At 41.8% G+C, this 133,019-nt stretch overlaps 1 protein-coding gene across 1 annotated transcript; it reads left to right on the top strand.

The window, feature by feature from the left end:
• The first annotated feature begins 52,023 nt into the window (after nucleotides 1–52,023).
• On the top strand, nucleotides 52,024–131,142 carry LOC121503949 (retinoic acid-induced protein 1). The gene is given in 6 exon segments (XM_041778571.1): nucleotides 52,024–52,084; nucleotides 111,158–111,245; nucleotides 111,247–117,832; nucleotides 120,848–120,941; nucleotides 123,576–123,625; nucleotides 129,951–131,142. Coding segments are annotated over 6 exon segments (6,888 nt in total). The 3' UTR covers nucleotides 129,960–131,142.
• Nucleotides 131,143–133,019: the final 1,877 nt, after the last annotated feature.

Here is a 133,019-nt window from a genome sequence, read left to right as displayed (position 1 = left end):
TGTAAGCAAAACAGCCTTCCAGTATCAAACTGGTTCCAAACTAATATCAATGAGCAGTTGTGGCTTCATAGTAATCTTTATTTTCTCAATTGAAAGGTTGGGGGTTCCAAATCAAGAACTTGCATGAGTCTAAGTGCCCTTTGAAAAGACATTAGACCCCAAATTGCTGCAGCTTCTGCTATTAAATGGTGGGCTAAATGGTAAGGTGTAAATTGTGCCTTTCCGGTTGTTTGACTACTCAAAGCACTGGTCCAACTTAACCACTCAGATCCACTAGCTTTATATTCTCACAATAATGGTGAAGGTTGCTATGTAGTGCAGCCGTCAGTTTCAGCTAATTCCATCCGTACATTTACACACCACTGACATAGAAGGCGGAGCACATCGACGTGTGACTGTATATGGTTAATTCAAGAGAAACATGTTTTACTATCCCTAGCCTTTACTCAAATATTTCCCTTGGACAAAACAACTTTAGAGCTTTGTTATTACATTTTTTGATTGAAAACCCTATGATACTTGAAAAATTCTAGTTTATTTAGTGATAAATTCTTTATGATTTTTATTTCAACCAGTCATTTACTGTAGATTACAAATAACACTTAAGTGCCTGTCCGTATGGTCATGTTATTTGAAGTCAAAACATATTTTTATGCCATTCAAAAAACAATCACATACACAGTGCTTAACAAATTTATTAGACCACCTATCTCAGAGACCATCCAGCATCATGAAGTGCTTTAATGCAGACTCTTTCATTTTCAGACAGCTCTCCACGTTTTACCATTTTTTAGCAGGAATGAGGAATTTCAAACTGAATTCACCTTTTTATACCCAAATTTGAGTCGGCTCACTGGGATACTCTGAGAAGTAAGAAATGAATCAAGCATAACATTCAACCACTAAAACTCATTTTTCTGTTCAGGAATGCAAGTAAATAACTATAATTTGACATATTAATCAAGAAATAATAATGTGCTTTAATATTTTTTCAGTTTTTTTTTTTTTTTTTTTTGTAAATCAGTAAATTTGAAAATTCATGGATAACAATAATAATTATATTTTAGCATTAAAAATATCATTTGGATTAAAGAGCTTCTACATATTGGTGTATTAAACATTTAAGAAACATAAAAAACGATTTTGGTTTTACCAGTTTTTACCAATACTGTTAATTTAGGGCAGCTGTGGCATAAACATTACTTTGGATGGTTGTCGAATAAATTTGTTAAGCACTGTAAATGGCCATCAGATATAAATATATTGCAAAAGGCATAAACAACAAAATGTTAAATATAATAAAATATATAATGAAAGTAGCTGTCTCTCAGAGTAACTTGGTGCTACTCTACAGGTGCTTTTTTTGTGTGTTAGTGAATGAAGTTTGTCAATTCTTGTGGAAAATAATTGCATATTCATTGCATTTTGCTACATAGACAAGAATAGATATTTAAAGTCTGTCTCTTTACTTTTTATTATCATTTCTTAAATATTTTCAGTTTGACAGCAAATTTGTGGTCGCAAAAAAAAATTTTTTTTTCATTAAATTTCTCTTTTAAAAAGATTTATAAAATAAATGAAAGAAATTTCCTGATTTTTTTTTTTTTTTTTTTTTTTTATGTTTGTTTGTCTGCATCCACATCATACTTTTGTGACTCTGGATACATGTGCAAAAGAAATTAAAATGTAATTTTACACACACAAAAAAAAAACTTTAATTTTGCTTAAAGGATAGGATAACACTAACAACAAAATTTTGGCATATATTTTCTTTTAATTAATGTTTACAAACGACATAATTAAGCTTTTATTAATGCAAATTCATGAACGCAACAAGTTATGTAATTGTTAATAGCTTAGTGTTAGAAACAGATTTTTTTTTTTTTTTTTTTTTTTTGAAAAGTGCACGCTACTGTAGAATGACCCATTTGGCGTTTTTGTAGTCAAAGTACTTCAAAGTATTTGTTCTGCCTTTCATTTTCAAAAATTAAAACAGTCTGAACAGCACTGCTATCTGTTCACAGCCTACATTTATCTATTAAACTATCTAGATAGCTCTTTATTTATGTAAACAGCCTAAATGACTCCAGTAAATACTTTTACGTTTGTTGGCATAAAGTCTATTGGCACACACAAATGTAGCTTCTCCCGCCAATTTACTCGGTATTGTGGCGCTAAGTCCGTCAACTTTTGCGTGGAATTTCAAAGACTATTTAGGCTGCTCCTCTTAGAATCAACACAGGGTCACAAACAGTAGAGAGAGAGGCAGGGAGCTGTCCCTGGTGCTGAAACTACTCCACTGCTGTCTGTGTGGCTGACAGCACCATGGACAGCTCCGGCATGTTTGTGAGGCGGCTGAAGATCATAAGAGCATTCTGGGAGCTGTAAGGTTTATGTGATGAAAAAATACACTTCAGGGGAGGCTGCTGAGTCTCATGTGGTGGATAATTCCTGCTTTGCTGACAGTAATTGAAGACGTAGGGCACGTAATTCAACCACAAGAGTGCGCTAGCCGCTAGCATACAATAACCATTAGTACTGAAGTCACGAGGACGAAGTCTTAGAAGGTAAGGGGCACTAGGTGGCTCTCATGCTTCTTTGTTACACTGAAGGTGTTTACATATCCTCCTCAGGCCCTGTACGTACATATGAAGACATAACATTACATATTCCCATAAAAATCTTAAAAGTTTGGAAAACTGTCTGGAATCAACATTGGAGTTGAAGTAATTTACTTGAAATGTTGGGATAACTTGTTATGAAATACTCAGGATTTTTAGTAGAAATTTTAGGAAATCTGTTTGAGTATTTTGGAGAATTTGTTTGGAAATTTTTAAATACTTCCACAGGAATTCTGGTGGTATATGTCCATTTTTAGGAGAGTTTTTTGGAAATTTTGTTTTGAATTTCTTGGACATTTTCATAGGAATTTGGTCAATTTTGTTTGTAATTTAGGGGGAATTAGTTTAAACGTTTTCAGACATTTTTATGGATTTTTTTTGGGGGGGGGCAGATTGTTAAGAAATTTTCAGTCATTCATATTGAAATTTTGGAACTGTAGTTGTAATTTTTGGGAAATAAATTGGGATTAATTAATTGTGTGTGTGTGTGTGTGGGGGTGTGTGTGTGTGTGTGTGTGTGTGTTGGGGGGGGGGGTCATGGATATTTATGAAATGTCCTTGAAAATTTTCAAGAATTTATGGAAATTTCAGGGAATTGTGTGGGGGGGAATTTTCATGGCAATTTTCGTGAGTGTATATTTGTTTTTTTGTTTTTTGGTTTGGTTTGGTTTTTTTGCTTTGATGAGAAATTTTTGGGAGAATTTGCTCTAAGACTTGTTTAGCCTATGCAAATGCAAGGGTCCATAATTCACTATAATTATATTTATTTCTATTTTTTTAATTTGCTATTTAAATCTTTTTGACCAGGAAAGCCTCACTGAGATCAGGAATCTCATTTAAAAGACTGTCCTCACCAAAACAGGCAGCAGCACAATCAACAGAGTTAAAGGCATGACACGTAGCAGATACAAACACAGTTTAACCAATCCTGAGTCACTGAGCACAAAGTCATCAGTCCAAACATCTACAACCTGATGCATCTACCTCTAATACCTTCAATCTACTTTAAAAAGTATTTAAAGAGACCAGCTCTCGCTGACACAAAGTCTCCTGCAGCTTCCTCGCTGCAGGAGCAGAAAACATGAAACTCTTTAACCCATTTCAAGACAGACTTTGGGCCCAGATAGCAAAAGTAAGTCATGTGACTGAGGCAAAGGGTGACGACTGTAGCTTACAGAGCTTTTCACTTGAACAAAATCACACAAGTACGAGGCAGCAGAGTAAGTATTGTCTCATAAATAAGGATATGCCAGTGATTTAGTCTATAAATGTTTAATGCAGGCCCACCAACTTGATCACACAGGATACAGTGATGAGTTAAGGATTTAAGATTGGTTATAAACCTCTGTGCCACGTCATACACAGTAGATATCCAAAGATTTAAGGCACTGAGAAGATGCATGTGTGTATAAAACATAATTATCAATCAGAGGCTTAAGAGTGGCATAAACAAGTCTTTTCTTAGCAGTTAACAAAAAAACAAGACTTATTCAAACACAAAATAACAGGATTTATTTGCCAGATATAAAAGAAAGAAAGAACACTAAGGGGGAAATTGGATGCATTCTGAGTGCTGTGTAGTTGCATTTCAACACTTTGACCACTAGGTTGTGCACCACAGCTTGACAACTTACAAAACTTTTGTGCAATTATGAATCAGCACATCCACAGTGGCCAAAACAAAACTTACAGGCTTCAGTGTATTAGATTTTATCCACAAATAAGCCCAACTTTGGCTTGTGTTTGTAGAGGAAAGCTTTTGCTTTTTATTTTGTTTTAATATGGGACATTCTTTTAAATATGTTCAGGTTTTATAACTGAGTATTTTACCTGAGTGGAGCAGGACAGAGTATCACTGCTCTGCTGCTGTTACCCTCCACAGCAGACCACCCCGCATCCTCTCATTCAGCAGGAGCCTCTCCTGCCTAGTAACAGTATCCAACACCACTGTCCTACCGTCTCTATGGCAACAGAGCAGCAACCCCCTTCCTGGCCTGCCTCCCATTGATCCAAGGTGTGTATGTATGGGTGTGTGTGTGTTTGAGTCCTCGACGACCCTGACCCTTAAACACCTCCCCCATTCCCCATCAGTGAACTTGAAGTCTGCCTCTGCCCATTTTTTGGAATATTCCAAGATAAAATATGCAAAATCTTAAACTTGCCACTTAAATCTACCAGCCTGGACCATTTATTGCTGAACAACAAGCTGTAAATTCATATCAAAAGGCATTAAAATCCTGTTATTAGTAAGAATTAATGAGCTGAAGGTTTCAGAAACACTTTAGTTCATCCAATAAGGCCTCCTTGTTCCCAGTTTTTCTTTTATCTTTTATGCATAAGGGAAAAAAATCTCTTCATCTTTTATATTTTAGGGTATGAACACACAAACAACCTGTATACACAAAAAAACATCTAGACATATTCATGCGCATGCGTCCGAGCAGATGGTGAGCCGATCTGAGCCGAGATGAGAGGCGCTTTCAAACACTCCTTCAGAGGCGGTCGTTTTTAACCCCTGTCCGTCTCGATTGATGTCAGCGCTGTAGGCAAAATCATGCTTCACTCAGATCCGCTTGGATCAAAACAAATGCATCCTGGGGAGGAGAGCTCCCCCAAACGATTCAGGCACATGGGCACAAACATGTACATGCATGGAGAGCTTTAGTGCTTGCATTCCCAAACTGTCAAAGATTCATCATCAGTAAATCTTTAAAGATATGACTCACATGTTTCCTTCTTTAAGGTGGAATCGGTTCAATCAAGCAGAGATCAGAATGCCTGTCAAGCTTTAGGTGTGACCAGATAGATTTTAATTTTGATAAGTTTTTCATGTGAGTGTTGAAAGGAGAAAATAAATCATGCATATTTTATTATCACACAGCTTTTCGCTGTCATTAAGGTGCCAGGGCAAAGAATCAAAGCATTCAATCTGTAGAAAGTTCTACAGTAAAGGATTTTTAATGTGTATTTATTGGCCTAAAATGTGTACATTTAGACCTGATTTAGCTTTAAACTTTCATTTTAAGAAAAATAATTAAATAAATCTTTGTGTATTCTCTGTGCTCCATATACGGGATTCCCAACAAATTAATGCATGCAGACCCCCAATCAGCGACGGAAACGTTCACTGGTGACCTAGAATTTGCCTTTCTCTTGCTGCTAGTGAGTAAGAAAGCCTTGTAAATATCATGCTGGTCCATTTTTGAAAAATACAGAGACCTACCCCAACCTAGCCTTACCCCAATAAAATATGTTCTACTATTTGTACTCAATTAAAGCAAATATATATGTTCTTCCATTGGGAAAACAAGCTAAAATGCCCTCTTGAGTGCCTTCCAGTTTACCAAATATTGAAAAGCGCCCTTTTAAGTCCCGGTCCAGATAAAAAACATGTTAAGGTGCCTGCTGTGGTGCCCTTCCAGTGTACTAAATGTGATCAAGTGGCTTCATAAGTTTCCATTCAGTGGACTAATAATTGTAAAGTGCCCTCTGGGGTGCACTTCCATTGGACTAAATGTGATAAAGTGCTTTCTATGGTGCCCTTTTGGTGGACAAAGCATGTTAAAATGTCCTTTAGGGTGCTCTTTTAGTGGACTGATTGTGATAAAGTGCCCTCTAGGGTGCTCTTTGAGTGGACCTTTGCGATTAAGTGCCCTTTACAGTGCTTTTTCAGTGGAAAAACATGGTAAAGTGCCCTCTTGCTAGCTCTCCCAGTAAACTGAATGTAATCTAGTGTCTTCCAAGGTGCCTTCGAGTGGTCTGAATGTGATAAGGCTCCCTCTAGGATGCCTTCTAGTGGTCTAAATGTGAAAAAGTTCCCTCTAGGATGCTGTCCAGTGATCTGAATATGATAAGGTGCCTCCTGGGATGCCTTCCAGTGGTCTGAATGTGTTAAGGTGCCCTCTGGGGTGCCTTCTAGTGGTCTGAAAGTGATAAAGTGCCCTCTGGGATGCCATCCAGTGGTTTGAATGTGATAACGTGCCCTCTAGGATGCTGTCCAGTGGTCTGAATGTGATAAGGTGCCCCCTGGGATGCCTTCCACTGGTCTGAAAGTGGTAAAGTGCCCACTGTTGCTACCTACCAGTGGTCTGAATGTGATTAAGTGCCCTCTTGGAGACCTTCAAGTCGTTTCAGTGTAATAAAGTGCCCCCTGGGATGCCTTCCAGTGGTCTGAATGTGATAAGGCTCCCTCTAGGATGCCTTCTTGTGGTCTAAATGTGATAAAGTGCCCTCTAGGGTGCTCTCCAGTGGTCTGAATGTGTTGCCCCCTGGGATGCCTTCCAGTGGTCTGTTTTTGATAAAGTGCCCTCTAGGATGCCTTCAAGTGGTCTAAACGTGATAAAGTACCCACTAGGGTGCCTTCCAGTGGTCTGAATGTGGTAAAGTGCCCTCTAGGGTGCCTTCCAGTTGTTCGAATATGATAAAGTGCCCTCTGGGATGCCATCCAGTGGTCTGAATGTGATAAAGTGCCCTCTGGGATGCCATCCAGTGGTCTGAATGTGATAAAGTGCCCTCTGGGATGCCATCCAGTTGTCTGAATGTGATAAAGTGCCCTCTGGTGAGTCTTCCCAGTAGTCTGAATGTGATAAGTGCCCACTGTTGCTACCTACCAGTGGTCTGAATGTGATAAAGTGCCCTCTTGGAGACCTTCAAGTCGTCTCAGTGTGGTAAAGTGCCCCCTGGGATGCCGTCCAGTGGTCTGAATGTGATAAAGTGCCCCTCTATGGTGCCCTTTAAGTGGACTTAAATGATAAAGTCCACTTAAAGGGCGCGGGTTGTAGCAGATCCTAGGGATTTGCTACACCACTGGTGTGCCTTTATCACCCATATCACCAGAAAAAACAGGCTTTTGGACCAGTTCACTCAAAAATGTAGGACAACCCTCCTCGCAACATAATAAAAAGACTTCCTATCTCCAGAAATGGATAGGCAATATCTTTAGTATTACAAAGGTGTACCAAGCTAAAATAAGACAGAAATTTAAAAGAAAAAAAACTGTCCCAATATCTCTTAATTCACCCCTATTTGAATGCTTGATTGATGACTGAAAGCGTTTAAGGGTTAAATCTAGCATAGGGACGTGGTTGCTTGTCAGACTCGTCTCCATGCGCTTCCTGTGCGTAAACAGTGTGTTTATTGCTCTTCTTACTGAGAACTTTCCAGGCTTTGTCGCTGCGCCATCCCTCCGTGAAAAAGCCAGGCGGATCCAGCTTGTTTTTCAGAGAGCAGCACCCCGGCAGTCAGCAGGCTCCGTGTCTGAACTCATGAATTATTAAAGAGACGACTATTTCTCGGCTGCAGCTAAAATTAGGAATAGCCTTATGTTGGCTATAATTAGAAAGCAGATGGAAAGCGTTCATTTATAACGGTGCGTAAAAGGTTCTGACGTTTCCAGGTGAGGATGTTAAGGTGGATTCTGTAAATGTCTGTGTTTCTCCAGGCTGCATGGCGACAAGAGACCAAACTCCCCCCGTCTGCTGTCAAGGTCAGACGGAGGCGCATCATTTTGCGTCAGGAGCACCGAGAGAGAAATTAAACTCCAAATCAATTGCCCTTGAGCCACTCTGCGTGTGCGCGCGTGTCTGACTGACAGACTGCCAGTTAATGCGCATGCACGCTCGAATTTGTCTACAAGAGTGAGAAAAAGGCAGCCGGGGTTGTGCGCTGCTCATCAACGCATCTGTCCAGCCTGCGTGGCGCGTGTGCGTCTGCATGCCAGGAGCGATCACGGGCCACTGCATGCACGGCGGGGAGGCAGGGCTCGTAAACCCGATGAAACACCCTTGATTGCGCAGGAGAAATTCAGAATGACCGAGATAGGCTACGCACGAGTGGCTCGGTGCGCTGCGACAATCGCTCCTTTTTGCACGACACACAGCGAATAAAAATGAGAGCAGAGGAGGGGAGAGATGCTAATTATTGACGCGCGCCTGAGCAGGCTGCCAGCAGCTCCTCATCTGTCAGTCAAGAGGAGGAGAGGCGAGAGAGGAGGAGGATGGCTGAATGGGAGGAGAGTCTCGGTCCCACTCTCCCTCCTCCCCCCTCGCTTCTTATTTTCATTCATGGCACAATCAGAGACATACACATATCTCCCCCACGCAGAGGCTGGCTCAGTCCCTCTCCATCAAAGACCTGTCTCTCCCTCTCTCTCTCTCTCTCTCTCTCTCTCTCTCTACATAGGGACAAACACGCTCTGTCTTTTGTTATCTATTTTCTTATAACCGCACAAACACACCACAGCCTCCCTCATCTCTCCTTTCACCGTCTCCAGGATTTTGGTCATCTGTGGGTTTTTTTTTCTGCACAAGTAAAAACACAATGAAAGTATTCCTCAAACACACAGAGGCAGCTGTGTTTCCAGACACGCGTGCAGCGTCCACACTACCCACTCAGAGTGAGACAGATGGTGAAAGACCCTGTTTACACCATGCATTTACATCCATGTTGGGTAATCCTCTCTTACCAAAATGGTATAGGTGTGAATGCATGCAAAGGTGGTCTAGGACAGGGGTGTCAAACCCAAGGCCCGGGGGCCAAATACAGTTACAGGTACAGTTATACCCGGCCAGCAAGACCATTAATATTTTTATCATAACTGGCACACAAGTATGAGCTCTGCAGATTTCTTCAGTATAAAAATATAAACTTTTCCTCAAAGATTTAAAATATCATTAAGTCATGAAAATGTGAAAAGGTAAAGAGTAGAAAGAATGATTACTATATATTACATATATTACTATAAATATTACTTTTCTATGGAATATTTAGACCTTTTAGATTCACAATTTGAAATTTTAATTCATGTTTTCACCTTTTAAACTCATGATTTTAAATGTATTCTCAAATTTTTACCTTTAAAACTCACAATTTTCAATTTTATCCGTTATTTGACCTTTGAAACTCATGATTTTGACTTTTTATCTCATATTTTGAATCTCAAAATGTATTATCTTGAATTTTATCTCTTATTTTGACTGATAAAACTCATGATTTACAATTTTATTTCATATTTTGACCCTTGAAAATCATGATTTTGAATTTTTCTTCGTATTTTGACTGATAAAACTCATGTTTTCCAGTTGTGTCTAAGAATTTGAACTTTAAAACGTATTATTTTGAATTGTATCTCGTATTTTGACTAATAAAATTTATGATTTCCGGTTTTATCTCATAATTTGATATTTAAAACGTATGATTTTTAATTTAATCAAATATTTTGCCTGATAAAACTCATGATTTTGAATTTTTCCTCAAAATTTGACTGATAAAACGTATCATTTCTGTTTTATCTTAGAATTTGAAATTTAAAACGTATGATTTTGAATTGTATCTCATATTGTTCTCCTTTATTTTTCTTTATGAAATGTTGGAATTCAACCCTTGTAAAGCTGATTTGCCCGACTCCATGTCCGTCAACAGTCTGTCACAATTAGGGAGAAAAGCTGTTAAAGAGCTGCTGTGAGACCAGGGGCGTAGCTAGGGATTTAGGGCCCCTAGAAAGAATATAACACAGGGCTATCCTTAGCCAGCTAGCCAAGCCACAAATGTTGCATCATTTTTACAAATATATATGCATTTTGATGTATTTTAACCATAATTTCCAAATTCATGAGCAATTTTTTAAGCTACATTATTTGGACATTTTTAAGAGAGGGGCCCCCAGAATTGGATTTTATTCTATTTGATACAAATTTCAGTCTGTTGACTGATTCATTTAGTCGCTTTTCATTGTAGGCATATGGAATCCCATTTCTTCCACTTAAAAAAGAAAAATGTGGAAATAAGGAAATAAAAAAAGAAATCCAAAGTCATAATCATAAGATTAAAATTTAAAATTATGAGATAAAAATTCATAATTAAAAGATGCAAATCAAAATTATGAGATGAAGGTTATTCAGTCAATTATAACTTTTTAGTCATAATTTTGACTTTTTAATTCATAATCTTGACTTTGTATCTCATTATTATTACTTTTTTATCTTATAATTAATTATGACCTTTTATTTCATAATTATGACTTCGAATTTTTTCAAGACTTGCTGTACTTTCACATTTTTTTTCTTTTTTATTTGACCCAAATGGGCTTCCATACAGGCATCTCAAGGGCCCCTCCCTACTGTGGGCCCGGGGAATCAATACCCCCCTGTGCTATGCCCATGTGTGAGACTCTTAGCTTGTGGCTAATTCAACTCTATCAATTTTACCTCAAACAATTTCACTGGTCATAGCATGCAGGGATCTGTAAACACAAACTTATAGGCTAGCAGTGAGTCTTTTAACAGCTTTTCCCCTTTATTTTGTTCTGAACAGATGAACCAGTTTGAGAGGAATGAGGCAATCCCTATGGACTGGTGTAGTTGTACCATGAGGCAGTATAAAATGTTGACTGGTGTAATGATTTTCATGGATGTAGCTAGAGAATTATCAGAACTGGAACATATTATTATTACAAGAAGAGCAAAGAACCCAACTGAAAGCTTTTCTTTGCAGAAATCATGTTTTTGCTACAAAGCTTGGCATGAGTTGCGGTAGTTACGGTCAGGTTTAGTTTTACTGCCAGCAGGTACACAATTAACGTGGTGCCATTAGCTCTGATGCAGCTAAAAAGTTGGTTTTTATTACTGCACTACTTCTTTATGAAGGAAGGGCGAAGAACTGTGCTTAAAGCTTTCCTGACAGATGTTTGTTTCACCAACTGGCTCCACTTAGTCAGCAATGATACTGTCTGCTATGCCAAGTTTACTTCCTGTAGGTCATATTTTGTCGCTCTGATTGGCTAGTAATAAACTCAACATTTGTCCAGGCACCCTTTAAGATTGTTTCCAAAGGTTCTGCATTTCCCAAGCTTTGACTATGAGCTCTCACCCAGATCAATGTGAGACACATCCCATGCAATGGACATGTGAAACAGTCTATCTTGCTTATCAGGTTGGTGAAATTTTATTTCTTGAATAAACCTTGCAGGGTGACTCCTCTGTTCAAGACCAGTGACAGATGTCAGACTGTGCACCCACTGCAGCCAACAGGAAGTGGAAACAGGGTTGCACTTTATAACAGCCTGACCTTTATACAAGGACATCAGAGACAGGTTCTTTCCACTGTCACCAGCAAACAAAAAGAATTCACCAGGATGAAGAATGACCAGGAGCTGCTGGGTGAAAGTCAACAGCGTGAAAATGTTGCAGCACGTTACGTGACCAACAAAGAGCCTCAAACACCACATCACCACCTTGAACAGGAATGTCTGCACATTTTTTAAAAAGTACATTTTGCAAACATGATTTAAAGTTATATCCAGATTTTTGATCCCAATTATACTTTTTCTTGCAATGCAAACTGATGTTTTCAATGCCAATAAAAGTGGGTGATTGAATTGAAATGAAAGTAAGCAACAGTAAACTTAAGAACCTGAGGTAAGCACAATTCAACCCTTGCCACAGACATCTACATATCTCATTGCACATCTGCGGATCTTTCTCTGCAAAAGTGCTGCAAAAATGTTTAAATGTTGAATCAGATGCCTGCTGTTGCTGGAAAATTATGTATGAGGTCTTATTTGCATAAGTGAGCTGCAGTTGCCGGTCATATCTGGAGATTTATTATTAATGCAAAGTATGAATCAAGCATCAATGATAAAAAAAAAAAAAAATTAATAAGCCTGTGCAAAAATGCAATCAACTGCAGTTCCTCAAAAATCCACTTGAGGCAGGCTGCAGAAGTACCAGAAGTCACATACACACTGTATGTTATTATGCACATTTTAACAGCAGAATTAAACATGTTCACAGCCTGGTTCAAAAAACTGTTTTGGTCAGAATATTTCACGCCTTTGTGGGCAGGGTGAATCATTATTATTTTGGCAGCATGTTGTAGCTGTTTCTTGGGAGGCTTTAGGCCTGCCTCAGGTCCACTTCTAAGTCTGTATCTATGTTGACTGTAACTTACTTTGATAAGGAGACGGCCACAGATGGGCTTCAAAAGGCTGCTTAAGTACCCAAGTGGGTGACGTCACTTGGAGTGTATGTTTTGGACACAGCCACACATGCAGCTTCCTCACCACCCACTCAGAGAGGGAGAGCGAAAAAGGGAAGGAGGGAGGGAGAGCAAACCTGAGACAGAGGAGGGCTTTGAAGCTGCCGCTTGCCCTTTCTCTCTCCTGTTTGGTGCTGCTGCACGAGAGAGAGAGAGAGAGAGAGAGAGAGAGAGAGAGAGAGAGAGAGAGAGAGAGAGAGAGAGAGAGACAGGTGGTCCAATAGCTCAACCTCTCCCCTCTCCCCTCCATCAGCTATCTCTCTCCCTCTCTCTCTCCTAGACCTGACGCACAGACACGCGCGTGCACATGCTCAGCATGATGGCAATCACTCCACACGCCCCCTTCTACTTTCACTCTCCCTGACACACACATTTGTGCGTGGTGGCTGTCGGACAGGACAAAGCACCCCAACGCCCCCCCCCCCCCACACACCCCCTTCCCCACAACTCTATCAGCCCCCCCACCTCCTCACCCCACTCCCCCATCCAGAGCTAATTCCATTATACATTCCTGACTGGAAGGAAGAGGGGCTGTCTTCTAATTGCTTTCTTATCCCCCAGAGTCCCCCTCACTTTCTCCTCCTCCTCCTCCTCCTTCTTTCCCCCTCTCCTCTCCTCTCCCCTCCGTCCCCCCACCCCCTTCTGCTTTCAGCCCGCCCCTCGCCCTGCGTGCACTCAACATGGCAGCAGACAAGCAGAGGAGGGAGGTGAGCTAGAGAGCAGGAGAGAGAGAGAGAACAGGAGAGAGAGAGAGAGACGCAGGCAGGCTGCTGCTATCAGGGAATACTGGTGCCATTTTCAGCATCGCAGGGTAAAAGGATTGAGCCTCGCCGCTGTACGCTCGGCTCGCTTCGGCTCGGCTCAGCTCGCCTCGGCTCTGAATACTAGAACAAGAGGGGGACTGGAGGGACAACAAAAGGAGGAGAGAACGGCTGACCCCTAACACAGGTAACACGCTTTCTGCATGAGGACAGAGACAGACAGACAGCAGCGCCGTGCAGATGGAAGTGAGAGTGAGTGGGCGTGTATGTCAATGTGCGCTTCTGTGTCTGCGTTTGCATGCTGAATAGAGGACAGCAGGCTCCCTCGTGGGGCTGCGATCTATTTTCATTCGTAGGAGAGGAACATTCAAACACAAACATACACTCCCAGCACCAGACACCTGCCTCGGCGCTGTTTTCCTCCAGCATCTGTCCAAACAACAGGCACCAAAATCAAGAGCAAATAGTGTGAGTTCCTGCAGCACACATGGACAACATGCTGCAGCCTCTGTGTTTGTCTCTGGTTTGTTGTTTTTTTTATTCCCTCCCTTGCTGCGTTCAGCATCCTGAACCCAAGGATGTGTTACGTAGTGCTAGAACGGGACGCGATGTCAGAGCAGTGATGTGTCATAGCACGCTGTTTACTCTGCCTATTGCATAAGGACGAGTCTGATCACATTAACACTTATGAAACCTCTGAAGAACATAGACTCATTTCATATCTGTGTTTTCTAGCAGTCTGTGCACCCAGTTCTCTTTATGCAGGCATACTTTTATACGTTTTAGATTCTGTGTGGTATGAAGAACAGAGAATCCTAAACTATGAAATGAAACTACTCAAATCTGTAGCTGTCTTGATACAGCAGCAATAAAAGTACACCTCATTTGCACCCAGTTTTGGAAAATTTCCTGATTTAATGACCCAAAATTGCAGACAGCCTCATGCAGAGCAGTGTCTAAATTGCACAAAAGCTTTGGTGATTCTTTATGTTTTTGTGCATTTTAGACAGATTGCATGCAATTTTTGATGGATTCCCCCCTCTCTAAAGCACCTGTCTTATGACAGAAAGTTGTTTTTTAAAGTTCTGCTACTTGCTCAACCTATTGATCATCATATCATTATAAGAGATTGAATCATTTTAAGCACATGCAATTAAAAAAATTGCATAATTATGATGCACTACTTTTAAACTAGGGCTGTCAAGATTAATTGTAATAATTGCAATGAACTAATAAGTACATTAATAGTTTAATTTTCCATTAATTACATGCTTTATCGTCCCTGTCAAGGCACTTTGGTCGAGCCACTGCAGCGTCTCCCTGCAGCCACAGCGATGCAAAAGAAGTCCATCACTTCCTTAATGTCTCGTTTTACTTAAATCAAATCTCTTCTGCACATTGTGCATTACCTTTTAACCCTCTTCACTCCTTTTCAATCCATACCATGTTCCTTTTTCCATGTTTATGTTCAGCCTACCTATAAAAGACAGGAAGTCAGTCACCCAGACACAAACAATCACCTATTCACACATATCTGAGCATACGAATAAAAGGAGTTTACTTGCTTGATTTTTTTTTTAATTCCCGTGAATAACTCGCTGCACTCGCGCAACTAATCACATGACCCACAAGGCACAAGAGGAGAAGGGTTGCCTTCCCCCACATCTGGCGTCTCAGTCAGTTGTCAACAAACGTGGCTGAGCTTGACTACATTGAGAGGACTGCTGCTTTGCTTTGAAAAAATGTGGACAGTTTTTTTTCAAATTACCAGGTAATCTGACTCCTCACTTACTTTCCTATAAGCTAGCTTCTTTTTATTCCTGTCCCAGTAGAACAGGCATGTTGTGTCGTATAGCTCAGGATAGCTACAGAAAGACACGTGAAAAAAGACACCAGAGCATCTCCATGCTGATTGGCAATCACTGCACAAGTTATTTGCTTCTGTTCATATTTTTCAACCCTCGCGAATAAGCGACAGAAGCAAACTGCGGATTGCATGTGGCACAAATTTGCCAGTCGCCTCATTCAGTGAATTACTCACTCAATTTGCATGATTTGTACTAGACATTTGCAGAATTGGCACTGCCCTAAGTGATCTTCTTTCTATTCCTGTCTTTACATTGACCTAATATGTAATTAACTCGCCTGACTGATGTAACTTGCCTCTGGTGTAAACACAACTTAAGACAGTAGAAAAATCCAAAATGACACAAAAACACCTAAAACTTTAAAAAAGTGAAATTTTAAAATGTGACAAATAGGGTGCCGTACAGTAATTCTAAGATTAATTATAATCAGTAATTTTAATAATTTGACAACCCTTTATGATATAGCTATCTTAAAGCTCCTGTGAATATCTTTCACTCTGGGTTGATTTTAGCGACCCCCTGTGGACAAAGCAAGATCCCTGAATGCAGCCGGTCCCAAACTTCAGTAGGCTGCAGCCCAATTAGAGATGTTAATATCTTCTGAGGCCCACCAGAGCCATGCAGCCATAACACAGGACTCAAATATTTACTTTTTATTCATCACATTTTTGTTTTATAAACAGAGATTTTCAATGCAAATGCCTGGCTTTGGGACGCATTAACTTTACTTAGAAAGTGCAAAGTAATTAATGAGGCTGTGTCATTGATTTTCTTTTGATCAGGCATCTGTAAAGTCACTTATATTTTCTTTTCTACAATTTATGTCTGCAAATAAACTTTGAGGTCCAGGAACTTCTTCCAAGTAGCTTTAATGTCTCTGAAGACCAAATAAATTCTTTAAATCGGTAAAATGTTCAATGGAGAGTCACCAATTATTCCAGCACCAGTTAAACTGTGACACCAGTTGTGTATATCAGACAAAATAAATGATTAAAAGGTGAAATTAGTAAAAGTGAGATTTAAAATACTAACATGTATTCAAGTAGACAATTGTGTGTTAATTTAAAATGTGATATAATTATGAATGACCTCCTGCGGCCTATTGTAGTACCTATGGGACCCACCAGTGGGCCCCATCCCATACTTCTAGAAGAACTCCTCTGATGCATTACTGATCCTAGCCGGTGAATGTGTAGCAGTGTTTTAAACAAAAATCTCATTTTGCTGCCTTTTAACAACCAGTCATATTACTTGATTGTAAAATTTTGCCCTGATATGAACAAAGTGCCTTTGTTTCATGCTGTTTTATCACTGTCACCAGGGGTAGGAGATTCAAGCATAAAAATAACAACGTACCTCACTGCTGAGCTACATTTGGTGCACTTGTGAAGTGGTGCATTGCAAAAATTCTGCTATTAATATCAGGATTCTGAGCATTTTTCCTGTTGCTTAAAGCTTGTTCGCTATTTTTAGCACGGCGCTGCCTCACATGTGCAAACCAGGGGTCCATGCTGCACGTTATAGATGTATACTGGTCCTATATGTGTCTTTGCGAGTGTGGCTTGTGCGTCACTTCAGAGGCGGCTTTACTACACTGTGCCATTAAAAGATGCACTGAGACTGCAGTGTCACTGCTGCCTGAAAGTGATGCTACCAACAGCCTCGCTCGCCCAGAGGAGAGAGAGAGGGCAAGAGAGAGAGAGGTGACGGGAGAGTGAGAGTTAAAAAAAATAGCATGAAGGAGGTGGAGACAGACACGGCAATGTGCATTCATGTGTGGGTGTGTGGGTCTGTGTGTGTGTAGGAGAGAGAGGAGGGAAAAAATAAAGAGTGCAACAGGGAGGAGAGGGGGGTAACGAGAGAGATAACAGAGAGAGGACGTAGAGAGGTGTCAGAGAAAGAAAACAGAGGTGAGAGAGAATGCTGCTGTGTTTGTGTGTCCAGAAAGATAGTGACAGTAAGACGGAATAATAGAGCAGGAGAGAGATAAGTGGTGATGGAAGGGAGAATATATGAATGGACGATGAGCGGCTGATCTCCTATAGCGATGCAGTGCTGACACGTAAACATCTGCACCAGGATAAACAGTCTGTGGGCTCTGAGAGCAGATGTTTGCACAAAGAGCACGTATATGTAGACCATACAGTCTTATAAGACAAAATCATTAGCAGTAGAGATGCCCAGACTGATCAGGAACAGATCATTATTGGTCATTTTTAATAGAAGTGATCTGTAGATCAGAACTAATGCTCATAGCCACGATCACCTGTCAACAACTTGTAAGCACGTCAGCATTGTGAATTAACCTGTGCAGCAAGTGCAGCATCTTCAACTGTCAGTTTAATAACAACAACTCAGTCAACGTTTCTGCTGATGCAGCGATTGGTCAGTCATCCAAATCTACTTGAAGCAGCCGTGGTAAAATCTTCCAATTGTTGTCCCAACAATATGAGGAATTCCAGCACATGTTAGTCTAAAAAGTGTCAATTCCTATGCTGTTTTTCAATTGAGGTCTTACAGTATCTCAAATATTTCCTAAAGTTTTCAAATACAGCAAAATTTTTAATTTTCAGTATTGTAACAGCACGTATCTTGTCAAGCTGGCTGCAAGCTGAGAGTTTGATCCCCAAATTCACCTCTGTGACATCGACCCCAAGCTTGGCATTACCAGCAAGTTGAGACCACAGTCTCTTTCTCTGTGCTACTAATAATGACCACTAATTGAAGACTGTTTAGTAAAAACAGCAACTCTTAAGGCCTATTTACCAAACAGGAAGCCAACATTTTGTTTTCATTCATAGATTTCTCATAATGAGAGAGAAATGCACTGAAAAAGGCACTTCCACCTTCATGCTGAAAGGATGCGCTGCAATCTAGTTTCACTTCCAGTGCACATGTGTATACCAGGATTACTATCAGTTTCCTATTCCTTGTGAATCAACATTTTTTAATACTTTGTCAGTTCAGTTGGGGATAAATGAAGTAAACTACCTATGATGCCATTTTGCTTCTGCTGCCGTCTCATCTAATCACCTCCAGAGCTTTCATTTAAGGTGCTCAAGGGTAGCTTTGTGCTACATTGAGACACCATTTCAATCAAGAGAGACTTAATACAATTAATCATTTTACAAATTTTGATGAAAAAGATGAGAATGGACTTCTGAGAATGCAGGGTGCAAGGAGCAGAAGATCCGTGAAGATCTGGATTGGATGTACTGAATGGAGGTGGCTGGGGTGGACAACCAATTTGAAATATGACAGGTGCATGATGATTGCATCTTAAGGGATGACATGATCAGCTTATAACCCAGGAAGAGAGAATGAATGGACAAAGAGAGAGATATGAACAAGTGGTGGTGAATGAGAACCACTGAGCTCCATGTCTACTCTGTATAGCTTGCAGTACATCATGTTGTCTGGGTTTGTTTATAGTATTTCCAAACTTTAGACATGTGCAAGTGATTTTATTCCCTTCAATATGCTATTCTTTGGTGGGTGCTAGGTCTTTTTTCATTGCACAGGATGCAAATCGACATATTTACGGCATTGATGATATTGAATATGTCAAGGAATATGTCAGAGATTAGTGAACAGACCCATAGATAGAATATCAGCAGCAACAAAAGGTAATTCAGGGCATCCCTGTAATTGACAGAATCACTTTGAATCTCTTGGTGATGTTTCAGCTGACGTCCTTGTTTTCTGCTGTCCGTGTGTGTGTTGTTTATCCAAGTTTATGTGTGTAAAAGCAATATTTCTGCAGTCAAAAGAAAAAGATAAGAGAAGAGCCAGCCCACTGGTTTGGCACAGCATGGCACGGCAACAAAACGTATCTTGAATACACAATTGCTGCTACAGACATAAGGAGCTGGTGCACACAGGCACATACACACTATAAAGCAGTCTACTCCTGACTTTCTCCTTCACACATTCAGGCTAACGGTGGGTCTCCTGCATGATGCAACACAATGAAAGGAAGCTGATTATCATGGAGATTGGAGGCGTGCGGAGACCAGGTTTCAGTCTGTGTGTGTGTGATGGTCAGAAAAGGGCATACTGAAATTGGCATCTCATTGTGGTGGTGAAATGAAAGGTGAAAGCTCCCCTCTGCGTCTCTCTCTCACTTCCCTCTGCCTTCAATCTCCGCTCTGTCTCCGGGTCTCAGACCAAAACAAATATACGAGGTCAGGGAGAGGAGAGGCTGACAAAACAGGCCAAATAATGAAACAACAGCACAAATCAGAGGCAGATAAGGAGGATGAGAAGAGGCAACATCATCAATCTGACTCTAATCTTCCTCTCTGTTTAGCCCTTTCTCCGTGTTGATTCGTCCCCTTGTTGATATCCGGTTTCTTAATGACTTTAGCCCCGTTTTTAACTGTACTGTCGTACTTTCTGCCAGTGCGTGAGCCCGTGTTTATGAGCACCATGCTATAAGCCCCAAGTGCCCACCTAATTGCCCCGGAGGCTCATGGTTACTTACTGTAGGGGGTTATTAGGCAGACAGAGAGAGACGGAGAGGGAGAGGGATGTTTGTCGCTCATTAAAGAGGAGTGCGGCGAACACAAGCAGGGCTGTATGTCGGGAGAGACCAAACCACAGCGCCATCATTAAAACACACATACACATAGACACAAACACAGGAAGCTGCTAATGAATACGGACACTCCACCTATGACTCATAGCGTGTCATATATAGTCCCTCTGAATGACAATCACAGTTTCCTGTTATTAATAGCAGCATGTCTGTCTGAAAACACTGCAGCCAGAGTTAGAGTTAAACACAGCCTTCATTAGCTGTGTTGCTGAAGCCTGATGTTACTGATGTAGGATACAGCATCACAGATTAGCGTGAACCCAATGCATCATGTAAACAGGGAAGATTGTGGTGCAGAAGCATGAATAAAAACTTTAATCAAATCAAATTCAAAGTGTTCTGTACATGGTAGTGAGTCAAGGAGGGCAGGGACCTTCACCTTGACCTTGCACCTCCTAAATCTAATCAGTTAGTCCTTGCATCTGATTAGAAATTTCTGCAAGGTTTGAAGAAAATACCTCAAAGCTTTCCTGGGATATCACATTCAAATGCAAGGCGTGAACATGAGGGCCGTTGACCCTCAAACCTCCAAAATCTACTTAGCTCATCGTAGAGTCAGATTAGGCATTGGTGCAGAGTTTGAGGGAAGGTTTTTAAGGTAATGAATTTCCAAGCAAAGGAAAGGCATGAGGACCCAGCTAAGAATCATCCTTGATTCAGAGTGGACGTTGGTGCAAAGTTTAGGAAATATCCCTGACAGTGTTCCTGAGTTATTGCATACATAAGCAAGAGATGAACATGAGGCCCTATGATTCTGAGCTTAGACCTATGGTTTCCAGAATCTAATCAGCTGTTCCTTGAGTCAGAGAAGATATTTCAGCAAAGTTTGAAGAAAACCTCTTAAAAGGTTCTTCAGATAACGAATAAAGCAAAGAAAAAGCATGAGGCCCAATGACCGTTGAAGCATACTTCCTGAATCTAAGCAGTTCATCTTTGTAATGGAGTCGACTTTTCTGGAATGTTAAAGGAAATTCCTTCTCAGCATTCATTAGATACTAGGCTGTCAAAGAAGAGATGAACAGCAGACCCAAAGACCTGGACCTTCGACCCTCAGAATCTTACAGTTCATCCTTGAATCAGAGTGGAAATTAGTGCGGAGTTTGAAGAAAACTTCTTACAGTGTCCATGAGGCCAATTTACCTTTAAGTTTTACCTTCAAGAATCTCATCAATTCATCCTGGAGTCAAAGTGGACATTTGAGTGAAGTTTGACGAAAATCTTCAAAGCATTCTTGAGATGTCATTCCTACAAGCATGAACTCTGATACGTGACCGGCAAAATTATAATCAGCTCATCTTTGAGTCAGAGTTGACATCTGTGCAGAATTTCAGGAAATTCTCTCATAGCATTCTTGAGACATTGCATTCACAAGCATGGGATGAACCTGAGGCCAAATAACTCGACCTTGGACTTTGTCCTGTAGAATGTAACACTACATCCTTGAGTCAGAGTAGACATTTGTGCAAGATGAAAGAAATTCCTGTGTTTCTTAAAAATCTCATCCATGAGCATGGGATAGACAAAACGACTAATGGCCTTATTTTACCTTTGACCTCCTGAACTATTTCAGTTCATTAATTTATCAGAGTGGGCATTTATGTCAAATTTGAAGAAAAGTACCTGCAGCTCGCTTGATAAAATGTGTTGATATGCAAGGACTGAACATGAGGATCGGTGACCTTGAACTTGCACCTCTAAAATCGAATCAGTTCATCCCTGAGACAGAGTTGACATTTGTGCATATTTAAAGAAATCCCTCAAAGTATTGCTGAAAAACCTGGGGGGGTGAAGGGATGAGCATAAGGCCTATTGAACTCAATTGGTTCATCCTTGCATCAGAGTGGACATACATGCAACTTTTAAAGAAAACTCGCCACTGCTTTCTTGAAATATTGTGTTAATATGGAAGGATCATGAAATCCATTGACCCTGACTTTTACCTTAGAAAACTTTGGAAATTTCTAGGAAATTTGTGCAAAGTTTGGATAAAATGCATTACTTGATTCTTGAAATACTACATTTAAATGCAAGTTATAAATGAGATGTGCACTGACGTTAAACTACATTAGAGTGGAAGTTTGTGCAAGGTTTGAAGAAAATCCTGAACAATGATCTTGAGATATTGCTTTCACAAGTAAGCTCCGAGCATGAGGCCAATTGACCTTGACTTTAGACCTCCAGAATCCATTAGTTCATGTGATAAGTATGAAGAAAATCCCTCATAGCATTTCTGTAATGCTGAGTTTGCAGGAATCACTCAGACAGAATCTTTTAAAACCAGCTTAAATTCCCCAGAACTTGTTTAAGTCTGAATGTTTAGTTGTTCAGTCATTGTCTTTTGTCTGCTTATGTCCTAACAAATATGATGCCTGAACTTCAACTTCAACATAAAGTCCCACCCAGACCTCATCACTAAGACAACACAGAGTACAATCACCGATCTTTGCTTTCTTCCCTCTTCCACCCCACTTCCACAGACACGTGTTATTTTTTAAGCACCTGCATCACACATCTTCGCTCCCCGCATGCAGACACACACTGTTTATTTCAAGGAGCTCAGTTTGAGTGCAGTGTGCGCGAGGCGGGTACACTCTGTTCCAGTGGCAGTATACCTCAGCTGCTAACCTAGATCTGATTACACACAGCATTGCTCCTCCTGAGCACACGAACCTCTCTGTATGTGTGCCTCTAATGCAGTTTGGAGGTAATATGTTTTTATTGGACGGTCCAGGACAGTGTCAGCGCAGTGTGTTTGTCTAGCGATGGCTGATGTATTTCCTTCTGCGAGCGTAAGGAACATCAGAGACGGAGGGGGGATGGTGGGGAGGAAGAGCGAGGGGTTACTGCGGGGAAGAGAAGACAGAGGTTGTGATGAGAGAGAGGAGGGGGTACAGAGGAAGAGGAGAGGCTCATCTGTATGCTGGTTACTGTGTGCTGCTTGTTTGATCTGGAGGGAGTACTTAGTGCTGGATGGTGGGATGCTGCAGCGTTAGGAAGGCAAAAATAAGGCTCCTGAAAGAGTGTGTACGACAGAGAGAGAGAGAGGGTGTGTGTGTGTATGTGTGTGTGTAATTAGGTGTGAGGTGTTGGGTGCAGCACTTTGCTCATTAAAAGGATCTGGCTGCCGTCCAGCGCTGTGCAGTTCATCAACTGTCCTTCATGTCTCTCATCCTCTCCCTCCACTCATCATCTGTCCTCTCCTCCTTTCCTTACTCACTCGTCTTCTCACATCTAATCTCTGTATTTTTCATCCTCCTCTATCTCTGCACCCCGTCCTCTCAGATTCACCGCATCACGCTTTGCAAAGGTGGTCCTGGAAGACAAAGAGGGGGAGTTAGGAAAGCTAAATGTATGCAGGACTAGAGTCCAAATAGAACTACCCTATAGGTACAATATTAATCGTATTGCATTACATCATAAACTATTGTATCTCCTAAAATCGTAATGTATCATAAAGCGTCTAAGATACGAAGATATATGATATGACTTTCTAAGATACAAGTAGGGGGTTTCCGGGGGAGAATAGTTGGAACTACTGTCATAAACTATTGTAGTGTATCATGAAGTATTGTATCGTATTGTTAAGTGTAGTTGAGTATCATATCCTTTCATACTGTGAAGAACCATTTTAAGTATCTAAAAGTATCGTATCAGATCTTATCATCTTAAAATGTACCTCACCGTAACATACCTATGATATCATATGGTATTGTATCGTATTGTATCGTTAGGTATAGCATCGTCTTGTATCGTTAAGTATCATGTCACATCATAAAGTGTCGTATTGTAAAGCATGGTATAATACTGTACTATATAATAAAGTATCGTTAAGTATTGTATCATTCTGAATTGTTTCGTTAAGTATCATAAAGTATTATAAAGCATCATAAAGTATTGCAAAGTATAGTTAAGTATTACAAAATACCATTAGGTATTTTAAAATATCTTTAAGTATGTTGTCACATCATGAAGTAGTGTATCGTAAAGTATTGTGTTGTACTGCACTGTATTGTGTTGTAAAGTATTGTAAAGTATTGCAAAATAGCATAAAGCATTTTAAAATATTTTAAAGAATCGTGTTACATCATAAAGTATCATATCATAAAGTATTATATAATACTGTAGTTACAATAGAGTATCATTAAGTATTGTATCATACTGAATTGTATTGTAAAGTATCCTGAAGTATTGTAAAGTACCATAAAGTATGGTAAAATATCATTAAGTATCACGTCAAATCATAGAGTATTGTATCGACTGTATTGAAATGTAAAGTTGTGGTCAAACTTAGTCATATGATGAAATTGTGTTATTATTTTTTTAATGCGTTAAACTTTCCAGATTAATCACTGGCGTTAATGCGTTAATATTATCAGGCCTAGTTTATAGTATAGTCATCAACTTCCTGGTCAAAATCAGGCATGAAAACTGTGGAGCATACGTAGAACGAGTCTGATTGAGGCATATAAATGAATGAGACAACTGATCCCCAACTCCATCATTTCAGTGCAAAAGACTGTCTTTGATTTAGTATGTGCATTTTGAAGGTCCAATTTTTTTGTTGGGCTAACAAATATTCAACTTTTTCCAACAGCATGAAAATGTAGTTAGACTAAGTCCATTCTTTAGTCTATATTGATCACAGTGAGGCTTGAGCAGCTCCAGCGTGTGCACGTTTAAAACAAAGTGGTGTCTAATACAGGTAAAATGCTATTGTTGATACTTTGCACGTAGATCTTGCAACTCCCACCCCTCGAAAGTGAACCTATAGTCCCCTGCCAAGAACAGAATCACAAGATTCCTTTCCCACCCAGCAGTTATTCCCATTAGTAACACATGGAGGTAGGTGTTTATGAAAGGCAAGGATAAGTGGTGCGGTATATGTGTCCAGTCATGCTGAAGAAATGCATAATCAGGCCTTTCACTCAGCAAGGACGGCCATGATTTTGCTCTTGAATGAAGGGACTTTGCACTCTCGCTATTATAAGTACATGGAGAATGATAGAGGCTTGTTATTACCACAGTTTTGTGGTTAAGTGTGCTATTGTGGAGCAAAGTTTTATTCACCTGCATGACTTTTCAGCACAGTATCCTCCAAGCGAGGCCATTATTAACTAAGCGCGTGCTTTGGGAGTCTTTTACTTGTGTGTAATCATGTTTGTGAGTGCATTTAGCTAAATAAGCCTAAAGCATGTCACTCTGCTGTAACTAAAAGAAAGATAATGAAGAAGAAACTAATAAGGAAAAGGCAGGCTAGAGGAGAATTCATACTGAAGACAGAGGGCAGAGAGGAAGATAGGAGAAACAAGAAGAGAGCTGGGGGTGAACAAATAAAGATTGATGCCAAAGCGAGGATCATGGAGCTGTAGAGGGAGACAAAGACGGATCAGGGAGCAGATTAAATCATGTGAGAAACAGAATGCAATACGGGAAGTTTGAACAAAATGGAGGAAGAGCTAAAAGTCAAAGACTGTTTGGTGTATGTCTGTGTGAGAAAGAGAGAGAGAGAGAGAGAGAGAGACGGGGAACAGAGAGATGGAAATAACAACCATTAGCACTCACAGGAAGTGTGTGATGGGACCAGGCGGTCGTCAGAAATTTAACTGGAACAAGAAGCTGTCATCAGCATCTCTCCTGTGTTCTGTGAACGCAGCAACAACGCCTCTTTGAAAACTTTTCTACCCACCTTCCCCCCTCTCATGTGCCTTCAAACAGCTGCTGGAGTTACATAATCCAGAGAGGAACGATGGGAACGAGCAAGATCAGAGACTGAGACGAACCGAGAGGGAGCAGTGTTACAGAACATGTTCTTTACCATGATATAAAACACAAAACACACATAGTTACATATTCTAATTACCACAGCCTTGACCTGAATACACCTCTATGTTTAGACTCGTATAAACACTGATTAAATCTCTATAATAAAGTTTGCAAACTTGGCTGTAGAGGGTAAAAAAGCATTCACAACTAAGTTGAGTCATTAAGTTGAAATCGAAAATAAAGGTTGGAGAAAAAGCTAATTTTGCTGTTTTGAACTGCTGTTAGCAGGGTCAGACTTGATCTTTTAGTCTGTTATGGTGGTTTCTGTGTCAGTTTGTGCAATCAGAACCATCAAAGCAGTCAGCAACAAGGGGAATGCCCACACAACGTCACATCTGCGTCATTACCCTCAATGCTGAAGAGCTGCTGTGGTTGCACATCATGTAGCTGTAAGTTGAGCTTCATCCAGCCAAAGGATCCAAAATCTAAACATCTGTATGTGTAGTTAGTACTGCACAACATCTAATGTAATGTTTACCTTATCCACAGTGCTAGATTGTTTCATAGATACCATTAAAGTTGGATTAACTGGTATTATGTTTAAGACAGCAAACGATGAAATGTGAAATGTGCCACTAAGTCAGAGCTTTCCTTGGACATATGGACACCAATCCAACCATATTCTGATAAGTTCATGAATCAAACATACTTTGTAGATCAATAGCAAATACCACTAGAGATGTAAGACAGAGGGGATGAGATTGATGGAACCCAAAAATCAAGACACTTTAATTACTTTGTTCTTGGAGGTCGACGGGACAAATGTTCTGTCTGTATCATTTATTATGGGCCAATCAGAGAGGCAGAATATATGACGTAGTGGGCATGTGCAGCCCTGAGAGTCCCGGTGGAGCCAGTTCAAATTTTTACCCAAGCCAGTCAGGAGAGGGGCAAAACATCTTTTCCAACTTGAAAGCTTTTTGCACAGTTCTAATAAGGAGAGTTCATTCAGGAACACTCTCGTCATAGGTTTGAACCATTTACTGCCAAATGGAATACAGTTAGAGTTGGCGTTATAGCTCTGCTTTTCAGCGTACTCCCTGGGTTAGCCAAGCAGCCTGCTTAGGCTTTCCAGGGAGTGCATGCAAAATCCCCCACATGGGTAAATACATACAAAGAAACTTCATAGGATACGACATGGAGATTTAAAAGGAGGAGGCTGGGGTGGAGGAGGCAATATTTCTGACAGCAGCGGCAGGGTAGCATAGGTGTAGCAGAGATAAGTGAGAGTGGAGACATGATTTAAATACACTGCCTTATTACTAAACACGCGCTGTGATTGGTTGAGTGGGGTTGGGAATAGTGATTTGAACATGAGCCTGTCAGCTGATAACAGCTGGGCGTATGACTTCCGTGTCCTGCATGAACTTACGTAAACTTCATTTATGGATCCAAGCTAATCCCCGGTCACTAAACTCATAGCTACCGCCTCATTCTAGAGATCATATTACTCCTGTCTAAGCTTCTCTGCATCAGCTTCCTATAAAACCTGGAATAGAATTTTAAAAAGCTCTTAATGATCAGGCACTAGCCTATCTTAAAGAGCTCATAGTGCCGTATTATCCTTCTACATCATTGCACTCCCAAAATGCTGGTCTGCTCATGGTACCCTCAATCTCTAAAAAAGTAGTATGGGAGGTAGAACCTTCAATTATCAGGCCTGTCTTCTTTGGACCCATCTACCTGTTGGGGTCTGAGAGGCAGACACTCTCTCTGCCTTTAAGAGTAGGCTTAAAACTTCCCTCTTTGATGAAGCTAATAGTGAGGACTGGCTCAGACCTGGACCATTGTTCATAGTTCTGTCACCGCTGTCTCTGTTGGTTCTTCCGGGGCCCTGTTCCTGTTAGATTCATCTGGATCTTTGGGATGGGCAACCTGCTGTCGTGGACCAACCTGGCTCTAACAGAGACTAAGATCCAGACCTGCCCTCTTTGTAAAGCATCTTGAGAAAACTTTGGTTATGAATTGGCAATATACAAACAAAGATTGATGGATTGATTGATTCTTTCCAAATGATGCTGATTGGTCCGTTTAGTCCCAACCCAGGCACAAACATTTCAGATCGAAACTATGTAAAACAGATCTGCCTGATGACAGGCATGGAATCTGGCCAGTCCTTTGACTTGGCAAGATAAGATCCATTTACAAAAAATCCTAAAAGTAGGGCTGTTGTTGCCAGAGCTAAACAAACATTTCTATTCCATCTCACGCCAACAGCTACATCACTTTTCTTTGGCTATGAGCACTCTCATTGGTCAATTGAACATCAGTGATGTGACGGGACAAATTGTAAAGGGCAGAACGAAAAATCAAATGTGCTAGACTTTGTTGGGTTGTCCTCAGGAGTCCCAGATGTGGCCTTGATACAAGGATCAAGTTTCAGTAACACCTTTGTTATTTTGAGTGACAGTTTGATTCACAGCTCGCAGGACCACACATCTAATAAACAGTTTAGAATTCAAACATTAGCCTTTTTGAAGTTTCCTAAACGCTAGAGGCAGTCTGCATATAATAATTCTACATTTGATTGGCATTCATGATGGCACCCAACATGAGATAAATGATCGAATTTGTGGCTCGACAGGTCCTGAAACTCTACAACTGCTGGACTGGGCTGTAATCTTGCATGAAGTCTGAGCCATCCCAGCCAAAAGAAGCTGTGCAATCTCAAAATTCATTCATTGAAACTGATGACTGATCATGATTTTAAGTTTCCCCTGCAAAGCAATGAATTTGTGTTAAACGATGGCTCTGCTGAGTTATTTAGCGTGTTATTGTTACCAAACAAACCTTTCTGTACTGATACTGAACACCTGCTGCACAGAGAGACCATCAACAGTCAGTTGCAGCAAACCTCTGCAACTGAAAATAGCCTTTTTACGAAAAAAAATTACAAGGGATGCTACTTTTCCTAGAGAGTAGCACAGATGGAGTACATGTGCATGTATGCATGTGAGTTTGGTTTTATCAGTGCATGTGTGAAATAGTTTAGATGCCATAATGTTTGGTTTTGTTGGCAGATGAAGGTTAAAATGGAAAATGCTTAGATGACAGCACTTCGAAGCATTGCCTGCAGAACAGAAGTCATACAGATCACATAAAACACCTGCTTCTATTTTTGTTCTGAAATTATGTATGTAAACCTCTCGAGTCCCACACATAACACATGTAACAGAGGAGCTGAAGTGTTTGCGTCCATCCAGCAGGCAGGTGTGAGGTCAGCAGGCTGCGTGGCTCAGGTGCAGCTCTCCTCCTCCTACACATCCATCATTATCTTCTCTAACCTCCTCCTTCGCTGACCAGTTGCCAAATCTTCCCGTCTGTGACTGCAGCGTCGCGGACTTTGCAGAAGGAATAAGAGGATGTTGAAAATCGCAGCATCCCCTCCTTAATCCCCACATTTCCAGTACCCCACATTCAGCCCTGTTGCTAGGATGCATGTGCATGTCGGCTGACATGTATGTGCACGTTCCTGCATGTGCGTGCACGCTTCGCCTGACTGCCTCCATGCTGTGGACACAAAGTGAGTTCTGAATTAGCTTCCATAGCAACTATAGCGCCACACAGCCAGCCACGCAGCCTGCCAGGCAGGCCGGCGAGGAGTGAAAGAACGGTGCTCTGCTTGTGCGATCTGAGAGGCCTGATGCCAAATCTGGGTACGGCGGGGCAAGCTGGCACGCTGTTGGGCACAGACAATGAGGCGATGCAGTGGTGAAAGGAGGTGGGGGTAACAATGTGCATTGGTATGTGGATGGCAGACATTGTCAGAAGCAGTTTGATAATGGAGCCGCTTTGTCTGTTTGAAGCCCAACTGTTTCCCTTCCTCTATCGCTATTTTTATTTGCCGCCAAGTATCTCTACACTTTTTCATCCTCTGTTCTCTTTCTGTTTGGATTTCTGCTCTTATCTCTTTCTCTCTGTTTGTTTTCCTCCTCTCTCTTCTCTCTGTGTCTCTCTCAGATAGAGGTTGCGGCATTGCGGAGGTGGATGTAGTGCGGGGGCAGAGGAGATTTTTTTTATCAGAGTGTTATTGTCAGAGCTGGGCCATCACCTTGGATACACAAACATATGCACCACCATGTTCATACAGAAACACACCTCAGACGTCAAACATCAACCACTGGCAGTCGAAAGTATGGAGTCACTGTTGCTGCAAAACCCATTTTAACTATTTGGGAGCTTGATTTGTTGATTTTGGGCTTAGCTTTTCATCAAACTTTCCAAAAAACAGCCTCAAAACTGCTTCCTTGTACTTAGATTTCCTCTGTGCTTCTACTTGTTTGCAAAACTGCCACCCTCTGATTCTCTCTGTGTTCGTACAAAACTTTCTCATCACGCTTAAATGTATCAAGCTCAACAGCGTCTGCCTGCTTTTTCTGGAGCTCTGGTTCCAGACGTAAAATTCACCACCCACATCCCCCATTGGCATTCTGCAAAATCCTTACCACAACACTTTTAATGCATGAACTAAGTTAACCAGCTACCTACGTACTCATGACATACATTTGATTTAGTGCAAAATCTGCATTAAAAAACAGATAAAAATGATAAGGTACAAGACAATGTACAAGCAGGACTCTGCAAATTTTTTTAGGCATGTTCAGGCCAAACTTGGGGCGTAAGAAGATGTGGCAAAAAAGCCCCCTGAGGGCACCATCAGGCAGGAAAGGGGATCTACGCAACCCCAGTCACGCTCTGGATATCCTTGCATGTTACCAGAAGGAAGGGGAAAAAATATGTTGAAAAATTACAATGTCCACACCTTTAGTGCTCAGTAAAGGGCGGATGTGGCGAGCAAGTATGCCCTAGGGCAGTGGTTCAACTGGTGGACCCAAAAGTGGGTCACGAAGCTGTTTCTAGTGGGTCAGAAAAATATGCGAGGAATGTGGCAAAAAGTCTTTGATGTACAGAGAATTATTTGGACATAAAGCACATCCATACATTTGATGAGCAAATTTTAGTCATTCTCCCACATGTCACAATATTTACATTTCCGTTCCCCCAGATGAAAAGAGCTGGTTTTCCCAAGATGATTAAGTTTTCCCTTGATAATTAATACATTTCCATGATGTTTTGGGGAAAAGGAGCAAAGTCAAATGTGTTCACACAGGTTCTTGCATAATGGTGTATCTAGTTAACTTTTTTTTTTTTTTTTTTTTTTGCCTTTTAGGGTCCAATCTGCAAAAGTTTTCATGCAATAGATTTTGAGTGCTTGAACATTTTTGAAACTTTGGTTTGTCGTTTCTCAGTAGGAGATGTTGTTGGGTCCTGATGTCGGTCCAGACCCAAAAGTGGGTCAAGAACTGGTCGTGAATCAGCAAAGTAGCAAAGCAAAACAGAAATTCTAGGCTAACATGTTTCCTTTTATTTTTATTTCACTATGTTTTACAAGACAAGGAGTAAATCCTGGTTGTTTTCTGAGATTTTGATTTATTTATCCTGGTATTCAATATTTAGAAAGCTGATTTTCCCATGAGAGTTTCCTATTTTTCTAACTATTTGAAAACACAACCAAGGTAAACACATTGCCCTGTGGTTAGGTTGTGCCCCATGTGCATGGGTGGCCTGGGTTCAAGTCTGGCCTGTGGCTCCTTTCCTGCATGTCTCTTCCCCAATCCTCATCCCTGTTTCCAGCTGTGAAACAAACGCAGAGAAAAATCAGTGAGTGGTACTTTCACAAAAAAGAAAAACAATCTAAATGAGAGGAGAATGGTTTTAGCACAAGCCCAGAAAATATGAGCAAGCACAGTGAGGCAGTTTTTGGTGCCAAGTCCGGTTTTCAGGAGAAGTTTGAAGAAGATCTAAGCCAAAATGAAGCCATGCTCTCAAAATGTTAAAATGTGATCTTGAATTTTGCTACCATAATGACTCCATACAACATATTGTACAAAACCAAAGAAAGCCTGGGAAACTGGTCCCAGCAGCAGTCACACGGTGAGCCAAGCTAAAACAACCAAACTCTTCCAGTCAAAGACAAAAACACCAACGGGGAAAAAAACACAAACAACAGCGGCACAGACGTCACACTTGCACACCACGTCTGCTTGTGATCGTGATGATAGCCACGTCCCTGAGCGCTGCACGGTCACACAGACAGCAGGACAACAGACGCATAGTCGGGATCAGGCTAATTGCTAATGTTCTCATGCAGAGAAAACAAGAGGGAGATGCTAATGACCTCTCCCTCTGATGTCTATCGAGTGACCACGCTGTAGCCATGGTAGCAGGAGCATGCACGCTCACATATTAGCACACAAACACAGACACCTGAGGCCGAGATAAGCCTGAGCCAGTATTTTAAATTAAATTATAACTTGATATCATCAATTATCTCACTTGTTAGGGTGCATTTCCGCTATGCTGAGCAAAACATAATGAATGCAGAGGACAGAGCAGCCGGGCCATTCTGTCTTTTAATATGGTTTTATTGGACCTATCATCTCTTTTGTGAGGATAAAGCATGCTGATGAACCATGAAGCAAAAGGCTGAGTTAAGAGTTTTCTGCGTCACAAAGCTGGCTCTATTTTAGCCTGGATGTCACCATGGTAGCTGGCTATTAACTCATAACCTGGCCGGTAGGTTAATGATCTTCAACTAAAGAAAAGTGTTCACAGAAACTTCTGGAACTGTACCAAGAAGTTACAGGTAAAACAGGCCTATTGCACATATCACATCATAGATCCACTTGCTTAATCCTCCCTCCCCATCCTTTTCTCTCTCCTCTTTCTGTCACCTGCTTGTTTAATGTCAAATCCACACATTTAATTTGAGCAGATCATCCCCACAGTAAAGAAAAATGAGAAGCTCAAGCTCAGTGTGCGCAGATAGCTGACACTGGAAAGACAGACCAGACACTGGACGGACCTCTTAAACATTAAACACTTTGGCTTCCTCGCATTCCTTTTTGATATTTAGTAGGAACAGCACAGTATGACAGTTTTCTAAAGTAGTAAATGGAAATAGAGTGGTATGTAGGCTGTCGAGGGTTGAACTCACATGTAACAACTCATCCAAAGTGAAGAGAGGCCACAAATCAAAGCACAATATTAATCTGCAAAAAGGAACGAAGGCCGGCGGCACAAGCTTTTAATGTTAGCCATGCTGGAGAGAGTATATCAGGTTAACACCACACCTACGGGCACAAAGACCCTGCGAGGAATTTGATTGTTTTCTAGGAATTTTCTCCTCTTTAGACTAGTTGGATAGATGACATCTAAATGAGTGTTAAGCCGAATAGGGAAATAGACACTAAGGAACATCCTTAGTGTATACAATGACTGCCGGAAGTGTGGCGTTTAGCTCAGATGAAGCCATAGTATAGCAGCAGTTTCATCAGAACTGTGCCACATTTATTCAGTGAAACAAGAAGGAAGTGCCACATCCAAACTGTCTCTTGGCAGAGAAGCTCCTTTGCATTTCTCCCCAACCAGCCTCAGCATGAGTTTCATCCACCAACAAGCTCCACTTTTCATACACTCCGACAGCACCTGTCTGTGAAGCTCAGGACTACTAGAGCTGTGCATACCTGGCTACCTCATTTTGTCACCTCTCTCTGATTGGCCCATAATGAATGCAGCAGACACAATATTCATCAAATCACCTTTTGGCAATGTTTTGAAAAGTCATGCCCCTCCCCAACTTTTTCCATGGGAGTTTCCAGATGAATGTGAACTATATCCATGCAATGGATGCATGTGTCTGGTTACACTTTAGCTGCATTCATGATAACCCTTTTAGGAGCCTCCATTGTTTACAGGCTTCAACTACACCATACCCAATGATGATGATTGGTCTGGTTATTCTCTGATTTGAAACAAGTGGTTCATCTTGAAGCTTTGCAAATAAATTCTGTTAGTCCAACTTAAATTGTCCCAAATACAATTTCTGGTTATGAGGCTAACATGCTTAAATAATGCTGTTGTAAGATAAATTTCTCCTGGGTATCAAACTCAAGGCCCGGGGGCCAAATCCGGCCACCCGGCCCACCAGATCCTATCATATTTTTGTTATAACTGGCCCACTGGTTTGAGGTCTGCAGATTTCCTCCAGTTTAAAAATGTAAACTTAACCTTAATGATTTAAAATATCCTTCTTAAGTCACTAGAAAAAGGAAAAAGTTAAAATAATTAGATAAAAAGTCAGGAATGTGGTAAAACACATTTGTATTTTCGTTTCATATTCTTTATTTTGCATTTTACAGTTATGACGCAAATATATGGTTTTGACTTCACAAATTCAGTTTTGACATTTTATCTCATAATCTGACCTTTAAGATCCTCAATTGTAAAATTAAGTTATATTTTGACCTTTTAAACTCATGATTATTAATTTTTTCTCACATTTTGACATTTTTTGCTCCTTACTTTGACTTTAATCCCATAATTCAACCTTTTAGATCCTCAATTTTACATTTTTAGTAATATTTTGACCTTTAAAACTCAAAATATAAATGTTTTTCCTATGCTTTGATGTTTTAAACCGATGATTTTGAATTTATCTCATTTTTTGACTGTTAAGAATCATGATTTCAACTTTCTATCTCATATATTTGCCTTTTAAACACATTATTTTAACTTTAAATGCCATTTTTTAACCTTTTGAAGTTTGAATCTTCATCTCAGATTTGGAGCCTTTAAACATATAATTTTGACCTTTTCAGTCTCAAAATCCTTTATCATCAGTGTTAAGGTTTTTTCCCCCATAATTCATTGCTGGTGAAAATGAGGTTGACAGCTTATGGTTAAATGTGGACCCTGCTCGGCCCTCAAGTTGGACCCAAATTCAGAATTCAGTCCCTGCTGTTTGACATCGCTGCATTACTTGGACCCACACTGGACTAGACATCCTGCACATTCTTCATAGTTTCAGTGCCTGTAAGTCAAACAGTATAAATGCTTTGGCATAGCAGAAGTCACTTTGTGGTCTGCCTGAGGATATCAGCAGAAGCTTGAGGGCTAACCTGTGTCATATTGGTTCCCAAAAGTAATCCCAAAGGCATGCTAGAAATGTGCATCCTGACATAGTTCTTTTAACAAATCAACAAGGACTGTAGTCCAGTTAAAGATTATAAAAGAGCTATAACCATAACCTGACTTAATTGTGCATGTTCAATGCATAACCAGCTTCATGACAGCCTGAGACGTCGTCAGGCCGTACTCGAACACAACCCGGGTTTGTTGAGCAGACTTCATGGTACACCCCTCATGTGTGTTGAAATTTCACACAAAGAGGAGGAGGAAAAAGACAGGAAGAGGGAAGAGAGTGAAGGCTGCTGAATAGTGAAGCACCTGGGAGTGTGTAAGAATAGTAATCAATCAAATGTGTGCACCCACTTAGACACACTCCACAAAAAAAGGCACAAATATGCACCAAGCACAGCTGGGCTGAGGAGAGCCATCTGTAACAGCACAATATAGCAGACAGATATGCGCCTGTGTGTGTTCTGTGTGTAAGTTTACTCCCATGTTAAGAGACCGCACGCATGTGCATGCAAGCAAAATCAAGATCAAGTTCCAATTCACTCAAGCATGTCTCTCCTTACGGTGCAGCCGTGATATACACTCACACACTCTTTAACTGACACATGCATGCTCACTAACCCTTCACACACTCTCAGGAACTCATGCATAAGCATCAACTCTCACCTGCAGCCGCAGACTTCATAGCAATGCATACTAAAAAGATCAAGATAAGAGAAGGGCAAAGAGTGAGGAAAGAGATGGATGAGACAAGCGAGGGATGGAGGGAAGGATGGATGAATGGTGGGGGTGGGTAGAGGCTCGGGGGGGGGGTTGTGACAGGGTTTGCGCGGACAGATAGATCTGTAATGAGATCTCAGTCAGACACTTATCCAGGCCGGATAACAGACGAGCAGCAGGGAATGCATTAGAATGCATTAGCCTAGCTGGCTAATATCAAAACCCGTGTCAGTGTTATTAGCATGAAGCGCCACCGAACACTCGCGCTCACATCGATCTCCCTGAAAAACAACGAGCCTCGTCATCTGGGGGTTGGAATTAGCTAAGGCTGGCAACAATTCACAGCTACCTAAGCACTTTTCCCCCCAGCGTTAAATTAGAAAAGGTTGTTGTTGTGTTAGCTTGTATCAGAGGGTGAGTCACAAGCTTAGCTGGGAGAAGCCACAGCACAAATTTAAACATCAGAGCAGTCAATAAACCCAAGGCTATCTCCGTGGCCATATTTATTCATGTGGTTTGACACCCACAAACACACATAGACTCACATAATGAAAGCAGGCATCGCACACAAACTGGAGCACAGATGAGCAAGTGGCTCTGATGTATATTTTAAGGACGAGACCGGCATTAATCTGTTGTTCTCTTAATGTCAACAAAGCCTGTGGTCGCGTTTCCTCTTTGCAAAGACTTTCATTGTTGTTTAAAAGCTAATAAAGATGCTTCAATGAGCCAGAGTCACAGTGAACATCATGTTCCTTCACCCAAATGAAGAAAAGAATGCTGTTTATTTGGAGCGTACCCTACATTAGCAGGGCTTCAGTAGCTTCTCTTCTACTGTGTATTAATCCGCTGCAGGAAATAGATCCGAGAAGATGTGCTCTTTCCTTCCAGTTGAGTCACATTTGCTTAAAAAAATCAGAGCCCAGCTTTTTCAGGATGACTATTAGGACCTTTTTTTCCAAAGAAATTAAGCACTCTTATTGGGTTCAGTTACATTATTAGATGCATGACTGTGACACTAACTCCCAGTGGTAAAGGATTTGCAGATATCTCAGTATACCATTGATACCATTAATTGCACAGAGATTGCACCAATCATTGTAATCTCCTCCTGCTCACTATTAGTGAATTCTGCCTTTATACGTCTCCTCACCTAGGTTCACACAGTAATTTTACTAAGCATCTCACATGGAAACATCTGCACAGATTTGAGGTCCACAATCCTTCTGTTTGCACAAATGCAAGCTGAGTTTTGTGCATGCATGGAAACAGATTAAGACTGGTTTGTGCATGGTTTGTTGACATCTAATCCAGATGTTGGCTTGCAAATATATCAATGTTTTTAACACTACTAAATATATTTTCAAATGCATGGAGGGCAAGATAATATCTCTTTTAATAGCCATGCAGGAGATCACAATAGAGATGGAATACAGTCAAATTTATGTGCATCTCTCTGGTCCTTAAATAACAGTAAGTAACTCTAGCAGCATTAATTCTCTTATTTCTTGTTGAATCCTGACTACTGAAGGAAAATCAGATATCTTCTTATCCATGAAAATCTCCCTCCCCCCTCTCTTCATATCTGGATTCATGCACTGTCCCCCCTTGCCTTAAATTTCTCCCCCACCCCTCTCTGCATCTCCACCTCTTCCCCTTAACAGCTCCATCTTTCAATAAAGCCTTCTGCTCTGCAGCCTCCTACCCCGATCTCACCCTCTTTATCATCTCTCTCTGCCTCCATCTTTCTGTTTCCTCTTCCGCTCCCCATCTTTTACCCCCCGTCTCCTTTCATGCTCCCCATCTTCCTCTGCCATTTCTCTCCCTCTCTCTCCTTGCAGTGTCTCAGCTCTGTTTCAGTCTTTCCATCATCATTCTATCCTACGCCACACCTCCTCCTCTCTCTCTCTCTCTTCCCCTCTTTCTCCCTGTTCTTCCGCCTTTTTCCGTCTTCAGCTCACATCTGCTAGTCCAACACCAATCTTCTCCCTTTTCAGCATGCGATCCTCACCCCCATTACACTTCATTATTGGGTCTGTTCTTTTTATCACCCTTCCTCTCTCCGCCCCTCTATCTCACTTTCAGGATGACGCATTATTGCATATTTCTGTCTCATTCAAGCAGCCACATGCTCTCGCACACACCTTCATCCCTGCTAATATATTCAGCGTGCATAATGTCATCGTCAAGGTTAACAGCTGAGGTGCTAATGGAGAGAGGATACAGGGGTTATGGGTAATGTAGGAAATGCTGAGCTATGAGCACTCATACTGATTAGTGCATATTTAGGGTGTTAGACGAGGTGCACAGACAGTTTCCTGATCTAAACAGATTTTTTAAATGTGGGAGATCATAGACATAAAGGCAGATTATGATCCACAAGCAAGCACACTGCACAGTTTGGCCACACACCTGCCATTTTTTGTACTGTTTATTCCACAGACATGAGAATGCACAGATAACTAAGTGATCAATCATGAAAAACAAATATGGAGGGTGACCGAGGTCAGCTGGCTGTCCTGGTGTGCATTGTGTTTTGCAGCCAAAACAAGCAAACAAAGACTGATTTCTGGGAGTACCCACTCAAAAAGCCCAAAAATGTTTCACATAAAGCCAAACCAGAGCTCGGTAGATCAAAACAGCCTTATGGGTGCATTATTGTTTTATAAATTGGAAATGTAATAAATAAAAATGCATAATTGTGGCAGAGAGGATGTCCAAGACCATGAACGTTCTGGGCTCCTATGCACATGAAAACCCTCAAAAAATTCAACAAAATGAGCAAATCCATCCAAAAGAAATTGACATCTCAGTACAAGAATGCCAGCTGAATTGGTCTCCATTGATAAAAAGACAATTTGGCAAATTTTGCATGAAAATTTGAATATGACAAAGGTGTGTGCCAAAGTTGCAAACTGAGAAATTGAAGGAAACTGAAGGAGAGATTACATCAAACCTCCTAAATGATTCTGAGACTAAACGGCAGTGCAAAAATTGGATAAGCAGCGCAGATTTATTGCCACATCATAATCATACTCATCCGGTTTCCTCTTCTTTTTGCATCTGGATGAAGATAAAATAACAGCCTCTTCTTTCTTTTGCTTTAATTGAAGATGTCCAGCATTACTTGCTCCTAAAACTCCTGATTCAGCCTCCACTTCGGTGTTTCCTGCCACCTTTTGGGGCTTTTCCACTGGGACTTTTGCCCATGCTGAGCCAAACCAAGCCGTACTGATTTACTCCTCCATCACCAGTTTGGCTGCACCAAGAATGGTCCTACTCAGGTGCAGGGCCAAAGCGAGCCGATGCCACCTCCAAGCGCACCGCGGTTCACCAGATGTGATTTACCAGCCAGGATTACCTCTTCTGCTACAGATACACCCCCCTGTCCAATGATAAAGTTTGAGGCCGACTACAATTCCTACTGGTCTCATGTCTGCCTTCACTGTGTGACTGAAATGACCATAACTTTGTGCTCATACTGCAGTTCAATAGTTGCACACAGCTCAAGTTCTCAAATCAAGTAAAATCATGGCAGAGCTGGCGTAGATCTCAACTAATAACAAAAGTTTGACCCTTTCTCTTCTTATAGTTGAATAAATTCTAGACTTTTTAAAAACAAAAGGCTAGAGATGTTTGAAATATTAAACCCGTGACAGAGGCAATCTTTAATTTAATCACTAGCACTAGTAAAGCACGCAGTTCTTATTGCCTAATCCAAAAATACGATCATGTTCATTTTCTGCTATCTAGAGACCCATAAATCAATTAACAGAAGCCTATTTGTTTAACTTCTATGCAGAAAAATTCTCTATTTTGATAGGTGTGAATTTTTGTTTGTTTCTTGATCAGAGAAAGAGAGAGAGAGAGAATGGGAAAAAGCGGCCTGCGGCGCTGTCCGTCTACAGTTTGACTTTTGCTTTAAAATGAAGTAAAGTCAAACAGATCAGACAGTGTAGAGATCAGACTGGATTGATGATGCGCCACGTCATCAGCTCTAGACATGCCCTCAAACAGGCAGCTGGTTGTGGTAGAAAAGCAAATCCCCTGCCATGCCGAGTCAAACCAAGTTGAGCCAAGCTGCTCCTTGTAATGGAAAAGTCCCATTGGTATCACATGATCTAAAAGCGCTGCTCCGATTCGTTTGATGGTTATACCGGCTTCTATGCAAAAGGAGCTGTGGCTTTTAGTGGTTTTTGACACAAAATATAAACTTTGACCCAGGTCCCCCTTTAGAGCTCTCAGCTCAGTTTTTCAGAAACGGTGTTATCTGTTTTTTAAATAAATCCTGATGATCTTTGGGTTTTCACAGGGAAAAAATATGAGCGCTGTAGCTAAATTAGGACAGCCCCTGGGCCTTAGCCTCAGGCCTTCATTTTATTAAAACCGCCCCTGCAATAATCAGTAGAGACAAGCCTCAGATCGGACTAGGCCCTGATTATTGGGAGGGGGTTGAATCAGGTCCAAATGGGGCCTAAAAGGGTCCGTTGTGTACCCAGGCTTATCTGATGACCTTTCATATAAATCGACAAAGAAAATACTAAGGACTAACTCACGATCCTCCAATCAAATGGTAATTATCGTCATGAATGTTTGGAACTAAAGTCAATCAGCTGAAGAGAATTTCATGCCCTTTTAGTTTCGGCTCTTCTATCTTTGTCCCCTCGTTTATGTTCATTAACGTGAGGAGCCGCCATTGTTCCATGGATAATTCATTGACATGCATGGCAGCAGCGCCTGTGCGTGTTTGTTTGTGGTGGTGGTGGGTGAACAGATGCAAAAGGCATGACAAGAAAATAACCTTTCCTCTCTCTCCTCCCTCCCTCCCCTCTCCATCGTCTGTGGCGATGACGAGACGCCTCCCTTGCACTCTCTCCCCCTCTATTTTTATCGTCCTGACACCCCCCATCGTCACCGTCTCTCTCTCTCTTTCTCTCCTCCTCCGTCTCTCACTCTTTCCGTCTCTCTGTCCTTGGGTGTCTGCAGCCAGCTGTGTCTTCGGGCCATTAGTGCCCCCCCCTTCATCCATTTTCCCCATCACTGATTCCTCCAGCAGACTTTACCCCCTCCCCCACATTGCTCTCACTCCTCCTCCTCTTCCTCTCGTCGTACTCCTCTGTCCCTGTGACCACTGGGGCTCCATTGTCAAATGCTGATAACAGTCTCCTCGTCAGATCGGCATTCCTTTACGCCACTGCACCAAAATCAGACAGCGTGCACGGACACATCTGTAAACAACTGGATTCAGAGGCCTGTATTGAAAGAAATATGCTCTAATCTGTAAAACCACAAATAAAAACATCTAATTCTGCTAACACATTATGCTATCGCAACATACGCACACCCACATGCACCGCCGAATCCACACAGTCAGCATCCACCCCCTCTCTGTTTATGTAAACATCTTGTTGCCTCTCGCTGCCTCCCGTTATGAAAAGTTATTGCGCCGCATAATGTAGTGCCATTTACTTCCCTGCACACCTACCCTAACTCACTCATCATAATAAAACCATGATTGATCCGCTCTCCTCCAGGCGTGCTGGTGCTTTGAAAGTCTTTGGCCTTATAGAGGAGAAAGAGTGGGCTGCCTTTGAGAAAGTGGGCCATGGGTACCGCGTCCCCTCTGCTTCTGTACGGTCAGCATAAGAGAGCCAGGCTGAGGTGAATGTGACGCAGACGATGATTACTGTTTCCATCTTCAAGCTCCTTCAACTTAAGAACAGCACAAAATAACAGTAATTTTGATTCTTATGTAACCAAAGTTACAGCAGGGGGTGTTGTGCTTTATTTAGGCCCCTTAAGTGGGGTGAAATCAGAGTCATTTCTCAGCTAAACAGAATAACACATACACTGTTAAATGTTCTACAAAATTCCCATTTATTTGCATGCAGAAGCACATGCAAGAGCTAACCGAGATGATGCACAGTCCTGCTACTGGTTTGACAATAGTCTACTCATATAGACACAAAAAGGCAGTGGAAAAGTATAAAACCTGCATAAGCAACCCATCACATTGTACGCTGGCTATCTTATTCTTCCCCCGTGCATCTCAGGTTTCCCTTGTAAAAAAAAAAAAACATGACATCTAGTGCTTTCATTTTGATATTTCAGTATTTTATTTAGACATTATCGATGCACAACTGTCCCTACTTTGTAAAACAAGCTTATGAACTAACACTCCTGGTACCTTGTCATCTCCCCCTTTCCTTGTTCATGTTGTTGTCAGCACAAGGAAGCAACATAATCAGGAAAATAGGAAGGGGATAATGGTGGAAAATGGTGTTCTGCATTGCATTCTGCATTGCAGATTGCATCTGATTCACGTTTCATGTGCAGCTAGAAAACAATATTGGAAAATGCATTTATACAGGTTGTTACAATACTTTGGTATGTTTTCTATGTTACTCTGAATTTTTGTTTGTCTGCAGGGCATCTGGATTGGATCAGTTGCAGGGTAGCAACCCCATGGTTAATAACCTCAGCACCACAATTAGCAAAGAATTGCGTCTAAAATCTGTTCTACTTGACAACCCCGCCAATTGTCTGGCTTTTGTTGCCCTCCAGATTTCACAGTTAAAATGTGGAGTACATAAGAGGAGGTAGGGGAAGTAGTGCAGGTAGTATTAACTCTGTTACTACTTGGCTAGCCCCTATAAATTAAGCATTGATCTGCTGAAAGTGACAGTTCTGTCTTGGTTGTGGTGAAAATGAATGGTCAGAAAGAAGGGTTAGGATGAGGGACGTCTTAATAACTTTTTTTTTTTGTTGTTTTTTTTTGCCTTTCATGTAACTTGTTTTTATTCTAAATTCAGAACTTTTGGGGCACAGATGGCCAAGTGGTTAGGTCGCATCCAATGTACAAAGGCGGCACGGCCTCTGGCTCCATTCTCTCCTTTCTCATCCACTGGGTCTATCCACTGTCTTCCTTTCCTCGTCTTCCCATAAAGACAGAAAAAGCCCAAAAATCTTCCTTTTGAACTTCACGGGACAGAAATGTTTTTAGGCTTTCAAACCTTCATTCAGGTGGACAAGATTGAGCAGGAAATCCAGAAGAGTTTTCAAAGGAGCCATGTCTCGGACTTGAACCAGGGCTTGGAGGACAACAGGCCAACTGGTGCACAGGTTTAAGTCAAACCTACAGGAATAACACGCAAAATTGATTAACGATCTGTTGAAAAAATCTGTTTACATGAAAATAATCCCGTGGAACCGAACTGTTTTTATTTTGGTTTTGAAAAAAAGTCCTGCATTCAGACAGCATCATTCTCATAACAACCTGCATGCACACAGATCTGCAAAATGACTAAGAGCACTGCTCAGGGGTGCAGATGGGCTAGTGGTTAGGTTGCACTCCATGTACACTGTTCAATCTGTGGCTCCTTTCCCTCATTCCATTCCCTACTCTCCCATCCCTGTTTCTAACTTTATGCACTGTCCTCTTCTATAATATTAAAGGCATGAAGAGCCACAAAATACACCATTAAAAAGTTCAGCTGTATAAATGCCAGACCACTAGTTGGCGGCATTGTCTTTGATAAAATAACATGCCTGTGCAGACTAAAAACAGATTTATACATACAGGGTATTGGACACAGAAATGGCTAGCTCACAAATGTTTGTGTGGATGGACTGTAAGATAAAAACTACAAAATAACCAGAACTCAGGATTCTGCTGTTCTTGTGGGCCACATATTTGAGCGTGACTTTTGTAACCTTTCAAAAAGAAACAACATCGCATTCTTCACACTGATGGAAAAGGTGCTATTTTTAATCAGTGACATTTTCAGGCACCTAAAATGCTGTCGTTATGCACACAAACAGAAAAAAAGGTCCAAATGTTACCAATTTTAACCAAAATTGTCATTAGATCAATGCAGCCTTTATTGCAAAAATGCAAAGAAACATACAGTAGTATTTGTCTTTATTTAAGAGTATAAAGGCTCGTTTATGCTCTGAATTTTACAATGCATCTGGATATAGACCAAATGTTGTAACACCACTGCCCACTCATGGGGGCAGTGTTGTGCAGTGTAGCCAGTAGTTCAAGCCAGGGCAGCAAAATTCACCGAAGAAGAATCATAAGAAAAATGGCTGGTCCAAAGTAAATAGTGAGGAATTATCACAGAATATTACATAAGTTACAAGACACTACAAACAAATAAATAAGGTTTGTTTACCTTGGCAGGGAAAAGCAACAAGAGCACAGCTGGGTGGAGGACAGACGGAGCAGCTAAACAGGAGTAGTGGAGCCCTCTAGTGGATTAAGTTTTAATGTAACAGACATGCGTGCATATATAGTGATGCTCGTGCTGTTTAAAAGGCACAGATCCATTAAAGGAAGCATAAATGAGGCTTAAATAGTATAAAATGTGTCTCCTAGAGTGCCCATAATCCATAGTCTTCCACCATCATCCATTCATTTCTAACAATAAGTACCTTTAAGGCTTTTTTTCTTGGCATTTTGCACAGCATCTCGCTGAATAAATTAAACCAGACTTGCATGCATTACAGTAAAATATCCAGTACTTGCTTGCATGTCTGCATTTAAAAATTTCCTTGAAAATGTCTCTCTTTCTTTCTCTCGTTTTGCAGCTTTGAGCATGTTTATTTACTGTATGTGTGCCTGTGTCTGCAGTAGCTCCATATTAATGGAGCTGTTGGAGGGACATGAACTCTGACATCTTCGACAAACGAAGGCTGCCTTTGCCGCTGCCTCACCACACACATAAACATGCACTTTAACAGAAAACCATTAGAAGGTCCCTTTTAGCAGCTGAAGGACGAGAGAAATGGGTCATTAAAAAAGGGGGTGGCATCACACGCACATACACAGAGACATATACACAAAATGACGGCCAATTGCATCATCTGACACCCCGCTCCCTTTCCTTTCAGCACCCCCCCAGCACCCCCCCAACCCCCCCCCCCCATCCATCTATCACCCCGCCTTTAACCACTCTATTGATTGGCCCTTTCAATTTCCGGCTGTAATTCAACAACACTGTTGCACTTGAATATGTAAATGAACCCAGGGGGGTAGCCAGTTGCTGCTGTTGTCATGGAAACCTCTCATCAAACACGGAGACATGCACAGAGGACGCACTCGCATGCACAGCGGTCTCCTTCGGGGTTAGGAAGGAGAGACAAGGTGAAACATGTGCGTGTGGTTTTTGTGCTCATGTGAAACTGAAACTTTGATAGTGGCGTGAGATTTGGCGAGGGCTAGAGTGACCTCAGTGTACCCTTGGGTCTGTGTGCATACAGTGAGGGAGAGAAAAACTGGGAGAGACTTTTAAAAGTGGGACAAAAATCCAGTCCCTAAAGTATCCTGATATTTGTACTTTTAAAAAATCTGTTTTTCTAGGATTAGGATGTGATTAGGACATCGCAGTGGCTGAAGGAGGTGATGCATGCCTCAAGTCTTTTTGGTCATAAATAAAGCCCCAAGCTAAATCTGCATCACGGTCCATCAGTGTCTTTGACTAAACCAGATAAACAAAGAACAGCATTAACAGGAAGATCATATCTGTACACTGAAACACGTCAGAATAAAAGTATAAACTAAACCAGCAACAGGAATCATGATAAAATCAGACTGTGGCAAAGACATGCCGTCTGACCTCAGAGCATCCTGTACGTTTTTATTTTATAGCTCGGCCTCATGCTCTTTGAAGACTCCCTCACCTCTCCGTCATCCTTTAAAGACCCCCCTCCTCCCTTTCATCCACCTCTCTCCCCTCCCTGTCTCCCCTCTCTCTCCCCTCACGCCATGTTTGTGCGGCCCTCTAATCGCACTGACAGGAGAGCAGCTCTCTGTGTGGCTCCTGCCACCGTGCATGCTCTGAGCCACACGGTGAACATGAACACATGCAGAATTTAAACATCCTCCGTGTTCCCTCTTCTTCACATCTGCACACCAGCAAACATCCTGCCTCAGTGTTACGTATGATTTCATGATGTGAGCTCTGAATGTGCTCCCCTCCCTCTGTGCCGCTGTCCGTCCCTGTACGTTGCTCTGGGGACATTTTTAGGTCACAAGGATGTCACACCAATCTGTGTCTGTTTGTGAGCACAGGAGGGCGAGGAGAGTGTCTGTGTTTACTGCCATATGTGTCTTCATCTGTGAATGTCTGTAAAGTCTCTGGGATGACGAGGTTTGAGAGGGTTTCTGTGCTCACTAATAGAAAGCATGCAGTGAGTGATGGAGTCTTGCTTAAATGATATAAAGCACAATAAAGTGCAAAAGTAAATTAAAAAAACTGGGTATAGACTCAAAAGTTATTTTGCGATTTACACATTCTGCTGCATACAGACTAAGCAGGAACCTCCAGTGTTGAAAATGTAGGAGTGTAAAGCTGCAGTTTCTCAACTCTCCACTAGAGGCTGGCTGCAGAAGAGTCATGATAAAACACGTATTTTGAGAGCAGAAAAAAACTATACACATGTTGGTCTAAAAAGCTCCTCACATTATTGATAAATGCATTAAAGGAGATGATGTTTGGTATGAGAGTGGCACATACTTCCTGTCAAATTGGCGGGATATTGAAGTGCTCGCCATCGCCAGTAAGACCTCCTTAAATTAAGCATATCTTGGCTGTAGCCAAGTATTGAGGCCTTTCTTTCAAAATCAGCGCTCAACTGGTTAAGCACAATTAGAGGAATAAAGAAATAGCTCAGTTGTGTTACTTCCTTTTGCCAGTAGGGGGCGCTTAGATGGGATGTTTGCACATGACCGTGTTCAGTGTGATACTGTCGTCTTGCAAGAAAAAGCAGAAGATCACAGAATAATGTATACTAAAGTTATAAGAGTTCAAAGTAATTTGGTACCATCGAAAATGCTGAAATTTAGGTGAAGCTCGTGAACTTCCTGTTTGGATTTGGGCTCCATGAGGATTTTTTGTAGGTCTTCTGATGTCCCATATGCAGACCAAAAATCATGAGCCTGGGCTGAATGGTGTGCAGTGGCTTAATTTTTAAAGGGAAAATTCAATTAATGAGAGTCGGAAACGTCAACTGTCACAAGGGGGCTCAGTTACAAAGCAGTCATTGATTAGTGCATGTATTCAGGATCAGTGTTTGATCATTCCTGTAAAGTTTGGTGTTGATTGATATTAGTATTATAAAGTTATAAGACATTATTGGTGAATTTCCACTGTAAAGAATGCACAAAAAAGTAGTTTAAGTTTGGGTTCCTGTGACAGCCGTTCCCTATGGTGAACACTCACAGTTTGCACAACTTAAGACTCCCAGGTTGTCTAGTATGAGCAAAAAAATTCCGAAGTCAATCGGATGAAATCCCTCAGACGAGTTTGTTAAAATATGAAACTTGGGAATCACCTGAAAATGCCCAAATTTGACAGTTAGCTGTTTGTAGTGCTTTTCCTGTATATTTTAGAGACTTTGTCTAATCATGGCTGCATTTTTTCATTAAATACTCACCTAATGAGTGTATTATGACCTTATAATGAAAACTAAACTCTCATCAAGGACTCTTGCTGCTTTTAACAGCTGTTGTAATAACAGCCAGATTTGCCTCCCCTCGACGATGGGGGCGTATCCCAAGTGGAGGCTTAAAATTGTCCTCTTGTCTGTGGTCACCCTCGTTTTTAAAATTGTTTAAGATTGAAAACCGGAGGGGCGCAGGTGGCCGAGTGATTAAGGCGCGCCCCATGTACGCGGACGGCCCGGGTTCGAATCCGGCCTGAGGCCCTTTGCTGCATATCTCTCCCCCGCTCATGTCCTTGTTTCCAACTCTATCCACTATCCTCTCCTCTATCAAAAAAAAGGCACAAAATGCCCAAAATAAACCTTTAAAAAAAAAGAAAAAAAAAAAAAAAGATTGAAAACCGGCTAATGTATGGCCAGCCTAACCCATGTATGTTAAAGAAAATGGGCTGCAGATGGTGTGATGTAAATAAAGTAATGAGTCATATGAGCTGTTTTGTTGTTATTATAGAATAGGGATCTGGCTATAAGAGGCTAAAAGCCAGCCTCTGCTCCAGCCCTGCCTGTTGCTCAGTAAACTTGGATTCAGTTTAAGTTTGCATCAGTTAAAACCAGTTATGCTTTGAGATTTATTTTTCTTTTCATGTACATTGCAGGAGCTTTTTTTGGTGCAGGATAATGTGTTGTAAACAGGGTCAAGAGTGCAAACTTTTGGGCACCAATTTGGCTCAGTTAGTAGAGCAGGTACTCAGTCCTCCTATTTTCTCTCTATTCAGCTTTCACACCAATGTAAAGGCAGAGAGCCTCGTCACCTGTTCGCATTAGCATTTGAACTGCAGACGTTTTTGTATGTCTACACCCAGCCACTTTAAAGCAAGAGTATGCGCACATCCAAGCTTTGTGTCCCAACAAAGTTACCACGCCAACTACTGGCCTGGCACGCACACTACAGTGTTATAATCACGGTGTTTTGGTGGATCTGTGTGCATGGTGGTTGTCATAAAAACGTAGTCTAAATGCGGAATTTTACGAGAAAGAAAAATGATTCAAACCACAGGGGACCATTTTTGAGTATGCATAGCCTGTGAACCACAGGACATCATTTCTAATATGATGACCAAAATCAGTGAGCCTTAAAACCTTTCCATAAATCAATGGGTGATGCCACTGAGTCTAGGTCCACAATATTCTGCAACAAGCCTGGGTAAATAAGTTTAAACCTGTCTGTCAAAGCAGTTATTCCCTGTATTTCTTGAATGCAAAATCCCAAATATTTTTAATTTAAGCTGCTTTGCATCTGAACGGAGACAAAACTGCTGCCATCAGTGCAGAAAACAACACAAATGTTTTTGTTTTCATTCAGATTTTGCACAATCATGACTGGTGCACTGAAATATTTTGGCATCAACCTCTTCCAGCTGAGCTCTGCCAATTTTAAACTAGTGAAAAAAAGGAAAAAGATGTAGACAAGTAACATAAAATCTATTTGAAGTAACCAAAACAGTTTCTAGTTTGTTGAAAAATGCACGTTTTTGTAGGAGGTCATTTCTTAGAGAGGAAGCACATTTAAAAATAGGGTTTTAGAGCTTTTAATATTAATGGAATAAAGGCAATTGTTTAAAATCAATGCAAAGCTTTCTCCCTGCCTCCCTGGACAGATAAATTATTAATGCAACTCGTACAGGCCGGGGTATTTATCTGAACAATAATAAGTTATTTGATGGTGTGGCTGGGGTTAAAGCTGGCAGCCGGGCCTCATCCTTCTCATAAACGACGACACATCAAATTGGGAATGAAACAAGAAGGAAGCATTTTCTCTCCACTTCTAAAAAATAAATCCAGCAAATGTTTCCCTCAGTGGTTTGGTTTGAGCTCAATTTTGGGAGGAAGTGGAGGTCCTCGTGGGCATCTGTGAGCGACTGCTCGTGTGTGTGAACACAGGCATGGTAGAGTGTCTGCACACGGCTAGGCAAATGAGCTTGTCAGTATTCGGCACAGGCCTCTCTCTGGTGGCAGGCAGATGACAGAGCAGTGATTGGGCTGATTTCAGAGACGACGTGAGGGGAAATCTGAAGGCTGCCTCAGGGCTCAGGTGCTTATCACCTCCACACACGCACACGACTCCACGCGTGTACGACACTCACACCGACGGAAACTCGATGATGAACTTTCTGCCTCCCGATTCAAAAGACTTACACAGGAAGTTAGAAACACAGGCGAGCACATGAGCGCCACATAAAAACACGAATGCACTCTGCCTCCTCTACTTTATTGCACAGTTAATTATCAAAATCTCCAGTGAGTTGCTGCTCACCATGCTGTCTGTCTGACCACACACACTTTTCTGCAGCCATGTGTGTGTGAGACCAATTACTGGAGCTCAGGGCAGGAGGGAAGGGGAAATTAGAGTTTGTCTGAAGGTGTGCGTGCACTTTCTAAGATGATCATCGACAATTAATTACAGCACAAATGGCAGGTTTTATCTCTGCAGCCACACTCACTGGCATACAGTCCCACACTGTTTCAGCTAAGGACCTTTACTGCTGTGTCCATCATGTCCACCAAGTCTTCCTGGACTAGAATGGTCCAAATATGCACTGATCCAATGGATTGATTTGCAGTCAAGCACTGCTTGCATAGGGAGCACATTTTTCCCATTTTTCACCACAAATAGGGAAAATTTATTCTAGAATCATTTCATTTAACCAATCAAGTAAAATATTTTAAACTTTTCTTTTTTAACTTTAATCGTGATCTGAGACCCTGCATGTACATATGAGAACATTACATTTTGGCTTTCCTGCAAGATACTCATAATTTCTAGTAGAATTTATCAGATAATTGATCATGTTGGGTTTATTTGCTGTTTAGAAGATTCAGGAAATTTTCTTGGAAATTTTGAAGTATTTTTATGGAAAATTAGGGGTTATTTATGTATATTTTGGAGAAATTCTTTGGAAGTTTAAGGGAAATTTCCTTTGATTTTTTTTTCAGAGAGATTTGGGATTGTCATATGGATGCATTGGGAAATTTAGAAATTTCCGAGCCATTTCACGGAAATTTGGGATTTTTAAAAAATATTTGGGAATTGGTTTGGGAATTAAGGGTGGGGGTGTTTTATATATTTTTAAAGGATGTTAAAGGAAATTTCAAATAATTTATATTGATGTATGGATGTTTCCATCATTTTCAGTGAACTTTGGGGACTCTGCTTTGAATTTTGGGGACTTTGCTTGCATATTTTTAGGAATGTACACAGGAGATTTGGAGATTTTTAAAATTGGAATATTTTGGCTTTATGATCAATTTTAACTGAAAAAATTTTGAGGACTGAATACATTTTTAAGAAGTTTGTATATTTTTGAGAGTTTCATTGGAAGATTTCAGGGAAATTTCTCATCATTTTTTTCTTGGGGGGGCATTTCATGGAAGTTTAGGGAAATATATTGAATTTTATGAAATTTGATTGAGTTTTGAGTGGGGGGGGTGTTCTTTAAAATCTTTAAGAATTTCCATGGAATTTTTTAGAGAATTTGTTCAGCTGTTTTGATTTTCCCATCATTTCAGGGAATTTGGGCAATTCATTTGTTAATTTTATAAGAAAAATTACAGGGGAATTTGCTTTGCAATTTAGGGACTTTTCCGGAATTTACATGGATTTCTTTGGAGACATGTTTTACTGGAATATTTAGGCTTTATGGTAAATTTTCACAGAAATATTTGGAGACTGAATTTTTTGGGTACTTTTCATGGGAACCTTTAGAGATATTAAATAATTTTTACAGTAATTTTGGGAAATTTGTCTGGATTTTGAAAGGAAGATTTTCCAAGAAACTCCTGTTAAAAAACAAGAGTGATGTTCTAATTTATCTGGTCCTACTTGTTTTAAATAAGTGTTAGAAACTAAAATGCATTCCTTATGACTGCATCCTTTAACTAGAGATGCACAATATTATTGGCTTGATACTGGGATTGAAAATATGAAAATTTCTGCAGATATAGCAACAGTACATATCAACAGTACAATCCCATATTCCAGCGTTAAACATCAACAAAATGTACAACTGTATCAGTTATTGGTGGGCTCATCTTAAGCCAAAAACATTTTGAAGAATATAAAAAAAACTACTGTACTGGCACTTCCAGCTCCTCTCTTAGCTCCTTTCTTCACCAGCCATTATTATTTACAGATTTGCAGTTGCATTACCAAACACCACCTGTAGCTACCGCTTCTTTCCCCTCAAATTAGACTTCTTGGTCTGATCATTCTCTTACCGGGGACAAGCAAATCAGCTTGAAACTGTGCAAGATAAATCTGCCTGATGACTGAAATGAAATCTGGACAGTCCATCAGCTTTGTAGGGTTAGACAGAAGCATTCGGTGCTCTACAGTCTTGTTGGGTTGACTCTGGGCTTGACAATGATGACTTTGGACCAGTGAGTAAAGGTCCATTGGTCAGTGGTCCATCATGGTTTCCAAACATTAACTTTTAATGCATGTTAGACAGTGTGTTTAGAGCTTGCTTGCAATCATTTGACCTTTACTTGTATCATATTAAAAATTGAATTTCTGGTAGGTAGTCAGCCATCATGGATAGATATGGTTGAAAATAATCTGCATAAGTCATACCATGCATCTAACCTGATTAAACCAATGCAACAGAGCAGGTTCTTTTATTTTCTGCAGGAATTTAAAATAAACCTGCTGATGCTTCACAATAGATTGAAGGTAGAGCTTTGGAAGTGAACTAAAAATGGATCGAAAGATAAACTGACAGTGGGACTGTGAGAGGTTGAATCCATTTGATAAAAAGTGTCTGAGTAGCTGCTGTCACAAGGAAAGACGTGTAAGAAAGCTGCCTATTCTCTGTTTCTGTCTCTCTGCATGTCCGGCCATGTATCCGTCTTTTTCTTTGTCCATCTCCCTGTCTGTTGATCTGTCTGTCTTTCTTCAGTAGGAAAAAACGTAAATTAAACATCTGACACTCTCTCTTTCTCTCTGTCCTTGGCTCCTCTCCCTTTGCTCTGTTGCTCTCGCCCTCCTCCTGTCTCATGCGCTTGCTCAGCCCTCCCTGGCTCGCCCACGACTGTATTTCTTCTTCCTCCTTTCATCTCTGTCCTTCCCCTCTTCTCTACGGGTGAGAGAGAGAGAGAGAGAGAGAGAGAGAGGGTGAGGGATGGCGCGAGGAGGCGGAGGACTGGGGTGGGTGGAGATCATAGAGGAGATGAGGCCGTGTGGTGCGGATGGATAGACAGATGCATTGATAAGGGCTGCCGGCTCCACAGCACGCTCGCTGCATATCCGATCTCTCTCCCTGGCTCTCGCTCTCATCTCTCTTTTTCATTTTGGGACTAATGCTCCCCTAGCCTTCAAATGTCAGTTCAGTATGGCAACCTATTAGATGGTTAGCCAGAGTGGCTGACAGCTCTCTCTCCATCTCGCTCTCTCTCGCCGTCTTGCACACGTTCAGGACAGAATGATTGTCTGAGGCTTTGGCCATCATTCAGAACAGGAGTGAAAGACGCTGAAGGAGCAGTGCAGCAATGGAGTTTATATCTCCTTTTAGAAGCACCACCCCTCTATCAATGAATCCCCAACTTCTTGGATTTAAAAGATGTTTGCTGGCCGTGAGGAACCCAAACATTTATAAACCAACCCTCTGGTTTTGCACTGATCTACAGAGCATCAATGTTTTATTCTAGCTCAGTATTTTGGTTGTGAAACCCACAACTTGAAAGTTGTTTCCAGCAGCAAGAGGCAGCTGTTTTAGCAGAGAAAATTCTTCTCAGTAGTAGACAGGCACAGTTTGAGATGGTGGTGAACCTAAAGCTGAGAATTTAGCACCATCATTCTCACTTTGATGCTGGTGGAGACCAAAAACAGAGCTACCAGTTGCACCATATTTTAATTGCATCATAAACTAATTTGTGTTTCAGATGAATGCTTTCTGCTCCTTCTGTTTTAGTTACCTTGCTCAAGTTTTTTTAAATCCCTTAAATGTTTGTGTCTTATCAGAGGTTTTGATGGCGAAAGCCGAGGCCAAAGGCAATATGCTGCTCGTCTCTTTTTTTCGTCTGCAGGCCATCCATGTGAATACGATGTCTTGAAAGTGCTTTGAGGGATATTCTTAAGAAACTTTGCACAAATGTCCATAAAAATGTACTGCTTAGATTTCAGAAATCAAAGGTCAATGCCATTGGACAGCACATTCTCATGAACGTGATCTCTCTAGAACGTTTTGAAGGATTTTCCTTAAACATTTCATATTCATTGTATGGATCATTGCATGTTGTTTTGGGAGTGACAAAGAGAAATGATGTAGCAAGAGTGCAGCTCCAGTGTTACCTGAGCTATACAGGCTAGTGCTACAGTAGTGTTTGAACAGTAAAGCTTGTTGGTGGATAAAATTCATGCCAAAGCCTTTTGGGAGAAGTGCAAAAGCATCTTTGCTAAGAGAAGCTTTCAGTGTGCCTCTATGCTGTTGTTTTATCAAATAAATGTGGTCAAGATCTGATTAAACTGCCACTTTTCTGCAGCTACACCAAAGCTAAATGCTCCACCAGCAGCAGTTGTATGTACCAGCTTACAGTACAGTTCAACCCCACATATAGCTATGAAAAAACTCAGGCAAAAACAGCTCAGCAGAGGAGCGCAAAACTTCTTTTCTGTCAAGAAAATGTTTCAGTGCTATTATCTGCTCTTTAATAAAGAAATGGGGTCCAGTTCTGATAAAACTGCCACTACACTGTAGCTACATCTGAGCTAATTGCTACACTAGAGGCAGCCATTGCTAACGGCTCACAGTACAACTAAACCCCACCTGTAGCTATTGCCTCGTTCTACTCAAATGATGCTGATTGGTCCGATCCACTTTTGGTCCAGCAAAAACTTCATTGATTGGAGCTTGGCAACATGGATTTGCCGAGCAACAGTACTGCAAATCAATCTGCTTTGCAAAGTTACAAATGTCCACCTTGACTTGAGGAGAAACTAAATGCACTCTGGAGGTCAAAGGTCACTGAGGCCTTAAACCTTGTGTGCACACAAAAAATCAAGAATGCAAAGAAGGACTTTTGTAAAACTTGGCATAACACTAGACTAGAACTTGAAGGTAAACTGATCAGACTCTGGAGGTCAAAGGTCATTGTGGTCTTGCAAGTTGTGAGGCTGCAGTGACCTTGTACTGCTTAGGAACTTTTTTGTTTGTTACACATATGACCACGTGCAATCAATTTATTTTTCAGTGTTTCCTACAGCTTGACATAATTTGTCATTATTGTACGCATCAATTTGAGCCCTGTATACATAACTAGATTTGCAATCCAAAGTCTATAACAAAAGCATGCATCTGCACCATTAATTTCACAGTTTGGCTACCTTGCATAGGCATATAACAACCAGGCTATATTTTCTTTACTACAAGTAAATCCTGAGTGCTGTCTTCACTTTGTCTTCATGGTAAATAAAGTCAGCTTGCTAATGCTCACTAGCCGCCTTAAAACATCAGCATTACTTAGCAGAAACCCATTAATATACAGCTGTATATTTCTGGTAGGGTCTGTGCTGCATGCATAATTATACTAAAGGTACTTAAAGCACATTTCCTGCTAATGCATATCTAATTTACTTCAAAAGTCTCTATCCAAGTCTGTATTCAGTATTTATACTCTGTTGTTGCACCTTTATGGTAGTAACTATCTGAAAATCACTGCACCTCACTGTAAAGGCAATACTTGAGCACAGCAGAAACAGAGGCAGAATTATATACATAAACAGAGGGAGACAGGGAGAACGGCATGAAACAGAGGATTAGGGGCTTAGTTAGCCTGCATGAAATCCCCTTTTCCTCTCGCGCCCTACAAAGGGAAGACGGCAGTTGTCCACATTTTATGAAAAGAGGGAGGAAGGATGGAAAGATCTCACTGAATTCATGGTTGTTTTTTCCCTCTCTGCTGCTCTGCATGGCTGTCACCCAACATGTGACATCACATTTATCAATACAGGAAGCTGGAGGTTTTTTCCCCCCTTTTTTCCTGTTTGGCGATGCAGGAAAGGAGGAAGGGAGGAAGGAGTGACATTGGCCTTGAAACCTGCTATTGTCTTGCCTCCAGGACGGCCAGCAGCCAACCAGGCAGCTCAGTGAGAAAGAGAGGGAGGGAGAGAAGAGACGGAGGAGAGATGGAGAGGGAGAGGGAGAGACGGTTGCCATGGCTACTTCCCGGGAGATGCGAGCACACTTGTTTATCTGTTGGCCGAGGGAGCGTGCACGACGGGCCCTCTCGCTGAGCAGATGTGTTTGTGCGTACATGTGGCTGTGATTGTGCAGACACACAACGAGTCATAAGCTGAAGCTTCCACGGGTATCTTTGTAAACAAACCTCCGCTCGCAAACACACAACTGCTCAATAGAACTCCAGCTTACCTGCTCGGCTTTATTGAGCCAACAGGAGCAGACTGATGCTACCTAATTGGCCTGGTGTGAGCTGAGAAAGCAGCTAAGAAAACAAGAGAGAGAAAGTGTCTTTTTGAATAGTCCTTTTTACCGAGGAAGGTTCAGACTGAGGGAAATGATCTGGAAGTATCTGCATGTCAGCCATGATATAGGGATGTACCAAAGATCCTCTTTGATATTTACAGCAAAAACTAGATCAGCCAGTCCAGTTCACGGAGACAACACATCTGATACTTTACAGTCTTCAATCTATCAAGGTTGAAAGAGAACAGCTAAAATACATAATATGATTCAATTATAAACCTTGTTAAAAGTTTGAATGTATACATTGATATAAACATTCTGCAAGAGGTTCTGCAAGTGGTAAATGCATTTAAACCTTTTTTTGAAAGTGACAAAAGTCACATTTGCATTTAACATTATATTGTCTAATATAAAGCAAAGCTTTATATGTCCTACTAATGAAAAAGCCCAGGAATTAAGAATGTGTGCAAGTCTAAAAATGTTTTCAACAAACTTTCTCATACTGAAAACTAAAAGAATGGAGAAAGTAACAAGAGATCTGAATCCCATATTGAGCATATTTCATTAGCTTAGACAGGGCACAGGGTCAAGTGCTGCCTTTTAACTGAGATCAGCTGATCTTACGCAAGACCGGATCAGCTGACCACCAGCTGAGTCACTTCTCAATTGGCTACTTGCACTCATGTGGCCTTTTTAAGCTGCTTTAGCCCGCTTCTCTAGCCAATTTATGCAACCCTCCACCACCCCAGCTCCTGCTTTATCCTGCATCTGATGTCATCACTGATGCCTGCTCTGCTCTGGGTTTTTTCCTGCTTCTCACCCTGCCTCAGGCTTTCCCTGTAGGCACAGGAAGATCAGGAAGGTGTGCTGTTCCTGCTTGATGCTTGTAGAAGGGTAGGGGGATCCCGGAACAGCCACAACACAAAATACAAAATAGGCAGAAAGTGCTAATTAATAACTGCTAATAAGGAGAAGGATATTTATAACTGCAAATCCCATGTTTTCTTGTCAGAGTGATTCTGACTGAGCTGCTAGTAGATCACAATCAACTGGCTGGTGACCCCTGCTCCACAATTCTGTTTGCAACTTTATTCAAAGTGAAAAAAATCATCAATCATAGGTTTAGATAGATAGATAGATAGATAGATAGATAGATAGATAGATAGATACTTTATTTATCCCCTCGGGGAAATTCGGGTATCCAATAGCTCGCATAATAAATAAGTATATAAAATACAATGCAACACAGAAAAAGAATATACAATAAAACACACAATACAGTCCATCAGTGGGAGTGGCAGCCAACAGTCCAGTTAAGAGCCATTGCCCTTGACCAGGGAATTATACAGCCTGATGGCTGTGGGGACAAAAGATCTCCTGAACCTCTCAGACCTGCAGCGCAGTAAGATGAGCCTCCCACTGCTGCTGCCTCTCCTCTGTCGAGAGGATGACATGTTGAAAAAGTTGGAATTAAGACTTGTATAACCCCCCATGTGTTGTCAGACATTAGTTGTCTTGAGATGTCCATAAAACTTAAATGAGCTCATACACAGTGTCTATAAAAGGTATTCTCCCCCTTGGATGTTTTAGCCTATTATTGATTTTATAAATCAATCATGATAGATATATTTGGCAAGACACTATATTTGGCAGATACCAAACATCGCACATCACCACAACCATCCACACTGTGAAGCCACAGTGGTGGCATCATCATGCTGTGGGGATGCTTCTCAGCCTTGGAAGGCTTGTACAGGTAGAGAGTAAAATTAATGTGGCAAAATATAGGACAAGCTTATTCAGCCTGCGAAAGAACTAAGGCTTGGTAGATATATTTTCCAGTAAGACAATGAACTGAAGCACACAGAGAAAACTTGTGGCTGGACTTGAAAAGGGCATACTTGATCTCTGTGCAACCTGACAGAGCTTGAGCAGTTTTACACAGAAGAATGGAGTAAAATTGCAATAAAAAGTGTAAAACATCTAAGAAGGTAAATACGTTTTTATTGGCCTTGTATCACCAAGGTGTTCACATGTCATTAAGTGCATTCAACAGGAGAATTTACTGGACGATAGATGCATCTTTTGTAGTCTATCGATGGTAAATTGTAGTTTTATTTAGTAAATACATATAACATCTGCTTTTCCTCACCTTTCTCTGACCCTGTGATGTTTTCCATCAGGTCAAGGAAAAGTGGATAGAAAAGGACTTAGGAAGTAATTTTTTTGGACTTTTCGAACAGACCCAGAGGCTGAAAAATGGGAGGGATGGGAGATAAAAACACACAAAAGGGAGAGAGGGAAGGAAATGAGAGCAGAAAGTTAGACAAAAGAAGAGAGAAAGAAGAGATGAGAGACACAAAAGGGGTGTAGAGGAGAAAAGACGGAGAGGAAATGAGATGGGAGGAAAAATAAAAGGGAAAAAGGCTTAGAAAAAAAGATAAAGAGCGGTGAAGAGGCAGACTAAAACGATGACAACAATCGAGGCACTTGAGAGAAAGTGAAAAGGACAGAAAGATGAAGAGGCACCTGACTAGCGAGAGTGGAAACAACAAGACAATGGGGAAAACGATGAAAGGGGAATATCAGAATAAGAGGGAGGAAATGCGGCGCGATGACACGACTTATGATGTGACGAGATGTGAGGAGACGAGTGCAAGCCGAGGCGTGCTGCCATGTTAGCGGAGAGAAGCCCCAGTCCTGCAGAGTCGACACTGCAGGCACTGTAGTATGTCAAATGTCACAGACGCTAAGCCACAAAGCTGCACAGCCACTACTCGCTCTCTCTCACACATACACAAACTCAGACACGTCATCAAACGCAGACACCCCCACAAAGGCACACGGGCTGATTCCATGCTTATGAAACAGCACGCACCGGGAATGGCTTCGCTTTATATCAGCTCACCAGATGAGGAAGGAAGGACACATTTTAAATATTTGCACAAAGAAAGTCTAAGGTATCTTTTATTTTTATATTTGATATGATTTTGGCATCTTAAAATCCATCCAGAAGTGTAACTTTGCTGTGTTCATCTTCCCTGTGAAATATTCTACCAATGTGGAAACAGTAAGATCTTAGTTGAACAGCTGTTTTAAACCGAACTGTTCCAGACATATTCTACCTATGTGGTCATACATATCTGCTAAAACAGTGGTAATATTCTATTTATAATATATACTCTATTTATAATTTTCCTGTCTATTTTGGCCCGGACATGCAAATGACCTGCTTAAAGTAAAGGCAAGCCCTCTATTCTCTAGATTCTCCATGCGTGAGGCATAGCACTCACACAGGCAGTCTAAAAGTCCTGACATGCTCTCTAATATTAAAACCAAGCTGTGACATGTCTGAGTCACAGCTGCCATGCACCCAGTATCCCAGCACGTTGAGAGCTGTGAAGTTTGTAATACACAAAAATGGCGGCGAGTTTTCAATCGAATCAGGCTGTGTGCAGTGATTGTCTCAGCAATTTGTACTTACTTAAATTTCGATGTTATTTAGGACGAAGATGATGAACAAAATAGTGCTGGGCAATGCAATCTCAATCACAGATTTGGCTTCATGCAATCATTAAATCAAGGTAATTAAAAGATTATTGCACCACATGCTGGTACGCTTGTTTTATCCAAAAGCTTTGTCATGTGGCAAATGTTTTTGTGTTCAATGTGGTATTTTAGCCATGAAAGTAATTCATTTTAAGTATTTATTGTTTTTGTATGTCATTATTTATTATTTTTCAAACATTTATTCCCATTTGAGACAGGTACACTCTTCATACATTTAACCATTTGATTGCAAAATCAATGTACAGATTTACTGTCCAAAGAAGGATCTGCTCAAAAGATGCTTCCTAGGTTAGCCAAGCAGCATGCTTTGACTTTCTAGGGACCTCATGGATAGGATAGATACAGTTATGACATTCCATATAAAATACAGTTAGTAAAATTAGTTCAAAATCAATTAATCCATAGTAGCATGAATATGAAGGGTGCAACAAGCTTTATGCTATAAAGGAGGAGGCTGGGGTGGAGGAGGTTAGGCTTTGCAAGCGGCAGCATGGTGCATCAGTATCAATGCAAGCAGGGATTAATGAGAAGTATGTCATATTTAAATACACTGCTATGTTGAGAGAAAGAGCTGTGATTGGCTGTGGGAGCTGGGAGGCGATGGTTAGGATCAGCTGGCTGTCAGCTGATCACAGCTGGGGATATGACTAACATGTCCTGCATGAACTAACGCTAGGCTACATTTATTGGTTGTTTTTCAAACTGTTTAGCTTAATGAATGCATGTCATGCAGACGTAAAATCATTAAGAAATTGTGTTGAATGTCAAATTATCATAATAATGATTTTTGCCATCATTGGGCAGCCTTAGAAAGTCAGAATCAAAAGTTCTTTTTGTATGCTGTTTTTTCAGTAGATAAAAACAAAAAAATTCCCTAACACTTGGAGCCTCCACTTCTATTTTTGTTGTCATGATATTGATTTAGACGCCGATATATTCTCAAAATATATGTAGGAGACTGCTCTTTTGCTTTACATTTAAAATCCATATGCACTTTTTTACACAGGGATCTGTACAGTGCCTGAATAAATTGCACCTAGTTTTGCTTCCTTTGATTTACAGAGAGCAATATCCACTTACTTACAGTAAGAAGTCCTCGTCAGTCATCTCCAGGTTGTGATAGCTCATTACCTGAAACAGATAGACCTGTGTTACCTTGTGAGCTATATATTGTCAGCTTCATTTGCACAGAAGTAACTCGTATATGTGTGCGTCCTTATTTTTTCTCCACGAGGTGAGCAAAGAGAGTCACCCTCCTTAAAATAACAAGCTAGGCCTTTCCCTCAGGACAGCAGACAGCCATCCAGCATGCCGCCTGATCCTGGGCCGCCCTAGTTCACTGCTCAATCCATCTTTTTCTTTTCCTCTCCTGCACCTCTCTCTCTGACTCTAAGCATCACGTCTCTCTCTCTCTCTCTATGAATCACACAAACTCAGTGGTGGCCTAATAAGCAGGTTTCTTTCTTTTTCTTGCCGGTGCCTTGTGTAACATCCTTATACTTTAATGCACCGCTGCAGGATCTCACTCATGCAAACCCACAAAAAAGCGCAGCTGCATTATCAAACAAACAAATATATTAGACTCTAACAAGGCAGACCCCCTCCACCTTCAAGCTTAATGAGCTCAATGCCGGCTCACTGGCCTAAAAAAGGCAGCGGTCAGCAGCCCAAAGCTCATCCATCCAGTGAGCTCTAATTTTTATCAGCCTCTGCATTTTAGCAGCAGATCCCTCAGCTCTGTCTCACTCGCTGTGCAGGGAAAATAGGCCTCATTCACTCAATTAATAGTTCTCTGTGTACATAAAACGATGCTGTAATACAGAACATGCAGTGCCAAAACTGGAGAGAGTGGATAAATAAAAAAGCGGCAAATGGTTTTAAGGACTTAGCAGTGTCTAATTTGCAACTAAAATGGGTTTTATTGCATAAAAAATAAGGATTGTAAGCAAATTTGAGATGCAGAGAAGAATACTGGAGAAGCACAATCTCATTATACCCTGGATTTAGTGTTTGTATCAGTGCATGAAAGGGAAAACACATGAATTCTTCATGTGCTTATCTTCGTTGACCTGCATGTTTCTGGAAGCAGGGATGTGCGAGTTTGAAGGTGCGTTTCTTCCTGAATCGGTGTGTATGTGCGTGTTTTCTCCCTCAGTAGGCGAAGTTATGAGCCAGCCAGGCCTGCAGGCTGCTGAGCGGTATGGAAATGAGGAGAATAACCGCTGAGAAGCAGGTGATGGAGGAGACACGGGGAGGAGAGGGAAGGAGAGGAAGGAAGGGAGTTGGATAATGAGAACTCTGATGAGAGGGATGGAGGGCTGTGAATAGAGACGTCTCAGAGATAGAAAGAGGTAAAAATGAGAGAAAGGAGAAGGATGGAGGGGCGGGAAAGGGGTTGTGAATGGAATGGCAGGTGGGAAACAGCTGCCACTAGTGGCTGACTGTGCAATGGAAAAAACAAGGAGGTAGAGGAGGTGAAAGTATGATAGGAGAGTGAACGGCAGAAAGAAAATTCAAGGGGAAAAGGTGGATATGTGTTAAAGAAAAGTATATATACACATCCCACAATCCATTGCAATTCCTTTAGCTCTTCTTTCTCCTGTATACCTTTTTTAAACTTAATTTTAGACTCATAGGTCCACATCAGCATGCATAAACATAAGGAATAAATGCAAAGACGGACTGTCTTTCTCCATGTATCTTCATCAAAGCATTAATAATGTCATAACGTATTTTAGTTTGTGTTCAGTGCTTCATATGTTGCACACAGAGTGGAAGGAGTGTCGCCATGAAGAGTCGACTGCCAAAGTTTTATAGTAACAGCAGCCTCCACCAGTTCGAGATGCCACTGCCACTCTAGGATTGTGGGTAGTGTAGTTCTTTTCCCTAAAACTGCGAATAAACTGCAAATATTTTCAAACTTGGTAAAGGTAAATCACAAATGCATCTAGATGTACCATACTGTGCAGAACCTTTGGGCCAAAAACTGAGGCTGAAGTGAGGCGTGCCTGAGGATTGACACAACCCTGGTCGTGCTCTGGTTGTCCTTGCGTTTTACCAGGAGCATGAGAAAATATTATGTTGAAAAAAATAGCAAAATCCACACCTTTAGGGTGGAGTAAGGAGTGGATGTGGTGAGTAAGCATGGCCTAGGGTAGCATGTAGAAGGGTGCCATGACCCCCTGTTCGTGCTGTGGATGTCAAAAGTACCCAAAAACCGCCGGTAGTCTCTGGGCATAATACCAGGTGTGAAAAGAGATGCCATCGAGCTTGACCTTGGCTGCCAAGTGACACATGTCGAGCTTGACTCCAGCCCTCTCGCTCTCTTCAGCCCGGGCTGTGGCACATCTGGCGGTGTGATGAATCCTTAGTACATGCTTGTAACTTATGCACAACTGTATAATCTAAGGCTAGAAGATGCTGAATTTTTGCACCGAAATATTTGTATTTATGTCTCACATAACCTGAAACATTCCCAACAGTTTTCAAAAAATAGAGGATTTATTTGTTTATTCCTTAATGAATAAATAAATGAATGTCTTGAGTGTCATTGTGAGCACAGTAAACAGCAGAATTATGAATGCAACTCAGTCTGATGTAAGTAGAAGATAGTAAGACAGGACACTTTGACATGAAAAAAACATTATAAATAGGTATTAAAAGGTAAAACCTAGACTAAGATAAAAATAAAAACAAAAAAATGCACACTAAAAACTTTTATATTTATGCCTTTTATTTACAAAAGAGGCTGATCGATATCCTGAAACTGGGATTCTAGACTAGGGAAAGGAGCCACAGGCCAAACTTGAACTTGGGCCCCCCTGTGTACATGGGTCATGACCTTACAGCTAGGCCTAAGCCCTCTGCACCCCAAGAAATGCTTAATTTTACAGCTGCAACAGAATGTGTCTGAGGCTGTCATGGTGGAGCCACTGTCAGATTTTACTTGTTTGTCTTCATCATGAAAATGCTGAATGTTCTGGGAAGACTGCTACATAATGCAAAGGAAACTGCTACTGGAAGCTGCCATCGACCCGTAGGGGTCAAGAGATTACTAAGGCTGATATATGGCCGGATATCTACTGCAAAGCTTGTCTTCCCATCTTGATTTATTTTTCACTCTCCACAGTTCCAAGAAAAGTCCTGTATACAACACAATCTGATTGGCTTAATGTCACATGAGCAGCAGCCAATCAACACTCAGACCTGGGTGACACTGACACAGTGAGCGTATGACATCACTTCCTGTTTTCTTGCTTCTATTGTGTTGCTTTGGGCCATTTCTAATGCTGATATATCTAGGGCTTAATTGTTTATTCACCTTATTTTTAATCATGCAATTTTACTTTTGCCACATTAAGAACATTTTGTAAATCATATGAATGCATACCAGTTCCAAATATCGGTTATCAGCACCATGTACTACTAATAATTGGTATCCATATCGGCCCTGACAAACCAAGGTCGGTTGGCGAGTTCACTCACCCAGGGTGACCTTTGTAGCACTGGGTCCCAACTCTGTATTTCCAGGTCGAGTAGGAACCAGGCCTGCTGGTTGGCCCCATGGCTTACTTCTTGCTGTGAATTGAGGACTCTGTTAATATTATTCCCATGGATTCCGCAACAGACGGACTGATTTATCATTGTACTTTATATTCTAAAGTCAACTGGACTTCTTTGAGTACACATTGTCTTGGACATGGGTATGTATTCATTTATTAAGCCATTCTTGGCAAAATCCCAGACTACCTTTCCTCTCTGTTGATCTTGAAGGATGGATTGCACCACTTGGCATTTGTTTGATTTTGTGCAGTTTGTTGTTCCGAAAGTCCAAACTGAGCTGGGAAAGAAGGCTTTAAGGTTTGCTGCTCCTTTTGCGTGGAATAATCTGCAGACTGAATTTAAACTGCAAAACTAATTTTCTCTGAATGTCTTTAAATCTGTAGTGAAAACTCTTGAATTCAAACCCTCTGAATGCCACTGTTTTAACTGATGATTGTTTTATTACTGTTGTTTATATTTATTGTGTATTGTTGTGAGTTTGAGCACATGTGTTGTTGAAACTGTGTATTGCTGCCATTCTTTGTCAGGTCTCCCTAGAAAAAGAGATCTTTGATCTCAATGGGACAAACCTGTTTAAATAAAGGTTAAATAAAGGTTAAATAGAGTAAACTGATGTTTATGTTTCATTGATGAATTTCTCCTAATAAGGGAGAAAAGCTGTTAAAAGTGTCCATCCTGATTGCTGAAGGTGATCATAGATTGTATTGCAGGTAGCTCATACCCCAAACCAGGATAAGCACTATTACCAGCTTTTTTCCTCTCATTATGTGAAATTCATCAATGAAACCAAAACGCTGGTTTACTGGTTGGTAAATAGACCTTATTGATTGAGTCCTGTTTTTGTTGAACAGAGTCCTAATAGAAAACAAGAAGTAAACAGTGGAGATGGGCAGAGTTTAGCAGCCCATCTGATCTCTATTTGTCATATTTTGTGATTAATTTGACAGTGAGCCCCTTGGCTGTGGAGCGTACATTTCAGAAAACACTCAGGAAGCAGTCAAAATCTATTTTTTCAAGATGGGATCACGGTGGCACTGGATAAACTATGTAATTTTGGTCCTTTTGCAGGTTGAAGTTGTTACTCAATGCTTTGGTTATATTTTTGTATACGTGGCACAGCATCTGCACAACTTTATCCTCATCTTCTAGATCAAAATAGTGCTAAACTTCACTGTAGGATTGTTCCTGCAGGATGCAATCAGTGCTGTCAGTTCACTGTTGTCTTTATTTGGGTTATGGAGCATTATGGCAGCATGGCAGAGCTACAGTGCCTACTAGTGGAGGGCAGCTGTGTTAAAGTTTAGACAGAGTGTTGACCTGGGAATGTAAGTCTGAAATGATTAAACTCCCTCTGCACAGGTGTGTAACTGTTAAGCCAGCTAATCGTCCCTAGAATGAAGCATGCATTTCTTAAAATGAGATTTATATCGCCCAAACGTGTGTCTTCAGCAGAAGCATATCCCATTATTTCACTCTTTGGCAGCTCTTATTTAGTGTACCTCGGATAGTTATGGCATAATAATCAGACCTGCTATGGAGAAAATGAAAGAGATTTTCACCGTTGAGCTCTATTGTGACTGCATGTGGATTTCAAAAAGACGAACGGTGACAACAGGGAAGTGAGAAATTAGAGGAGGGCAGGTAGAGCTTCAACTATAAAAAAGATGTGGGCATGCAAGGGCTGGGCAGAGTGGTCGCAGGCATTAAATGAGAGGAAAAAAAGATGAAAAAAAAACACCACGCTAGGGAGACGGAGCTAAAGACTGAGCAATTTAGCCAAAATAGAAGGAAAGAGAGCGTGAGAGGAGAGATAAAAACTGGAAAAAAAAAGGATGACAGAGAGGGAGGGAGGCTAGCAGGCTGATGCAGAGCGAGGAGAGAAACAGGGAAGGAGAAGGAGGAGGAGTAGGAGGAGGGTGGCGTTGGCAGTGGCAGGACACGGGTGCAGGCGTGGAGACTGTGGCATGCAGCTCAAGTTGGCATGGACTCTATCACACACTCTCAGGCCTGGGCACGGGGCCCTCAGTGGCAGAAATACACACAGACAGACGCACAGACGCACATGCACGAGCAGATCAAACACAAGGACAGTCGCTAAGTCTCTCTATAAAACAAACAGGGCAGAGCTAAGGGTGGGACAAAGGATAGATTCACTAAAATACCGCGGCTTTCATTTTTTGAATCATTGATTATGGTGATGTCATATCCACTGAAAGTATGTGTTTGAAGTTAGTTATTAGGTTAGCAGCAAAGAGCATCAGTCATGGTTGGCTAACACTTGCTATGAAGTAGCATTCGTGCTAGCACCCTGACTAACAGTTACTTCATTTTGGAGCTAAAAGTGTGTCGAGCTATAATCGGGTTCTGATGTTAAAATGACTTATTCATGTCACTTTTTAACCCCTTTTCATCACTGTTTCCACCTTTTTTCCACTTAACAACTGTTTGCCACTTTTAACTGCATGATATTGGATTTTTGTCGATATCCCATATCCTGATATTTCCAAACATTTTTGAGCAGATATTGATATTGATTCCAGTATCTAAATGTAGTTTAGACCTAGAATGTCAGCCCTTCAAACAGACTTTAAAGTGTAAGGAATAAGAATGAATAAAGAAAACCACTTCAGCTGACGTAGGTCTGTTGGTCCAGACTAAAACTCCACTAACTGGTTTGTCTGTAGGCACATTTACAGCTGATATAGGCAGACTTTTATAGCCACAATATCAGTTTTAAATATTGTCTGAATTTTCATATATGCTGATAATATGTAATTCAGTTTTTAAGCTAATATCTGCCGGGACAGATATCATACCAATAATGCTGTAACCCTACTTTAAACCCTTTTTTTTTGCTTTAACCATTTTTAAACTACATTAGCTGCCAATTTTGCCCTTTTCTACCCTTATTTGACACCTTCTACCAATTTTTGTCACATTTCTAACTGCTTTTTGCCACTTTTCCTATTTACACCAATTTTAGACCCTTTCTGTCTTCATTTTTGCTTTTTTTATCCCATTTTTAAAACTTTTAAACCATTTTGGTCATGTTTTAACCTCCTTTCTTTACTTTAGCTGCTTGATTTTCCTCTGTAACCCACTGAGGCCAATTTTCACTCATTTATGCTGCTTTTGCCTATTTTTGAACCCTGAAAACAATTTTTGCCACTTTTTAACAGTGTCTTAGCCCATTTGTACCCCATTTTGCCTATATGAACTCACTTTTCTCCACTTTTTAACCGCTTTTCACCATATTTCTGCCGATTTTTGACCCTGTCTCTCTGTATCAATTTTTGCCACAAAGCTATTTTTGCTATGTTTTAACCATTTTTCACTGCTTTAGCTGCCATCTTTTCCACTTTTTGCCCATTTTGAAACCTCAAACCAATTTGTGCCACTTTTAACCTCTTTTATTCCCATTTTGTTTCCATTATTTGCCTATTGGAATCAATGTTTTCAACTTTTTAACCACTTCTCACCCTATATTTAACCATTTCGACTGTTTCTATTTCTTTTCATTACTTAAGCTACACATTTTCCCACTTTTGCTCTCTGTAAATGCTTTTTTTGGCCCATTTTTGACACCTTTATATAATTTTTGCCATTTATTAACAGCTTTTCAGCCCTTTTCTTTTTACTCCTTTTTGTCTGTCTTAACCCATTTTTGCTGCTTTTATCACAGTTTGCCTATTTGAAACCTTTTGTGCCACTTTTTAACCACTTTTCACCATATTTCCACCTATTTTTGATCCTTTTTGCCTTTCTTAACTCAATATTGTCACTTCATTTTTCAGTTTTTGTTTCTTTGAATTGCCATTTTTAACCCTTGTTGCCACTTTCACCTTTTTAAGCATAAAAAAAACAGACGATGAAAAAGCGCACGCTGATGAGACAGGCTGACATTGGTGTGTGTGTGCTTGCTTTTTGTTATTGTTGCTTCATTCTCTCTTTTATTCCATGATTTAACGGTGGTTTTGGTTTCTGAAGGAAAGAAAATTGCAACAGTTGAAAATGTCCAATCATGATACTTTAAAAGATCACAATGTAAACCAAATGGCACCCAAGTATCGTGATAAATCATATCGAGACCGAGCATATCGTCCCAGCCCTAGCTGCGAGAAAGAAAACACAGAGCTCAGACACAGCCTGATGCACACACTCTCTCAATTAGTCGCACACACATCTGAAAGAAAAAGACGGATGGATGAGTCTGTGCGTGAAGGTGTGTGCATGTGTGTCTAATTGTGCCAGCGCTGCCGGAGCAGAATGAGCGATGGCGTCTCAGAGCTGCTGCTGCCGCTAATAGCCGCTGACTGGAGGTGACAGGCTCCCCCTCTCTCTCCATGCGTCTCTCTTTCCTCTTTTTCCGTCCAATCAGCAGTCAGCACATCTGTCCGTCCCTCTCCCCCTCAACCCAATTCAGCTCATCCCCTCCCCCTTTGTTTCCCCTCTTCCCCCATTCTCCCTCTCATATCTCTCCCTTTGCCCTTTTACCCTCGCGCCACGCTCCTCCTCCTCCCCCCTTCATGCTTTCATCTCCACTCCTCCTCCTTACCCCCCCGCCCCCTTTCATCACTTTCTCCCCGTTTTCACCCTCCCTCCCTCTGCCCCGTCCTCTCCAGCCGGTCCTGATGATACACAGGAGATGGCTCATGCATGAGTGATTGCATGAGTGCGTGCACGCTCAGACGCAATCATACACACAGAAAGAGTGCTGTCAGCAGGGGAAAGTGTGTTTCTGTGTCTGTGCATGCATCCTTTCTCATCGTGTGTGGGTGGTTGCGCATGCAGGTATGAAAGTTATTATTCCTGGTGCGCTGCAGCGTTTCAGGCCTGGACGGAAAGATCAAACAAAGACTAGAGGACGAACGCACACATAAACAGACCCACACAAATGTCTACGTCTGCTCTCCGCCAATCTCTCGCTGCCTTTCAGATCCCCAGTTTGAGCAGTTGCCTCACGTCTGGACTGTGTCCACAGAGACAAGAGACTAGAGAGCTCTGTTTTCTATCTGCACCAGGTTATTAGACACATGCAATTAGCGAGCTGGAGCAGGATAAATATGCCTGTTTATGTGTGAGTCTGTGTGGTGTGTGTTTAGGGAGAGTGTGCAATCAGGGACAGATTGTATGGGATGCATCTGGGCTGGCCTGATGTGGAGACGAGGAGGGGGGATGGAGGTTGTGAATATTATAGGAGCTGCCAAGTGAGAATGGGTTTGCCAAATTAAACCATAGGGGAGAGTGGGGTAAGATGAGCCAGTGGGTAACTGTGCATAGGTTTAGTCATGTGAACATGAATTCAGGAAGTATCCATCATTTTTATCTTGCTTTGTTGAAAAGAAGCACATGGGAGAAGCAGTAAATAAAGAACATCCTCATTTCCAAAAAAGTTGGGGCACCGTGGAAAATGTAAATAGAAACAGAATGCAATGTTTGCAAATCCCATAAACCCATATTTTATTCATAACAGATGTTGAAAGTTTCATGAAAAATATTAGTTCATTTGCAGCAACACATCTAAAATAAAAGTAGGGACAGCATAACAAAAGGCTTGAAAAGTAAGTGGTGCTTATGAAAAACAGCTGGAAGAGCATTTTGCAACTAATTAGGTTAATTGTCAACAGGTCAGGAAAATGACCGGGTATAAAAGGAGCATTTTAGATAGGCAGAGTCTCTCAGAAGTAAAGATGAATGGAGGTTAATTAACTTTTGGGGAAAAAAAACTGTCTCGAGATTGTGGAACAAATTTAGAAAAATGTTCCCAAGGAGAAATTGCAAAGACTTTGAATATCCCCCCATCTACACCCATAATATCATCAAAAGAGTCAGAGAATCTGGAGAAATCTCTGTGCCCAAAGGACAAGGTCAAAGGTCAGTATTGGAACTTTGTGCACTTAGACTGCACTGCATTAAAAACAGGCATGATCCTGTGATGGAAATCACTGCATAGGCTCAGGAACACTTCCAGAAATCACTGTCTGTCAACAGTTCAAAGAGCAATCCACAAATGCAGAGAAAACAAGAAAGTCTAGCTGCAGACCGTTCATCTCAGATGTCTTATATCTCAGAATGGAAAAACACACTTAAACTTCAGTTATGGTTAGGCTAAGGGTTAGGATACAAAAAATAAAATGTCAAAAACCTGGCCTGCAAAACCTGATTACAAAATGTTTGATAAAGCCGAGTAAACAGTTAACTTACAGGAAAAAAGCTTTTCCTCCATGAAAACATTCCAAGGCAGCCAGAGTAGCTTAATAGCTCAGTTACCTGCATAAGCTACATAGGTAATTGAGCTACGTAGGTAATTTACCCAAAGCTAAACTCACAAAGCAGCTACATACTCTACATATCTGCGTAGCTAAGTTAGGTTTAGCTATGTTTGCTAAAGCTCACGTTGCTAAAGCTAACTTAGCCACATTGGCTTATATAGAAAATTAATTACTTAGCTAGCATAGCTATGTTAGCTTTAGCTCACACTCACGAAGCTAAAGCCATCATTTGTGTAACTACTTCAACCCTTGATAAGACGTCTCTGTCTTTTTCTCTGTTTTGTTTGCAAAATATTTCCTTGTCTTTAATGTTTGGATGTGTTTCTTACTTAAATGCAACTGCCAGAGTTTGTTTATGAGTAAAGTTTAATTTACTGGAAATACGTTAAGATATGCAGCGTCTTAGATGAATGGTCTGTAAGATTGGCCAAAGCTCATTTAAAATAGACTGAGGGAAAATTGAAAACTGTTCTGTGGTCAATCAAAATTTTACATTTTATTTTTTAAAACCATTGATGCTGTGTCCTGCAGACTCAACAGGAGAGGGATCATCCAGCTTGTTATCATCTCTGTTGGTATGGGGTTGCATTAGTGCCTGTGGCACGGGCAGCTTACACACCTGGAAAGGCACCATCAATGCTGAAAAGAGGGCTTAAAGCAACATATGTTCCACAGCAACTTATCTCTTCACATCCCAGATGTTTACAAACTGTTGTTTAGAGAAGAGGGGATGCTACACAACAGTAAACACGGCGCCGTTGATACTTAAGTGTGTTGCTTTTATTTTTCATGAAATGGTAAAACGGCTCAGAAAGATAAATGGTAATTTGACTGTTGAAATGTTGCAGGCCATGCAAGTTTTTATGCAGCTAAAAACAAGAGAGATGTCTGACTTTCTGCTCTGTTGTTTTTTTGGTTATGACTTGGTGACCCTGCAACTTCGATGACAATATTGATTGTTTTGATTGTTCGGTGGTCTTGCAACTCACTGGTGTTTTGCTCTGACATGCTTAGAACTGCAAATCTACTGGGTAATACATTTATTCCAAGGTTTAAACCTAGGTGTTTAGTTTACCCCCTGACTTGGATCAACGTTGAACCCTGACCATGGGGACAACAAAAGTGAAAACGTGCTCATCATGCCCCAGTCTTCCCTATGGTTCAGAGTGAGTGTGGTTTCATCTCTGCATACTTCTAATGTGGAAGATGAATTCAGGACATGAAGATGCGTGAGATGAGTTTGTGTCTCCTCTGTGTCTTCGTACATATTTAATGTGTGCTAGTGTTTATGTGTGCATGGTTTAAGGGGGAGGGTCCTGTGCCGTCCTTCCTAGAGGGAAAGAGAAAGAAGAGGGGGGTGCTTTCACTTCACAGCCAATCAGTTTTGCTTTGCTGAGGCAACCATCCATCGCCACCACAGCAACAACACCGCCACAACAACACAGAGCCCGGCTGCAAGGGACGATGGGCGATGTGTACAAGCTCCTTTGCTCTGTTTTCTCTGTTCTTTTGTCTCTGTTGCTTTCTCCCTTTTGGTCCTCGTTGTGTCCGAGCTTTTATCAGCTATCTGTTCTGGTTTACCTTCCTTACTCTCTCTGCCAGACACGCTGCGTTAATGGGGCCTTTGCGGGAGCTCTCCAAGGTGTGACCTAAAGGGCGAGAACAGATTTGAAAGAGGGAGGGTGGAAACAGAGAGAGAGAGAGACAGAAAGGTTGCGGTCGCAGTTTCCTCATGAAAGAGCTCTTTTTCATTTCTTTTCATCAGCCGCCACCTGCCTGCGTATCTCACCCTCTCCTCTTCCTCTCCTCCTGCACACAAATCCCTTTTCTCTTTAGCTCATATGTATGCAAATAAGGCATCCTATGCAAATGAGACAGGTAGGGAATGGGCGAGGAGAAGGAGAAGAAATGGGCTTGTAGAACAGGGGAGGACAGGATGAAAGGAAGGGGCAATGGAGGATAGAGAAAGGGTACACGGGGAAGTGATGCAGGAGGTTTAACCCTCCCAGGATCCAATCTGTCATTGAGATTTCTGGCTGCCTCTTAACATGCAAGAAAACACTTCTGCAGCATTTTGAGCCCCCAAATGATAGTCATCTATCAAAACTAGGGATGCCCCGCTCATGGTTTCTGCTGCTGAGAGCAAAAGAGATCATCCATAAATGAAACTGGCCCAAACAATACCTGTCATATTTAGTGTTTTGATACAGCAGGTGGTTTAACTGTTGGCTGATCTACATACCTAGTAGTGTCCTGGGACCTCCTACAGGTGGCAGTGTAGACAGAAAAAGGAGCCCAAAAGTCATCCTTACTCAGTAACAACTCGCTTTTACCAACTTGGTACAATAGAGCAGTACGTAAACCAAGAGAGGTTACTGTGAGCTGCCACATCTGTCAGAAAGGAAATGCATGCTAAAACCTTCAAAATATAATCAGATTAAACTTTCAGTCAGGTTGAGGGTTAAGGTAAGGGTTCGGATACCATAAGTTCAGAAAAGTTAAAAACCTGACATGCAAAACCTGATTACAAAACATTTAATAAAGCAGAGTAAACAGTCTGCTTACAGGAAAAAGCAGCTCATCCTCCATGAAAACATTCTAACATAGCAAATGTAGCTTATGTAGCTCTATTAGCTGTGTAAGCTTCATAGATAACAGAGCTATGTAGCTAATTTAGCCAAAGATTAAACTCTCTTAAATCATGGCTATGTATACTAACAAATCTACAAAGCTAAAGTTACCTACATAAGCTAAGTTAACTAAAGCTCATGTTGCTAAAGCTAACCTAGCTACAACAGTTTACATGGCAACATCAACTATGTAGCTATTGTAGCTTTTTTAGCTTTAGCTTAAGCTAAACAAAGCTAAAGCTCACCCAGCTCCTAACAAATCTACGAGGCCAATGTTAGCTACGTATGCTACGCCGATATGTTGGCTGAAGCTCACGTTGCTAAAGCTAACTTAGCTGCATTAGTTTACATAGCAACATGAACCATGTTGTTAGCATAGCTTTGTTAGCTTTGGCGAAAGCTACTACTAAACTCTACTTCTAAAACAGGTCTATGCATAATTTACTCCCAGGTTAGAGCCTTATAGATGTAATAATCTCATGGTATGTCACCTTGTCTAGTTACCTCACTAGCTTTTATCCTGCCAATTTCAGCTTTTTAACACTTGATCACTATTCTTACTTGTGGTACTTACTGAAAGATATGGAGGGTTTTACCACAGCTGTTTAAGGTGGAGGACAAGGATGACTGACCCATACCAGCAGCTGCAGACGAGGTAATTTGACTCACAATACTGCTTTGCTTGTTGCTAGCTTGCAATTAGCCTATAACTACACTGCATATACAGACATTAGGGTATTAACTAAAGGTGATCAGATTGATGACGACAAACACTGATTGCAATGTACAGATCACGTTTTTGTATTTACATTCTTAATTGTGGCATGAGTAGTTAGAATGTCATAATAAATATCACCTGTACCCTGTCTCGTGCCTTTCCAGCGCTCATAAAAACACTGTTTTTAAAAACAGTGTCTATATTTTCCTCCAAACCACACTGCCGTCCTGCCACAAAGAAGACGTGGCTACTCACCCCTCCTCCCCCTGCCTCCATATGCATTTGTTTTCTCTTTCGTTTTACTGAAAAGGATAAACATCTTGGAAGGGATTTTATCATCGGCCTTTCTCTCCTTCCACCATCTGCCATTGTGAGAAACTATGAATTCTGCAGCTCTGCTTTCGCTGGAAGATGAGCAGCTCACAGTTTTGTAGCGAGAAGCAGCCCAACACTTCTTTTTTTATAAAAATCCAACCCTGTTGCTCTGATTAGAAATTGCAGCCAATCTCCTCAGCTTTGTTTATTATCAGTGTACTAATGTCTCAGAATCAGTGTTGTGGTGATTTCTGATGTTGAAATGCTGCTCTGTGGCCTGACTGTCCGACACGTTCGTGCTAAACGGCAGAAACGCCATTAAGTGCGTGGGTCCCTAAATAGATATACATTAAGAGGCATGTGCCGTGTTGCCAAGGAAACAGGGATGGCTTGGCACTAATTGGCTGCAGGTTAGTTGCTAGGTGCTGGGTGGAGCAGGACTTTAAATGATGGATGGATGGATAGAAGGTTGCATAATTGAGACCTTGGTAAACATAATCACCTCCCCTCAATGTCAAACCACCAACTATCACCTGTTTGCCGTCATCAGAGGTGAAACAGAATCCCCACTCCTCTTAGAGTGTTTGTGCTGAGCAGTTATTTGTGTGAGCCTCCTGCTGGGGGACAATGAAGGAGGTAATGGCATTATTTGTTTTTCACGCTTTGCTGCCTGTGTGTGGATGTGAGTGGACTTGAACGTGCAGATGCACACGCTCACGTCTGGAACTCCGGTGGCAGCAACAAGCACACGTAACGATCTAGTTACAGTCTCATATCTGCCCATCAGGAATGTGTTTGTGTGGCTCCGTGTGTTTTTGTTCACATGGGTCCACAGAGCTGTCACTGACCAGGCTGCCTTCTGGCAACGTTTTAACCCCACAGTTCCCCAGACATTCACAAACACATAAACAGATAAAAACACTTTCTGACTTCATTTCTCCATCTCTACGGAAAAATTAGAATCCAGCAGGAATTCTAGCAGCCACTGAGCTGCAAAAGCCAATCAGTGTTGAGATTTCCAGACTCACTGAAATGCATCGGAAATGATGATTCCAACCTCCATAATGCAAAAATCTTAAAGCTTTAGGTGAACGTTCATGCTGCAGTCATCATCAAAACTTCTCTACATAAATAGGCATGATCCCAGCACTTTACAAAACAGTGATTTTTACCACAGGGCAACAGATATCATAAGTGACCAGCAGTGGGCTCAGGTTGTCTGTTAGAACTGTGTTGAGCAAAAAGACCCAGCTTTCTAAAAAGAAATGGATTTCCCTTCAGGAGTGAAGCTGGATGTGTTATCCTTCCAGTGTTGGCTTGCATTGCATGTCTTGTGTTAGTATTTTGTGGGACTTCAGATGGAAACTAGTGACTTGCTAATTCTAATGGAGAGCTTTAAGTTGGCTCCATGGTTGGTGCCCCTGTCATACAGCGAGAGTGTTTCTGGTTTGAATCCCAGTTAGACAGGGCCTGCATGGTCTCCCCTGTGCATGTATCTCTGGGTATGAACAGATATGTAATATTGGGTCTGGAGTGGTGCATCACAACTTATCACCCATACATAAATATGAAGTGATTTGGTTTATACAGGGATGCCCAAATCAATTCACCATGCCTCACAGGGGCTATGTGGTCTTCAAATAAGAGCAAACAGATTCCTGATCAGACAAAAAAAAAGTCTTTTTTTTGTGCATAGCCTTCACTGAAAGGTTGTAAGAATAGTATGAAAAATACCACTTAAAGAATTTGGCTAGTTCATTTTAGTTCTCTCCCTTCTCCTACTTTTGATCCTTTCGATCCTGCATCCACCAGGTCTTTTACTCTCCCTCCTCTGCATCCAGCTGCTTCTCTTCACACTCTCTAAGTCCGTTATCCCCCCACAGTCCCAGTGCCCCCTCCGCCTGCAGGAGGGATGAAGTCACGCACCACAGGCATGGTGCAGATCCCTCCCCGTTTGCTCTAACCTCCCTGTGCTTGCTACTCCGTCAGCAGCATATGGACGCGTCGTCGTGCCAATACCCCTCCTAGAACACCTGACTCTGTCTAGTCACGCATGGCGGGCATTGCACACACACTGACAGACAGGACAGACGCACCTACGCACACAGGAAAACACACAGCGCCAACCTTGCATGACGGGCATATCCTTGATTGTCCCCAGATGTTCCCCCGCTGAGATCTCACCCCCAGCTGGGGGTAATGTGCACTTTAGAGACACCCTTCACTTTAGCCAGAACAGTTTTGACAGAAACCGGATGGAGTGGCTCCATCTTTTGTTCCAGCGTGAGACTTAACTGCACGGATGACAGAGCGAGGCACTAACGTGCTCAGAGTTTAGAGGTTTTAATTCCCATCGGCACCAGCCGTGCTTAAAATATGTGCACTCGCTGGTATCGTAGGGTAGTTAAGATAAAAGTGTTCACCACACAGCGTATGCTCAGCTCCCCGGCCCTGCATTAGCACTGCAGTATTTACTCAATAATTTCATCCTGGGATATTGGAGAAGCAGAAGCAGCAGTTAATCTACAAAATGGGACCTCCACGATGGCTAATTCGCTTGATGTCCTTCAGCACTCTCCACCTGTGTGTGGATTAAAGGAAAAGTGCAGCCTTAAACACCATAAAGCTGTTCAATACTGCAAGGAGTAATGCACTCTGCATTTCTGGGTTTATTTTTCTGTTTAGTAATAAACTTGGCATGTTTTTAGTGGAATTAACATAGACACAGTGATCTTTCATAGACTTCTTGAGGAGTCGAAAGAAAGCAGCGATTTTCGGTGTTGAAAATGAAATCAGTGCAGATGTGCAAAAATGAAAGGCTGTCTATGAAAGCTCTGAAGTACCATTCACAACCATAAACATGCACATTTAGACTGCTGATATTAACCCGTATCCAGCCTGGTGCAAAAACAAGGGGTTGGGTTTGAACAAACTGCTGAGAGGTTTAGCTTTTTATTTACAACTGATCAGTTTTGATCATGTGAAGGATAAGAATTAGGAATAAAGGGCTGAGATAAGGCAAAGGATGGATGGAAGTTGTAGCAGTGTGCAAGCTTAAGGTCTGCCTCTGCTCCTTTTTTACCTGTCGCTGAGCATTGAAAATGTGCAAGGGTTTAGCATCTAAAGTCTTAGGCCTAATCCCTGGCCACACATACCTCATTTGCAAAAACATATGAAAAACTAAACACACTGTTTCATGTTGTATAGAGCATGCCATGTCAACAGTTTTCTGTCTATCAATGTGCAGGAAAAGGAGCTCAATCAGAGACAGAAATGATGGCCTTCACATGACCATTTCATATTCAAAATTGTCCCATATCCTCGAATCAGGTCTCATCCAACCACCCAGGCAGGTTGGTGGCTGTTTGTGTTTTTGGAGAATTGTATGATGCAGCAGTGACTTCTATAGTCCAATCAGTAGAGTCACATTAGAATTGCATGTATTGATATTTACACTTTTTAATCAATTCATTTACAAGAACCAATATTTGTAAATGCACTTTAGTACATCCTGACTGCATGTTAAACTGCAGACCCTCTGCTGGTATGGTGCTGCAGGAGTTGTGTGGCTCAGATGCACCGTTAGCATTAGCAGCGCTAGCTCTTAGTGTCTGTAATGTTTACAGTGCTGTATCTGACATACTGATGAACTGACTACACTGCCTATGTAGCCACTCAGTCCTGTTTTGCTATAAGAAAAGTTTTAAGACTTACCTTGGATTCTACAATCCCAGATATGAGGAAGCCTGACCTGATGTATCTGCCTGGTGAGCTAAATTAATGTAGCCTACTTCAGGAATGATTCATATGCCCAAATCCACATCATACATACTCTTTCACCAGGACTGAATACCAGTGAACAACTTCTTACCAACATGGACAATAACAATAACAGGATCTATCGTTGAAGTTTCATGTCAAAGGCCGGTGTCACGGTTTAACAAGCGACCGTGTTAACTGGTGACTATACATCATGGGTATGTTATGTCATCGAAAACTTAAAGAGCCCCTTTGATGAGTTTTTCATCAAATTCATGTCTTCTAAGTGTAAATTAGAAATAACAGAGAATGTTCAGTATTTTAACAGTGTTGTAACTACAACCTCTGACACTTTAAGCTGAAAAGTAACCAGTTAACATGGTCACTTGTTAAAGCATAACACCTGCTCTCCAACAGCCTCTTTGATGAAAGCGTTTGATTTTTTGTCTGCTGACAAGTTTCCACACGTTTGATTCAAATTAAAATATTTTGCTATCTAAGCACAAATGATTTTTCTTTGTTATAATAACCTGAAAAACATTATTTTGAGCTGGTAATTTAGTCATTTACAGCCCCATAATGCTCAGCAGACTGAATGATGCAGAGATTATCACCTCCCTATTAGAAATAGGGAACATGTTGTGAATCAGGAATTGATTTGAAACAAAATCAATCAAAGTGTGTCCCAATAATCAGAATCAAATCATTAGTTACTTTAAGATTTTTTATCTCTACCAATCAGGCATATCTGTTCATCGACACCATGGGAGAAAAACAGAGCGCGTTTGTGAGCATGTCAAAAGTCCAGTTAGCAATGACAGCAGCAGCACAAGGCTGGGTCTGGATGATGCTTTCCAAATAGTGTGTTTCAGTGATTTGAAACACTGTGTGAGTACAAAACACCAAAACATACAAGAAAACTCAGTTTTCAAAAATATGAGCCTATGGACTAAGGCTCAAGTCCCTTGCACATGTAAAAATGGCAATAGTTTAGAGGCGATTTTTGCACTCCTATCTATGCACATCAGGAGAGATGCAATGTTATGAATAAGGTATGCATATTCTGAAAAAAAAGTCTGCAGTGTTTTATATTATCCACAGGTAAACAGAGCTACATTAGAGCAGGAGATAAAATGAGGTTCTCTCTCCTCTGTGCAAGAGGGCCATGGTAGCCACAGCCAGGAGGTCGGCGTCTTCTTTTCTGCTGTTTGCTAAGAGGGGGGAAGTTCAATAATAATAATAATATTGAAGGCATTCTCAAGCTTAACTGTGAAGGGTATGTTGGCTCATTTGTTGGTGTTACAAACAGGTCAGAGGGTTTTTTTTCAGGGACCTGATTGATCCTCAGGTCTTCATCTGCACTTTGTCAGAAGTGGCCTGCACACCTGTGAAGACCTCTGACCTTTCCCACTGACTTTTATTCTGTTTTCAGCATTAAGAAGAGGATTTAAAGTTTGTTAGTGGTGTCCGTGTTTTAGGAACCCAAAATTTTCTATTGCCAGAGGCTCAGCCACGCCACACACACTCTCTAATGTATGCATGAACACAACCTGAGAGTCAAAGTTGGACGGGGCCAGGTAGGAGAATGGTGGTAATTATCATTAGTTCTTTGTGATTAACCAAGAGTCTCACACAGACAGACACGCTCACTGCTGTGATGCCCTCTGCTTCGTGGCTCAAAATGGCGGTGTGTGGTCATGTGTGTGTCGTAGCAGAGGTTGTGTCTGCAGGAAAGAGACGGGAAAAAGGCCAGGTAGATTAGGAGGTTGGCTAGCATCAACTTTATGAGTGTAACGTGCCAAAGCATCTACAACCAAATGCATCTTCCTCCAAAAACTTCAATCTAGACTTAAAAGGTTTAAAGAGACAGATTTTCCTGAAGCAGTGCACCTGAGACTCCCTTTACTCATTTCAATGCGTTCTTTGGGGACAAATAACAAAAGTAAGGCTTGTGACTGAGTCACAGAGCCAAGACTGGAGCTTCTAGTATTTTCACATGAATAAAATCTCACAGGTACAGAGGAAGTGTGCCTTATTATTAAGGGTATTCCAGGGATTTTTTTCACTAGTGGTCAGTGAAGGCCACCCAACTTGATCATACTGAATACAGTGATTATTATCTATCTACCTGTTGAGTGGGATGTAAACTACAGACATGGTAACAGTGATAAAGGTGAGAATTATGAGTATAAAACTGGGATACTGGAGAAGCAGTCCTATAAAACAGTGTCAGAATACACCCTCCGCACCAGCCCTGGTGTTTAACTTTAATTTGTGACCATGTAAACTGGTGACTTTCAGCCAAATGCACTCATACAAAGTGTCAACGTTATAACAGCTGTTGAAAACAGAGTCAAAACCCTTTGTTTAGTTTTCATTATGTAGTCAACATATTCATGTACACATGCACTAGTACTTTGTATAACTTTAGGGAATGTTTAGGCCAAATTGAGGCTAAAGTAAGGCGTGTTATTGCAAGTAAGCCCACTTGAGGGCACCATCTAGAGGGAAGAAAGATTGACACAACCCCAGTTGTGCTCTGAATGTCTTTGCATATTACCATGGGCATGGAAAAATATTCTTTAGGGCAGAGTGAGGGGTGGATGTGGCGAGCAAAGAAGGCCTAGGGTACCATCCAGGTGGGTAGTAGGGTTGGCAAAAGCCCCTGGTTGTGCTGTGGATGTCCCAAGGGCCTAAAAACCACCAGCAGTCCTCAGCGTATCATCGGGGTGAAAAGCCCAGACAAAAGTCATGCTATCGAGCTTGACATTGGATGCCAAGCAGCACACTAGACTCTGGCTGCCCACCCTTTCTTCAGCCTGGGCACATCAGGCCACGTGAGGAATCCTTAGCACCTAACATGCCTTACACTTATGCATGACTGTAGATACAACACAGATGTACATTTAAATACAGAGACACAAGACATAAAAGACAGAATCAGAGGCACATCACGCTCATTTATCTCCTGCAGGTGGGGTGTCACCTTCATTCCAACTCTCCTTCATCCATCCATCCATCTTTCATTCCTTCCCTCCCACCTTCCCTCTTCCTCCTCCCCTCTCTCTGTATCCCTGTAGTTCAGCGCTCAGTTGCGTGGCAGGTAATTTGCGCGCTATTGGAGATTAAAGTTTAATTAGCGAGCGAGGAGTCATTTGGGTCTTAGTTGAGTGGAATAAGGCAGCGACGTGCATGATTGTCTGTGTGAGTGTGAGTCTCCTGCATATTCGCTCACCCGAACACATCAAGGCTCATCACCAAGAGAGAACGAGAGAGTGGGAGTAGAGGATCCACTTCCTCCTTTCATCAGTGAAGAACAAAGGATGGAGTTTTCCCCCTCTCCATTTCTCTCCGTCTTTCTCTTTCCTCCTCCCTCCTCCTCCTCTGCATCCTACCCCTCTCCTCCTGAGCGAAGTTGGCAGAGATCCACGGCCATATTCACACTTCCTTGATCCCCAGCGAGACACTGACACAACCCCCAGCACAGGCGTCACACTGCGCCACATGCGGGAAAAGGAGAGTTAACTTTGTCTTTCTCCATGCACCTGTGAGGAGTGACCGATAGACAATGAGTCTTTCAAGATCCTACGATTTGATTTGGTTCAGAATTTTTCTGAATTTGATTCAATGCATACAAAGTAAAAAAAAATTAGTACCATCTTCTCTTTGAAGATGGCACTTGAAAAGCAACAATCCACGTTTGTGCCAAACTGAGCACTGTTTGGACCAATCAGTATCATTTGAACGAGGCGGTCGCTATGGGCGGTGTTTAGAGGTACTCATAGCTGTTTGCAATGGTTGCCTCCAGCGTGGGAATTTCCTTAAGATGTAGCTTTAGCATAGCGTCAGTTTTACAAAAACTGAACCATTTTTCTATGTATAATAAAGAATAAAAACAGAACTTAAAACTTTTCATGATAGGAGAGAAGTTTCCACTCTTCTGGCAACCTGCTTCAGCATGTATTTGTAAGAGTTACAGAGAGAAAGGGTTAGTTATTGTGTGAATGCTTGTATTGAATGGCTGCTAGTGGAGTGATTAGCTTAGACTTAGCCCTATTGCTTTATTAAAACAAAGGCAGAGAGCTACACTGACAGCTTTTCATGGCAGAAAATATGTTTTCGTTCTTCTGCTGGTCTGCTTTAGCATGAGTTTGTAAGAGTTATAGATGGGGTCTGCCACTGTAGCCAGTGGCTGCTGGCGTGGTAGCTGTTAGCTCGGCTGTAGCTGTAGGAAAGCGGCAACTTAATCAGAACTGGGCTACATTTAGTATTAAAACAAGAGCAAAGAGTCGAACCAAAAGCTAGTCTTGGCAGAGAAGATGTTTTTGCACGACTCCCGATTGGCCTTGGCATCACTTTTACTCACAAGAAGCTCCGCCATTAACAATCTACGACAGCGGCAGCCTGTCAGCTCAAGAGAAGCACATGTGTACAACCTCATTTTGTCTTGTCTCTGATTGGCCTGTCATGAATGTGAAGAACAGAATATTCCTCCGGTCACCTTCAGAGAATTTCTTGAGAAGTCTTGCCCTTCCCAGACGCTTTCTATGGTAGTTTTACCAGAAAAATATCCATGCAATTCATTTCACTATCCATCTATCCGTCTATCTATGTATGGGTATATATTTGAATAGTCTTATCTCCCGTGTCAGGTTAGAGACGAACATGTCTGTCAAACAAGCTGGTGATGGATAGATTTCGTTTTTGTAATCGATACCTGTAAAAATAATGGCATTAAGGCTGGTGTTGCAGTCCAAAAAGTGACCATGCAAGGAGAAGTCCTCTCCTTCTGGAACGACGTCTATGGGAGTTTTCCCAGATGAATGTGAAATTTATCCATGCAATGGAGATATGAAACAGTCCATCTGGCATGCCAGGTTAGCCCAGGAGTGGCTGATGGAGAGTTTGCTGTTGCCGTGGTGTGCTTGGGGCAGCAATCGATGCACATCATATGACGCTACATGCGGCTACTGCACCATTGTGTGTTAGCCTAAAGTGTGCATGGTTGTTGTCAAAAACGCTACCTCAATTTAGCGCACTTAGCAAACACGTCAGGTCAGGCTCCCTCTTACTGAGGGGACTAGCATCAGTTGTGAGAGTTTGTACTTTTTGGTAGAACGGCATGAGTAACTCAATGCTCCATTGACTGTGCAGGCAGTACGTCAGACACAGCAATATAAACATTACTAATAGCTTCTAATGCTAACGGCGCAGCTAATAGGCCACCTCCTACAGTGTTTTTGTACCAGAGAAGCTGGAGATGATCACAGAAGAACTGTCTGCTGTTGAATCTGACTTGTGATGAAATGAAGTATATTTAAAAATGGAACATTTTGGATATTTTGAAGCGATTTTAACATCACAGTAGTTATTATTTGCCAATCTTGGCGTGGATCGATTTTTCTGGCACCTCCAGTGACCGATAGAGGTGTCACCTGCAGGGTGAGCTTCACTCTGACACAGTCTGCTGCTCGCTCCCACAATCTGTTTTCCCCTTCCTCCAATCTGTTTTTACCCACGTTTCTCTGTCATAAAGTGTTATAACTTTGTCATCTGTCTCTCAACTTTTTTTTTTTTTTTTTACTACTCCTGGTCTTAATCATGTGCACATCAAACGTGCCAGATGGTCACACACCAACACACACGCCCGTGCAGCACGAGCAGGCGTCTGGAGAGCCGTGTTTGCTAATGACGAGGGAGTCTGCATCCCAGCATCGCTGTTATTTCTCCGGCTCAAGACACTAACGCAAATCAATAGGCAGCACGGCCCTGCGATAACGATCTCCGTTTTCTCCTCTCCTCCCCGCATCTCTCCATTCGCCTCATGCCTCCCCCCTCCTCCTCCTCCTCCTCTCTCCTCCCTCACATCTGCCTTGATCTTGCAGCATCAATCTGTCTCTCCCTCCCTCCCACTCTCCCTCTCTCCATGCCCTCAGTCTCTCTCCTCTTCCTCCTATGCACCCCCCCTTATCACTCTCCCTCTTTTTGTCCCCCAGCATCCCTTGATCTCGCAGCATCTCATCGTCACGTTTTCATTTTGCTCCCTCTCATATCACCATCTCCCACACCTCTCCCACTGTCTCTTCTATGGAAGGCCCTTTCTGCCAGTAAAAAATATAAACGTATTAAAAAAACTTAAGCACTAATGGAAAAAAATTATCTCTTAAGTCTGGTTCAAACCAAAGATTTGCAACAAGACAAGTTGAAACCCACAACATTCAAACACCTACCCCACCTCCAAGCGCCGCATGGTGACGTCACAGCAATTTGTCATCATTCATTGACGCCTCTCAGGCGTGTTTCAGAAGTAACTGCTGCACCAAACTTTGAAATACCTGCTGGAGTACCAACAGAAGAAGAACTTTGAAGTAGAAAATCTGGCCAACTCTTCTTCTTCTGGCAGAACAAACAATGCTTACTGAAGCACAGCCATTTAACATCATCCACTCAAAATGTTGCATCATCAGTTTCAGACGCACCCTCAAACAGGAAGCTCAGTTGCAGTGAAAAAAGCAAATTGCTGGGGTGCTGTGTCGTGTCAATGTAATGGAAAAGCCCAATAAAGCTAAAGATATACCTCCTGTTAACGATGCATATGAAGGCGCATCATGACCGCCAGATATCCCTGCTTTGTATGACATCATCCTGAAATAGTCCAAAAAGTGACCATGCAAAGAAATGATTTTCAGTCAAGTGTGTCTGTGGCTGTGTGGAATTGTTTCATTTTTATTTAATGCATATCTGATTTGGATTTTGTTGCATAATGAGAAAATAAACTAAAAGTGTCATGCACAAAAGTTCAGTCATGATATAAAAGTCAAAACTATGCTAGTAAAAAAAGTCAATATCATGAGATAAAATATCATAAAAAGTCAGAAAAACTTTGCTTAAAAAGTCAAAACCGTGAGCTAAAATAAGTCAAAATACTAAGGCAGTATTCGTAATTATGGCATTAAGATGAAAAATATGGGTAAAAACAATGTAAAAAGTCAAATATATAAGGTTTTCCAAAGTTGGTGTTGAGTTAAATAAAAAAAATTTGCCAAAAAGTTAAACTCATGAGATTAAATGTCGAAAAAGGCAAAATAATGAGGTAGTAGTCATAATTATGGCATGAAAGGGGAATTCATAAATAAATATCAGATAAAAGTCAAATTTATGTGGTTCTTTTAAAAGTTGATCGTTGGGTTGAAGTCAAAATTATGCTAAAAAATTCAAAATCATGAGAGACATCATAATAAAAAGTCAAAATAATGAGGTAGTAGTCATAATTATGGCATAAAACCCCAAATCATAAGTACATAAAGGGGAAAAAGAAATTTTATGAAGTTTGAATCAAAATCAAATTTTCCAAAAATATCAAAATCATGGGATAAAATATAATTAAAAGCCAAATAATGGCATAGTATTTATAATTATGACACAAAAGCAGAAATAATAAAAACAAGATAGGAAAAGAAATTTATGAGCTTTTAAAAAGTTGCTGAGATGAAGTTCAAGAATACATTAAGTCATGATTGTATTATAATTAATAATCACTAAGACATTAAGTTAAAAAAATATGACACAAAAAGTCAAATTTATGCTATAGTTTATGCTATAGAAAGCTTCAGTCAGGACTTTCTGTCTCATAATGTTTTTCTTTCTGTCTTTCTTGTTGGAATTAAAAGTAGGTAACTCATCATTTAAAGGTTTTATATCATAATTATTACTTCTTGTGTCTTTATTTTGATTTAACATATCATCATGTTGACACAAAAATCTTTGCTTATAAATTTAAGGCCCTAATATTTTTTCTTTTCTGATTTTCCATGCTGGAATGGGCTTCCATACATCCCTCTCCACCCATCCCTCATATCTTATTCCTCCTTCCCGTCACTCCACTTTCTCTCACCTATCCCTCCGTCCGTCTTCAATTTCTTCCCAATCTCTCTGCATCTTCTTTCCCCACACCATATCTTCCCTCTCTTCCTTCCTCCTCCAGCTCTTTGCGGCCCTGTCAGATCAAATGTCTTCCCCTCCTCACTCTCTCCTTTCCATCCTCCTTGCATTTCAGTTATCTGCCATCAGTGTAGGGGTGGCTAGCCGCCTCTTGGTGTCGGTCTGTCTTCGTCTGCAGATGGAGTAAAGTATTCCCCAGTCTGGCTCTCAGGTGACGGTGGAGAGAAGAGTAGAGAGGAGGCCATCAAGGACACCTTCTGGGAAATTGCTAGGGGCACTCACAGACATAAGTCATTTTTCCCTTGTCTTTCAAAAAGATGAAAAAATAAAGGACAAAAACGCTGACCTTAAATATACTATAAACACTGTTTACTGTTAGAATTCCCAACTAATACCAGGGTTATCAAACTGCAAGGAAGTCCCAAGAAAGGGCCAGGATGAGATTACGAGAGCAGATGTGACGGTTTAAAGAGCTACCGTGTTATCTGGTGACATTCAGCCGAATGTTGTCTGAATTTGTCATTGCGTATTTGCTCCGTTGTCACAGTAAGACTTAGAGCAAAAACACTCATTTGATAGCCTTAACAAAGAGAAATTGCTTTGACAATCTTCATTTTGTAACTACTAGAATCACACACACACACGTGCATATGAAAGGTCACCAGTAACTCACTAAATCAGAATACATATGCATTCCGGAGCGCCAAAACCACACGAGATTCCTCTTCTCAGAGTTGTAACTTGGTCAAATTTTAACAGCCACAATGACAATATATCTTTAGATTCAGTTGGACTTACCCTTTTGTAGGTTGTCTTAATCACCGATGGACATCGCTATTACACTTCGATAAATCCGCCTAAAACCATAGAATGAAGTTGACGCTTGAGGTCACTGAACCTGCTTGAGAATCTCGATATTTTCGTGTTTTCCACAGTACTTAAGTAAAGTAGTGGTTGTTGTTTATAAACTTGAATGAAAACCTAAAATATTAAGTTATTTTGGCTAATTCGGCTTACTTTTAGTCATGTTTATTTTCGTATATTTTAAGAAAATGGGCTAAATTACATGGAGTTCACTTTAGAAGCGAGCGATTTGACTGCGACATTCCACTTCCTGTTTAATCCCCCTAAGCCTTATGGGAATTGTGGTTCCTCGCTTAAATGTGTAATTAAGCCCCAAATATTTTATTTGTCTCGTGGTTTTGGGGTTAAAAAACCCAGGTCTCTTTATAGTGGTAATATTACAGGTCAATATTTTTATCATGTAAACTGTCATAACTAAAAACTAGAGTATGCTGTTGTATGTAGCCTAAATTCCCTTAAAAGTATTCACCCCATTGGAATTTTTTACCATTTTTTTGGTCTTTTAAATCAACCATGGTCCCTATAATTTGGCTTTTTGACACAAAAAATTTAGAAAAAAAATCCTTTTAATGTCAAAGCAGAAACAGATTTCTGTGTCAATTAATTAAAATTATGTAATGTGAAATAATTGACTGCATAAATATTCACTCCCTTCAAGTCAGTAGATACACCTTTGGCAGCAATCACAGCAGTCTGTGTGGATACGTATCAATCTTCCTTGCACATCCGGACACTTTAATTTCACAGTTCTTCTCATGTCCAGCCACAAATCCTTTATTGGACTGAGGTCTTGTCTGTGACTCGGCAGCTCCAGAACTTTCACCTTGTTGCCTTTAAACCATTACTGTATAGCTTTTGCAGAATGCATCGGGTCATGTCTTGCTGGAAAATAAATTTTCTCTCACCCTGTAGTTCTCCTGCAGACTCAATAAGCTTTCCTAGATTTTGTTGTTTTCATTTTGCCTTCCACCTTTATGGGCCTTCTAGGGCCAGCTACCAAGAAGCATCCCCACAGCCTGATGCTGCCACCACCATGCTTCACAGTAGGGATGGTGTGTTTGTAGTGGTGGGCAGTGTTTGGCGTCTTGTCTGGTGGCCAAAAAGCACCGCTTTGATCTCATCAGACCAAAGAACTTTCTTCTACTTGACCATGGAGTCTCCCACATGCCTTTTGGGTGTCTTGGTGGCCTCTAGAATGGTCACTCAGTTTTTGAGGACAGTCTGATCCATGCAGATTTATTTATAAAATCAATAAAAGAGTAAAACATCCAAGGGGGTGAATATTTTTATAGGCTCTCTATGCTTATATCAAAGGGAAATTTAATGAAATTTACTATTTTAGCCAGTCAAAGACGTGTTTGAATGCCGGCTGGATGAAATATCATCACTCTGTTGTTCAAATAAACAAAAATACACTTGTCACAATGCAATATTTGGCAGTAGAAAGGCTAGCTGCACAGAAAAAGACACTCACTCTTATTTATAGACACACCAGCTGCAGAGGACAACATCTGAGGCTGCTCATCGCCACTACAAATCTGTCCTTCAGGCTATGGGTTCAATGTGCCACACCAATAAGCTGCCTGCCCCAGTCTAACCTGAGACAAGGTCACACACAAAAATACACACAAATACAGACAAATCATTGCCAGCCACTGCACTGTGGCATGGGTATGGAGGACAGCGGAGGACAGGGTACTACTTAGAGGACACAGATGAAAGAACGGAGAGGATGTAGTGTGTATTTGCATGTGTGTGTTAGTGAGAGAGACAGCAGGAGCGACACGGCATCATCAATTAGATGAACCGAAGTGGCACAAAGAGGGAGCAGGTGCAAATCAGTGTGTGTGCGTGAGCGAGTGGATCCGTGCACAATTGCACACGTGCGTGTACGTGTAAATGAGAGGAGGGATGGTTTACATGAGAGTGGGACCCCAGCAGGGATGTCTCACTAAAACCTGCTCCAACACCGCTCCCTCTGCTTCAGTGGAGCGCTCCACCCCATTACCTGAGAGCGTCTGTGTGGAAGGCAGATGTGCTTTTGCTGGACGAAGCTTAAATGGGTCACAGCGACATACAAGCCATTTCAGATCTGTTTCAAAGTGCACCTTCATGTAGAGAGGAGGGTGCTGCACACTTTGAAATGACTTACACGACACTCCCTTCAGATTTTTGTGCCAGTGACCCCATTTGAACTTGTCATTAACACCCATGTTGGGAACAAAGTTGAAATCCTTAATGCTAATGTTATGCCATCTCAGTCCCTCCCCTCAAAATTGGTTGGGCCCCTGGATAACCCAGTGAATGAGACCTCCCCAGTTGGGATTTATTGATGATATCAGTGCATGTGTGTTGGATCAGAAGCATTGGTTCTAGCATCCTAGCTAACAGTTACATTATTTTGGAGCTGGAAAGTGTGTAAAGCTATTATTGGGTTCTAATGTTCAAATAATTTATCCGTGCCACTTTTTAACCACTTTTCATCACTGTTTCTGCCTCTTTTGCCACATTCGTTTTCACATTTAACCCGTTTTTGCCACTTTTAGCCATTTTTGTTGCTATTTTTGACACCTTTAACTACTTTAGCCACATGTTTCCCCCCTTTTTTGCCTCTTGTAAACCATTTTTTGCAACATTTTTACCGCTTTTCACCATTCTAGCACCTGTTTTTGCCCCTTTTAACCTATTTTTTGCCACTATTATCCAATTTTTGCCACGTATAGCCTTTTTGTTGCTACTTTTAACACCTTGAATTACTTTAGCCACCCATTTTTACTGCTTTTTGCCACTTATGTCACATTATTGCCCTTTTTTGACTGCTTTTCACCATTTTAGCACCAATTTTTGCAGCTTTTAACCCATTTTTGCTACTGTTAAACCTATTTATGCCACTTTTTAACTGATTTTTTACAGTTTTCAAGGCCCATTGTTGCAACTTTGGGACATTTTTTTACAACCTTAAATCAATTTTTGCCACTCTAAATCAATCTTTGCCACTTCGAACCACTTTTTGCAACATTTTTACTGCTTCTTACCATTTTAGCTGCCCATTTTTGCCAGTTTTTCTCTTGCCATTTATTTGCTTTTTGTCCCCTTTTTGCATTTTTTAACAATTTTTTTGCAACTCTTTAACCACTTTTCTCAATTTATTTCAACCCATTTTTTTCCACTTATAACACATTTATGCCACTCTTAACTGCTTTTCACCATTTCTGCCATCACTGTCAGCCATTTTTTGACACTTTTAACCATTTTTCCATTCTTTAAACACTTTCCAGCACTTGTTTCTGCCAATTTCTGCCACTTTAAACCATTTTGCCAATTTCCACCTTTATTTTGGTAAAGATTATTTTCAGTAAATTCAAAGATGCAACTCTGAACTGTTATGAGTATAGAGTCAATTTACCATAATGATCCAGCCAGGTTTAAAGAAAGCATCATGGCACAGAAAACTGACTTTAGGCTCAATAGATCAGACTAGCCTTCTAATAAGACATCTGTATTGATTTGGTGAGCTTCCATTTTTCACAACGCTTATCCCATTCGGGGTCGCAGCAGGCTGGAGCCTATCTCAGCTGTCATTGGGCAAGAGGTCGGTACACCCTGGTGTACTGGTTGGCAGTAGAGGCAGGTAATGACTCCCATCCCATGGGAATCCTGTGGGAATCCCATAGTAAATCGCAGTGCTGATATAAAGAGACAAACAACCAGGCCCGCTCACACTTATACCTACGGCCAAGTTAGAGTTACCAGTTAACCTAATGAGCATGTCTTTAGTGGTGGGAGGAAGCTGGAGTACCCAGAGAGAACCCACTCATGCATGGGGAGAGCATGCAAATTTTGCACAGAAAGGGCCCGGGCCAAGATTCAATCCAGGAACCTTCCCTGCCGTGCAGCCCGGTTGAAGTTCTTTGGTGTAATCAGACTTTGCATGGGAAGAGCAATGTTCTTCATGCCTGACAAGGCACCTGGAAGGGCTTGGTGAATCAGCACAGAAGCGATGTATTGACTGTCGTAAGAGGTGGGCCAGCAAGTTCCATTTGCAAGAGGTCACTTGTTATTGCAAAGGGAGAATGCACAACAAATATACAGTAAACTTCTGATTACCAGTCACTGATGTTGATGCACAATGTAAACAGCCTCATTGTCTTCTTCTGCTCCTGCCTCCTATCTTTTTTGTGCTTTAGTCTCCCTCACTGAAGGAATACAAAGTAGCTCTGCGGCCCACTTTACAGGACCCCCAACTCCCCTGTGTGCGAGTGAGAGGTAGAAATCTCTAGGAATAAAGGAAGTGTGTGGGCATGGCTGAGGTTATCAATACTATGGGAACATGAACCCATGGAGCATCTCCTTCACTCTCTCTTTGTTCTTCTTCTTCTTCTTTCTCTGCGTTTTACTCCCTCTGCGCTCTGGAAGGTTAGCTAGAGTCCACCAATGCTCTCACACCACATTCACACATATATGTGCACGCACACGTACTGCAGGGGCGTTGCAGGCAGTCAAGCTTGATCATGAAATCTCTCATCAAGCCTGTTCCCACACATGCACACATTTCCATGCTTAATGCTTGTGTACATATCAGCGAACTTTAGCAGAAAATGATTCATGTTAGTCGCACAGACATTGACTCACTTGCACACAGGCTTGCAGCAGGTAATGAGCAACCAGTTTCCCTTTTTTTAATTCTCGTCACATGCCCCTGTTTCCCAGCAACCCTCACCAGAATCAAGCAGAACCTATGTGATGTGTACGTGTGGTGCTCCTGATTCTCCCGCTCATCCCTCTCTTCTCCTCCATCCCCACCCGTCTCGTCTCTCCGTTGCCATGTAAACAAAGCCAGGTTTAGTCCTTCAAAGGGCAACGCTCTGCAGCTGCCCGCTGGAGGTGACCGCGCTGAAAGACGAAGGGAGAGAGATGGACAGGAGAGATAGGTGCAAAAAAAAAGAAAAAGGAGATAAAGGAGAGTTCTTGTGTGGAGGAGAAGCAGAGCTAGAGAGGGTTGGATGATTCTGGGTCAAGGCTACAGAATGCTGCAAAGACAGAAAATGATTTACAAAGAAATAGGTCTGCAGGATTTGTCCTTTCACTGCCCACATGCTCATCTCTCGCCTGTTGTTCAGTGAGAAAGTGAAGTGATTCAGTGTTATGCCCTAAGCAGTATATGTAGATGGCGCTGTCTTAAATTAGTTCTTTAAAAAGATCCCAGTGCAGACGTCATGCTTCTGGTATGGATTCTGGAGCTCTACATGTATGCATCCCCTTAAACTAAACTCAGATCTCAAAGATGAAATGAGGAAATAAAGGACAGCTCCTCATAGACTTCATCCAAACAGTGAAACTGCCTTCAGGCTGAGTGGATTTTCCTGTCTGTGGTTACTCTGACAGATGGGAGGATTTTTTCCCAGGATACATTGAATGCCTCATGGTTGTCTTTCAACTTTGGTTGCAAATATAGAAGTCACAGCAGATCATATGCCTCTGAAATGACAGCTTAAAACAAATGCACATATGCATATCCTGTTGCATTAAGTGATAATAGTACTAAAAGATGTAGTAGGCTTGTCAATTAGCTCTGTCCCTCCTTTAAATCAATCACATAAATATTCAACCATGTTTAATCTACATTCTTGACCCTACCTTTCCCTCATCAAACTCATCAAAAACACAATCCAACCACTCCAAAACACTCTTGTGGACAAGTTGTGACCTGTTGTGAGCTGAAACAATCACCAGCTTCTTCTCCATCACCTCAACTTCTCTGTGCTGTTTTCAAAAATCCTCAAAAGCCTCTGGATGTAACAGCAAAAGTTCCAAAACATTACTCATGCTAATACATTTTAAAGACTAGAACACAGTAGGTACCACCATGCTTATAAAAGTTGTATGGATGTCACTAGATGTTTCATTCGCAATGGTTCAATAAAAAAGTTGTTCACAAAAAAAAAAAGACAAGAACACAGGCTACAAGTGTGAATGTAAGTGCTCTGCTCAGGCTCCATTACAATTTCCCATCCTTTGTTTACATGGGCTAGTCTGGGTTCTTTTGCTGACGTAGACTAGTGGTGATTTGTGCCAAGTAACCATCGCACTAGCCATTTACTCACAACTACAACACAATATATAAATCATTAATGTTACAGGCCTGTAGAGGGATGATTCCCCATCCCTCCAGGTATCTTCCCAGCAGACTGCAGGTATACAAGAGTCATTCTGAAGAGGAGCCTCTGTGCTGGCACCATCTTGAACCCACAGCCTCAGTTTGAGGTGAAACAGATGAGAACCAGTCATGGAAACCTCCACTCTTACAGCAATGTTCAGCCTACAGTTACTGTGCAGGGATTTCTGAGAGTCCCACAGGCTTTGCACCACTGCCTTCATATTAAGCACAGCTCATCTAACAGCTGAGGCGTCAGGAGGACTCCCATATGCAGGTCTTTCAGGTGTCTGTATCTTGCAGTTTAAGGGTGTAGGGTTGCAAACCTGGAATAAAAGGACACCAGCCCCCATTTCTGCTGCGTTAGCAAACCAAGGCTGTTAGCTTGTGCCTAACATCCAAAGAAACACAAAATGTACTGATTTTTAAAAATGCTTGTGCTCTGCTCCCCTTCTCGCTGGATTTGCCAAGGACAGTCGGTGCCAGTTAGTCTTTTAGAAGGAGTTTGGTGGCCCGTCCTGCATTGTACTGTTTGAAGTTGATGAAGCAGTTGGGTGTAAAGATAAAAGCACACTTTTCTTTTCACAATAAGATCAGAGCAATTCTGATATATGATAAGAGAAATGAGGTAACAGGCAGTAAAAATCATTTCTTACATTGAAAGAAAAGGAACTAGAAATATGAAAGCAGTGAGCTAACTGTGCAATAGAAGAAAAAAAAAGAAAAGAAAAACATTTAAAAAAGGTATAATTGATAGGAAAGGAGAAGGTCAAAAACACGACCACAGCCAACCACAGGTATTTAAAATGAGTTTTAAGAGGTGATCAAAAAGAAGGGACAGATTCTGCATGTCAGGTCGTTCCAGAGTCAGGAGTTCTGATGGAAAAGGCGGGTCAGCTTAAGTTTTGACTCTTGACTTTGGAACGGCCAGAAAGCCCCCACCCCAGGCTCTGAGGCTGCAAACTGGCTTATAAGTAGGGTTGGGTATGGCAAATGATGCCTGAATTAGTTTGATTCCGATTCACAAGGTCTTGATTCAATTCACAATTTGATTTGATTTGATCCAATATCGATTCATGTAGGGACAATTTAGTTATTTTGCTTCAGCATTAAGAGATTCTCAGCAAACATAAGTTGGAAACCATTCAAAGAACATTCGAACTAGACACATAATTTTAAAGAAAATCAAGGTTTACATTGAAAAAATGACCCCAAACTTGTAGTATTAGCATTGTATTTTGCATCCATATGGCTCATCTTGTGCATGCCTATCCAGCTCCTATTGACAGCGTGCACCAGATTTCCAAAATACAACGATTGGGTGTAAGATTCAAAACTTGATTCTGAGTCTAAAGGCTTTTAGAGGAAAATTCAGGTCAAGTTTCAAGCTGCAGAGGAGATGCAAGTTTGAGACTGGTCATATGAGGAGCTGCTAAGAAACCAAGCAGGCCTTTATATATAGATCGTTCCCTGGACTATATGAATCAACACTGAATTGGGGAATGGATTTTTTTTAACCCATTCCTATGTATAAGGGGTTAATTATTCTGATGTAAAGCTCGGTTTTAAAGACACATGCTGATCTTTGCAGCCAGCAACAGCAGCTTCTATGCTATTACTTTTCACTGCATTTACAAGAACAACAATAGCAGACCTTTCCAAAAGTTCAGCTTGAAATCTGTGGGTGGAGACACCAGACCAGGGTTAGATGTTATTATACTGGCTCTCATTGTGCTCGAGAAGAGCAGATTCTGCTCAGATTGTTACCTCTGCCAAGGAGGTCATGTGATCAGGTGGGTTTGTTCATTTGTTCATTTGTTCGTTTGTTCATTTGTTCGTTTGTTTGTTAGCAACATAACTCAAAAAGTTATGGACAGATTTTGATGAAATTTTCAGGAAATGTCAGATATGGCATATGGAAGAACTGATTAGATTTTGGGACTGATCCGGATCAATTTTTTAAAAGATTTTGTACTTTTAGTAGATAGGGCTAATGGCAGAGGTCTGTGCTGTTACCACTTTACACCATGAGATGGCAGACATGAGTAACTTCAATCCCAGCAGCATTTTGGGTGTGTTTCTCTTCAAAGTTTTGGAGTTTATAGAGTTTGAAAGACGCACGGTCGAGGAGACAAGTCAGAGAGTAACAGAGAGAAAGACAGCGAATTATAGTGAGAATACTCACAATGCTGGGAGGAATAGAGGAGTATTCACCCTCTGCCATGAGTTCCAGTCGTCCAGTGAGACCACGGGTGAGACTGCCAGTGCATCTGTTGGCACCGGCAGGCAATGCTTCCGCCATGATAGTCCACCCGTAGCAAAGCCAATGCTTTACCTCACCGCTTATCCACCCCACTGGGGAGGGAGTACTCAGTGAATGCTGTGGTGGGGGGCACATGGAGACGGATCCAGGAATTGTTTTAAAGGATTCTTCGCTATTGGGACATAGGGCTAATGGCGGAAGTCTGCGTTCTCTGAGTGCTTTTCTAGTTTATGTTTTCAGACCACCAAGAATAAACTCTTGACGCCATGTATCCCCCAGGTTTGCTCGCCACATGTGTGCACACGCCTTCTCACTTGACTGGAGCGGCTCGGTCGTTGCCATGGTGACTGTGAACCCTGTTTTTTTTCCATCATTGTTGTTTTCATGGCGTAACACATCCCAGTGTGAAATTGTTCCTCTCTGAAAGGTCAGTGAACATCAGCACGCTGTCAGTCAAAGAAGAGCGATGTAGAGATAAGAGAAACACGTCTGCACATGCTCAGTGTCCACCCTTTCTGTGTAGAATGTAAATGTATTGAATTTCTTCTTTTTACTTAAAGAAATCACCTCTGCATCTGTGTTTCAGGGAAAAACAGAAATTTTAAACCCCAAATGAGATAAACATGCTGGCTGATGGATTCCGCTCTCGCTCAAAAAGGCACATCTGCCTCTCTCTCCTCCCTCTCTCTCTGACCTTTATTTATTCTTTCATGCTGAAGCTGCTGCAGTCCGTCTGTCTGTTTCCTCTAGTCTTCTTCCAGGTTCATGCATTTGTAAAATATCCGCACAGAATGTGTAGTCTGCGTTCACAGTTCGTGTGTGCATGCAGACGTTCGTGTCTAGAGTGTCATCTTCATCAGTGATGGAATAGACAGCCATGCGTGTGAATGTCGATGAGTCATCCTAAACCCCAGAGATGAGACGCTTGCACCTCACGCACACACAAGCCCCACATTTCCTGGCTCCGCTTCGAACCAAAATGGTCTCCCACATCGCCGAGGCTCGGGCTCAGTTTCTCACTTTTAGATGCTGTTGGTCCGCTTCAGCGTCAAAGCTCAGTGAGATAAATTCAACAACAACGCCGAGCAGGATTTAATGAAGGGGAAACAGAGACTTGCTAATTTCCATTCAGATGCTTTTGGCAGCATTGTTTGTGTTTTTTTTTTTTTTGTTTTTTTTAAACTGTGATGCCAGTGTAACACATTGGCTTGGACCGAGGGAGGAAAACAAGCAAACAGATGGAGACGATGGATAGCAGACACAGAGAAGAGTCAAGATGGGGGCTTCATTTTCTTAATGTTTTCAGCTTTTTACATCTATTTTCTACTGCTACAGCATAACCCCAACTCCAAAAAAGTTGGGACATTGTGTAAAATGTAAATAAAAGCAGAATACAGATTGCATAAACTCATATTTTATTCACATAAAGTAAAATATGGGTTTATGAGATTTGCATATCATTGCATTCTGCTTTTATTTAATTCTACACAGCGCCCCAACTTTGTTGGAATCTTGGTTGTTACAGATCTATTGCTACAGAGTCTGTATTCATATCTGTTTGCAGAGATTGCTTCCTCACCATCAGTCCCCTGATTGAGTTATTTCCCCGCCTGTCCAGTAGCCTCAAAGCGCCATCTGTCTCCCCGTCTCCGAGAGTGTCAGTCCCAGGTCTCTGCCCCCTCAACGTCTCTTTCTATAATCTATTTGACTGGCTGCCCGGTGACCCTGCGTGACCTCCAGCTGTGTGTCATGACAACGGGACAGCAACAAATGTCAGAGCAGATATTGGCTTCCTCCATCTCATGAGCCTCTTCCCATGGGTAGAAACCCACCCACACAGCCTGGCCAGGCTCTGCAGACGAGAGAGAGTAGGGCTGGGTGATACGGAGCAAAAATCAGATCTCGGTGTTTTTCTGCTGAATAGTGATGTGTGATATATACCAAACTGTAACAATACCAGAATAATGGACTTTGATATGATTCTAGCAGAAACATTTCTGTGCACCCATTTCACAATTTTCTGTCTTCTTAATCCCAAATCACAGAGCCATTTAAAGCTGTGATATCTCTATGAATGTTCAGAAGAGTAATGAGAGGAAACAAAGATCTGCCCTCTGTGAGCCACTGTGATATTCTTTTTTCTTGCTGAATGACAACCACTCTTAAAGCACTCTCAAATAATAATTTATCCATGCTGTGGTATATGGCCTTCTTTGAAATGTGAACCCCTTTTCTTAAAAACAGAATCAAAATGGGTTAAAAGTGGCAAAAATTGGTTTACAGAAGCAAAAAAACAAGTGATATGTCACAAAAAGGGCTTAAATATGGCAAAACAGGCAAGAAAATGGTGAAAAGGGGTGATAAGTTGCAAACACATGCATGACAAAGAGTGAAATGTGGTTAAAATTGGCCAAAGTTGGCATAAAAAGTGGTGAAATGGGTTAACAGGGACAAAAATGGGTCAATAAAAGCAACTTAAGGCATAAAAAGGCAAAAATGGGTAAATAGATGTACACCGGGTAGAAATAGTGGTGTAAAGGGTTTACAAAATGACTTTAATGCATCAAAAAATGGAACAAAAGGTGCTGAAATAGGATTTAAATGGGCAAAAATTGGTTTAAAGTGGCAACAAATTGGTTGATGGGGTAAGCTGTGCAGAAAAAAGTAGTGGAAATAGGTTTACAGAGGCAAAAATTGGTTAATAGAGCCAACTTAGGGTGGAAAATGGCAAAATGGATAAAAGGGACAGAAAAGGTGGTGGAAGGGTTTACATAATGGAACAATATTGGAGAAAAGGTGATTAAGTAGTATTTAGATTGTCAAAAATTGGTTTAAAGTTGCAAAAACAGGAGAAGAAATGGAAAAAGAGGCTAAAAAGTGGTATAAATTAGTTGAAAGTGGCAAAAATGGGTAGGAAAAAAGTGATTAATGGGGTTAGAATGTGGCCCAAAAAGGTAGAAATGCTACTGTTCTAACACACATAGACTGAAATGATTAATAAATTACAACCGGGGAGGGCTCGTTCTCAGGGTTTAACAGGGGTGCAGCCGTCATCACTGTATTAGTATCAGTATCTCAAGGCGTTATGACGGCATGGCTTAGTTATGGCCCTGTTGTGAAAATGTTCTGTGAGAGCACCTTTAAACACCATGTGCTTCAAAATGATCAACTTTCCATTATGTCAGTTATATTTTTAACCAGAATACAAAGAGAGTACTGTCTAAGTTGCACAAATACATTGGCATCTCTATACACTTTTTGGTGAGACTGGCAGGGAGCAAGGGGAAACTCTCATTTTACTCCCTTTTTCAAATGCAACAAATGTATTTGTGCAGACTGTGTGCAGAGGTTTATCTACAGTTTTTGATCATTTAAAGAATATATCCCCCAGTGAATATGTGTCTTACCTCCAATTTCCACATGCAACGGCTGCACTGCGATCTGCCAGCAAATTGTATTGCGGAGCAAATCAGTCCCTCTCTAGTTGATCAGAGCACTTCCAGTCTGGCTGCGGTACATCCCCGAAGTGCCACTGCGCTCCACTTTGTTGAAGATACACTACAGGTCTGTTTTCAGTCATCATTTTTGTTGCTGTGGTATCAAACATTATTCTAGTTATAGCATTTTTATGGCACTCTTATGGACCCATCCCCAAGCAGGCAAGAAAGCCTTCCTGCTGCGGTAAACTTGATGGTCTCAGTTTCCACCTACATGTTTAGGTCAGTTTGATGTTTTTTTTAATTGAAAGAAAGTTGGTGTTAGTCTGGATGCATCATTGCAACACACCATACAACCAATGAGGAGAGATGCACAGGTTATACCTCTTAAAAAAGTGCTTTCCAAAGCAGAGGTCAGGACTGGTATTGCAGTCCCACACAGTGTTTGATTGTAGCTGCCTCTGTCTGGAGCTTTTTCTGCTGTCCAGGGCTTTTCACGGTCATATGACCATCATTTCATTTCAATGAATAATATAGAAGGAATAAGATCATTCAAATGAAAGCTACCCTTTTCCTTAGCATCAGCATCTATTTCCTTTCTTAATCAACATAAACCAAACAATATTGTCGAACTCTATCTCTCATTTGAAAATCTGATACTGATATATCATAAAAACCTGATATATTTCCCGGCCCAATCAGAGAGGAGACTTGAGTCTGTCAGTCTTTGGCAGTTTTGAAGTAAAAAGGGCAGAGAGAGTGAGTGTGGAGGATTCAGGAGCTCAATCTGAATGCGCTCTCTCCCTCGTTGAAGTGTGTTTAATTAGGACGGGGATAGCTGCATGTTGATTGGGCGACTCATCCAGGCATGCTGCTGTGTTATTTTGGAGCGTGCTGTGTTAAGCAGGGTGTTAAAGGCAGATGTGTTAGACATGAGTGTGTGTTTCGAGGTAGGCGGGGGTAGGGGGAGCGGTGTGTTTGGGTTATTTTCGAGCGCGTCGTCGGTTGTCGTTGGGAGCATGTGAGCACAGCTTTGGTGTGCGAGGTGTTGGGGCGTGTTGTGATGATTATGGTGGTGGTGGTGATGGTTGGGGTGAAGTGCGATTGTGTGTGAATGTGATGTATGATGGGGATGAGTTTGTGTGTGCGTGCTTCCTCCCAGGCCCCTCCGCCTCCCCACACACTGCCTCTGCATGCATAATTAACCAGGATGACTGGGGAGGTAAACACACGGGGAGACGCTCCATCCCTCCGCTCTGGAGGCCTCCATTTCTGTGTCAGTGTCTGCATGTTTACATGCAGGAGAAGAGGCTGCATTATTGTGTCAGTGCGATAAAAAGTGCACTTTTAAAATGCATGTGAACATGCTGGTCTGACCGAATTCATACTTGATAAAAATTTCTGAAAGTTGGACTAACACACTTTGATAATGTAGTTCTACAGACCTCCTGCTACCAGATAAAAGAGGCAGGAATCTTGAGGTGTCTTGCATAGAGCTAAAAGCCAAAGTCAGTTCTTCTTACTGCAATGAGCCAAACGATTGAGGTCTCTAAAAAGATGGATTTCCCATGAGTGAGACTGGATGGACATCAGCGGTAGAAATACAAGCAAGATCAGGGTTAACCAAACCATGACTGAACCTGACTGCTGGGTGGTAACAGACCATATAAACCATAAAAAACATGGGACATGCACACAATGTGCAGAGCTGTGAAACTGTTTATATTTCCACTGCTCAACATATAGCCAGTCAGCTGCTGAACTAAGTCCACAACTAGTAACTAGCTAAAGGGGGCTTACTCCCACCTTTTGCAGCAGAGTAAGACAGACTAACCAACTTCTTGTTACTAACTTCTTGTAACATACTAACAAGAATAGTTACCTTTCTGTAATTCTGAGTGTTTGGGAAGGTAGTATCAGCATTGTCACTATCTGGAGCTTGCATGTACGGAGCCTGGGTATGTTGAAGGTGGCAGTGCTGTCTAGGCAGTGTGGGCTTGTGGTAAGGTCGGTAAGATAATGATGCGAGCAAGCATGGAGGGTTGTGGCTCTGGGACACTGGAGATCGCTGTTCATCCCTCTGGAGGTGTTGTGGGACTAACTCGATGAATACCGACAAAGAGGGAGTACCCACTTGACAACTCTGGCAAAGTGCTGGTTTCTTGCTGCCTGTCAGTCTGCACAGTGGACTTGTGGAGGTGAATATTGATGGATTTCTTCAATGAGTGCTGTGTAGGGCACAAGCATCTTGTGTTTATTCAGAAAAAGTGATCCTCCAAGGCAAATAATTTCCCATCCATTGAAGAGTTGCGTTTAGCTGGCTAGTTTAAACTTAAGAAAATGCAGTACAATCATCCCACCATAACAGTGCAAGTTAGTTTGCAGACTGTGGTTAACATTTGCAGCGTTTGTTCCTCTTTACAGGTTAACGTCCACATTCCTGTGCTGAAAACTTAATCCCCATTTTCTAGATTAAAATAGAGCGCTACCGTGCCAAAACAGTGAGCAGCTGTATGCAGAGTTGTTCCGATTCCAATATCAGAAATATGCCCCGCACCGCTGAAAAATGTGGGTATTGGTATTGATACCAAGCCATTTAACTTCATTGTTTGCATCATTTAGCCATAACCCCAAATCAATTTTGAATGTAAACTGCATGCACAGACTACTGTTTTTAGAGCAGGAAAGAAATAAAGACTCACTTCAGCAGCAAAGTCTGGATACAGCAAGTCTCTGTATGTATTTGTTAGGCTATTAAAAGTCGAATAACTTTTTGCACAATAAATCGTAATCTCTTACCTGTTTTCCTCTTGAAGCTAGCAGTTGCACCATTCCACTGATGCTATCCATGTCTTCAAATACCTTAGGGAAGCTTTTTCTACCAACCCTGGAACTTGAGCAACTTTTTCAGGACTTAAAAGATGAAATCTACACAGGTAGATTTGATATTGAACATCTTTTTATCCATTTTCTTATCCATTTGTGATCTTTGTTTCCACTAGCTCAAAAGCTAACAGTCAGATTGCTTTATTGTTTTCCCACAATGCTCTGTGAGGGACTGTCAACCAATGGCAGGCTGTTGCATCCAGGAAGTTTACACTGGTATTTGATTGGTTCTCTTAATCATTTGATACCCAACGCTCTGGTATCAAGAAGAAAAAAGTGGTTTTGAAACATCTTTAGATGTGTGTATAATGGATCAAAGAGCTTTGTAGCAGTAAGGCAGTAGTTATCAAGAACAGCTACAGTGGCTACTAGTGGTGGGGAGGTGCATTACAGTTTAGATGAAGCATTTTAACAGGACTGTGCACTGATCTGTTAAAAAAGGTCAATTATTTGTTTATCCGGCTCATGAATTTGGTGAAGACAACAACGGGATCTGCTGTCTGATTGTAGCTCGACCTCTGTGCATGTAAACGTACTGTTTGGATGCAAGCATGTGGAGATGAGGGGAGATTTGCATTTGGGTCCATGTCCTAAAGACAGAGAGGAAGAAGAAGACTTGAAGCAAGCGTGCTCCAGAGCCAGAGCTGATGGAGCGACAGAGTTTCTGTCTTTGTGTGAGTGCATGCATGTAACTCGTGTGTGTGAGGAGAGAAAGAAGATAAATCCCATCTCAAGCTGCCTCTGAAGATGATGCGATGAAAGAGAGGGAGAGAGGATAAAAAAAGAACCAAGGGGGGGACTGTAACCAGTCGCAGCTCTGCGCATTATGAGGCATCCAGCGGAACAATCAGATTCCCCCTCCTTCTCCTTCCTCACCCCTTCCTCCCTCCTCTCCTTTACCCTCCTTTTTAGGAAATATTTTACCAACCAGCACATTTAAATGCTCAAGATATGAACAGGTCCTCCTGGGTAGGTTTTTTTCAAGAACAATAACTGAAAAGCAAATAAACATTCAAAGAGCTATCACTAAGGTTTATAGAGCTGCGATAATATTAAAGCTGGTTATGAGGGCAGCTTCCTCAATATATTTGAAGTGAGCCCAAGGTAATCAATCACTCGTCTCACAGTTAGGTGAAGCATTTGGCTAATTATGAACCCCACCACATTGTGAGCTGGCACACAATCTACCATTTTGCATTCACGTGTGTGTGTGTATGTGTGTATGAAATGTGTGGCGATTGCTGCAGCTCATATTTCCCTGGAGCCCAGGTTGTAAAGCCCACTCAGTAAATCATCTATCCTCTTCTGTCCTCCACATCCTCGTCTCCTCATCCTCCTCCCCCTCTTCCTCAGACTTATCATTCTATAACTCTTTTCTCCCGCATGCATCCCCCAACCGTCGATCTATCTCTCCCCCAGCCTCAGCTGACTCCTTCTTTTACTCTCCTCCTGTTAGATCCTAAAGCAGCCTTATTTCTCTACATCTTGTTACATATTTTCGTCCGATTATGACCAGCCATGGAGATCTGAGAGTGGAAAGGAAACAGGAGGCGAAATAGAAAAATCTGCATGGCAGGCAAAGTTTCTGTGTAGAAATGAGGTAGCTGCTAGTTAACAGGGGATTGAATAATTCTCTGCTAGTTAACCAAGAACAAATTATTGACTAACTGCTTGGAAACCAGGGTGCAGATGAGTATTTAATTGTCAGTAAACCAACTTGAAAACTGGCTGGTAAATCCTCTTAAGACTGGCTAAATCCCAAAGTATCAAATGAGTAACTAACTGATAGGTTATTGGCTTAAAACAGATACGTTTCAATGTAATAAAGGGGTAACCAACTGCTAGTAAACCAAGAAACAAATAAGTATAAAACTTTGTGTTAATCCACTCTAAAACTGGCTATTCATCAGGTATCATTAACCCTGCAAATCAGATTCCATGTCTGTCATCAGGGAGATCCATCCTGCAAAACTCCAGCCTGAAACAACTCTCTCCAGTTGGAAAACAGACCTAACCAATCAGCATCATTTGAGGAGAATGAGACATTGACTGCAGGCGGGGTTTAGCTGTACTGGAAGGTGACAGCTATGGCTGCCACTGGTGTAGCCTTTAGCTCAGATGTAGCAGCAGTTTAATCAGTACAAGTCCATGCAAGTCATATGAGTCATGCGCCCAGCCATGATCAGCTGATGGCCAGCTAATTCCAACTATTACCTCCTAGCTCCCACAGCAAATCACAGCTCTTTCTCTCAACATGGCAGACAAATTGAATATGGTGTCCTTTTCACTAATCCCTGTTTGCATCAGTGCTGATGAACCAAGCTGCTGCTGCTGCTGCTGCTTGCAGCTTCACCTTCTCCACCCCAGCCACCTCCTTTATAGCATAAAGCTTGTTGCACCCTCTTATTCAGTTTCATTCATGCTACTGCTGCTTGAGGGCTTCAGAACTCATTTCACTATGTTCAATATGCATTGTCATAACTGTGTCTATCTCTATCTATCTAAACTCACATGATTTGCCGCTATAGTATTTTTTTGTGCAGTTATTTGTTTGTACTTATTGCTGTCATACCCCTGCCTTTCCACGAGCCTACATAGAATGCACCAAGCCAGAAAAGCACAAAATCCTGCCTTTCCTGTGCCTACAAAGAAGCTTGAAGCAGGGAGAGAAGCAGTAAAAATAAGAGCCGAGCAGGCATCAATGACAACAGAATGACACTGGTTAAGTCATAAGCAGAAAAAAGGAGGAGCTGGGGTGGAGGAGGGTTTCAAAAACAGGCTTGCAGAGGGAGCAGCAAAATGTAGCCAGACTAGAGCAGTTTAAATATGGCTGTATGAGTGCAATTAGCTAGTTGGTGCTATTCAGCTGATCTGATTATATGGCAGTATTGATGATTAATCAATAAAATTAACTTTGAGCTCCTCACCATTTAAATTTTAATTAATGGTTAACTAACAGCTCATTACTCATGTATTTCCTTAGGAGAAAAAGAAGAAATATTTTATCATTTCCCCTCAGGGGGAAATTTAATATTTATGCCTCTGTGCCGACCATAGCCAGAGCCGCAGGCGTTTACATTCTCAGGTCGTCACTCTGTCTACACATCCATCAGCATGTAGCTCAGAGAGATTTTCTTAAACTTAGCACAAATGTCCACTCTAACTCAAATAGATAGACTCAATGCATTTTGGAGTAGAAGGTCAAAGGTCAAAAAGCACCCCATGGAGAAAGAAAGATATTAAGAAAAGAAAGGTAAAAGAGAAAAACAAAAGCACATGGAAAAAATAGTGAGTACCTAGCTGTTTTTGTATAAGTGTGTGCAAATGAAATTCAAACACTGAGCAATACGTGTGTTTGCTTCATCCCTCTTTCCCTGTGCTCAATCCCCAGAAAAATCAATGCCAGAGCTCCCTAATAAACAGATAGACGGATCAACAGAGAGGATTCGGCGATCTCAGCATGTAACGTTCGCCCTCTCTCCTCTCTGACCCCTGCTCAGGCAGGCTGCAGCGAGACGCGACGCGCTGCATCCACAAATACAGCAGTCCGCCTGCCGGGCTTCACAATGCTCGAGCTCTCTGAGTGTGGAAGATAGAAGAGGAAGGAGGAGGTGGTGGAGAGGAGACGTGAGGGGAATTTAGACGCCATGCAGTGTTTGAGGAAAAAGATGGAAGGATGGGTGAAGAAAATTGATTGGAGAGAGGACGCTTAAGTAGTAAATGTCGTACTAATGATTTCTCTTGCAAGGCTTTTTACCACATTCATACAGTGGCCATTTTCCTCTGACATCAGGCTGAGAAAAGCAAGATATTGTGTAGTTTTGCTGTGCGCAAGTTTTGCAATAATGCAAATACTGTTATTCTGGCAAGTATAATTTTTTGCTTTTAAGTCATCAGCAACTGAAATGACGGTGAAAAATTTACTCCCTACTCAAGTTAAAAAGGATATTTTATCATTTTTCAGCCACAGTAAGTAGCAAATGTCAGCACAGCTTACTTCCACGCCAACTTTACCATTAGCAAAGACATTATGTCTTTCTTTCTTTATTATTGCTGAAAAAAATAGATTTAAGGATCCTACGATTTAAAAAAACAAAAGATTTCAGATCCTTGGAGATCTAAGAAGTACATTAAAACTAGAAAAGCACTCAGAGAGGGTAGACCTCCGTCATTAGCCCTATCTCCCAAAAGTAAAGAATCCTCTAAAAACATTCCTGGATCCAGACGGTGATGCGGATCACTCCCAAAATCTAATTCGCTGATTACTCCCTCCCCGGTGGGGTGGAGACACGGTGAGGTGAAGCATTGGCATCACTACATGTGGACTGTCATGGCAGAAGCACCCATGGTCTCAACGGACGACTGGAGGGTTAGGAATAGAGGATGAATATTCCTCTATTCCTCCCAGCATTGTGAGTATTCTCACTACAATTCGCTGTCTTTCTCTCTGTTACGCTCTGACTCGTCTCCTCCACCGGGTGTGCATCTTTCAAACTCTATAAACTCCAAAACTTTGAATAGAAACACACCCAAAATGCTGCTGGGATTGAAGTTACTCATGTCCGCCATCTCCTGGTGTAAATCTAATCAGTTTTTCCTTATGCCATTTCTGACATTTCCTGAAAATTTCATGAAAATCCATCCACAACTTTTTGAGTTATGCTAGTAACAAACTAACTAACTAACTAACAAACAAACAAACAAACCCACCTGATCACATAACCTCCTTGGTGGAGGTAATAAACTTCTAATAATGTTGATAAATGCAAATACAGTAATATTTACTTTTTAAACATGAAACAGTCCTCTCTGTTGTTTCTCTTATTGTTTTATAATACTTATCAAAGGCTAATATTGGGGTTTTACTTTACTACAGTTCTACTTTTATTTGCAAGAATGTCTTTTTGCTTTAAATCTGCATAATACCTCATTACAACCGATGTGTGGGGATTAAATGACTTACTCACACTCCTCAAACATCTTCCTGAATCCCTCATTTTCAGCTGTACAGGTAAAGTCTTTTTAAATAAAGCGTCAAAGTTCTTCTTGAGATGTTTGTTCCCCATGCAGAAGTTAAGGGGAACTTTAACTTCACAGCCTCATTCAGCGGAGGTGTTGGATGTGACGGCACACAATGCTGAGCCTAGCTGTTATTGCTTACTGCTTACTAGCCAAGTCTTGTGTCATTGAAGGTTAGTGTTGCTGCAGAGTTTTACCTTGTTTCTTGCAAAGACTGTATATTGTATTACCTGTGTCCAACTCCTGACAGTCTGTTTGAAGAAACCTGAAATAATCTAGGTCTAAGTCTTACTGGCAAATGATAGGCCTTCATGTTACCAGTCTTGTTTTTGAACTGAACATGCGCTGCATCACAAGACAGTCTGGCTGCAGACCATAGATCTTAGATGGCCCATCTCGCAGACCATTAACCTGGAACGCCATCTCTGTCAGAATGCAAGCGCTGGCAATATATTTCAACTAACTTAAAAATAACCACAATGCAAATATCACAGACTAAAAAAAATGACATAAATAAAACAGAGAAAAAGGTTGAAGGTCTAACGTGGGCGTAAATTATGTATGGATCAATTTTAGCAGTAGTTACACCAACAGTTGCTGCTTTACCTCAGTTAACTTTAGCTAAAGCTAACACAGTTCTGCTAGCTACATTGTTAATGTTACTATATAAGGCCGGCCACACACTACAGGATTTTAAGCTCGATTCAGCGCAAGATTTGCCTCCCCCGATGATCGTGTGGGTGTATCCCGAGAGGATCCTTGTCACAAATGGCTATTTGTCTGAATAATCCTCATGTGTGGTGTCAATATGATTGTTTTACTGCTCCAAATCGCATCGTAGCCTCCAAAATCCCAAATCGTAAATATCAAGCGCATTTGATATTTATGATACTAGGTCGTAGTGCCGCTGACGAGGTACCCACAACAACCAATGAGAGCGAGCAGACCGGGTAGCATCACAGCCAGATCATATGTACTTTCAGCGCTCACAACCATAAACCCAACTGTACCTTAATTTCAGCCATGATTTCACCCCGAGTCTTTCCCCTGTTTTATGATTTTTGCTGCATCTTTAACGCATGCCAGGGCAGCCTGCTGTGGACAGCAAGACGGTATCGACAGACATCCGTGTTTTGTGTTGTTTTTTTCTGAAGTCACATGATCACGCGAGGTCGTAGGCAGGTCGGCAGGTGTGTGGTCTCCAGTGATCTGACAGTCTGGCTGGGTCGTCTATAGTGTGAGTTCAGAGTATTAAAGATAAAAAATCTTTGGAAATTGTCTTTAAGTCTGTGGTCTCTCACAGTTTTAAACCCGTTTCAGATTTAAAAAATCATCTAGTGTGTGGCTTTAGCAAACATAAGCTACGTATATTACATAGCTATGTAGCTTAAATGGCTTACGTTAGCTCCGTAGCTTCATTAGTAAAGACATCCATGAGCTTAAGCTACCTTGGCTACATAGGTAATAATCTGCGTAGCTAGGTTAGAATATTTTCATGGAGGGCAAACTTTTTCCTGTAAGAAAATGGTTTACTCAGCTTTATTTAGTGTTTTGTAATTGGTGTCCAGACAGCCTAGCAGTTAGGTTGCACCCCTTAGATGTCCGGCCTGGGACCTTTTTCTCATGTCTCACCTCCACTCTCTCCTCCCTATTTCCTGCTCTATCCACTGTCCTCCTCTCTGAATAAAGGCATTAAAAGCCCCAAATATTTCTTAAAAATAGCTGTTAATAATCAGGTTTTGCAGGTGTTGTTTCTAACTTTTATCTTTTTGTATCTTAACCTTTGACTTCACCCTTACACTTACTGAACTGAAAGTTTAAACCGATTTTATTTTGAAAGGTGTCTAACAGTAACCGTCTGCAAGAGAGAGGCCGTCTGAGATCTACGGTCTGCAGCCAGACTGTGTCCTGCATCATGTAGTTTAACATCTGCCGCCATCTGCTGGCTTTTTTGTGAATTGCACCATTGGGGAGGTATAATTTTAACTGCCATCATAGCATTTACAGCCATGCTGATTCTGTAAAATCTGATTTTGTATCGGCAAGGCGAACCCGACCATATATTGCCATATTGAGTTTTTGAGCACAGCCTTTCTACTTGAACTGTTCCGCCAACTAAGAGCATAAATCTCTAAAAACTGCCTGGACAGAAACATGGCCAGACAACAGATGATCCGATCTTCTTTGCTGTGCTCGGCAAGCTTGGTCTGGCACAGTTCTACCTCGTGCCCCCTGTAAGCATCTTATTCAGGTCATTGTGCACTTGTATCCTCACATATACACATCACCAGGGGTGAGGCGCTCGTACGCCTGAGGCAGAGGAGACAGGAAGGTAGGACGGAGGACAGAGAATCTCCAGGGGAATCTGGAGGCTTGTGTGTTTTTGTGTGTGTTTGTGTGTAAATCTAAAGGCCTGCCAAAAGCTGTGGACCTGCATTCAAAACCACAAACAGACCTACACAGCCACACAAACTCACATCCATGCACGAACGGATGCACGCAAGATTAACACACTTCTTTGCTTCCTCACACACATGTGAGCTATGTGTGTATCAGAGATGAATAATGCTGCTGAGCGTCTGGTGGGATGCAGCACCGTCCCTTGGGCGGGTTGAATGCTGGGATATTGTGCTCGGACTGGCTGACACATACACACAAAAACACACGCACACAAGCTCAGTGTTGTGTCTCCAGGTGACTCTGTTCTTTTTATAAAACAGGAGCAAACCCCGTCCATCCTTTCTTCCTTTCTCTTTTGTATGAATGCATAATACACACATTCATAAACACACCAGCCTGCACAGACACACAAACATACAAAGGTAGGAACCTATTAGACTGGGACAAACACACAATGTACACAAACAATCCCAAAACTGCCCCTGCTGCTGAAACCACACATAAAGTACACAACAATACACACTATAACACTTTCCACTCACCCTTAGAGGAACTGGAGTTTGCATCTGGGTAAGAAACCCAGAGAGGAAAGAGGAGGATAATACTGCATCAAAACAAAGCAGAAAATATCCCTTTACAATGTTTGTTTTGGTAATAAATCATAATTTATTAGAGCGGCTACAAAAAAGGGGCCAACTAAGGCGATCATACTTGATTCAAAACAATCATGAATAATGCATTATGCATATTAAGCTAGAGAGCTTAATAGTCACAGCAGCCTTGTGACTGAGTGCAGTGTAGATTCAGAGTGAGTGTCACGGCCAAACATGGATGCTAGAGATGCTAATCTGCCTGTTTCTCACTATTCAATTCCTTTTCTCTGGGTCACAGTCCAATTCAGAATCATTTTCTGATTCAGACTGATTCCTGATTCACATCACATTCACTATTTTTTTCCAAAGAGGTGATTTTTCCAGTATCTTCTCCCGTCTGCTGTGCACTTTATAGCATATTTCTAGTATGTTATCAGTTAATTACAACAATGTAAAAACATAATAGTAGAACTTTAATGATAACATAAATTTGTGCTTAAATTGTAAACTAAGTGGTGCAGGAATGAGACCTAAAACGCGGAAGTTAGTTAGCATTTTAGCACTTCCAGTTCCCTCATCTGAAAGTCTATTTGATTCGTTTTCAGGAAGACTCTACGTCATCACCCGCGAATACTACTGAGCCCGCCGTTCACTTGTATTCGCAGGTGATGACATTAAAATAAGTTGACCGTGTTTTTGTTCAATATAGCATGACGTTAGCTTTTTACTTTCGTCAGTTTGATTAACTAACCAGATATAATGCTTATATTATCAGTTTATGAAGATTATCTTCATGAACAAACGTGTAAGTTTCATAAACTTTCACTGGACACAGATCTTACTTTCAGCAATAATCCAAAAACCCTTTGAAAAATCCCATAGGCTTGACACTGAGCATACCAATGCAACGCTAACTTGCCTACAAAATTACATCACGACTGCACCACTCTGATGAATATGAATAAAATTTGTGTGCTTCAGCAGGAAACAAAATAATCAAAAAGTCGTCAGTGAAAAAATAGACATTGCTGTTAAAGGTGCTACATCTTAAGACAAATTGGTGACTGTTTAGATCGCTGTAGGGGGGCCCTTTGATTTTTCAACATCTCATCTCATATGTAAATATATTTTTCATATGCATATGCATATGATTTTATAACTGTAGTACTGTTGTAAAACTGTCTATAAATCACATATATTCACTATTGATGCCACTTTTTTCTGCACAATTCCACCAGCAAATGTAAGAAAAGTCACAAATAATAAATTTCTAAATCAACGTAAGCAAAAATAAGGCTCACAGTAATAATAAAAACAGATACAAACCACATAAGTATAATATAGTCGATAAGAGGTTATAAAATGACCAAAAACCACACCAACTTTCTTGCTTATACCTTGTCAATTTCTATAAATTAGTTTAATTTACCATTTAATTACTCTGTCATTTTTACAAATCTGTGGCAAAATCCAACACTACAGAGTACTGGGATCTTACATTATAATATTTGTCAAGAAAAAACCCTTAGCATGGCTGCTAGATGAGCTGTTCATATGTCTTAATATAGACACCATTCTACAATCCTAAACTGGCAAATGTCCAAATATGGTTCAGCCATTTTTATGCTAACATTTCAGCAATTGCTAGAAATCCAATGAAAAACCTGCAATGACATCTAGCATTTCTACGCACCTTTATAATGAGTAAGTTTCTTCAACTTATCATGTTAGTTATGATGTTAGAGCCATTTGTTTGAGACCAGAAGAGACGTAAAACTGCATTTTGTGTGTTCTGAAGGAAACAGGAAGTTTGAGACACTCTTCACCACTGCTGATTGGTCGGATGCTGTGATGTCACATTCAGTGATGGTGACTGATCTCAACTGATTGGCTGAGAAAAATCGTTCTGGTTCTACTGTATCATAAAGAGTTGGAGAGGCCTTGAAGGAAGTTGGGCAAAATGACCATATATAGGTTCCTTGTCCCTTAAAGGGTTAAAAATACTGATTTTAGGACATTTTCAACTGATACAGAAACGTAAAAATTAATGTTTGCAATTCCGATGCGAATCATGATTTTACAGCACCTCTGATGGATGCTCCTCAGATTTCATCTAAATTCTGTGGCATGAAATCTTCAGCATTTTTGTTGCCCAAGTTATGCACATTTGAATACAAACAATGAATATTTTCAAAAGATATCTAAATATTTCACTGAAGAATGGTTATGAAATTAAATCCAGCTTCAAGAAATCTAGTTATGCCTGTCAATAGAATATTTTTGTTGGTGGGTGAAGCTGTGAGATTTTTGTACGACAGATGAATGTGCCTGTTTGTTTGCATGTTTTGGTGAAAGGGTAAAATACATGATTTTAGGTTATAAGAGAAGAAATTTTTTTGTTTGACTCCTGGTGAATGTTTTTGAAAAATTGCAAAGCAGATAGGCTGTAGGTTCACCATCACTAACCATCGCATTCTCTCTTTCTCTCCCTCTCCTCCCAGAACCCCTAACCCCCCTTCCCCCTTTCCCACCTCACCCCCTCCTCCCTTCTCTGGCTACAGACGGAGACAGCTATGCAGTCCTTCCGTGAGCGCAGCGGTGGTTACCACAGCAACCAACCCTGCTACCAGCAGGAACCCCATGAATTATCCCGCTTGGAGACCTACCGGCAACACCCGCATCATCCCCACCCTCAGCACCCGCATCCGGGCCCTGGTCCACATCCAGGGCCAGGTCCAGGGCATACAAGGTCAGGCTATGAGGCTCTTTCATTGGCGAACCCCGGAAGCATGGCTCCATCTGGAGGACCAGGGCCTGGAGGGGGGCCTAAGGACTGTTACAGCCAGCAAGCCTACCCTGGGTACATGGGGAATGGTGGAGGGAATGGAGGTGGGAATGGGGGCTCTGCTTCCTCACAGGCGAAGAAATCCTACAGAAGCAAAGTACCCCAAACTAACACCGGTCAGCACCTGCAGGCTCCTGGGGCCTACGGTAACCACATGGGGCCTGGGACTTACTCAGCCCAGTATATAAGCGAAGGCCACCTCCAGCAGAAATGGGAGGACCAAGCCCAGCTAGCACAGTATGACCAAGACATGGTCGCACGTATGGAAGGTAGTGGAACCCCTGCGCCTGGGTCCTCCCAGTATATGGACCAGAACATGCTAGGCCACTCTCAGACACAGTGCCACCAGCCATCCACTCCTAGCTATACTAGCCCCCACCATCAGCCACACCCCCCTAACCCTGCCCCGTCCCCTCTCATGTACCCCCAGAGTCACCTCCACTACCCCCAGCATTCACCCTCTCCTTCACCCTACATGGAAAAGTGCAGCCCCATGCCTCACTGCTATAAAGGTTACAACATGCCAACCAACTCCCAGTATGGAAGACAAATGAGTAGCCACAGCAATCTGAAGCAGGGAGGTTACAGGTCAAGTCAGAACAGTTATGGCTATCAGCAGCCGCCCTCAAGAGGATATGAGCAGCAGCCCTCTTTACAGGCCATGAACAACCCCCAAGAGTCCCACACAAAGTATCAACACTACAGCCAACCCCAACAGAACTACTGTCTCTCTGATCTTTCTGTCAGATCTCCTGAACAGTATTATCAGACTTGTAGCCCTTCCTCAAGCCACTCTCCGGCACGTTCTGTAGGGCGCTCGCCTTCATACAGTTCCACTCCTTCACCACTAATGACCAATCCAGAGTCCTTCCAGTACAGCCAGCCTCCCATGACCCCTGGGGCAGCATCATCTTCTTCATCGTCCTCAGCTGGCATGCAGGAGCAAGCCAGTACTAACACCATGTTGATGCCACCACGCTCACACCCGTCACCCAACGTCCCGCACGCAGCACCGCATAGCTACACTTCAACGCCCCAGGTCCCCACCATGAAAGAGCGCTTCTCTGAGAAGTTGTTGTCAAACCCCAGCTTGTGGAGTCTGAACGCCCTCACCTCTCAGGTAGAGAACATCTCTAATAACGTGCAGCAGCTGCTGCTTTCAGAGGCCTTGGTGGCCAACAAAAAGGGAAGCAAGCGCAGCAGTGGGGGCAGCAACAGCAGCGTTGGGAGTGCATCCTCCAAGAAAGGCGACGAGTATAAAAGTCCTCCGTATCCAGATAGTGGCGCTGGGAGTCTCGGCCCCATGCAGGATCCTTACTCTACTCCACAGCATCAGCCGATACAGATGGAGCTCCACGAAGGAGGATACTCAAGCAGCAGTGATGAACAACTCGAGAGGGGGTACTACTACTGTGGCCAGGGAACAAGTCCTGCACAGGCCCCGAATAATGCACAGTTAAGCTTAGATACAGTCTCTTCATGCTCCATGACATCTCCAGATGATATTTCCACAAGGTCAGGGGACTCAGGCCTTCACAATCTCACCCCTGATCCTGCTAGATGCCAGTCAGGCCAAGGAGGAGATGGTATAAGCAATCCAGTGAAGAGTATCAGTGACGAGAGGTCTCCTACGAGTATTACAATCCCTAGTCCAATGAAACAAGAAAGGGACTCTCCTTCAGCAATACAGCACATCAATGAGCCTGTCAAAGAAAACTTTGAAGAGTCAGCATGGACAGAGAAATCATCCGACAAAGAGGAGGTGACAACAGATAAAAACCCAGACCTTGAGACAGATTCAGACATGACCAAACCAACAGAGAATCTAGAGAAATGGTCCAATGAAGAACAACTAGATGAAGAGAAATGTGAAGCTCAATACAGCGACTCAAACAAAGAGGAAATAGACAAAAGCTATTGCTATACAGAGACAGAGTACCAGCAGGTCCAGAGCAAGTATGACTCTGATGCAAGAGACTCAGTTGAACAATCCCCAGCAGCCCTCTCTGACTCCAGCCACAAGGAACACTTTGTGAGTGACATGAAATCTGAGGCATTCAAATCCGAGTCTCCGACTGCTTCTGAGAGCTCAGTGAAAACATTGCCTTTTGTTTCAAGGGGTGACCTTGAACAAGATCAATATTCAACAGAGAAGGATGACAGCTCAGAGAATGCCTCCCCAACCCCCCAAGTTGGGGTCTTGGATGAGAGTAATTTGGACAGGAGTGAGAGCAAAGATGAGGGCGATGAAGAGGGAGAGGGAGACAGAGAGAAGGAAGTGGAAGAGGAGAAAAAAGAGGAAATGCAGGAAGAAAAGCTGCAGACTCTTTCTCCTCCTCTGTCTGCTGATGAAAAAGAGGAACTGGGGGAGGGAGAGAAAGAGAGCCAGTCATCAACTGAGGAGCACATGAATAATAAAGATGAGCAAGAGAAGCCTCCAGGAGATCTCTGCAGCAGGACAGAGAGCAAGAGTCCTGAAATCCTTATTGACAACGAGTCTGCAGGGGCACCTGCACATCCAAACACAGCAGCAGTAACAGCAGCAGTAGATGCATCTGAAAGGGAGTCAGCCATCGGTGACACAGCTCCTCAGCCTCAGTCTGCCATGCCAGTCTTCTCAGCTCTCAATGACAAGGGAACACTCCAGGCTAGGGATCATTTAGATCACAGTGATGCTAAAGTGCTGGAGCCAGACTCTCCCCAGCTCCCAGGGAAGTCGATACTTCCCCCAGCTCCCTCCTGGGCAGACACTCCACCCTCCCCAAAAAAAGGTGATGAGGACATGGAGCCGGGCATCAGCTGTGCCAGCGCTGTGACTCCCTTGGCCAAGCCAGAGCCCGTGGCCCCATCTGCTCAGCCGAGAGCATTTGGACGCAAGCACGCCAGGGGAAGGAGAAGAAACATGCAGTCAGGTGATGGAATCAGGCGACAGCTAAGCTTGGAAAGGGAGGGGGAAAAGGAAGAGGAAGGAGCTCCCTCGCCTACACAGAAACCGAGCATGCCTCCGAGTAAAACTGTGATATTTTCAGATCAAACAGACTTAACTCAACAGGAGTCTATTGTGAGCCAGACTCCAAAGATGCTAACGGATGGGTTTCGATCGAGAATGTGCACTCGCTCCTTCAATGCACTTGATCTTCCCCCTAAAGTTGATCCTCATGTTAAGAGAAAACCAGGTCCTAAACCAGGTCCAAAGCCAGGACTCAAACCAGGGCCAAGACCCGGACCAAAACCAGGGCCAAAACCAGGAGCAAAGCCTGGTCCAAAACCAGGGCCTAAACCTGGCCCAAAGCCTGGATTAAAACCTGGACCTAAGCCAGGACCAAAACCAGCACCAAAGCCTGTGCCAAGTGAACCAGAGCTGCCACCGAAAATTGAAATGCCCCTGAGGCGAAAGCCTGGACCAAAGCCAGGTGCAAAATCCGGACCAAAACCCGGGCCAAAACCTGGACCGAAACCTGGTTTGAAAGAAGCTCCTAAACCAGGTCCAAAACCAGGACCTAAGCCTGGCCCCAAACCTGCTGAAGTTGTACCCCCACCTGAGCCTGCACCTGTGAAGGCCTCTGTGGGACGCCCAAAAGGCTCGGTTTCTAAAGCAAAGCTGGCGCAGCAAGAAGAAACGCCTGCACAACCAATCAGGATCAGGAAGAGCTCGAGGACTGCAGTAACACAAGGAAACCAGGATGTAAAACCAGTTATCCAAGAAGAAAAGAAATCAGTCAATGAGGAAAAGGCACCAGAAAAGGAAATTAAAAGCATGGTCTTAAGATCCAGAAAACCCTCACAAGACAAACCCTCTAAAGAAAAAGAAAAAGAAAAAGAAAAAACAACAGCAGAGAATGTTCCTCCCCAGACTGTGACTGAAGTCAAAGTTGTTGATCTTCCTCCAAAGTTAGAGGAGACTGTTACTGTGGTAGAAACTGTACCTACCACTCCTAATGAAGTCAAAACCAGTGACCCTCCAGCTGAGCCGCCTGCGCCAGTTGAAGCACCACCCCCAGCTGAAAAACTTGAGGAAAAGACATCACTTCCACTAAAACGGAAACCCAGCCCAGAACCTCCTTTACCACCAGTAAAGAAAAAGAGGGGTCCAAAACCCAAACCTAAGCCTGTACTGCCTGACCCCCCTGTTTTGGAAGAGGTTCTCCCCCCACCTAAAGAGGAGACGCCTGTGAGCACCAGAAGAAAGCGTGGGCCGCCCAGGAAAGCTTCTATGGTTCCTCCTCCAACCAAAGAAACTCTTCCAAGCATCAGTGAAACTGATATCACTAGTGATCAGCCTGTTGTGCCTCCTCAATGCCCCACAAAAACAAAAGTACTTCCACCTCGCAAAGGTAGAGGACAGAAATACGAGGCCATGGTGCAGAAAATCACATCACCTAGTTTGAAGAAACACCTCCCGATGCCACAGGCAGACAGCTGTCTAACTGATGATGTGACAACCAAGGTTTCGTCTCAACATGTCTTGAAGGAAGGTGAGACGTCAGTGCTCATAAATAGCGCTGAGATGATTGAGGGTGAAGGGAAAAGCATTGAGTCTAGACAAGAACAGCAGAGTAAAGAGGAGCCGACTCAAGAAGGAGAGAAAGAGAAAGTGAGTGAAGAGGCATCGGCACAAGAGGAGGTGAGAACAGAGTCCAAAGAAGAGGTTGTAAATAAGGAGGAGATGAAAAAGGAAGACCATAAACCAGAGAAACCAGAGATACAGGAGGGTGAGGCTGACAAGGTTTTGACCTCAACAGAGGCCTCGGCAGAAGTCAAAGCCAAAGGAAAGACGGCACAACCGGCTTCAGAAGATGTATCTTCTAACGCCAGTAGTTCTGCAAGGACTAAAAGAAAGAGATGGGCCATGGTTGAAAGTACAGATGCCTCAGTGGTTGCACTGGAAGCAGACAGCCTGATAGTTACTACACCAAGGCTAGCCAAGCAGAGAGCCATTAAAAACAACCATGAGATGCACCTAAAGCAGAGGAGAAAGAAGAGAAAAGGTCAAGTCCTTCAGGAAGAAACAGAAACAGTGGAGGAGATAAATGTTGAAACCACAGAGCAACCACAGGAGATGGTAGAAGAGAAGGTGACCCCAACAGAACCTGAAGTACCTCCACCAGTTAGCCAAGAGGAGACCACAGAAGCCCCCCAGGTTGCCAGCACAGACCTTACCCAGAAACCAAGGAGAGGTAGAAAACCATCGGCAAACCCAACCAAAAGGAATCGGAGCAGAACATCACCAGAGCCGATTCCCGGTAAGCCGGTGAAAGTCCACAAAAAGCCTGGCCCAAAACCTGGCATGAAAGATGCCATTGAGGTTATTGAGGCAGTGATAAGAGCTGCAGGATGTGAATCAGATGCAAAAGAGGAGAAGGAAAAAGAAGAGCTGGAGAGAAGAGACAGAGAAAACCAGGAAAAAGAGGAGACGTCCATTGTGGGCCCTGTAGTGACAGTGTCAGAAAAAAACACAGAGATCATAAAAGTAAAAAGATTCAGGCGCAGACCTGTCTATCAAAACCCTAAACTGTCTTTCTGTCCGTATGTAAGGATTAACAACTCTAGAGACTTTTCCTCTTGGTGTGCTGTAGTAAACAAGCCTGAGGATGCAGTAATATTTCAGAGGCGCAGAAAAAAGGGAATACTCCGAATGAGGAATCCTTTCACGGTTGCAAAAGGAGTGCCACATGCTGCCGCCATGCTACAAGGACCTCTGGTAAACAAAAATCTAACAGGCTCGTGTCTTACATGCAGCCTGTGTGGAAAGCCAGCAAATTACAGAGACCTAGGTGATTTGTGTGGACCCTACTACACAGAGGATAGCGTTCCACGGAAAGTTTTAACAACTACACACAAAGAATCCCTCAGGATAGAGTCAGAAACGACAGACAAAAGTAGCAACAGCGAAAAATCGGGAGAGTCCTCAAAGAATGAGGACGAGAGCAGCACAAAAAAGGAGGGCAGCACTGAGCCACAAGAGGGCAGTAGTAGTAGCCGTCATCATCACTGGCGGCACAGACGTGCAGAAAGACCTGAAAGAACGGGTCAAGAGGGCGGTCCAAGACGATTAACACTCAGAGAGAGGTTCAGGAGGATGAAGCAGCTCCAGTCTGTCAGCACAGGGGCTTCAGGAGACCAAGAGGGCAGTGACAGCTTGTTCCAAAGGCTACAAGCAGAGGCAGAGGCTAAAGAGCACTGGGCCCATGAAAACTGTGCCATCTGGACCAAGGGCGTGATTATGGTAGCTGGGAGGCTATACGGCCTGAAAGAGGCTGCAAACTCCTCAGCCCAAACGGTAGGATTGCATTTATGTACTCTAGTATATTTAACCATGGTGCATGTTAACACAAGATGATAGAGAAACCAGAGACCCTTTCACACATGCACTGACCTCCTTCAAATTTCCAGTAAATGCACTGCATCTGGGAATACAATTTCGGACCCCAGTTCTCAAAGAAGATGTTTCTTTGGAATGCACTTTTAGTGTCTCCCACTTGTTAGGGGTAAGTAGGGCCTGATTAGTCCAAACCTCAGCCTTGTCTTTGAACAGGAACTAGTTTTGACCAAATATGAAGTCCACAAATCTCCTAAAGGTCGTGTTTCTGCAAAAAAATAAACGCTGGACAAGCTTGAGAGCACTTGGACTGTGTGTTGGCCGGTTGGTCAGTTGTTGGGGTCTCCAGTAAGAAAGGCCGTCAGTCATTGAGAGACATATTGTGGAGTCATTTTCCAAGTAATTTTAATGATGCACTTTAAGGACATGTTAAGGTGAGGCATCAACAAAATTGCAGTTCTGGATTTTTTTTTTTGTCTTTTTAAATCCACACAAATTCCCTTGAATTTCAAAGAAATTGTAAAAGAAATCTGTGCAAATTCTTAGATTAGTGAAGTGATACATAAAGGATACAATTTTTATGGTAACCTATATATATATATATATATATATATATATATATATATATATATATATATGTATGTATATATATATATATATGTATGTATATATATATATATATATATATATATATGTGTGTGTGTGTGGGGGTGTGTGTGCGTGTGTGTATGTGTGTGTGTGTCTTCTGTAATATTCCATTATAATTGGTGGGATATTTCCCCAAACATCCAAAAAAAAAAATAATAATTCTTGAAATTTCCTGGAAATTTCTAAGAACATCCCTCTTCAAATTTCCAAACAAATTCCCAGAAATGTACAAATAAATTTATATGAAAATGATAGAAAATAAATAAATAATTTCCCCTAGACATTCAAACAAATTTCCTAAATTCCCATAAAACTGCAAAAAAAATTCAAAGGGAATTTCCCCTAAAACTTCCAATGAAACTCTCCAGAGTAAACAAACATATCCCCAAATTTACCATGAAAATTCCTGCAAATTCCAATATAAATCCTCCCAACAAATTCTCCTAAGCATATTACTATTGCCGATTTTGTCAAAAATCCCAACAACAGAAATTAGAACTAAAGTGTTGGATAGACTTAATGTAATGTCCTCAAAACCCAAGTACTCTGACTGACGAGGCCACCTGTAGTTTATTAAAGTTAGTAAATTATGCATATGCATAGTAGATTAATATGCCTAAAGAAAAAAACATCAATCATAACAGATTTCCATTAATGGCTTACAAGGCCAATCACTGTGTAGGTTTTTTTGGGATGGCCATACAGATTTCAGGGGGGCCCTGGTCAGCCATGGCCACCACGAGATCCACCTCTGGTTGAAAGAGCAAACTTCATGAAACTGCAAAACTTTGGTGCTTGAGATGATTATAGCATCGTGCTTTGTAAATTAAACCTTTAGACAGAGCAGATAGCAGAGCAAATGAGCACCATTTGTGCTGCTTTGCTGCTGATATCCTTATGTATTTATTCATCAGAGCATTATGAATCAAGATTTTGTTATTATCGGTTTGTTGATACGTTTACTACGTACAGTCATGTGCCTAAGTCTTACGCATGTAGGGGGCTAAGGATTGATCACAGGGCTCAGGACATATCGGCACATGTGTCATGCTTAGCAGCCAAGGTCAAGCTTGACAGCATCTCTTTTGTCTGGGCCTTTAAACCCCTGGTGATAAGTCTGGTGAGAGCTGGTACTTTTTGGGCCCAGGAACTCTTGGCAACCCTACGTCCTGCATGTATGGTACACTTACTCACCACATCCAACCGTTACTCCGCCCTAAAGGTGGGGATGTTATTATCTTTTCAACAGATTATTTTCCCAGGCCCCTGGTGATATGTGAAGACATCCAGAGTACGAAAGGGTTGTGTCAATCCTTCTAATGCTGCCATCAGGCAGCATACTTGCCACATCTATGCCTTAACTTAGCCTCAATTTTTGGCCCAAGTATTCCTAAAAGTTCTGCACAGTACTGCGTGTTCTCACCTCAATGTAGTCGTACTGATGTCTACAAATTCTTGTCAAAATGTTTGTTTACAGAATAACCACAGTAGCATTGTTTAGTGTCAAAACTGAGGACTACAAAACAGTCAGGCACAAGTTTCATGTTTTAATGTGGGCCATATTTGACATTTAGAGTTTGCAGACGGCCAATTAAACAGGGACTGCAGGCTTCACTTGGCCCCCGGGCCCCAGTTTGGACACCCCTGAATTAGGCAAACCTGGAATGTTCTGTTTTAGATGCAACCCTTTCTCGGTTGAAGTACGGGTTTGCGCATATTAATCTGCAGAATACCCACAATTCACCCCAACTTCATTCAGACTTTTACCTGCCAGCAGATACTTGAATGCTGCAGGAAATGTTCTGGAAAAATCCCCATGAATGACTTGGGATGAGAGGGGTGTTGTTTATATCATGACTAGTGCAGATAGTCTGTATCTATATGGACATATTGAGGCTGTATTTAATTGCAGGTTGCATTGATATAAAGGCAAAAAAATTTCTTTTAGCAGCTTCAGTCCCCTTTCAGATATGTTGACATTACACCGTGACTTCCACAGTGTCATTTTTATGTCACATCCTTCCTCTTGAGACCGCTCTATCTGACAGGAAAATCTTCCGCTCTGAGGTGCATGTGTGAAAGGGCAACTCTTGAAAATGTCAGAGGCAGACTGTCCTGAAATATCTGGAAATGTTCAGTGCATCTGTCAAAGGGATTTATGATACTACTGTCATGCTAACAATCTGTGCAACGCCTCTGAAAAACTGTAATAACTTTCAACTTTTCCCCTCTTTCTCCTCTCCTCTGTCCCTCTGTGCCTCTGTCGGTCAATTTGTTTGTTTCTTTATTGCTCTTGGTCCATATGTCCGTCTGTCTGACTAACCCCAGAACTGCTACAAGTGCCAGATTGCGGGGGCGTCCCTCAGCTGCTGTTGGAGAGGCTGCTCTCATAAATACCACTATGTCTGCGCCAAAGAGATAGGTAAGAGACCACAGCCAGAGAGGAAGACGGTAACAAGGGATGAAAAGGGAAGACTAGTCAGAGAAAGGGAGGAGAAAAAAAAGGGAGGGAAAATTGGGAGTGGGAAATTGAGGGTGGGTTTAGAGGGCAATAGGGAGGGGAAGAAATAAGGCAGGTAGGAAAATGAAAGGAGAGGGAAGAAAGAGACAGGAGGAAGGTGTAAAATGTGGGTAAAATGAGAGAGGAAATACACGAAGAAATACACGAAGAAGTAACGTTATTGAGTGAGAAGAGATGGCTGAGAGTGCTCAGGGAGAGCGGGAGAGGGAGGGGGTGTTGAATAAAGGGGATGATGAGAGGAAAGTGGAACCCCAGAGCGTACAAGATAGAGGGGGGAGGGAGTGGATGTGTGCATTATTGACCACAACGCCTGTGGCTCGGTCCATCCATTCTGAGTGTGCACGTGCCTGTGTTTTACATGCATCTGTGTGTAAATGCTTGCCTCAAGGTGGCATATTATTCCTCATTTTCACCTTTTAAAGTAAACCATGTGATCTTAAAGAAACATTTGCCATACTGTGGTCTAAATATGATATGGATCAAGAACTAGAAGATGGTTTTGACCCTGTAAAAACAAGCCCTTAAAAGCCTTTCACAGAATGCTTTGATTTGGTGTCTCTTTGAATGCAAGTGATCTCTGATGTCAGTGCAGCAGCTCATCAGATATACGTAGAGCATTTCCCAGTCAAATATGCTATATATATATATATATATATATATATATATATATATATATATATATATATATATATATATGCCAATCCTAACCCTGGTGCTGTATGGTGCATTCGTTCCCAATATATCCCATCTTTATTATAAGGAAGGCACATCAAAATGGCATTCCTGCAGTTTTCATGGTGATTTAAAATACTGAAAGAATGCCCCAAAGTCAAGGATTCTGCACATAGTTAAGCTCTCACTGGACAAAGGACTATAATATTTATCATACTAGAAAACCATTCATCCAGTCAGGAACAGCTGATCGGGCCATGGTCAGCCATGGCGTCCCCTTGCACACTACACAAAAATGATATACGATTATCCTGAAAGTCTGCCAAACTTCCAAGTTTGTTGTGCAACTCAAACTCTGTGTCGGAATCAGCAGGAAATCTACCAGCGTGTGTCCAGCATTAGGCCTGTTTCAGAGTGGGTGCATGTTTGCTGTGTGACAGCTGCAGCATATGTAAGCTCTGGCTTGTGCTGTCACTGCTTTCATACCAGGCAGGCTTGTGCTGCGTGTTGGCTGCATCACTCTGCTTTCACAGACTTGTCTTTCTTCACATTTTATCTCAATATATCTGTCTTCAAATGTCTTAAAACAGGGGTGTCTAAATTTTTTCCATTGAGGGCCACATATAGAAATATACAAGGATGGTGGGCCTCGCCTTGTGGATATTAGAGTTAGTACTGGGGGGCCAAATTTGGCGCCCGGGCAATAGTTTGGACACCCCTGTCTTATATCATTGTATAACTGGGCAAGGGTAATTTCAAAATAAAAACAGTTTTTACAAATGAGTTAAGTTCCCCCACAGAGATGTTAAACTGGGCTTTTATTTTGAAAAGCACAAACCAGAAGCGTAGCTAGTCCACCCATGCGGCCATACATATCTGCCAACAATGGTCAGTTTTACTCTCTATATCATTTTCCTGTTTGTTTTGGTCGAGAGATGCATGCATCTTGCAGGAAATATTGGCGATCCTTCATTCTCAAGATTTGCAGCATGAGAGACGTGTATCATCTGCAAAAAACACAGTGTTAATGCTAGCAGTCTGAAAGCCCTGGCTTGTTAACACGCCAAAATGAAAATCAAGCTATGATGCAGGCATTGCACAGCCAACATGCACCCAGTCTGAAACAAGACAACTTTGCAGCCAACAACCGAGCTGCTTCTATGCCAAGTTCTTCCTATCAGAACAGCAGCTTCCATGCTTTTTAAGAACCTACCTATAGGGCACCATGGGAGAAGATGCCAGGTAAAGGGAGGGGAGGTTATTTTAGGGAAAGACATACAGTAGTCAGATCACAAATAAAGGGCTTGATTGGCTTATTTCACATTCTGTGAGTCAGCAGACACTCCGGATACCCAAATACATCTGCAGAAAATAAGTGTTTTTCATATGTCTTCTTTTAGATGCTTCCTTTTAAGTATACCTTCAGTGTATGTCTGCCTGCTCTTTGTCGTCACTGTAGGCGAGTTTGTGTGTCAGCACATGTGTTGTATGACTCCCCTTACATTACCTCATGCCAAAGAAGTACAGTGTGAGGATTAGAAAGCCTGCCACGTCTGCCTTAGCCAGCACAGAGAGCAGAGCGAGGCCTTTTTTTTTAATCCTGCTGAGTGCACCAGCCATATCTGACTGCCTGCCCGCATCACATCTCATCCACTCCGTCTCTCCTTCTCTCTCTTCCTTCCTTCCTTCCTTCCTTCCTTTCTTTGCTCATTTTTCATCCTGATTCTTCCTCTTTGTCTTATATCTGGATTTTTGAGGTGGTGTGTGTGTGCTTGGCTCATGCATTATGCTTCATTAGATTTCGTGGTCTATAAGTGGCTCTAACTGTGTTTTCTTTGGTTTGTTCACTCTCTTCCTGTCTAGGCTGCACATTCCATGAGGATGACTTCTCCATCAAATGTCCTAAACATGAGGTAAGAAAACCAAATCCTTTTGACTATTTTAGGGGAAAAAATTAAACAGCCAAAGCTTTAAAAGAGAATACAGACCCCAGTCTTAACCTGTTGAAAATAAAGGTAGGGTCATCTTGAAGACTGAGGTAAAGTAAAGCCCAAGCTTTTCATTGAAGTTTCATGTCTCAGAGGTCTGCTACCCTCTTTTCTCTCAGAGCCACTGTGCATTTTTCTATTTTGTCTTTTCTTACGTCCTATCTGTTTTTTTCTCACTCCTTGTACCGCCCCACCCATCCCTCTCCACAGCAGAGTAAAAAAAAAAAGAAAGAAATTGAGTTCACACATTGCTGTCACAAGCAGCAGCAGCAGCTCCCTGGCTCGATAGATGCCGAACAGAAAACACGATTGTCAGCTCTTGTAAAACAAAAAAGAGGCAAAGTAGAAACGATGAGAGTTTGGCTTTGAGTTCCCTACCCTCAGGTTGCATGAAAAGTATTTCTGTTCATGCCAATATAGAACCGATGAAGACCAGGATCCCCTGGACTCACTGATATTTTGTTTCCAGGGATGTTAAAGTTCACAGGGGTAATGTTTCAGTTCTTATTCTGGTTTCGGGGTCACCTTTATAAATCTAAGGTTTTTCTACATCATTTTAAAATGATGGAAATGCAAGACATGCCTTCAGGAGTAATTTATCATCTTTATGATTTATAGTGTTCTGTCAGATAGCTTTAGGTGTCACAGGAAGTCCATCCATCTCTTTTAAGTGCTACAGCCAGTGCAGCAGTTTTAAATCACTGTGTATATAGTTCCTTTTACTTCAGAGACTCTTAATCAATCTGTTTGAACTTTCAAACATTCAAATTGTTCCAAGTTTCCGCTCAAACACCGATTTCTTGATTTATTTGTTTCAGAATAAAGGCATATCAACAGCTTAGTATTATTATGAAGAAAATATGAAATTTAATCTGAGATTAATTTAGCTTCTGTAGATCTACAATAAGCAGCATTTTTGGCAACACTGGAGTTAAAGTATTTACAGCCCCTCCTTTGACCACTACCCACAATCACAGCCACGACACGCTCCTTTAGGGTGGTCTTCATGTGAACTTAGCTTTAGTGGATCTATGATAAGCAGAGATTTTTGATAACACTGTCTGGAGTTACAGTATTTACAGGCCCTCCTTTGACCACTACCCACAGTCACAGCCTACTTTTTAAGCCTGTTTTCATGTTAAAGGCCACTTATAATGCAAAATACACTTTTCAGGCTTTTCTAACCAAAATATGTACCCCTGACCTGTCCACAATCCCCCTAAGAATCAGAAGAATTCATTCCCTCGCCCCCTTACTCTCGCCACCTTTCAGAAATTGTGTGCTGAAACAAGCCCTTCGCAGATTTTCCCCTCGTGATGTCATGTGGGGAGTTAGCTTGGCCCTCCCCACTTAGAAGAATTAAACCACATCAATTTTCTGAGAAGGGGAGAGTCAGGGGTTGAGTCAGACAACTCATTAACATTTAAAGCCACAGACACAGAAACAGCTCGTTCTGAGCAGGGCTGAAACAGGGGGTTCTTTAGACATACAAAAATACAATATTGGAGTGGGTTTTTTTTAGCAACAAACGTCACGGGGATGTTTTGGGGACCTCTGAGAACAATATAAACTTGTCTTAAAGGAGTAAGATATGTGACCTTTAACCTAGCTTTAGTGGATCTACTATTAGCAGCAATTTTTGATAACACTGTCTGGAGTTACAGTATTTACAGCTCATACTTCAACCACTACCCACAGTCACCTCCATGACCAGCTTCTTTAAGGTGGTCTAAATGTTAACTTAGCTTTAGTGGACCTGCAAAAAGCAGCGATTTTTTTATAACACCATCAGGGGTTACAGTATTTACAGCCCATCCTTTGGCCACTACCCTCAATCACAGCCTGCTTCAAGGCTTTTTTCATGTAAAGCATAGTTGTTTGGACCTGCACACAAATGCGATTGTTCTGAGCCGCTGTCCCACAACAAGGAGTTTTTGATAACACTGTGTAGATGCAGTATTTACAGCCCATCCTTTGACCACTACCCACAGTCACACCTGTTTGTTCAAGGCTGTTTTCATGTTAGGTGTAATTTTTTTGTTCTGCACCCAAATGCAATTGCTCCCCCTGCCCTCACCACTTCTCTTTTACAATAAGCATCAATTTTTGATGACACTGTCTGGAGTTACAGAGTTTACAGCCCAACCTTTGACCACTATCCACAGTCACAGCCACAGCCTGCTTCTTTAAGACTGTTTTCATGTTAGTCGTAATTGTTTCATTCTGCATCTGAATACAATAACCCCCTCCTGCCCTCTCTACCAGTGTTCTGCTTTCACTTTTGTACCTTACCAGACCTGCAGAGTTCAACACAGAACACTGTTATTCCTTTGAAAGAGCCGTTTCCTGATATAGACACATTCATGAACAGCATTCACTCGTTCGAACAAAAAATAAATAAATAAATAAAAGAAAAAAGCAAAACCAAGGTTGAAATGATGTTTTTGTCACAAATTACCCTGTTAAACTACTTTTACCTGCCACTAGTGCTGGTAAATTAATGGAATTAACTTGACACTGCACAAAAACACATTTTTTGTTGGTAATGTCCCACCTAGCTGTGGATACAGCCATGTTTGCCTCTTCTCAGTCCTATCTGTTGTATAACTGCATGCACTGAACTGTGATGTCTGAACCATGACATTTCAGGATGAAAACAAATACTGTTACACCCATATTTGTTACCTAATCAATATGTTCCAATGACCTTGGAAAGCCAAGCATACATTTATGAAAAATAGCTGCTAAAACATGAAGTTGCATCCTCTTTATCTATTTCTGTTACTCATTACAGCTGCAAAACCTCTGCCATTTAAATGAGTCACCTGCTTTCTTAAGATCAACAGTCCAGTCCAGTCCTGTAATACAGACGCCATCTAGTGGTGGCACACTCACACTGCAGCAGGGAGAGGAAGGTCAAATGCAGAGGGAGGCGGGGAGGGAAGTAAAGAGGGAGAGATGCTGACATTCAGCAGGGAGCAGCGGTGCATTGAGGCAGCAGTTGCAGCAGCCTCCCCCTCTCCCTCCCCTCTCTGCATCCCTCTTTCCCTCCCTCTTCCTCTCTTTGCTCTCCTCTGTGCAGACTGACAGGGATGAAAAGCTGGCTGCTGATCAAAACACCCCACCCAGCAACACTGCCTGCTATCCTCCCCACATGCTCCCTCTCTCCTTCTCTCCCTCTTTTCTCTCCCCTATTTTTCTCCTGCGCTTCCCTGCTGTTTCAGCTCCCTCCGTCTCTCACTCTGCTCACCTCTCATCTCTTGTGAGCTCCCTCTTTCCATTTTCAGTCAACCCCCCCATCCATTTCTCCCTCTCTTTCTTTCTCATCTCCTCTCCCCGCCTCTCTTCACCTCACCTCCCACGTCTAAGCGGCAGAAATAGAGAAAGCGAGAGAAAAAGAAGAGCAAGACGGAGAGAGAGGGATTGTTGTTAGCGGGCAGAGGCAGAGCTGTCATCAGCTGAGGGATCTGAAGGTCTGTGTGTGGGTCTGTGCCGCACCAATTTACTCTGAGCAGCCTAATCAAAGGGAAGAGCAGATACAGATGCACACTAGCTCCCACCCATGGGTCTGGAAAAACTCCTCTGCCTGCGTTCACTTGGTTTCAGGGCTAAAACACACATATCGATGAAACTGCACGCACAGGCTGCCTTCAGCTTTGGGACACACGCTGTGAGCATCCACACAGGTTCATTAACAGGCTACCTGTAGGCTCGCACACGGAGCGAGCACGAGAGAGACGAGCAGAGGGATAAAAGAGGAGAGAAACAGTTCTGTGCCATAGCTGAGAGGGAAGAACGAGGAATGGGGGCAGTTACATCAGAGAGAGACTGAATGAAAGAGTGGAGATCGAAGGAGAAAAGAAGGACAAGACAGATATGCAGTGAGACGATCAGGGATGGAGAGAAGAAGGAAAAACATGCAGGATTCAAATGCAGATGTAAAACTCTGCCACCAGGCTGCTCTTTTTTTAACATAACCGAAAAAGATGATGTCAAGACTCAGGGGGAATCATGGGGCTGATTCCCTGCTACTCAACCCCCCAGCCCAAACTAGAAATTTCCAAGCCATGCAAAGATACGCTGACAACATCACCAACTCTTCTCTGCACTCTTTTAGATGTGTTGTTTTGGTTTAATGGATGAATTTTGCATAATGGGGGAGAAAAGCTGCTCAAAAGTGGCGATAACCTTCTGGTTCAAGCCGCAATCAGCTTGCAAAGAATTCTGAGACTCGTAACATGAAGCAGGAAGATGGTGCCGCTTTTAACAGCTTTTCTCTGTCAAAGTTAGTCTACTATTTTAGCCTAATATATCAGTTTTTTTAACCTTCTCATGGCGTGGGATATGGGCCACACCAGTGACGCCATCAGGATGGCATTTCGGCGTAAGTGCTTGAAGGACACCTGGTTCCCATGCAAACATGCACAATCAGAGAGAGAGTGTGCATGCTAAATATATATAAAACTGCATGAAACCGTGCAAACACAAAAACAGAAGCCAGCTAAATAAATAAAGCAACGCTAGGCCTATTATACAGCATTAAAGCTGTTCCACAAAAACATTAAGGCCAGTCAGAGCAAAAGAACACAACATGGTGGGCAATTTGGGATTTTTTTAATTAGTCTTTATTTTTGTTTTGTTTTCAATTTCGGTTTAGTTTTAATTCATTTTAATGCTGTTTTTTTTAGTTTTGTTGAGTTTTTTTTTTTTTTTTGTCTAAATTGCTTGTTTTATTTTAGTGTGTGAGCCAGCGACAGCAGCTCTCACACTGATGTGTCCCAGTCCCTAGTTCTCAATGTGGGGCCCATGGGGGGGGGTAACCATCCATCCCTTTTCTATACCTCTTATTCCGTTCCAGGTTGGGGGTAGGGCTGTAGTCTATCCCAGCTGTCATTGGGCAAGAAGCGGAGTACACCCTGAACTGGTCGCCAGTCAATCGCAGGGCTGACATAAAGAGACAGACAACCAGGCACACTCACATTCACACCTACGGCCAATTTAGAGTGATCAATTAACCTAATGAGCATGTTTTTGGTGGTGGGAGGAAGCTGGAGTACCCGGAGAGAACCCACACGTGCATAGGGAGAACATGCAAACTCTGCACAGAAAGGCCCTGATCAGGAAGCAAACCAGCCCCCTTCTTGCTGTGAGGCAACAGTGCTAACCACTGCACTGCCGTGCCGCCTAAGGGGGGGTAACCAATGGTTCTGAAATATGAAGCCAATGCGGATGAGAAAAAAATCTCAATCCGGTGATTGTCCACTTGAGGCTGGCTGTGAGGCACCAGAAGGCATGTACACAACACACATTAAAAAGCCAATGCCTTCATGTCCTCACACCAGAATGCTAGCTAGCTTAGCTCACAGGAAGTCAAGCTCAGTGGGCGGGCTCTTGTCTACCATTAGGTTGATCAGAAAAAGGTTGAGATAGCGATTTCAATATAGAAGCCGCCATGGATTGGCTTCAAAAGCTGTTTGAGTCCACCTACTGTTATCAAACGGCTAACGTCACAGTCTATGGGGGTGTAGTTATGATGAAGGGGCTGCAGCTAAATAAAGTCAATACACAATGTTTAGCACTGCTACAAAAAAACATGCCAAATTTAATAATGTTATAATTGTGAAGAAAGATCGTTTTTTTCTGCTGTTGCATATATCAGGCAAATTACAGCTCAAAGCTGTACCTCGAACATGGCCTTAAAGTTGCAGTCTCAACTTGGAAGGTTCATATTGTAATTATTATTCTGTACTAAATTTTGACAAAAATATAGGCTACTGGGAATATAATATTGTTGGAAGTTTGACTCTGTGTTTAGCATATTTCAATATGTGTGCATCTGGCGGCCTGAGATTATTTTCATCTACCAAACAGGGTCTGACAGAAAAAGTTGGGGAACCATTGTGTTATCTTAAGTCTTTATATTTATTTTAATGCCATTTTTGGCTCTTATCTAGTCCCACACAGTTTGTGCTAGAAACTTTTAACTCACAACAATAATGCATTGCATGCAGGAGATTTGTAATCACTTTTCTTGGTGCTAGCATGTAGCTGTGATTTTAGATGAACTTGAAATTTGCTGAGCATGTTCTTTGGATGATGCCAGACATTTTCCATGCTGCAACCCATTGTAAATTAACTTACTCTAATAAATGTGCAAAATCAATTAAACCTCTTGCATCTCTAACAGGTTTCTTTCTTTCTGTATATTGTGACTTTAATTGATGTAATTCACTCTCCCTTTCTCTTGCAGGACCTGTAAGATATTCCAGTTCACCATCTCCACCACCAACACCACCTCACAGCCAGTCAAGAAGTCAAGGATCACCTCTCCAGAAGGGCAAACAGGAAAGATAACGGTCCCAACAGCCACCAGTTCCTGAAAACATGGTGCAGACTGACGACGGGCGGGCAGGAGGATTGTCCAGCGGGGCTGGGGAGGGGGGAGGGCGTGAAAGGCTGGAGCTGGGGGCGTAGAGACCCTGGAGAAAAGCTCCGCAGAGAAGAGCTGCTCCCTGAACCTGGCCTGGAAATATGTTTTCTCCACTGAGGCAGAAGGCAGTGGCTACCAGGAGGATGGAGCGTGTGCCCAGAGCCCGGTGCACACGGGGGGGGGGCTGTTTGAAATGCAGAGCGATGAATGTTCGTGTGTGTCCTGCCTTCGGATGGGTTGCTATCATATTCAGACACCTGGCGGACTCTGATTGGACCGCAGCATCCCTCTGGCCACCTTGTCTGTGGTCCAAGACGTGTGTGTGTGATAATCACGAAGCTCATCGTTCTCCAGCCACATCATCAGTGTGTCTGTGGGTAAAAAAGCATCATTCAAGGTGTCCTGCATCAAAAAACAGCAGCCAACCACTGGATGTACTATCTCAAATGTGTGCGTTTGTGTTGAAAACAAAAAAAGGAAACTGTACATGATGATGTGCTTTACAGGTTCTACATATTCTGATATTGAAGAAAAAAAGGACGCAGTATTTTAATATAACGCTCTTATCTTCGAAGATGTATTTTAATGTGCATTATGACTATACGACATCATGGCGTCACCCTTGATAAATGTCGGGATTTGTGTTTCTCCAAAATAAAGAAAAAAAAAGAAAAAAGAAAACTCTGTTTAGGGGTGTTACTACATTTCAGCAGTGTGCACATTCAGAACGTACAGGTGCATCTAGAAGCAACAACATGGAAAATGGCTTTTTTTTTTTTACAGTAATTCAAAAATTAAGCTTTCATATAGGTGATATCTCAAGTCTGATTATGGCTTACACATCAGGAAATGCAGAAATCCAGTGTCCTAGAGTGTTGTTTTGTTACATAAGGGCATTAAAAAAGGATTTATACAACAGGAATTCAACCTTCTCAAAGGTATGTTCATGACTGTATTCAGTACTTGGTCAGGGCTCCTTTTGCATGAATTACTGCAGTGATTCGCAATCTTTTACCCCCCCTTCACATATCCCCCCCCCCCCCCCCCCCCAAGGGGGTCCCAGACTCCAGGTTGGGGACCAAGGAATAACTGCATCAGTGCAGCATGGCATTGAGGTAGACAGCCCTTTCAGCCGTTTATGAGCCAGCTCCTCTAACGATGGGAGTCAAAACACTTTTTACAGCTATTTTTCTTTTTTTTTTTTACCTTAACCCTATAAAGATGATTGATTGGCCAGATTCCATGTCTGTTTTAGTAAATCTATTTTCAAATTTACAAACTGAAACCTCCGTGCTCAGTCTGAAAAATAATCAGACCAATATGCCCATCTGAGGAGAATGAGGTGGTAGATCATGGGAGGTTTTACTGCAAGCTGGTAAACAATCGCAACAGACGATTTGCCAAGATGCAGCTGTTTCAGCAGTTTATAAAATCAGAACTGGACAACTTTTTCTTTTTTTTTTTTATTGTTTTAAAAAAGTAGAAAGGACCACACTGAAAGCTTCTCATGATGCTCTTCTCCTGACTGGCCTTGGTATGAGTTTGTCTCTTTAAGTCAGCCCTGTGATTGACTGGTGACCAGTCCAGGGTACCTTGCCTCCCACCCAATAACAGCTTGTCAAAAAAACAGTTCCTGGTAGTTTTGGCTTCACTGTAAACAGGTGCCAAGTTTTGCTGGAAAAGGAAATCTGTATCTCCAAAAAGCTCCTCAGCAGATGGAAGCATGAAGAGCACTTAAATATCCTGGTGGATGTTTGGTTGGCTCTAGACTTGATAGAACATAGAGGACCAACACCAGCAGATGACATGGTACCCCAAACCATCACTGACAGTGGAAACTTCAAATTACTTGGATTTTGTGCCTATCGGATCTTCCTCTAGACTCTGAGACCTTGACTTCTAAATTAAATGCAACATTATTTTTTATCTGAAATTAGTTGTTTGGACTCTGCATCAGTGATTGTCAAGAGGAAGATGAAAGAAAGCAGAGGCAACAGAAAGTTACTGAGCTGAGGGCCTTTATCAAAGTAACCTGGGCTTCATATCACCTCAGCAGGGCCACAGGCTGATCGCCTCCATGCAGTAACTCATGCAAAAAGAGCCCTGACCAAGTATTGAGTGCATACATGAACACAGCTTTCAACAAGTCTGAATTTCTGTTCTAAATCCTTTTTTCAGGGTCTCGTGTGATACTCTAATACTCTAAGATGGTGTATGTTTTGATTTTCCATGAGCTGTAAGCAATAATAATACAGATTTAAACCACAAAGGCTTGGATTATTTCACTTATATATGTAATGAATTAGGAAGAAATTACCATTTCCCACAATATGCTACTATGTTTAGATGCACCTGTACTGTAGATGCCATCATCATCACCGGGCAGATGAGGAGGGCGGAGTCAGATCATCTCACGTCATATATATGTACAGTTCAGAAGTATTACTGTTAACCATTATGTATGAATATTTCACCTCCCACAAGTGCAGAAAGTTCTTCATTCATTTCAGATATCATCACACACGTCTGTCTGTGTATCTCAAATGTAGCCTCTCTCACTCTTCCATGCTATGTAACAAACAGCCCGTGTGGCGGGCATCATAAAAACGTACCGGTCATATCAAAAAGGAGACATATTTAAGTATTAGAGCAGAAAAGAAAGTGCAAAAACGCCACACCAAACTTTCTCTTTTATGAAGCTCATTATTTAATGGTGTATATAAGTATTTGATGCTGTTTAAATGTAAGATGTGATGTACTAATATAATTGTGTATAGTATTTCCTAGAGATGTTTATTTTCTATAAAATGGAATATGTTATTGCTTATAAAATGTTATTAAAAGAATCCATTGATGAAAAAAGAACCACCTTTTTTGGGAATGTCACTT

This window comes from Cheilinus undulatus, linkage group 21, assembly GCF_018320785.1.
Source record: "Cheilinus undulatus linkage group 21, ASM1832078v1, whole genome shotgun sequence".
Lineage (NCBI taxonomy): Eukaryota > Metazoa > Chordata > Actinopteri > Labriformes > Labridae > Cheilinus > Cheilinus undulatus.
Note: the sequence above shows the minus strand (reverse complement) of the source record. Positions and strands in the feature narration are given on the sequence as shown.